Source organism: Dipteris shenzhenensis, chromosome 9 (genome assembly GCF_047967505.1).
Source record: "Dipteris shenzhenensis isolate YYH24624 ecotype China chromosome 9, Dip_SZ_1.0, whole genome shotgun sequence".
Taxonomy (NCBI): domain Eukaryota; kingdom Viridiplantae; phylum Streptophyta; class Polypodiopsida; order Gleicheniales; family Dipteridaceae; genus Dipteris; species Dipteris shenzhenensis.
The window spans coordinates 25,532,310-25,676,488 of record NC_141604.1 but is presented as its reverse complement, the minus strand read 5'-3'; the positions used below and the strand labels follow the sequence as shown (position 1 = coordinate 25,676,488).

Sequence of the window (144,179 nt, the reverse complement as noted above, 5' to 3'; positions counted from 1 at the left end):
TACAGGACTTGGGTTATGACTAGGAAATCATTTGGGCTATCATGGCACTTTACAAGAGAGTTTCAGGTAGAGTCTGAGCACGATCCAGGTGGAAGACGAGATCATGAGCACTATCAGGGTCAAACAAGGGTGTCATTTATCGCATAGTACCTTGTTTGGCTTCTTTATTAATGAGCTGATCTGGATATTGCTTTGCGCAGATGAAGTGGCTCTCTTGTCTTTCTCAGTAGAGGGGCCCAGGAGACACCTAGACACACTACAGTCCTTTTGTTAGTCTCATGATTTGAAGGTCAACCTGGGTAAAACCAAGGTCATGATCTTCAATATATCACAAGCCATCCTGCGCCAGGAGAAGTTCACATTTAATGGGTCACCTGTTGAGATAGTTTCATCATATACTTATCTTGGGGTTATCTTTTTCAAACCCACCTTCACTATGAGACCCATGATGCAGGCATGCTTGAGCAGAGAGTGTGCTTCATTGGCCAGACTAGAGAGGCAGTGCTTCCGCTCACACTTTTAGGATCCATGCACCAAGGGGTTGCTTTTTGACTCCTTGGTTCGCCCAGCAGGGATCTATGGTAGCCCATGTTGGGGGCTAGGCTTGTTGGATATAGAGTGGGCCTGTGTGGAGCTGATATAGGTTGTCATGTTATCACGGATGATTCATGGTAAGCCATCCATTCCTCATTAGATCATTCAAGATGAGTTTGGGTCACCCCCTTTACAGCTAGATGCTACATTTCAGGTTGTCACGTATCTGTACCGAGTCAAGAAATATGGGAATTACACCTCTAGGCGTAGCAAGCTACCATGGATAGCTCTATCCTCTTCTATGGCACTTGTAGCAGGAGGGGACCAGAGATGCTGGTATGCACATACAAAGAGATGGTTTGAGTGACTGGGGCTCCACATGGATAGACTACCTCCCTTCCAGTATAACATGGATGTTCTGTTTTCTCCCCTCCTATCACATGAGGTCAACTAGGTTATCCATGAGGATCTATTACAGCTACACACATTTTGGACTTGGTTGGGATTGAGTGAACTCCTAGTGAAGCTTAGCTTCTATAGAGATCACTTCTTACATATCATAGCGGAGGGTTTCATTGACCCGCTAGGATAATCACGAACATTGTAAATACTGAAGTACATTTAAAATACCAACATGGAGACTTTGAAACATTGGGAGATATCTTACAATGTGACAAATTTGATATGCAAGTACACAGAACGCTCTGGGACCAAGATGAAATTGTTCCAAAGACATACTTTCAAGATATCAAGAAAACTTATTTTGAGGGGGAAAAAGTAGAGATGTTATCTTACTTTGGAGAAGTTTTAGCAATTGGCAACTTTAAGGGCTATGCTCAAAGTTTTCTCTGTATAGTGGAGATAATTAAGTTGATTAGTGCAGGTGTCATTCAAAATGCAATGGATAGTACTCCACATCTAGACATCCATAATACTATGTCTCATCTACAAGTTCATAGTACTTGTAAATGGGGGTTAGCTTTCTTGAAATCAAGTTTGCCCAAGATAGTTTTCTTCAATGTCATGGAAGACACAATAGAATATTATCAGAAGAAAAGGACTATAATACAAATGGGATCCAAATTGATAAGAAGCTATAGTAGTGATCAAGAGTATCATAGTGGCATGCCCACAAGTATTGAGGACATTATAGTAACAGATATTGATGTAGAAAAGGTTTCTTATATTGCAAGTGACTCAAATATACTCACTAGTATAGAAGCTTGTCTTGTGTTGCAAGTGACTCGAACAAGCTCACTGGTATAGAAGACTTGTCCTATGTTGCAAGTGACTCGAACAGGCTCACTAGTATAGAAGACTTGTCTTGTGTTGCAAGTGACTCGAACAGGCTCACTGGTATCGAAGACTTGTCTTGTGTTGCAAGTGACTCAAACATGCTTACTGATATAGAAGACTTGTCTTGTGTTGAGAATAATAAGATGGGACCACAAAGAGAAATACATGCAAAGATCGATGGGATAAGTGATTGAATAACAGGAATTGATGATATTAGTGACAATAATCATGATGTTACCACTCGAACACAGGGCAAAAGGGGCAGAGAATCTGAGACTTATCATGTTGTTCATAATATTGTTGCTAGCATGCCAGAGAATATAGATGGGAGAATCTTGAGTTATGAAGGAGAAAGAGTTTAACCACAAAATTCAAGAGGCATTGGCAACAAATTGACATCAATGAACATGTCTACCAGATTGCCATTTCCAAGATATTATAAGGTATCAAATAATTCTCAAGCCCACATAGCATTTGATTATAGAGATAAAGATTCAAGGGAAATGGATTCGAGGTCTGATGGGCTTACAACTGGAAAATGCAAGACACTATTTACAAAAAGAAAGTATGTGAGTGTGAAGAGGCGAAGAATCATGGCATGAATTCCAGAATCAAAGAGACGTAATGTTATCCGAGGAGAATATGGAAAGGATGCTTATGCGAGTTTGTTGTATCTTCTTCAAGAGTTTTCATGCTTTCTTCATCAAGGCACTAATCAAGATTTGAGCACAAGACACTGTAAACCTAGATTGAAACCCATGGTTAATGGGAGACCCATTTGCAATCGAGGATATCAATGGTTAACTGGACTATCACATGGCACATACTGGACCATCTGGGCAGAGGTGAAAGAAAAAGTGGTTCATACAATTCATGGAAATATCTACAAGCTTAAATGCCATGGAAGCACTATAAATGCAACCGCAACATTAAAGCAAGTTCTCGAAGACCATGCATTACCACAACCTCATCTTCAACAAACAATGCTAGATGGACGTGTCGAATGTCAACAACATCTTCCTTTGGGAATGACAAAGAAGGTCGTCTTAGAAACTATCAATAAAACTTTACAAGATAGAGATGAGAGCATGATTTCACGGTCAACCTTGTACAAAATTTGGCGTAGAGATTTTTGCCATGTCAAGGCACCATCAAAGCAAAGGATGTCAAAATGTAAGACATGTGATGAATTAAAAAATGCCATTGAACATAGTAAATGTGAGCAACAATGAGGAAGATATATTAAATGGCGATCAATCCATTTACGTCATGTGTAGGATGCTCGAAAGTTGTATGCTTCTTAGAGAGAGGAAGCTATTTCACATGTCAATAAGTCCATGTGCATCACCATTGATGGCATGGACCTGAATACAACAACTTTTCCATAATATAGACGTATCCCACTAGCATTGGAGGGAAAACATGGACTAAAAACACACTTGTGTGGAGATTAGTACATGGATACTGAATCTTTTGTGATGCATGGATTGATAGTTTGCATGACCATGATAGTAACCAAGTTGTTACATCAATCATGAAAGTAATAAGAAAGGTTAGAGATGCTCGCGGATGTTTACCTAACACATTGCGAATACAAGCTGATAAAAATTTGGAGAGAGAACAAGAATAAATATATATTTGCTTTATGCTCTATGCTGGTTGGTTTGAAAATATTTGAAGAAGTGGAAGTTGGCTTTCTTCTTGTCGGCCATACACATGAAGACATAGATCATATCTTCAATGTTATCTTTGGTGAGTTGAAGTCAATGGATGTTTTGACAATGGAGAATATGCTATTTTGAATTGGGAAAAAAATTGGAGGGTCTCGCAAGGAAGAATCAGAAGTGGCTATCCTAGAGAGGATGGTAGATTGGAGAGCATTCATACAACCACATTTACAAAGCAGGAGATGATACCCTAATAGGACACACAAATCCACACTACTTTTGGTTTCACATGCATAACAATATTCTATTGATGCAATGGAAGCACTACTCAGTAGATGGAGATCATTTATGGAGTGAATCATATGCTTTATTACAACGAATAATTCCATTGGAGGAAACTAGATTTGTTCTTGCAAAAAACAAATCACTTGACATAGATGAAATGAAAGGCTTGAGAGCCTTCATTAAACATCTTCAAAGTATGATGCAGAAATATCCAGAGCAATCAACCAACAATTTGGAGACAATTAAATCAACTGAAGCACTTATCCAATCTTTAGAAAGACAAGAAAACTTAATGAGCATTGAATACTGTGAATCCTTTTGGCCGGAACAAGCTAGGTCACCAAGTTTTCCTTTGGATATAACTAGATATAGAGGAAATAGAGGAATGCCTTTTACCTCAAAAATATTGTGGCAAGAAGGGAGACAAACCCTTACCAGAGTTTATACCATCTAATGAGATTGAAGAGGGTTTATTTGTTGTAATATGGGCATTTGATCCAAGTTCAGAGTTGGATGACCAAGGTGGCCCAATTTGGGTTGCAATGGTTGCTAAGATAGAAAGGGATGACAAGGGAACTCCTATAACATTCACAACTTTATGGTATGAACCAAAGCCATTGAAAAATCTCCCGAGAAGACATACAATAAAACAACTCTATGAGGGATGCTTGCAAAAGAAATGTGAATGGGTTCCAAATAATGAGGGATTAATAGGGGTAGAAGTCAGTAGCATTATTCATTACTGGAAATCGAGGACACGAAGTTTTAAAAAGAAGCGTGGATTCAATGTTGAAAAATGTATCACAATCCTTGATCCTAGCTCGCTTACATGGAGTTTTACAAGAGAAAAGTTATAGATATATATGACCTAGAACTTAATGAGAAAAATTGAATTTGCATTATTAAAGTACCGTAAGATGAAAATGATATAAGCTTAAACATGAAAATTTATAACGTAGATGTATTGAATCGAAAATTTTTGGGCATTGATCTCATACATCACTCCCTATAAAACTATGTTGTTAATTTTAATAAGCATTTGTGTTTCTAAATCTCTTCTATATCTACCTTGATAGTAATCATGATTCCAAATAGATAAGAAAGATGAGGTCAAAAACTAAAGAAGGCACATAATTATGTTATATGATCGAACGTAGTTAGTGGAATTGTAACATTTATCATAAGCCATTCATGGGATCGGGCACAAGCAAAGTGGAAAGTGTACTAGGGTAGGAATCGAGGCAATCATACAAGCCTTGGAAGGCATACAAATACAAAAGACAACACAGCAGATGGCCTAATAATACGTCGAGAATCCCAAGGGGAGGCGTCTATAAGTTTAGGTGGTTGTTCACAAGACACCCTAGATTGCACTATCATGATTTTGACCACACAAATGTCAAGTTTCATGAATCCATCTGTCAAACATCAACAATAGTAGCATTAGGATTAAGGTTAGATTTTGTCCCCTGTTTGTCCCTATGTCCTATCTCTATGGTATAAGCAACTACATTGTTCTCAATCTTGAGGGGTCACTATGTATAAACCCTTTATATCACGTGCATTCAAGGCTTATTTGTAAAACCCCTTATCTATAAATTTATCATGATTAATTTTTTATTCAAACTATGAATACCCCCTTTATATGATACCCTTCTGTATGTGAAAAATGTGTAAAAGCCCCTTCTGTTGAACCGGCCACGTGCTACGCTTGAGTGACCCCCCCAAGCTCTCAATAGTTGAGGCTTTTAATAAATCTCTCTCTAGATAGAAACTACTTTGGTAGTGGAAATTCGGCAAATATACTTCCATTATGAGAGTCATGTGCATTCACCAAACCAGCAATAACGAGGCAATAATGCTTGTATACATATTGCATGAAAAGAAAACTATAGAGGCTCACCTACTTTTTCTTATTTTCTACTATATATGCATCCCCCCAATCTAAAAAGCATGCCTTAATATAAAAGAAAAATATCCGGAGTGCGAATGGTTTCACAATTTCATGAATGAGGCCCTTTTGGGCATAATAGCTCTATGAATTCTACGTATAACTTTACCAACCTTTACTATACAATGACATAGTAATCTCTCTCTCTCTCTCTCTCTCTCTCTCTCTCATGTGCTCATGCATGCACGCTCTTGCACATGCATGGATAGATTGCAATAACTTGATGTGGCACTTGCGCTTATGGTGGTTACACAATATCTAAACCCTAGATTTCAAGTAAATTGAAGGCCAATTTCTTAAATCCTTTATCTGTTGAATAAGATATGATTAAGAAACACCCTTTTTTAGACATATATGTAACTTTTTTCCAAACTATTTTTTATCATAACCCTATCGAACTCATGTGATAGTCACATTTATTGTACATGGATTTCTGAAGGTGGTAGGAAAGGAACGAGGGGAAACTTTTGAATCTATATGCCATAGTAAAATTTGTTGAACTTGGGATCTTGCTGTATGTCAAGGGCATGGGAGACCAACAACTGAGCATTGCAAGGTTGATGTTCGCCACCATAATGTAAAATTTTCAAGTCTTGTCTGTGAAGGCAACTACCATGATGCCAGTTGTGATGGTTTTCCAAGTCTCACATTGTGACCCAGAGCCCTTGCAAGGCAAAATATTCCACAAATGAATCTCACATTAAAGCAACCTCAAGTACCACAAGTACTTGAGAAGCATATCATGCCAATTGACTTTGGCAAATTTCATCTAATTACAATTTTACGAGAAGGCAAAAATAAAAAGGACCTGCATGGGTTCTCACTATGAACAATTCAATGTTGTGCACCTATGAAGGTAGCTAGGACCTCAAAGAATTTGCTTCTGAATGCCACATATGAACGATTTGATGTTCCCTTTTCTCTGATCCATTGAAGGCCCTAAAATGCTGAGCAGTATTGTGGAGTGTGTAACTTCTCAACTAAGACAATGCAGTTCCCTGGTATGTTACATGACCTCCCTGGTATGTTACATGACCATCAGGGAGCCATCTAGAAACCAATTTCTCTGTCTCCCTTCGAGCTTATACATGGAGTCAGTACTCACAAAAAACGGCATTTAGTGTAAAAATAGCGGCTAAAATTGAGAAATCTCGATTGGAAAAATGTTATGCCTTTTTTAGATACAGATTGAAATCAGGGGGCGACCTTTATTTTAAAGGCACATACGAAAATAAACCTTAAGTAAAACGTTGGGGCATAACTAGTCTTTCAAATAAGGGGTAGCTTTGCAAAGTGCCTTTATTAAATTATATATATAATATAGAATTTACATAAGATGCATTGTAATATGTAATATGTATTATTAGAATTTAGCTTAGAGCTACAACATATAAGGTTGAATCATGAATGATCAATCTTGAATCCTAATTCCTGGAGGCTGGTATAGTTATTAGTCATGACTCACAACTTACAAGTTTGAAGTTAAAACTCACATGTGACATCCTCATTAATTTTACACCTACCATACTCGGATCTGTCAAGCCTCTAGGGTCCAGGCTCCCTCCTGAGTCCCCAGTCTTGTTTTGAAATTTCCTTCCTCATGAGTCACAACTTTTGAATAGTGGTCAGTGGTCACTCTAGTCTCTGAGTTGTGCAATCTGCCATCGCCCAAGCTGTGAAAACATCCAACAAAGGGCGATGTTTTGCCCTCCTTTGTTTGCTCGATTGCATTCCCTAGGGCTTGCAGCATTTCTTTTGGCGCATCCCTCCTCAGAGACTTCACTGTAAGTGGATGCGAGTTGCACACAATGCAGGCACAGCAGGGTGGGTCGAGACTCGATAGGAATCCGGATTTCTTTGGATTCAAAGTGCAATTATCGATGTGGAAGCAACATTGAGGGCTCTTGACTTCAAGCTAGGCTAGTAAGTGATTTCTCGTGCTCCTTGCATCTTCTAAGCTCTTCCATCTCTCCATTTTCCCAAACTCATCAGTTACAACGTCGATGACCACGTCGGATGGAGCTTCCCTGGCATCAACTACAATAGCTCGACTTCCTCCAAGAAGTTCTGCTGCACAGACTTCCTTCATGTGTATCATCCGCCTTTGCTCCTTTCTGCTCTTTTTCGTCTTCTTTCCATGCCTTGCTTGCCCCGGCTCCCTTGCTTTCAATGGTCGACCCACAACTGGGTAGCCTCCTATGGCAGTGTATGCACTTCTTAAGCTACACTTGGCAGAGGTTTATGTGTATATACTATACACTACTGCAGTTTGCCAGTTTCATCCAGATTTCATTGCTCAATTAACGTAAGCTCTTCGTTGGAGTTTTTAGCCATTGCGAGCTAGCTCGCTACCTTTAAGGTTTGCCCTCCTCCTTGGTGGGGGGGGACCTAGGAAAAGATCATACCTTTGAGGTTTGCCCTCCTCCTTGGTGGGGGGGGGACCTAGGAAAAGATCGAGCCTCAAGGTCTTAGGTAGGTTACTACCGAGCTTGGGATTCTCCACCAGCCAAGCCTAGCACAGCCTATTGGTCATCTCAATCCAAGACTTTGACGCCTAAGTAGTAAGGTGTATGGTTTATTGTCACTCAGCCCCGACAATACTCTAGCTGCTTCTCCGAAAGCCATGTCTTACCATCTTGTGATTTCTTCTTATCACAACTAAATCTTGATATTAGCAACATGGTGTGTTTGGATACTGATGGGGCTGCAGCCATGATCAGACATGTAAATGGTCAAGTTGGACGTATGAAATGAGTGAGTCCTTACATGACATCAATTCATTGTATTGCTCATAGGACAAGCCTTTGCTTGGTTGATGCAATAAAGTGATCAGCATGTGCACAAGAAATTGATAGAATTGTGAATGAGATTGCTAGAATGTTTTCTAAAAGTGCCCTGAAAAGCTCCTTCTTGAAAAGCTTAGAGTCAGAGCTTGGTTGTGCTGGTTTGCATATGAGTCACATCCACAATATTAGATGGTTGAGTACATCTGTTGCCATCCATAAAGTATGTGAAACATATGAGCCTTTACTTGTGTTCTTGAAATCAGAGAATGCAGATTTGTATGCAAGATTGAGCAACTTTCAGTTTATTTACAACATACACTTCATGGTTAATATCCTTGAGAAGTTGTCTATCCTTAGCAAAAATTTTCAAAGTACCTTTGTTGATATCACAGCTGTAATGGGGTTTATAGAAATAGAGATATGTCTCATTCGTGAGCAATTCATTGAGGATCCAGAGGTTGATGTCAATGCTTCTACATGGGATGGCATGGGGTATCATTTAATTCCTAACTCTGGGCCTTTAACAGGTCAGCTTGCTACCCTTAAATCCTCTCTTCAGGGTAACAGATATAGATCTGTTTTCATTCAAAGAAAGCTTGATGGCACAGATATGGAGAAGGCCATTGAATTTCAGAAAGACTTCTCAAATTTAGTGATACATAATTTGCTTGAAAGGTTTCCGGATAAGGATCTCATAGGGTGCTTCAAAGCCTTGTCACCTTGTGCATTTCCATAAGGTAAGCAAGTCAAGAATTATGGTTTTGCTGAGATTGACACTTTGTCCTCCCATTATGGTGAGCAAAAGCTGTTGGAAAATGGAGAGAAAATTGGTCCTCTTATTGACAAGGTGCAAGTGAAAAAAGAGTATCAATATTTCAAGGCTCAAGCACCTTACGAATGGGTTGAATGAAGCTTGAGAGACACCTAGGTGTCTATTGGCAGGAGTCCAACCACATGCATGAAGTATCCCATGTTGCTTCACTTGGCACATATTTCTATGCTTCAATGTGCCAATACAGTAGCCTGTGAAAGGGGTTTCAGCATTCAAAATATAATCAAATCAAAGCTTAGAAATTCTTTGAGTACAAGAAGTTTGGATTCACTCATGCATGCACTACAAGGCATAGGCCATTTTTCGACAGAAATACCGACACTTTTTACATTAAAATTTGTTTTCACGGGCGCAAACGTCGCTATAAGTGTCGCTTAAAGCATCAAAAAAGGACCGTCACTATAAAGCGTCGCTATATAGCGACACTGGCAATCGTCGCTATATAGCGACGATGCAAACGTCGCTATATAACGACACTGTTAATCGTCGCTATATAGCGACACTGGTAAATGTCGCTATATAGCGACGATTAACAGAAGTTAAAAAAAAGGGTTAGTGGGGCTAAATAGGGCTTCCTTTTGGCCCTGTTTAGTCCCACTAATCCTTTTTTTTTTTTTGTAATTACAAAAGAAAGTTTTTTACAACAAAATTTCCCTTGCTTGCAGGGTGATACAAAATTGTTCTTGTGAAATGATGAGTAACAAATGCATATACATGTCGGACATATGCAACAGTGTTTGTAACAAAATTACCCTGTCGAAAGGGCGATACAAAATTGCTCAAACAAGCGGATATACAAAATGCTACTACCACTACTACTCATCCGAATCCGAATCATCTTCGTCTTGTTGGCCTATTCCTTGGTCCTCGACACCTGCGTCTTCTCCCTCGTCCTCGCCACCTGCGTCTGATCCTTGGCCCTGTTGATCGCTCGCCTCCGATGATGGGACGCTTGAGCTTTGACCCTAAGAGTGAACCATATAAATTGAAAATTAGATTGGAACTTAAATTAAAAAGTGAGATTACAAGTAGGAGTAAACTTATACCGTGCAAGCAGCCACCTCAGCCCAATCGACCGTCGCTCCCATCGCCTCTTGCTCAATGAACCACGGCTTTGTTCCTATCTGAAATGTGCATCGCGTCTCTGCATTTGTAGGAAGATGACCCATCGCAGCTTGCTGTGGATCCAATTTACGAGAGTTAGAGTTAGCTAAAGTGCATGTAATATGTAAGTAAAACAAATAGAACAATACATTAAATGAGAAGAAGTAGACTTACCACGGTTGCCTCGAACGCATACCGTCTGCCTGCACCAAAGTGCGAAGTACCTACGACATCCAGCCATCTCTTCGCAGCCCTCCTCTGACCCTCGAACATTTCGGGATGGTCCCTATGTTGCTTCTTGAAGTACTTCCAATCAGCTTTGTCTGCCCAGCTGGGTTTAGCCAACCCCTTTGTGATAGAAGTATGCAAGGTTGATCTACGATGCTTCAGGACCAAACCCATGCGCTCTCGCATATAATCATCATTAAACTCCACATTTGGCGTATTAGGGTTTTAACTCATCGATCACCACCTGCTTCTTTTGGGCATCTTGATACTGCCAATCGGTATTTATGCCGCTCTTGAAGTGATGACTCATCAACCTCCTCATGGCGGCCATCACTGCTTTGCCCTTTTTATCTTCTATTATCTCTCCGGCAGATGTGATTTGATAGGAGAGATCCCCTGATGAGTAAGGGGGACTGACGATAGCAGAGTCTGAAGGAGTGGAAGCTACACGAGCACTTCCGGAGCGAGAAGTAGCAGTGGGAGTAGGAGAGGGAAAGGGACCTGACTGATACTATGTCTCCGGACCAAGTGGAGACATAAAGGAGCGTGAGTGTGCTGACTCGTCTACATCTCCCGAGTCAGCACAACATGAGCCGCCCATCCTACTCTTCCTTCCCTTGTGAGAGGCATGCGCAGGTGATGATCCCACGGTCAAAGGGGCGCGAGGGGATGGCTGGGCAGTACGTCCACCCATCGGTGTAGGGGAAGGAATTGCTGAGGTCCTTTGAGAGAGCAGAGAGAAGAATCTCGCTGCCTCCTCATCGCTCATCTGCACTACAAACTCGTCGGGACTCCCAACAAAGCCATGCGTGGCTAGCAAAGGAGTTCCCCGAGGGGTAGTCACAATGCTACATGGAAGAGGAGTCAAACCAGGGGTAGTCGTAGTGCTAGGTCCGAGAGGAGTTAGACTGGGGGTAGTCCTCGGGGTAGTCGCCTGAGAGGAATCAAAGTCCTCTGGAGCATATGTAAAGAATAAGGGAGAGAGATAGGAGACTCAAGTTCAGCTTTCTTCACAACACACAAAAGAGAGAGGACACAAGGTTGGAGGGTGAAGCCTTTCTTCACTTTTGCACACAACAACAATACAATAGAAGAGGGAAATACCCTATATGTCAAACCCTAGAATACGTGGTTCATATGTGAACCCAAACCAAAAACATACGTGGTAGTCTAACTACACCACGAGTACAACTAGGCAGTGACATAAATGATAGTCATCCAGGAGATATATCGGGGGTAGAGCTTGATATCTCAACACTCCCCCTCAAGCTCAAATCCATCTCACGTACACCAAGTAAGCTCCTAAATCTGCGAAGCTTCTCGGTACCCAATGCCTTTGTAAAAATATCAGCCATCTGCTCCTCAGTGCTGACATAGACAAAATCAATCTCACCAGCTAGAACCTTCTCTCTCACAAAGTGATAATGCACCTCAATGTGCTTCGTTGTAGCATGATACACTGGGTTATTAGCAAGCATGATACTGCTAATGTTGTCACAATGAATGACAACTGCTGCATGAATTGTCTGTCCCATATCTGCAAGTAGTTTCCGTAACCAAGCTACCTCACATGCAGCCATTGCTGCACCCCTGTACTCAGCCTCTGTGCTCGACAAGGCAACTGTTGGCTACTTCTTGCTGCTCCAACTGATGGGACCACTCCCAAGGGAAAACATAAAACCACTAGTAGATCTCCTGTCTGAGACACTACCAACCCAGTCAGCATCTGTGTATCCATGTACCTGTAATGCACACCCAGCTTCATAAAACAGTCCATAATGCAATGTGGACTTCACATACCGTAGTATGTGCCTAGCCGCATCCAAATGTGGCTTCCTCGGTGCCTGCATAAACTGACTCACCAGCCCCACAGCATAGCTCAAATCTGGTCTGGTTATAGTCATGTAAATCAAGCTACCTACTATGCGCCTGTACATAGTAATATCTTCAAGAAGCTCACCTGTCTCTGCATTGAGCTTCACATTCTGCTCCAATGGAATAGAGATAGGCTTATAGCCTGTCATCCCATATTTGGACAGCATGTCCAAACCGTATTGCCTTTGCAACAGCCATATCCCACTCGGGGATCTAATAACCTCAATGCCCAAGAAGTAACGCAGCTCTCCCAAATCCTTCATCTCAAATTTCTGCTTCAACAGCAGCTTCACTTCATTAATGTCTGCATCACTATCACCTGTAATAATCAAGTCATCAACATAGATGACTACAAGCACAATCCCTCTATTTGTCCTTTTCACATAAAGTGAAAAATCTGAATTGGAAATCTGAAATCCAATAGTGACAAGATATTGCCCTATCTTGTCTGACCATGCCCTCGGCGCCTGTTTTAAGCCATACAAGGCTTTGCGCAACCTGCATACAAAATCGGGGTGTGAATTATCCTCATAACCTTCTGGCTGCATCATATAAACCTCTTCCTACAAATCACCATGCAAGAAGGCATTTTTCACATCCATCTGATGCAAAGACCATCCCTTTGCAGCAGCCATAGCAATTACTGCTCTCACGGTTGCCATCCTTGCAACTGGGCTCAAAGTTTCCTCATAGTCAATTCCATATGTCTGCGCAAAACCTTTGGCAACCAATCTTGCCTTGTACCTGCTAACAGACCCATCAGCATTGTGCTTTACTTTGTAAACCCACTTGCAGCCAATAGCCTTCTTATCATGAGGCAAAGGCATCAAATCCCAAGTGTGGTTTGCATCCAAGGCAGCCATCTCTTCATCCATAGCTGCTTCCCAATTTTTATGCCCTGCTGCATCCTCAAAACATTTGGGCTCTGGCTCCTCTAGAACCTTGACCATATAAGCATAGTGATGTGCTGTATACCCATCATATCTCAGCCTGTCAACTGGATACTTAATACGAGTGGACCTCCGTACAACTGGATCAGTTGCAGGAGTCTTTAAATCATGCCTGCTTTTCCTTGCACCAGGTGTAACAACAGAAGGAATCCCAAGTTCCTCATCAAGGCTCATTTCAGAGCCGCTTGACTCTCCATCAACATGAGAGCTACCAGCAGACACATCAAACACTGGAGCATGGTCTACTTTTTCTTTTCCCTTATGTGATACCTGCACAACACTATCAGGGCTGCCATGTGACGATTCACTAGATCTCAATCTCCCTATCCATGCATTAGATCCACTAGTAGAGGACTCTCTGGGTCCACTCAACGCTTGAGATTGCTGCTCTGCATTTATTGCAGCATTCTTATTTCCTGCATCTGCATCTCCTACCATAACAGTTGGTGCATACCAGCTGCTCATTTCATCAAAAACAACATCTCTGCTCACTTGCATTTTGCAGGTGGAAGGGTTATAACAGCGATACCCTTTCTAGTGCAGAGCATATCCAATAAAGATGCATTTTTCTGCCTTTGGATCCAGCTTTGTTCTCTTCTCATCAGGAACATGAACATAAGCTATGCAACCAAATACCTTCAAGTGAGAAATATCTGGTTTTTGGCCTGTATACATTTCTTCAGGTGTCATGCCATGGACAACTGCAGTGGGGGTTCTGTTCATAATATAAACAGCAGTTGCTACTGCTTCAGCCCAAAAATAATCAGGCATGTTTTTCTCATTTAGGATCGCCCGTCCTACTTCTGCAATATGCCTGTTCTTCCTTTCTGCAACCCCATTCTGCTGAGGGGTAGACCTGCATGAGTACTTCCTTTGAATTCCCTGTTCTTTCAGATATTCACAAAATTCTTCTGAAAAGTACTCTCCCTCTCCATCAGATCTTAGCACTTTAATATGCACACCTTTCTCTTTTTCAACCATGGCCTTAAAAGCCTTGAAATGGCTGAACACTTCACTTTTGTGCTTCATGAAATAAATCCACACCTTCCTAGTGTAGTCATCAATAAACGTCACATAATAATGGCATCCACCAATAGAAGCAGCTTTGGTTGTCCAAACATCTGAATGGATCACTTCCAAAGGTCTTCTGCTCACCTTAGCATTTTTGGGAAATGCATGTCTGGCCTGCTTACCCATTTGGCATGCTTCACATACCTTTTGCATTCCCTCAACTCTGAATTTAGGCAAACTTGCAACAATGTTTTTCATTTGCATAGATTTCAGCCTTTGTATATTCACGTGCCCAATGCGCTTGTGCCATATCTCAATATCTGCAATGACACCTCTCCCATGCGCAAACATAGCAGCTTTCACCTCAGGCATATCAACATCCAAGGTGAACATTCTGCCATTTTTGTTGCCTTTCGCAACCAAGCGGCACTTATTTTTCAAGTCCTCAACAAAGCATCCATCAGGATTAAATCTAACCTGCAGACCTTGCTCAACCATCTGGCCAACTGAAACCAGGTTCTTAGTGATTTTTGGAACATGAAGTACATCTGCCAAGTACTTCGTTTTGCCATCCTGCATAGCCAATGGCACTTTACCAACCTGCGTAATTGGGTGCGCAGTATCATCACCTGTTTCAACATAACCTGGCTTATCCAAATTTCTAACATCATGAAACCACTCACCATGACTGGTCATGTGGTTAGAGGCACCTGAATCAACATACCAAACATCATTGCAAGCTGTAGCATCTCCTGACATGGAGTTAACCATATGCTGCATCACAAAAAGGTGCTCATTTCTGTCGTCACCATGCCCACTTGATGATGCATAGTTGCTTTGCTGCAACTTCCCACTTTTAATGTCATTCTGCTTTTTATAGCATGTATTCTCCTTGTGTCCAGGCTTTCCACAATAATAGCATTCTGTGCTGCTATTTACTTGCTGGTTCCTTTGCCATGAACCACGGCCTCTTTGGCTCCCCCTGCCTCTAGAACTACCACGTCCTCCTCCATAGGACTGGTTTTCCTGTTGTTGCTGTTGGTTTTGATTTCCTGCACGGCCACCAAAACGGCCTCTTCCTCTACCCCTGCCTCTACCTGTATTCGAGTAGAAAGCAGTCTCTTGAGAAGTTGAGGTGGCTGAACCACCATTCCTTTGCTCTTCACTCAGCAAGAGAGCAATAAGTTCCTGAAAATCAGGAAATGTTTCACGGACTCCAATGGATGTCCGAAACTGTGCATAATCTTTCCCAAGACCATTCAAGGTCACGGACACTAAGTCCTCATCATCAACAGGTGCTCCAATGGAGGCAAGAGAATCTGCAAGGCCTTTCACCTTCAAGGAATACTCATTTATATTCAGATTTTTCCTTTGCACATTGTGCAACTCCTGCTTTAGCTGCATCTTTCGTGCTTTGGTATTTGTGCTATACAGCTTCACCAATGTATCCCATGCCTCCTTAGGCGTCTCTACATCCTGTATATGCACAATCATAGAATCTGAAATGCTAACGGACAGCCAATACAGGCATTTTCTGGCTTTTTCATGCCATTCTTTAAAGGCCTTCAATTCAGCAGGAGTGGGAGCAACACCCAAAACTGGTTCTGCAGTTTCACCACTGATGTACTCCCAAACTCCCTTTCCCATAAGGAAGTTTGTCCTGAACTTCCATGCTTGGAAGTTGTTCTTGTCAAGCTTCTCACTGACAATGGTAGACAGATTCTCAGACATTTTACAAATCACGAATTGCAACAGCAACCTGTAAACACAGCAAATGCCTCACAAGGGCAAATAGCAAAACTTCTGCGAAAAACCTCACAGGGGCAGATCTGCAACACTGACGAAAGTGGTATTTCACCACACAGTCACTTCCTAGTGACGATTTTGCATCAACAGGCAACAGGCATGAATCTGCAACTCCCAATATCTCTGCACACAGGCATACGATGCAATTTCTATGGCACCTTTCCACCGACTAGCCGTGCGGTGGTCGCACAGCAAAAACAGGGCCTTTTTCTGAGTGCATGCAAAGAACTTCCGCCTTCAAAACGGGCCCCGAAACGGCCTCAAATCAAAAAAATAAAGTCACCGAGGGCTTTGCCCCCACCCACAGCATATACTGCACTCTCGCCACACCACGAAGGGCCTCTCAATCTGAAATAGTGCACTCCTGCACTTCTGGCTGTGCTACCTGCAGAGATTTGCTCCCAAACTCGAAATAGGAAAGCAACACTGGTCCTCTTACCAGGACACCACAAACTTGGCTTGCTTTCTTGAGTTCCTTACCACGAACAAGGCTCTGATACCATGTAAAGAATAAGGGAGAGAGATAGGAGACTCAAGTTCAGCTTTCTTCACAACACACAAAAGAGAGAGGACACAAGGTTGGAGGGTGAAGCCTTTCTTCACTTTTGCACACAACAACAATACAATAGAAGAGGGAAATACCCTATATGTCAAACCCTAGAATACGTGGTTCATATGTGAACCCAAACCAAAAACATACGTGGTAGTCTAACTACACCACGAGTACAACTAACATAGGCAGTGACATAAATGATAGTCATCCAGGAGATATATCGGGGGTAGAGCTTGATATCTCAACAGCATATAGATCGTGAGCTCTCCTCCTGCGAGGCTGTCCGTACTCGTCGGATGAGCGACGTGATCCCATGTCTAACATAGACACAAACACGAAAACAGAAAACAAAAAAACAAACATAAGCATAGGCATAGGCATAGGCATAGGCAAGAAGAAAGAAGAGGGAAAGGAAAGAAGAGGGAAAGGAAAGAGGGTAAGAAGATGGAAAGGAAGAAGAGGAAGAAAAGGGAAATAGAGAATAAGAGTTAGAGAGAATAAGCTCATGCTTATGCTTATGCAGAAATAGAGAATGAGAGAAGGGGGAAATAGAGAAGGGGAAAGAGATGAGGGGGAATGAGAGAAGCATAAGCATAAGCTTATGCGGAAATAGAGAATGAGCTTATGCGGAAATAGAGAATGAGAGAAGCATAAGCTCATGCTTATGCTTCTCTCATTCTCTATTTCCGCATAAGCTCATTATGAGCTTATGCTTCTCTCATTCTCTATTTCCGCATAAGCTCATTCTCTATTTCCGCATAAGCTTATGCTTATTCTCTATTTCCGCATAAGCTCATTCTCTATTTCCGCATAAGCTTATGCTTATGCATGAGCTTATGCGAAAATAGAGAATGAGCTTATGCGGAAATAGAGAAATAAAGAAGGGGGAAAGCTTATGCGAATGAGAGAAGGGGGAATGAGAGAAGCATAAGCATAAGCTTATGCGGAAATAGAGAATGAGCTTATGCAGAAATAGAGAAGGAGAGAAGGGGGAAATAGAGAAAGAAACTTAAGCTTATGCGAAAACTTAAGCATAAGCTCATGCTCATGCAGAAATAGAGAATGAGCTTATGTGGAAATAGAGAATGAGTTTCCGCATAAGCTTCTCTCATTCTCTATTTCCGCATAAGCTCATGCATAAGCATAAGCTTATGCGAAAACTTAAGCATAAGCTCATGCTCATGCATGAGCATAAGCATGAGCTTATGCTTATGCTAGCATAAGCATAAGCATAAGCTCATGCTTATGCTTATGCGGAAATAGAGAATGAGCTTATGCAGAAATAGAGAATGAGTTTCTGCATAATCTTCTCTCATTCTCTATTTCTGCATAAGCTCATGCATAAGCATGAGCTTATGCGGAAACTTAAGCATAAGCTCATGCTCATGCATGAGCATAAGCTCATGCTTATGCTCATGCGGAAATAGAGAATGACCTTATGCGAAAATAGAGAATGAGTTTCCGCATAAGCTTCTCTCATTCTCTATTTCCACAATAGAGATGAGCTTATGCGGAAATAGAGAATGAGAGAAGCATAAGCATGAGCTTATGCTTCTCTCATTCTCTATTTCCGCATAAGCTCATGCATAAGCATAAGCTTATGCGAAAATAGAGAAATAAAGAAGGGGGAAACTTAAGCATAAGCTCATGCTCATGCTTATGCTCATGCATGAGCATGAGCTTATGCGAAATAGAGAAGGGGGAAATAGAGAAGGGGAACGAGAATGAGCTTATGCTTCTCTCATTCTCTATTTCCGCATAAGCTCATGCATAAGCATGAGCTTATGCGGAAATAGAGAATGAGCTTATGCGGAAATAGAGAATGAGAGAAGCATAAGCACGAGCATGAGCATGAGCATGAGCTTATGCGAATGAGAGAAGGGGGAAATAGAGAAGGGGGAACGAGGTGAGGGAGAATGAGAGAAGCATAAGCATGAGCTTATGTGGAAATAGAGAATGAGCTTATGCGAAAATAGAGAATGAGAGAAGCATAAGCTTCTCTCATTCTCTATTTCCGCATAAGCTCATGCTTATGCATAAGCTTATGTTGAAATAGAGAAATAAAGAAGGGGGAAACTTAAGCATAAGCTCATGCTCATGCATGAGCATAAGCATAAGCTCATGCTTATGCTCATGCATGAGCATGAGCTTATGCGAATGAGAGAAGGGGGAATGAGAGAAGCATAAGCATAAGAGAATAAGAGGGAAAGGAAATAGAGAATAAGAGGGAAAGGAAAGAGAGAAGGGAAAAGAGATGAGGGGGAAAAAAGAGAATAAGAGAAGGGGGAAGAAGGAAAGAGTGGGAGGGGAAGAGAGGGTTCCTACACCCATCACTGCAACTAGCGCTTAAGGCGCTAGCTGCAGGCCAATGCAAATAACAAAAATAATAAATGGAAAAAAGAGGAAGCACTTACCTGAAATAGTATGTCCCACTCGGTGTAGTGGACTGGCCCTACAAAAGAGAGAAAACAACCCATTTTTTCAAATAAGATGTTAGTGGAAGGAGGAGATTACAAAAGCAACTTCTTGAAGGGAGGAGATTGAGGAGACAAGGAAAGGAGGAGATTGAGGAGACAAGGAGAAAGAGAAGGAAGAGAAATACATAAAAAAGAGGTGAGTTTTCTTTCTTTCTTGAAATCTCGTTTTTTGTTTCAATCCTTTCAAAACAAGCATGAAACCTAGTTTACAGGTTTAGCAATACAAGAAGAAACACTCACAAAACTAAAGCTAACAAACAAACAACCTACATTGTTGAAACAAACTCACCTCTTGAAGAACTTCCTTTCAAGAAACCAAAGAGGGAAAAGGATAGAGAGGGAGTACAAAAGGTAGGAGAAGGGTGAGGAGTGGAAAATAGAGTGGGAGGTTGTTTGGAATAGGTGGGAGGTCGTCGAAAATAGGTGGGAGGAGATTTTGGGTTGCTTACTTGAGAGATTAGGGAATAGTATGAACAAAACGCCACGCCTTTAGCATTTCGGGTTTTAACCCACAGCGTCGCTATATAGTGACGCTTATTCGTCGCTATATAGCGACGGAACAGAGGAAAGCGTCGCTATATAGCGACACTTACTGTCACTTTTTTGATGTGGCATTAATAGAAGCTCAAACATGCTATTTTATAACTGTTAATATGTCCTCTTCATGCTTATGTTGTGATTTTATAAGTGTAGATGGAAGGGACGAGTGGAAGCTCATCCGATGATGCACCAATGCCCGGGAGCACGAAGTGGCTTACGGAGAGGTTATATTGTCATTGCACTCATTGCAAGCGAGAAGTACGACATCAACGTCGTATTATCATGCACCACTTGCGGATGTATGGGGAGGAGCCAGAACCAGTACCCCCATTGGTGTTGCACATGTTGATGGATCATCGGTAAGTCTAAGCTATTTAAGTTCGCAATCTTATAGTATACTAGGAAATAGAAGATCTTATATTTACATGAAATCTTAAAACAGGATGAGGAGGGTGACGAGGGTACACATATACCTTCTCACTTTCAGCAAGACTATAGTCTCCCGAATGACGACGAGGGTATGGTCGACATGATGGATTCCATTTTTAGGGGCACTACATCCCACGTACACGTGATGTCAGAGTCTGAGGTCAAAATGCGAGAGTTGCAATCAACACAATTGTACGAGGGTGCTAGGATGTCTAAACTACGTGCTTGTCTCTCGATCTTGAATCTACAAGTACAGTATGGGTGGTCGGATACAAGTGTCTCGGCCTTAATGAGGTTAGCCCTTGCATTAATTTGACTCATTATTTGGATATTGTTTATTTTGAGAATCATCATTTGGATAGTGTCTTTGTCATAGGTTGCTCCAGAAGATGTTGCCTGCACCAAATACCATGCCCGCATCAAGAGATGAAGCGAAAAAGATGCTAACAACGATGGGTATGGATTATGATACCATCCATGCTTGCCGTAATGATTGTATTCTCATCGTGAGCATGGAGATTTGGCTAGTTGTCCAAAGTGTGGGGAACAATGATATAGAGATGACTTGCAGGGTGAGCGGATACCGGTAAAGGTCTTAAGACACTTTCCCATCATTGCAAGAATACAACACATGTTTCGATGCAAATCCATAGCGGAGTTGATGACATGGCATGCATCTCATCGGTCCACTGATCACACATTGAGGATTCCCGCAGATTGTGCAGCTTGGAAGCACATAGATAATCAGTGGCCGGACTTTGCGAGGGAGCCATGCAACTTACATCTTGGGCTAGCCATGGACGGCATGAATCCTTTCGGGTTACGCTCGACATCTTGGTCGACATGGCCCATAGTCGTGGTGAATTACAATATCCCACCATGACTAACAATAAAAAAGGGACACCTCATGCTTGCACTACTTGTGCCAGGAAAGTACAAGGCAAAAAACATGGACGTGTATATGGCACCTTTGATAGAGGAGTTACAGATATTATGGAGAGGAATGCAGGTCTTTGATATTTCCAGAGCTCCTAGACATACCAATGATATTTTGGTCAGGGGTATCTTGATGTGGACCATGCATGACTACCCAGGATATGGAGAGTGCGCAGGTATGTGGTTGTGTCTTTACATGTACAATGAGGGATTATGCTTTTTTTACTCTCTTTTGCACACATGTCTTGTACTAACACATTCATGCACGTGTGCAAGACTTGTTACAAGTGGGTACCATGCTTGTCCTGTTTGTGGACCGGCTCTGAAATCACTTGCGCGCTACTCCAAACATATGAGGAAAAATGTTTATGAAGGTCATGCTCAATACCTTCCGCTCGACCATCTCGCACGTGGAGGTCAGCTTGATCCACCACCATCATATTTGAAGGCAAGTTATTGGATTCAAGCTTGGAGGGCGAATGGAGAGGAACCTCCTCCTGGTATGAAGAGGCTATCGATCTTTCACGAGCTTCCTTATTGGGGTCAGTTACAAATCAATCATCTCTTGGATCCCATGCATATCTTCAAGAATGTGGGGACTACTATTTGGGCACACTTGGTTGGAGCTTGGTTGGTTCCAAGGACTCGAGAGGAGTGCGAGAAGACTTGCGTGCTATGAATAGGATGTCTCGTTTGTGACCCCAAGTGCATGCTTCAGGAAAAGTTGTCCTCCCGAAAGCAACGTGGATCCTCTCTACGAGGGAGGAGGCAGCGGTTAAGGCAGACATTGCCTCTTTTCAAACACCGACAGGGTACATGCATTGCTTGAAAGGAGCATTTTCAAAGGACAATAAGCTTAGTGGCCTCAAGTCCCATGATTGGCACAAGGTCTTACAGGTATTCTAAGTAGAATTAGTGTACCGATAATAGTGATGCGTTAGCGTAATTATTATTATGTTATATTGTTGACATGACTTCATTGTTGCTTTGATAGTTCATCCTCCCAATTACAATAAAAGGGTGCTTACAAGAAGATGTTAGAAATGCTATATTCAAGATCTGTGGTATTGTGAGGTATGCTTACTATCAAATCGCATTATGTATTTTCTTCATGGACATGTGAAATAGGTGGATATCTCAAATATCTTACATATGCATGGACATGTGAAATAGGTGGATATCTCAAAAAGAGATCTCTATATCGAGCATCGAGACGGCTAGGGTGGAATCCATCGAAGCCGTATGCTTACTTGAGAAGCACTTTCCCTCGAGCATTATGACAACTCAAGTCCACTTGCTTGTGCACATAGTTGATGAGGTGGCTATAGTAGGTACCGTTCATAGTCGATGGATGTTTTTTCTCGAGCGGTTTATGAAAACTTTAAAGGGGTTTGTAAGACAAAGAGCAAGACCGGAAGCAAGCATGGCAGAGGGATGGCTTGTGCAAGAGTCATTAGTATATATCACAGAGTTTCTTGCATCCACGGATCCTGATATGCCGCAAGCTTGGCACAACAAGGATGATGATCGCATCGTTGGCGAGGTTCCCCAAGGAAAAGGGATTGAAAGAAAGATGAGCGAAGAGCAAATGGAGAAATTCAATAAGTTTTGTATCCTCAATAGCCCTGAGATGCAGAAGTGGATTGAGAGATATGAAGTGGCAAAAGCAGAAAGAATAAATGCAAGGACGAGATTCAGAGTAATGTATAGACGATCACAACCATATCCACGAGATCTGGCTCTTCTCCCTACTCACATGTCACTTGATTGGCTACAACTGGCTCTACTAAAGCCGAACGTGATGGAGAGACAATAAACGAGCGCGAGCGAGAGTTATCATCTGGATGTATGGTGCATGTAAGTTTCTTATCTCTTGACGTAATTAAGTAATTATTTGTGGCAATATATGCTATAAAATAGGTGCATCTTCATTGTTTTGATGATGCTCTTTTACAATACAAAAAGTACAGTGCATTATGGTCATATGGACGACATTTTCACGTGGAACGCATCGATTCAAAGAGAGTCACGTATGATTGTGGTGTCATGGCTAACTTCACACAAGATAGCCGAGCAAGTGCTTCGGATACCAATCTTCTCTCCTCACAGTTGGATTATTGTGGAACCATACACGACATCTATGAAATTGATTTCAGACGATTTACTATTTTCATTCTTGATGTAAAATGGTTTAGAACTACTTACAACGGTCCCCATGCGACAGTGAGAAAAGATAGTAGCGGTCTCTTTGCAATAGACTCCACCAAACATTGGACCGATGAAAGTGATACTTTTGTTCTTCCCGAGCACTGTGAGCAGGTGCATACTAATGATTTAATTAGTCGAAGCTTTCGTTTTTAAAGTCCATTGATACATGTACTTGAGCATAATTTCATATATATAATTGACAACATTTGGCACCCATCTTCAATATAGGTGGTTTTTCATCCGGATCGTTCTGATCCAAGATGGTGGTACGTGATCCAAGTTGCACCACGAAGTAAGCAAATTTTTTAAGATCGAGATGTGGATATGGAGATGCCACTACCAATGCCGGATCCAATTGATGAATCTAGCGAAGAAGATGTAGATCACCATATGAGCCAAGAGGAAGATGCCCATAATGACATCGCATGGGAGGAGGATGGAGATCACGATATTGACGAAGAAGACAACAATCATCAAGATCAATCACCACACTTAAGCTTTATTGAAGAAGATGATCAAATACTTTTAGGTGAACGTACAATGCTAGAGTACGATGATGATATACGAGATCAACTCGGTATAGAGTTGGAGATAGACTTGCTTGGCGCCTTAGACTTGGCTCAAGATGAAACAGTTGATGTAAATGCTCTTATTTGATTTTTCTCATCTCAAACTTGGACATGAATATATGAGCTTCAAAGGCTTGATGTACATGCTCTCATTTTTTTATTCTCTATGAGCTCAAACATGTATGAAAATTTAAAAAAATTTGTCATTGGAAAAAACTAACTTTTAAGGCCTTTTATAAAAAAAAAACCTCTCTGTAAAAATGCCGCTATAATATTTTGTATCAGTGTCGCTATATAGCGACTTTCAACAACAGTCGCTATGTAGCGACGATTTACGAAACCTGCTTTTCATACCAACGATTAACGCTAAGCGGGCGCTAAACATCGGTACGTAAACGTCGCAATAGGATCCGTGTGTAGTAGTGATGTATCAATCGAGGGCCCTTCTCTTCTTGATTATAACTTCAGTACAGCCATTGGTTTGTGGAGAAGTAGTGCTAGAACCAGCCGCCATATATATGGTGAGAGCACAAGGTATACTTCTCAAAATTTTAAATTAGTCATTGACAAATATCTAGAAGGAGTTGCCTTATTTTAGACTAACCTCATTTGTTTACATGTAGGCTTGAAGGGATTCAATGAGACTAAAGCTTTTTCCATGACAATAGTAAGTTTTGTTTTAAAAGGTTGTCTTTTATGTAAATAGTGAATATTTTAATGTTGTACTTTATAGTTTGTGGTTAATAATTTTTTTCTTATGTATCTTCTAACTTTTGATGTTTACATTGAAGCTATTTTTGACAGGAATATGCTACACTTGTTACGATGGCCACATGGTATACTAAATATAGTGTACCAGTGTAGCAACCATGGCTATATATATATATTCGGTAGATAAGTTCACATGCTCTCAGCTTATTATGCCTATTTTGAAGAGATTGTAATATTTTCAATTAATATAAGAAGCTAATCATGTTTTATAGCTTAAGTTTAAGCTGAAAAATGCATGTCCTTCAGCATGTAATGTCATTTGATTTCGCAGAATTGTTTTGATGAACTCTCTTTTTCTCTATAAAAGCTTTCTAAGTATCATATGAGAGGGGGAGAGTAGTGGAAGAGAGCAAGAGAGTGAGAGTGAGAGTGAGTGACACTCTAGTGCGGGTGTGAAGAATGAATGAGCCACACCACAAACTCACTTATGTTTTATTAGGATTAGGTTTACCCTATGACTGTCTTAGGACAGTCATAGGTGTCCTATCTTTTAAAGAAGGGTTGGCAATGTGCCTTTACCCCAACAACCTCCCACCTAAAGGCCAATGTGCCTAAAGGGGAGAAAAGAATAAAAAATTACAGCAATATACAGTTACTGTATACAAGACCATAAAATAAGAATGGTCTCATCCTAATCCCATGATGTGGTGGCAATGTGCAAACCGCTCTATAGGCAAGCTCTTAGTGAGCAAATCTGACTTTCACAAGCTCAAGTCGCTTGTCTTCCAGTACCTCCCTGATGAAATGATATTTTACTTCTATGTGCTTGGTCTTCTGATGAAAGACCAGATTCTTTGCCAACATGATAGCACTCTGACTATCACAATGCAAAACTAGCATATCTCCTGTAATGCCCAAATCTCCCACCAGCCGAGTAAGCCATATTGCTTCCTTGCAAGCCTCAGTGGCAGCAACATATTCAGCTTCAATGGTTGACAGTGCAACGCATTTCTGCAACCGAGACACCCATGATATAGCACCTCCTGCAAATGTGAAAATATAACCGGTAGTAGACTTCCGGTTATCCGCATTCCCTGCATAGTCTGAATCTGTAAAACCATGCACCAATGCATCCTGCCTACCATAGCATATGCACAAGTCTTTGGTACCCTTGAGATACCTCAAGACACCTTTCACTGCTTCCCAATGCCGCTTGCCTGGATTTGCCATATACCTGCTGATGACTCCCACCGCAAAAGCAATATCCGGACGAGTGGCAACCATGGCATACATCAAAGATCCAACTGCGGATGCATACGGAACCTTGGCCATTTCAGCCTTATCATCATCTGATCTGTCCTTACTGCTGAGTTTTAAATGTGGAGGCAACGGGGTACTAATGGACTTCCCCCCCTCCATTTTAAACCTCTGCAGTACTTTGTCAATATACTCTTTCTGTGACAGAAACAAAAGTCCCTTGGACCTGTCACGAGTAATACGCATGCCAAGAATATGATTTGCATCACCCAAGTCTTTCATGTCAAAAGACTGATGTAGTTGTTTCTTCAAAGCACTAATCTCATGCTGAGATTTACTGGCAATAAGCATGTCATCCACATATAGAATGAGTAGCATCAAACTGCCATCCTTTGCCCGTTTGGTGTACAAGCAATGATCGGTCTCACACCGATGATACCCTTGGGACTGCATGAAGGCATCAAACTTCTTGTACCATTCTCTTGGCGCCTGCTTGAGTCCATACAAGCTCCTCTTGAGCTTACACACAAGCTGTTCTTTCCCTTTAACAGCATATCCCTCTGGCTGACTCATATAGATCTCATCATGAAGATCTCCGTGAAGAAAAGCTGTCTTCACATCCATCTGACATAAATCCATGTCGTCATGAGCAACAAGAGCTAACACTGCTCTCAAAGTAGTCATCTTGACTACCGGGGAAAAAATCTCATCAAAGTCAATGCCCTTCTCCTGCTTAAATCCCTTGGCAACCAATCTGGCCTTATACCGAGGTAAAGCATTTGAATCCACTTTGACTTTGTAAACCCACTTGCATGGCAAAACCTTTCTGCCTGTAGGTAGCTGCACCAAGTCCCATGTATCATTCTGAAGTAGGGAGTCCATTTCTGACTGCATGGCTTTCTCCCACTTCTTTTTCTCTGCTCTTCCCATAGCTTCCTTGAAGCTAGAAGGCTCACCACAATCTGTTAGCATGATAAAATCAGCCACATTATTGGCTCCTGGAACAAACCTGGCAGGAGGCCGTTGTGCATGGGTGCTCCTCCTCACAAAATGTTCCGGATTAGGCTGCTGTCCAGCCTGTTCTTCATGCATGACGGGTGGCTGTACCACCATATCTGGCTGTTCTACAGCCCCATCTGTTGGCACATCTAGTGGTGCATCACTGGCAAAATTATCTGGCTGATTTTCAGCCTGTATACCCTCTTGAACAGGGTGATCTGCAGCAGGCTGCTGCTGCATATAAATGGGCATTCTTTGCTATCCAACATCATCATAAATAACCCTCCTGTATTCCACAGGTTGCACGGGTTCCTTATGTACACTATCTTCTTTAAAGATGACATCATTGCTGCGTATAATCTTCCGTTTAACGGGATCCCATAACCTGTACCCCATTTCACCTTCGTCACCATAACCCATAAAGATGCATCTGATAGACTTTGGATCCAGTTTGGTGCGTAGATCTTTGCGTACATGAGCAAAGCACTCGCAGCCAAATACACGTAAGTGCTTATATGAGGGTGGCTTGCCAGACCACACCTCCTCTGGCACTTTCAACTCCAAAGCCTTATTTGGTGACCTGTTAATAATGTGAACTACTGTTTGCACGGCTTTTGCCCAAAAGCCATGGGGTAATGCAGCATAAGACAACATACATCGAACCTTTTCCTGAACAGTTCGATTCATCCGCTCACTTGCACCATTTTGAGATGCATTATGAGGGGCTGTGAGTTCCTGTTTGATGCCCTTAGCTTGGCAAAACTGCACAAAAGCATGTGACACATACTCACCCCCATTATCGGATCTGAGGCATTTCAGCCTACGACCTCTCCGATTCTCAACCTGAGCGACAAACTTCTTGAAAGCATCTAAGGCATCTCCCTTATGCTTCAAGAAATGGACCCACACCTTACGTGTGGCATCATCAATGAAAGTAATAAAATATTTTGCACCCCCTAGTGATAACTGTGGCATCTCACACAAATCAGTGTGCACTAGATCAAGTGGTGCTCTATTCTGGGGAGTTCTCCTCTTATGAGGAGTCACAGAATGCTTGCCAAAAATACAATGATCACAAGTAGGCAAATCTGAAAAAGAGAGAGGCGGCAGATAACCCAAACGTGACAGTTCTTGCATTCCTTTAACAGACATGTGTCCCAACCGGCTATGCCACAATGAAACCTTTGGCAGCTCGGTTATGGCAACAACATGATTACCCACACTGGAAACATAAAGAGGGTACAAGGTATCACTCTTAAAACCCTCAGCCACTACAGTCTGGCCATCAGTAATCACCCATTTGGAATCCCCAAATGTGGTGTGGTAACCACTGTCATCTAATAAGCCAGTGCTAATCAGATTTTTCTTGATTTGCGGCACATGGCGAACACCATCAAGCATAAATGACTGTCCATCAGGAAATACTATCTGTATACTACCAATCCCTGCAATCTGACATGCATAGTTGTTCCCAATATGAACAACTCCATGAGTACCTGTGTAGGAAGTAAACCACTCCCTATGAGGAGTAACATGAAAAGAAGCACCTGAATCCAAGAGCCAGATGTGCATGTCATGGCCATCAATAACCAAAGCATGTGCTATTACAGCAGAAGAGCATAAAACATCATGTATGTCACTGTCACTGTCCTCTGCTGCAACATTCACTGCATCCAAGTCATCTGCCTTGGCCTTGCCTTTGCCTTTGCTTGCATTTCCTGCATCCTTTGTTTCAGCCTTCTTGGCTTTCTGATCCCGTATGAACTTGAAGCACTTCGACTTCACATGTCCCTTCTTGCCACAATAAAAGCATTCAATGTCCTTTTTGCCACGGGACTGACTGCGGGATTTGGACTTACTAGCAAATCTCCCCTTCTGCTGAGTCCTGCCTCTGTCCTGTACCTGCAAAGCATTTGAAGACTTGCTGCCCGCATTATTCTTCCTGCTCATCTCCTCCATAAGGAGAGAGCTCTCTACATCAGCATAAATAAGAGTGGCATTCGAGTTTGACAGGGTGGTCTTGAAAGTGTCCCAACTCTCAGGGAGGGTACACAGCAAGAAAGTAGCCTTGAACTCCTCATCAAGGTTCAACCCCTGTGCAATCAGCTGTGTAAAGATAGCATTGAACTCACTCAAGTGTGAGGTCATAGCTGTACCTTCCTTCATGCGAAGATCGACCAGCTTCTTCAGCCAATAAACCTTACTGGCTGAGCTCTTTTGGGCATACAATTCTTCTAGTCTTTGCCATAGACCATAAGAGGTCTTTTCAGCCTGTACATTGAACACAAGAGTGTCTGAAATAGTGAGCATGATAGCTGCCCTCGCGGACAAATCAAGCTCTTCCCAGTCATCAGCTGCCATATCAAATGGCTTGACACCCTTCACCCTTATGGGCTTAGCAATCTTCTTTAACAAAAGTACATTCAAGCACTGTTCTGCCCATAATGCATAGTTGTGTGCTCCTTCCAGTTTCTTTATGTTCAGAATTGAAGAATCACCTCCCCCTGATGCCATATCAGATGAGGAAAGTACCTGATTCCCTGGAAGTAAAAAAGGCTGAATAAAAGTTCTGATTTCTCAAAAAAAACCTGCTCTATTCTAGAGCCAAAAGCACTTTCAATGGTGCTGTTTTTTACTGTCAGTAAAATCTGCAGCAAAACAGTAAATGTCCCTGCAACTACTGTACCTTCTGACAAACTGTTCTGAGCTCAGAGAGGCATGAAAAACAGTAATTTCAGACTGCTGCTGCTGCTCAACAAGTGCTTAACAGTGCACAATCATCTGACAAAACCACCAACACTGCTGTACTGACTGTACTGATCACTTCTCCCACCTCAGATGAGGTATTGCACTGAGTTAAATTGCAGAAACCACTTGACTAACACCCAAAAAAAAAGTAAATGATCCTTCAGCCTGTCACAAAACCTGCAACAGTAAATGGGATAAATCCCAAGCAATCACCCTTATACCAAGGGGAGAAAATGCATCTGAAGATCTCTGTCGGTAACCCAAGTGCTATCAAACAAAGTCTGGGCAAAAGCCCCTTGATCTGACACCTGAATCAAGTGGAGAGAACACCTCAACACTGAGGTAGCATGCAATATGAAATCTCTCTGACACTTGTACCTGACAATGTGCAATGCATAGACTGCCCCTGTGTACTCAGTAACAACACAAATCACAAAGTACAGACACCAAGAAGAAAATCTTTTGAGCACTGTCAACGATGGGCAGTTAGGGACCGAGTAAAACTCGATGCACCCTGACCAAGCGTGGCTCAACTGAGATTTTCAAAGTGTGTACAAAGAATGTGATCTGCAACAAATGTCACCAAATGCACTGCGGAAATAAAGCAAATGTGTGCTCCCTGGCTACACACTGCCTCAAGGCATATACTGCAAACACATCCAGGCAAAAGCCCTTTGAAATGGTCACCCAAAACTGAGAATTGCACTCAGTAAATGCATAGAAGCTTCTGCAAAACAAGCATCTGACCTTCCTGAAAGACAAGTAACTGCGCAAACACCACCACTGTAGCACAAGTCACCTCAAGCGTGAGTGACATGAGAGTACCTGATGTACCTCAACAAATGCACAGTATACTGCTAAAATGCTTCAGGAATGCATCAGAAATACTTCATGTACTGCGCGCACATGCACAAAGCACTATTCCTCTTCCAATCAGAAAATCTGCCGTATTTTTCAGTACCTGCTGTACTTCTGTCCCTGCAGAGTACCTGTGTACTATCGGTGCCTGTAGCAAGCACGCTTCCCCAAAAAAAAAACGAGTCTTGCAGCAAGAACAAACGAGTGAAGGAGTCGTCCGTACAACCGTGAAGGAGACGCAGTTGTACGGCAGTCCGTACGACTGTACAGACAGTCCGTACGGCTGCCGTATGACTAGCTGCGCACAGCAACTAGGCAACTGCCTGATGCAGCGTCACGTCGCGGCATACAGCAGCTGCTGTACAGCTGCAACACACAAAAAAAACGACGACGCCCTGAAGCCCGCGCAAAAGTCCTTCAGCCCGCGCCCGCGACTTCACCCTGCAGCCCTACGAAATGCGCCGCCTGCAACCTGACGATGCCCGCGCCCGCGACTTCACCCTGCAGCCCACGAAAATGCGCCACCCTGTACCGTCGACCTGCGCCCGTCGAGATCTGTCGAGATCTGTCCGTACGGTCGTACGGACGACGTACAGCTGTACAGATCTGTCCGTACGTCCGTACGGGAAGGATGAGGTAGGCGGATGAGGCTAGGGAGAGGAGGCTTGATAGGCTCTGATACCAATTGAGAGGGGGAGAGTAGTGGAAGAGAGCAAGAGAGTGAGAGTGAGAGAGAGTGACACTCTAGTGCGGGTGTGAAGAATGAATGAGCCACACCACAAACTCACTTATGTTTAATTAGGATTAGGTTTACCCTATGACTGTCTTAGGACAGTCATAGGTGTCCTATCTTTTAAAGAAGGGTTGGCAATGTGCCTTTACCCCAACATCATATGCATATGGTGGAGATAGCATTTGATTACTATAGTCGATGCCATACAAGCCTTACAAGGCAAGACGTGAATTCTCTGATATAATTTCCGTTTATAGTTCATCATGGTAATATTTCCTGCTAGGTATAAAAATGCTTATCATGTTTTATAGCTTAAGTTGAAAACTGCATGTCTTTCAACATCTTATGTCATATGATTTTGTAGGATTTTTTGATGCACTCAGTTAATTTATAGAAAAGTTTTCTAAGCATCATATGGTTGTGGGGGAGCCTTACAAGGCAACATGGTAAAGTGTCTGATATAATTTTAGTTCATACTTTATCATGCTAGTTTGGTAAGTTCAATTATCTCTTTACACTATATTTTGTGTGTAGGTCCTCTCTTTCAACATGTATAAGAAGACTCTACTGGGGATTCATTTTGTCATAGCTTTTGCTTCATTAGACATCCATGCCACCTCTGGCTCTATGTCCATGTTTCCTTATGCCCAAAAGGAACCCTCTCTCTATTTTGCATATGCCCATAGCTTTCCCTCATGTGTCCACAGCCATGCTCCATATGCTCAATCCTGTCCTCTCCTTGTTGCATGTCCTACCAATCCTCTCTCTATGCTACATATGCCATCAGCCACTCCTCTCCTTTTGCACAAGTCTTGCTAGCCCTTTCTCTATGTTGCATATGCCAAGAGAGTTAGCCCTCTCTCTTGTTGCATATGTCTTGTCAATCCTTTCTCTATGCAATGTATGACAACAACCAGCCCTCTTCGCTGGGGATATGTCCTGCAATTCCTATCTATGTGTTACATATGCCAATAGTCAACCCTCCCTCAATGTTGCAGCAGCAAGCAATGCAACATGAGCAACAACTATTTCAGCAATGAATAATATTTTTTGGAAATAGCTTTATCTTGTTTCTATGACAAATAAAGCAGTATTTCGAAATGTAAGAAGAAAACTTTTTAACAAGCTTTAGCTTGTTTTGGTCATATGTAGTGTAAGTATTTTTATGATGCGACTTATTTAGAATGTCACTCTGCACATTGCTCTTGTAATGTAAAGCTGGTGTTTATTCCAAAATATTAGCATTCCTATTTAAGGTTTCATCAGAGTGTACTGGTCGAAAATTAAATATCTCCTTTTATCAAGCTTTAATGGAAGTGTGCCTTTAAAATCTCGGTCGAAAACTTTCTTTGTCTTTGGATCCCGGTTCAAAATTTTATGTGTCTTTGAATCCCGGTTGGATTTTAAAAATACCGGCTGTAGTGGAAAGCCACCCTTATTTTATATGGTTGATAGAAACGTTTTTCGTGAACACTGCATGGAGTGTATAACTTCTCGGCTAAGACAACGTATCCTGGTACGTTACATGCGCGTCAGGAAGCCATCTGGAACCCGATATGAACTGCTCTACCGTATATTTACTTGCATCCTGTACGCTCATCACAGGATGGACGCCTTTCCAAGTCACCCGGCCGCTTGTACCGGCTCCAGGTCCGGAGTTCTGATACTCCCCATAGTAGACTGTGTCCCTGAACGGATTGCTGGTATTCCAGTCTAGCCAACCTGCCGGATTAATGAGGCTTCCGATGGACGACTGCAAGAAAACGGTGCGCGAGTAAGCTTTCCATGGTCTGCCTAGATAGTTAGACACAGAGCTTTGTAGGCCGCTGTCCGCCGCCAGAGTGCACTTCTGGAAGGAAAACCCGCTAGGATCGGAAGACGTTTTCCTTCCTTGAGCAGTGAAAGTATTCGCCTGCAGCGGGTTGGGTTGTCGACCAAACAGATAGCAATTCTGAAACACGGCTATGGCGTTCCCAAATATGAAATCCACGGTGCCATATATCTTACAATTTGTGTAGAATTGTCGTCGCCCGAGAGCGTACAATGTATCCTGATAACCCTCGAAACCACAGGTATCAAAGACCGTGAGGTCGGCGTTTACCCTGACAGCAACAGCTTGATAACCAGTCGGTCCTGCAGTGTTGCGGAAGGTGATACCTCGGGCTATGAAGCTTGCGCCTGCAATTGCTGAAGTAGAACCACCCCGTAGAGAAATAAAACATCAGAACCAATTTTGCACATTACTAATGCAATAGATACTCAGCTTTAACAACCAACGAAATTGCAGACACCAAGATGTTCACAAGTTATAATATCACCCTCACCGACTGTGGCAGTTTGAAACGTCGTAACGTTTTGTTGGTTGTTCTTGCTTCCAGTGATCACGGTCGTTCCAATGCCATCTCCGATCAGAGTGAGGTTAGTCTGCACCTTCGGGATATTCACATATTCGTTGTACGTACCCTTCTTGATGTATACAATGTATCGTCGGGTAGGCTTAAAAGGAAGGCTCTTTAGAGCTGCTTGGACAGTATTGAAATTCCCACTCCCATCCTGTGCGACGGTCGCATCCGGGGTGATGGAGGAGGTCGACTGTTGAAGCACCCTTCGATCGGCAGTTGACAACCATTCAGGGAAGCCCAACTTGATTGGGAAAGAAGTAGCTGATGAGGTGATCATTGCGGTTTCGGATGTGCTTGAGATGGGAGGGGCATCAGAGCTTGTATCATCGGAAAGGAGGCGGCGCCGATGTGGTATATGTGGCAGCAACGCATTCTTCCACGAAGACAAGTCGGTACCCATTTGGGAGAGCAAGTCCACCAATCCCAGGGCAATAGTGACGCTTTCCGAGACATGTTCCTGCACATCGAGCATGGAGGCTGTAGCGTTCCCTTCCTGAGAGTCGAAGCCCTCGGAGCAAGCCAATTCCGAGGCCATGGAGGCACTCAACCTCACTTTGATATCCGAGAGCGAGTTCTTCAGCGAAGGGAGCTGCAAAGAACTAAGACCGGCGATGGCTCCGTTGAGCTCATCATTGGCGTCGCTCATGAGCTGCTGGCAGTCTTGGATAGCCCCGTGTTGCAGTGGGTTGTCGGTCATGCCGGTGGCGTTGAGCTTGACAGCCAAGGAGTACGCGTCGCGGACGTGACTCAAAGCGACCTTAACGCCGAGGACGGCGAGATGGGTGGGGGTGGCGGAGAGGGCATCAGGGATGGAGGAGAGGGACTGAAAGCAGAGGTGGGGGAACATGGTGGAACTACAGGCGAGTTGGATGGCAGCGAGGCCAGAAGGGAACTGGTTCTGTTGGGACTGGGAGGTGGAGTCGGAGGAGGAGTGAGAGCGAGCTCGGATGGCAATGGCGACACAGAGGCTGAGGGAGACGACGAGGGCGATCACGGAGCAGAAGGAAACGAGGAGACAACGGGATCGGGGGCGGTGGGGGTGGGGGAGCTCCTCAGTTGGAATAGGAAGAGAGAGCTTTTCATAGGAGCGCAGTGACAATGAGCGGGAGAAGCTGGAGATGCGTGCAGGGAGCTGCTGCATCTCCATAGCTGCTTGCTACCGATTGATTAGAGCTCACATTCCAACACTATATTTTTTTTAAAATTGAAAGTGGTCTTCTCTAATATTACTTAGTGCAGTCCAAAAGACATCTCATACAAGAAGCTTTGCAGACGTCTCTCTGCTTCCTTTGGCCACCATGCCACCAACCAACTAACATTGCTTCCTTTGGCCAACATGCCACCAACCAACTCACATGCACATGCCACCAACCAACTAACGTGCACATTGCACACCTATATCCTCTACAGGCTGCTTAGATACAATAGAAAACATAGCAGAACCATTCACGGAAACCTCATAACGAACCATCCAGATCTTATGTAGAGTGGCGTATCTAATCAGGTCCCATAACGAACCATCCAGATCTTATGTAGAGTGGCGTATCTAATCAGGTCCCATAAGGTAGCTTTGTCCCGCTCTAAGGCAGCTCCAAAGATTGCTGCTCCTTTGAAAATAAATTTCTCTACAGATTTATATCACCCTCTTCTTCATCTTTCATCGAGACATAGACGGTCGATCTCTATCATTGTCAGAGAAATGGACGGTTGACCTCTATCATTCTGTTTCTACTTAGATAATCATCTTGGTAATGAGCTCCTTTAACAAATCACACAGTGCTGAGTGCACACCTCTACTTTATCTCCTAGCGCTCTTTCATCATCCACATGGATGATAATCCCATTTCTTTTTTTTCTTTTTTTATCGAAAAGCTGCGATTATATTAAATTGGAGGAAAAGAAAAAGATTACAACACTGCACAGAGGCAAAGTCAGCAACCCCAACATGCTGGGGGGATTACCAAAGGGAAGTCCTATTCAAAAGGGAGGTGCTACTGTCTCTCATCTAAAGAGGAAATTGCTAGCACAGTCTACAACAAGCTTAAGATCTGATTTTTGAGTAGTGATAGGGCTACGAGGATTTCTTCTTGTTTGACCAGGTTCTCCTCCATATGAGCCAGCTTGGGATCTTGATCTTTGTATGTGTGGCCTTTCATCTTCTACTCCAGGGCCTGCATCTTCTTCCTCACATCTTTGAAAGAGTCTTCAATCTGCTTACAAATGTCAAGGATTAGAGGATGCAGTATATCTTTATGAGTATCATGAAAGAGCATTTTGTTATAGCTAATCTAAACATTCCACAAGTAGATTGCTCTTATACTATTCCAAAGAGTTGTTGGCAATCCATAGATTTCTCTTAGAAGGAGTTCCTTAGCTGAAATAGAAGAAGGATAGATGCAGGACATGAGTTTGTTAAACCAATTTAGTGCGGGAATGTTAAAGCTGCATCCCATAAACAAATGTTGAAGAGATTCATTTTCAGTTTTGCAGTGGCAACATTTACCATCCCCCTTTCCTATCCTTAAAGCCCTCATGGAGGTCCACATAGCATGATGTAAGATTAACCAAAGCAAGCAATACTTTTTGGGGCTGATGTCCCTTTTCCAGCAGTTGCTGAATATAAGTTCCCATTGTCTCACATTCCAATTGGTTTTCCATAGTCTATTAAGTTTAAATTGAAGACTGGAATTCAATTTATGAAAAGGGGGGAGGGGGAGAAGCTGACTCCCTCAATGCCATTTAAAAGACTGAATTTTGAATTCTCCTTTGAAGTGGATCCTTGCTGCTCTGGAGTCCCAAAGGTCTATCCTTTCCTGCACAAGAAGATAATCAGAGTTAGACAGTTTAAATAGACTTTTAAGACTCCTTTTATCCTTCCATCTCCTATTGGCATAATCCCATATGTGTCCCAGAGCCGAATGCCCTTCTTGTGCAGTTTATAAGCATGTTTCAGATCTCCAGAGAAGAAGTTCTGAAGTTGAGTGCTGAACCAAACAAGAGGATAAGTTGCTCTTTGAACTTATTCCAAGAGTTCCAAATCCCCTTCACCAACTGCGAGCCTTTCAGAATGATTTTGAGAGGGCTGCAGATGAGGGGGATAGTGTCCAAATTTTTCTAGGTAGGGCAATCCTTAAGTCTAAAGTCCATGTTGTGCCTATGGAGCAGAAGGGACCAGCTGTCATTAGGGGAGAGAAGACTTCTGATGACCCATTTAGCAGCTATCTTGTCAGATAGCTCACAAAGGTTAGGGATCCCATGGCCTCCCTTCTCTTTGGGAGTGGTGCAGAATTCCCAGGCCACTTTGGGCAGTTTGTAGATGCTCCCGTCTCCACTCCACAAGAAGTTCCTACATAATCTATCAAAGGACTTGAGGTCCGCATTAGAAGGCCTCCAATAGGAGAGGAAATATATGGTGGCACGACTCACTGTGTTTGAGGACCATAACTCTAGAGGCCATGTTGAATTGCATCCCTTTCCACTAATCGAGCTTGGCTTTCAACTTGTCAAGGACCCACTCCCATCTTTGGTGTATGGAGACACCAAATCCCATCGGGATACCAAGGAGCCTAAAGATATCACCATCCCTAATCATTTTGCAACCTTGTTACAAGAGCCAGTCAGGGGGGAGTTTGTTCATAGTCTTGATTCCAGTCTTGGAATGGTTAACTTGGCTACCACTGGCCAAACAGAAAGTGCCCAGACAATCCCAAAAAGAGGCAATTGATTGGTCATCGTTATGGATGAGAGCATTGGTATCATTAGCAAAAAGTTGTAGGCAGAGGTCAGTGGGGCTGCTGGGAATGGCAATTCCTTTAGGACACCTTGGTCCATCTTTTCCTAGACAAGCCAACTAAGGGCATCACCAGAGATGGCAAAGAGGAGGAGGGCTAAAGGGCAGCCCTACCTGATGGATCTCTTGAGAGGGAAGGGGTCAAACAAAGAACCATTAATGGCAACCCTAGATCTTGCATTGCCAAATAGAACTATGACAAATTTAATAAATTTCCTTCCCAAGCCCATGTCATGAAGGGATTGAAAGACAAAATCTCAGCCCAACCTATCATAAGCCTTGTCAAAGTCAATCTTAAAAAACATAAAGTCTTGGTTGGTAGACTGGGCATGCTCAATACCCTCCCATATGCTGATGATTGCATCAAGAATGTACCTTCCCTTGATAAAACCCTTCTGTTCCTTTTGGATCCAGGAGTTTAAGTGGTTGGACAGTCTCAGAGCAAAGGCTTTGGCATATATCTTGTAAGCAGTGTTAAGACAAGTAATTGGTCTCCAATTATTAAGAAGGTGTTTTTCTTCTCTTTTATGAATAAACTTGATAACTCCCTTGTTAACAGAAAGAGGGAGAGAGCCATGCTTGAGGGATTCGTTCCACACCATCAAAAGGGGAGAAGTAATACAGTCCCGAAAGGTTTGGAAGAATTCGTTCGAAAGGCCATCAAGGCCCAGACCTTTGCCTTTTTTTAGCAAGTCAATGGTGTACTTAATTTTAGTTTCGGAGAGGTCTCGGTTGAGAATGTAGTTCAGCTCCTCTAGGACAACAACTTTTCTACAACGGGCTATAGTACCCCAGACCCTGGCCTTCTCAGGAGAGTAACAAGGATCCCTACTGAAAATTTCATAGAAATAGCTTCTTATGTACTCTTTATTCTCCTCTTGGGAAGAGATGGAGAGACCATCTTTTTTCTACATAAGGGGAAGGAGGTCTCTTCTAGAGTTCTGTTTAACGGTAAGCATTTCATTTGAGGGTCTATCGGCTTTACCAGCCCACCAATTCCTAGTGTACTTCTTAATTTGGTTGCCCTCAATAAGCACTTCCCTTTTGAGATCAGCCTTGGCTTAAAGGATGTTAGAGAGGACTACTTGATCTCCAGCAAGCATTCTAGTTTCAAGGGTTTTGAGGGAGTCATACTTGGCTTTCCTCCTGAGCTGCCTGATTTGTTGGACAGATCTTTTAGTCTCTCTTAGGAACTGCTGGGTTGATTTCACAGCACAAGCCCAAGCATGGGAGGGAGAAGAAGGACCTTCAAAATAGGAGGACCAAATCTTCTCAATCTGATCTCTGACAAGGGGGAGGTGAAAGAGATCCTAATCCACATGAAACCACCTAGACTTGATATTAGCATTGGAATTGGAGAGACTAAGTAGAATAGGTTTGTGATCTGAAAGGCAAATGTCTTTGAATACATTGACTTGAGAGTTGTTGAACGAGTGAAGGAGACCTAAGGAGACATAAGCCCAATCCAGTCTAGCCTTCCTATGATCCTTTCCTTTCTGAGAATTATCCCAGGTGAAATCATTGGAGGAGGAGGCATCAACCAGGGCATGGCTATCTTTACAATTATTCCACTCTCTCTTCTCCCTACCACTTATAATAACACCCTTCCTAAAATATCTATCAATGCTAGACTCTACCATAATAAAGTCACCAAGCAAAATAACTGAAAATTGAAAAAAAGAGAGGGAGGTCCAGAGGGAGGGCTGAGAGCTAGCAGGCCCCCAAGCATACACAGAGGCCACCACCAAGGTCTCGGCTTTTATCTCTACCGCTACCCACCTGTGAGAATCATCATAGAAAATGTTAGTGATTGATGACCCCCATTTCTCATGGACTCCAAGGGCAGCTCCCCCCTTCCTTGGGGGGTGATTAGTGTGGAACCATCTGTGGGAGGTTGACATAGCTTTGAGGTTGTACTCAAGAGTCTTGTCGACAACCTTTAATTCCTGCAAGCAAATAAAGTCATCATTAATACTGTTGTCACTCATCCATTTCTTAAAGACCCTCGGTCTATCTGGATCTGTTAATCCTTGGGTGTTAAATGAGATGGCTCTTATGGCTTCCTTCATTTCGAGATAATTTTTCTGTTTCCTAGCTAGGGATCCTTTCTTCCCTATAGATTGGTGGGGGATTTCTTGGCTAGTACCCACTTTGGAGAGCCTACATTTAGCATTGAAGTAATGCTTACCTTGAACCTTGGGTGACTTTTCTAGAGGAGGTTGGAGGTTCCTACCTAGTAGAGTTTCTTCTTCAGCCTGTGAGAGAGAGTTGTCTTCCTCCATGATTGGCTGATATTCATTTAGCTCCCGAGATAATTGTTGGTCTTCATTGAACTGAGTGTCATCAACAAAATCGTCTTCTCCCATGTCATCTGTAGAGGATTTTATGTCTTCTTCCCCTGTCAGTTCTACATTATTTTTCCTAGCATCTTTAGCTTCCTTCTCATGTGGCTGGGAAACAATTAGGGCTGGTTCAGTTAGGTCAACGAGGAGAGGAGAGAACTTATTAAAGTTCCTACTCTTCACCTTATTGTGGACAACGGTTTTTGAGAGTTTATTTTTCTTAGAAACGGTCTGGAAACCATCACTATCAGGCTCATTCTTCTGACCTTGGGAGGGGGCTAGCTGAGAGTCTGCACCTGTCTTTTTTATTGTCTCTGGGCAGTCTTACAAAATGACCAGTACGCATACACTTAAAGCAAGCATTAGGAAGATTTTTGTAAGAGATTTCCTATTTTCTAACTATGTTTCCTTCTGAATCCTTAATCAATATGAATTTGGGCATTTGACCCAACACTTCCATCTCAATGAGCACCTGCGGGTGCCATCTCAGGTTGAGGTCTATGAAAGGGCATTGGCCAAGTAATTTCCCTAGAGGTTCGACGATTAATTTCAGTATAGGAATGAGATGAGCAGGCAAATTAGGGAATTCTACCTAGACCGGCATTCGGGTGGGTTTTGGGCCCATAGGGTCAAAATCTTCGTTCCATTTAAACAAAGACAGCGGGGAATTGCGAACCATCCACTATCCCCCCCCCAACACATTCAACGCAGCTTCTTGGCTCTCAAATAGAAAAAGGAAGGAGTTATTAGGCAGATACTATGTAGATAATACCTTGTTTCCTCTAAGAATCCAATTTTGTTGAGTCCACTGATGAAGGACTTCCGCAAGAGGGCGAGGGCCATGACATAGACCAACCAGTGCACGTTCCTGGTACATTTTGGACTAGCTAAATAGAAGGTTGGAAGGGATTTGAACAAAAGCCATACCTCCCTTTGATGTTGCAAGTTCGCTGCTCTCACCTGAGGCTGCCATACCTCCCTTCGATGTTGCAGGTTCGCTACTCTCACCTGAGGCTTGTTTGCTGGTTGTATATTTGCCTTGAGCTGGGGAGATTTCTGCTGCAGAGTACATGTTCGCTTGGAGATTCCCAGCAGAATAGCCATCTCTCATGGAAAGAATTGGTGGGCTTTCACCCAAGAAGGGGGCCTAAGGTGGGATTGGAGTCCTGAAGCTCCCAAATGCCAGGCTGTTGAAGAGGAAGCTATCATTGTGCGGGGGCTGGGAATTAAAGAAGGGTCTCAAAGGGGCTGCAAAGGGTTGGAACACAGGGTTCCCCATTAGAGGAGGGAAGGAAGGGATTTGAAAAGAAGTCGTGCTCCTAACTTCGTGCTCCAAGTTGAGGCGAGGGGAAAAATTTGTGGGAGTACTTGCTGGATGGCATGAAGCAGGGGAGTCTTCCACCATCTCTGTGCAAGGGCTTGCCTCACTCATGGTGAGGTGGCCCTCCTTTAGGGGGACGGAGAGCCTGTGCAGATGGGAAGGGGGGGGGAATAACACAAAGCTGAAGCTGAAGGAAGGAAGCTTGCATGCGAGGTGGAACGAACGGGGAGCAACGGCTCCTCTCTCGTGGCCACGTATCTGGAAAAATGATAGTCCCATTTCACTTTTGTATCACTCTAGCTATCCTAGCCCTTATACTTGCTCACGATAGTTGCACTCTATGTAGTATGGATTGCTTTTTCTCAGCTCTGCAATGCTAAGCCCACGAGCTCTGTTTGAAGCCTTGTTTTAGCTTATAGCATTCCAATACCCAAGCCCTATGAATTGCCGGCCCTAGACATCGATCTTCTTTATGGCTGGCTAAAACAACCTTCAAACTCCTTTATCACGTCTCATTAATCATAATCGTGGAATCACACAAGCCTTGGTGAATCTATTTTTTGCAATGCTAGCCTTTAGCATCCCACTACTGGAGTTTCACCCTTGGTAATCCTTGGCAAGTTGGCACCAGGTCAGTGCTTAAATTTGCCAAAGCTTCAAGTATATACTACATACTATAGTATAGTATATAGTATATATACATTATGCATATATGATAAAACTTATAAGTTTATAACGTAGATGGTAGTTTGTAGACTTATGCAGTTTGAAGTCGTTTGAAGTTTTGAACTTCTCAAATCTCGGGGGGTGGGGAGAGTCTCTCTCTCAGAATCATCTCGCAACATGAGTTGACTACAACTTGCTCACTCTAGCCTATCGAGTCTCCCTGCTCACTGCTCAGTCTCACAACTTCCATGATCCATCTGCAATTCTTTCCCACCACTGGCCAAAGGCTAACTTCTACTACACCGTGGTGATGCTCAGTCCTTCCGACTCCTCCAACCTCCAGGCTCCAAGATCCCAATCACCAAGGCCAAGCTATTTCAATCATGCTCAAGCCTCACGAATCGTTCTCTACCTCTAGGCTTCAACCTCCCGAATTCCAATCATCAGTCATGCACCTCCTGGCTCCTGCCTCCCAATCGTCGGTGGATTGCCAAATTCAAAATGTCAAGGGAGAAGTTAGAACGTTGAAGCAACTTGAAGGTCCAACTTTCAAGCCTCAAGGACTTGAAAGGCCAGTCGGGCAGTGGGCTATCTGACTCAGAAGTGAGGAGTCGGCCATTCTTGTAAGTTCCTAAGGCTATAAATATAACGTATCTTAACGTTAGTTTACAAGTTCTTTTGTGAATCGTGATCCAAACTCCAGAGTCCACCTGCTCAGCCTCTACACTTGAGAATCCAGCTTTTCCTACATCCTAACGACATTCTATTTCCAGGCTTTAGCCTTCCATCTTCAAGTGTTGCCCAAGTTGATTGCTTCAACAAACCTCCAGGCTGCAACAAATCGTTGTAGAGCTCAAACGGCAACAAACGAATCTATTAAGGTAAGGACTATTCACTCGATCATAATGTTTAGAGTTTCTCTAAAAGCCCCTACCCATTGATGTTATGCCTCAATAGAATATGACGTAGCTATGAAGCATAAGTCACGAATCACGATTATGCTCATTGCCATGTAGAATATGATTGCTGGTCAGTGGCGATATAGATTGCGGGCTTGCTGCTATTACATGGAAGGCAATTTGCAAAGCTGCGTAGAATCTAGACTATGTTGTTTGTATCAACTCAGGTAGATGAGTACAGTAGGTAGCTTTTGAGCTTTGTTTTTTTATCGTTGAGTTAAAAGCAAGCATAAGGATTTGAGATGTAGATACGAATGCATTTCAGTCGATTTGTGTGGGAAAGTTGCTCTTAATATTCTTTGTTGTAGCTTAACAGGAGCTCATTATTTATGGCGATTCATTCATGTGTAGCTTTCTTGCTGCCTTACAGGTGCTTTGTTGGAGGTCACACAGCTATTATCATTGCTCTAATCACCTTTGTTGAACTAGACTGCCACAACAAAAAAGAAGGTTGAGCTTGAGGGCCCTAGGCTTGCTTGGATCAGCAAATTGCTTTTAAAAATCCACTTTCGAGGTCAGTTTCCTGACTTACCTTTGTTTAATGCAGTCAAGCTTTTTAGTCCTCAACACTATTCACAAGATATCTTGATAAGGGAGTCAACGACAAAAACATGGCTACAAAGGCTCCTCGACAAATTTGGTGGTCACATTATGGATGCTTGAGGTTGCACAAATGAGCTACACATGTTTGTTGATACTCTTAATGTAGGTTGTGAATGCTTGTCAATGAAGGATGCTTGGAGAGTATTTTCATCTACACCAGATTGGCAAGCAACTATCCTAATATGACGCACTTATGGCAAATCATCCTCGTTCTTCGAGGGCAGTTGCATGTGAACGCGGATTCTCAAAGCAAAACCTTATTAAGAGCTCTCAAAGGACATGCTTGAAGATAGATACCTTAGAGGCTTTGATGAGAGTCTCATTAATTGGCCCTGATGTATCTTGTGTTGATTGGCAAAATTTATATGAAATATGGGAGGATGCTAAGAAAAGAAGAATCATGGATTTGTAGTTTTTCGAAATTGAATCCTTTTCGTTTTCCAAATGCCAGAATCCTTTATTATTGATGTTTTAGTCATATGTATGATTTATTCTATAGACTATAACTCTAGTTTAGAAGTAAAGGTGAGTTTATAAAACTGAAGCCTTACTTAAGATTAAAAGCTTCATTTTGAAGCTTAAATTTTTTTTAAAAACTTCATGGAAAATTTTGTGTGCAGCAAATTTAAGCACTGCACCAGGTCGCTGTGCTCCGTTGATTCTTTACGATTTTCTGTGCCCCACACCTCTAAACACACCGAAATTCGAATCACACAGATCCGACTGGAAGAGTCGAGGTCAAAGACAATCATGCTTTAATTACAAGCCGATAAATTCCAACTGCGCCGGGGGTGCCGGTTCATGAGGAAAATCATTAAAAGAGTCGTTAATGTAGAGGATTTTTGGGTGGTGAGATTGAGTCAGCATGTATGGAGCGTGGGCAGGAGTAAATGAAGACGGTGGGAGGGTGGGCCAACCACGATCAATTCTCACAGCCAGCCTGCTTGCAAACAGCACCACAAGCTGCGCGCCCTTTCAACTTTGTCTTTGTGTTTGTCTGTGGGTGGTGCAAATCAACCGCCGCGTTTTCCTGGGGTCCACGTCTGTCGTATAAGTCGAGCACATCTAGCTGGACTGTAGAAAAGTGGCAGGCCGCTGTACCTAGTCACCAACATCGTCGACTGCCCCCTAATAAAGGCGCATTCCCCAATGGCATGCTCGTTGGCCTCCGCAGACTCAATCAGTGCTCACGAAAAACCTTTTTATCAACCGTATAAAATAAGGGTGGCTTTCCACTACAGCCGGTATTTTTTAAAATCCAACCGGGATTCAAAGACACATAAAATTTTCAACCGGGATTCAAAGACAGAGAAAGTTTTCAACCGGGATTTTAAAGGCACACTTCCATTAAAGCTTCATAAAAGGAGAGATTTAATTTTCAACCAGTCTTATAAAGGAGTACACTCTGATGAAACCTTAAATAGGAATGCTAATATATTGGAATAAACACAAGCTTTACATTACAAGAGCAATGTGCAGAGTGACATTCTAAATAAGTCGCATCATAAAAATACTTACACTACATATGACCAAAACAAGCTAAAGCTTGTTAAAAAGTTTTCTTCTTACATTCCAAAATACTTCTTTATTTGTCATAGAAACAACCTAAAGCTATTTCCAAAAAATATTATTCGTTGCTGAAATAGTTGTTACTCATGTTGCATTGCTTGCTGTTGCTGCTGCTGCTACTGCAGCATCGAGGGAGGGCTGACTATTGGCATATGTAACACATAGACAGGACTTGCAGGATGTATCCCCAAAAGAGAGACGGCTGGCTGTTGTCATACATAGCATAGAGAAAGGATTGACAAGACATATGCAACAAGAGAGAGGGCTAACTCTCTTGGCATATGCAGCATAGAGAAAGGGCTAGCAAGACTTGTGCAAAAGGAGAGGAGTGGCTGATGGCATGTGTAGCATAGAGAGAGGACTGGTAGGACATGCAATAAGGAGAGGACTGGACTTAGCATATGGAGCATGGCTGTGGACACATGAGGGAAAGCTATGGGCATATGCAAAATAGAGAGAGGGTTCCCTTTGGGCATAAGGAAACATGGACATAGAGCCAAAGGTGGCATGGATGTCTATTGAAGCAAAAGCTATGACAAAATGAATCCATAGTAGAGTCTTCTTATACATGTTGAAAGAGAGGACCTACACACAAAATATAGTGTAAAGAGACAATTGAACTTACCAAACTAGCATGATAAAGTATGAACTAAAATTATATTAGACAATTTACCATGTTGCCTTGTAAGGCTCCCCCACAACCATATGATGCTTAGAAAACTTTTCGAAAAAATAACTGAGTGCATCAAAAAATCCTGCAAAATCATATGACATAAGATGTTGAAAGACATGTAGTTTTCAACTTAAGCTATAAAACATGATAAGCATTTTTATACCTAGCAGGAAATATTACCATGATGAACTATAAAGTGAAATTATATCAGAGAATTCACCTCTTGCCTCATAAGGCTTGTATGGCATCAACTATAGTAATCAAATGCCCATATGCATATGATACTTAGAAAGCATCAATAGCTCTCAGGCTCAACCTCCCACTCCTCCAAAGAGAGTTCATCAAAACAATTCTGCAAAATCAAATGACATTACAGGCTGAAGGACATGCATTTTTCAGCTTAAATTGAAGCTATAAAACATGATTAGCTTCTTATATTAACAGAAAATTTTACCATTCAATCTCTTCAAAATAGGCATAATAAGCTGAGAGCATGTGAACTTATCTACTGAATATATATATATATATATATATAGCCATGGTTGCTATACTATATTTAGTATACCATGTTGCCATCGTAACAAGTGTAGCATATTCCTGTCAAAAATAGCTTCAATGAAAACATCAAAAGTTAGAAGATACATAAGTAAAAAATTATTAACCACAAACTATAGAGTACAACATTAAAATATTCACTATTTACATAAAAGATAGCCTTTTAAAACAAAACTTACTATTGTCATGGAAAAAGCTTTAGTCTCATTGAATCCCTTCAAGCCTACATGTAAACAAATGAGGTTAGTCTGAAATAAGGCAACTCCTTCTAGATATTTGTTAATGACTAATTTAAAATTTTGAGAAGCATACCTTGTGCTCTCACCATATATATGGCGGCTAGTTCTAGCACTACTTCTCCACAAATCAATGGCTATACTAAAGTCATAATCAAGAAGAGAAGGGCCCTCGATTGATACACGCGTGAGTGAATCCAAACTTCTTGTACTCAAAGAATTTCTAAGCTTTGATTTGATTATATTTTGAATGCTGAAAGCCCTTTCATAGGCTACTATATTGGCACATTAAAGCATAGAAATATGTGCCAAGTGAAGCAACATGGGATACTTCATGCATGTGGTTGGACTCCTGCCAATAGACACTTAGGTGTCTCTCAAGCTTCATTCATCCCATTCGTAGGGTGCTTGAGACTTGAAATATTGATACTCTTTTTTCACTTGCACCTTGTCAATAAGAGGACCAATTTTCTCTCCATTTTCCAACAGCTTTTGCTCACCATAATGGGAGGACAAAGTGTCAATCTCAGCAAAACCATAATTCTTGACCTGCTTACCTTTTGGAAATGCACAAGGTGACAAGGCTTTGAAGCACTCTCTGAGATCCTTATCCTAAAACCTTTCAAGCAAATTAGGTATCACTAAATTTGAGAAGTCTTTCTGAAATTCAATGGCCTTCTCCATATCTGCGCCATCAAGCTTTCTTTGAATGAAAACAGATCTGTATTTGTTACCCTGAAGAGAGGATCTAAGGGTAGCAAGCTAACCTATTAAAGGCCCATAGTTAGGAATTAAATGATACCCCATGCCATCCCATGTAGAAGCATTAACATCAACCTCTGGATCCTCAATGAATTGCTCACGAATGAGACATATCTCTATTTCTATAAACCCCATTACAGCTGTGATATCAACAAAGGTACTTTGAAAATTTTTGCTAAGGATAGACAACTTCTCAAGGATATCAGCCATGAAGTGTATGCTATAAATAAACTGAAAGTTGCTCAATCTTGCATACAAATCTGCACTCTCTGAAAGGCTCATATGTTTCACATACTTTATGGATGGCAGCAGATGTACTCAACCATCTAATATTGTGGATGTGACTCGTATGCAAACCAGCACAACCAAGCTCTGACTCTAAGCTTTTCAGTAAGGAGCTTTTCAAGGCACTTTTAGAAAACACTCTAGCAATCTCATTCACAATTCTATCAATTTCTTGTGCACACGTTGATCACTTTATTGCATTAACCAAGCAAATGCTTGTCCTATGAGCAATACAATGAATTGATGTCATGTAAGGACTCACTCGTTTCATACGTCCAACTAGACCATTTACATGTCTAATCATGGTTGCAGCCCCATCAGTACCCAAACACACCATGTTGCTAATATCAAGATTTAGTTGTGATAAGAAAAAATCACAAGATGGCAAGACGTGGCTTTCGGAGAAGCAGTTAGAGTGTTGTCGGAGCTGAGTGACAATAAACCATACACCTTACTACTTAGGGGTCAAGATCTTGGATTGAGATGACCAGCGGGCTACGGTAGGCTTGGCTAGTGGAGAATCCAAAGCTCAGTAGTAAGCTACCTGAGACCTTGAGGCTCGATCTTTTCCTAGGTCCCCCCCCACCGAGGAGGAGGGCAAACCTCAAAGGTACAATATTTTCCTAGGTCCCCCCCATCAAGGAGGAGGGCAAACCTCAAAGGCAGCGAGCTAGCTCGCAATGGCTAAAAACTCCAACGAAGAGCTTACGTTACTTGAGCGATGAAATCTAGACAAAACTACCGAACTGCAGTAGTGTATAGTATATACACATAAACCTCTACCAAGTGTAGCTTAAGAAGTGCATACGCTGCCACAAGAGGCTACCCAATTGTGGGTCAACCGTTGAAAGTAGGGGAGCCAGGGCAAGCAAGGCATGGAAAGAAGATGAAAAAGAGCAGAAAGAATCAAAGGCGGATGATACGCATGAAGGAATTCTATGCGGCAGAACTTCTTGGAGGAAGCCGAGCTATTGTAGTTGATGCCAGGGAAGCTCCATCCGACACGGTCATCGATGTTGTAATTGATGAGTTTGGAAAAATGGAGAGATGGGAGAACTTAGAAGATGCAAGGAGCACGGGAAATCACTTACTAGCCTAGCTTGAAGTCAAGAGCCCTCAGTGCTGCTTCCACATCAATAATCGCTTTTTGAATCCAAAGAAATCCTGATTCCTATCGAGTCTCGACCCACCCTGCTGTGCCTGCACTGTGTGAACTCGCATCCACTTATAATGAAGTCTCTGAGGAGGGATGCGTCAAAAGAAATGCTGCAGGCCCTAGGGAATACAATCAAGCAAACAAAGGAGGGCAAAACATCGCCCTTTGTTGGATGTTTTCACAGCTTGGGCGATGGCAGATTGCACAACTCAGAGACTAGAGTGACCACTGACCACTGTTTAGAAGTTGTGACTCATGAGGAAGGAAATTTCAAAACAAGACTGGGGACTCGAGAGGGAGCCTGGACCCTGGAGGCTTGACAAATCCGAGTATGGTAGATGTAAAATTAATGAGGATGTCACATGTGAGTTGTAACTTCAGACTTGTAAGTTGTGAGTCATGACTAATAACTATACCAGCCTCCAGGAATTAGGATTTAGGATTGATCATTCATGCTTCAACCTTATACGTTATAGCTCTAAGCTAAATTCTAATAATACATATTACATATTACAATGCATCTTATAAAGCTACCCCTTATTTGAAAGACTAGTTATGCCCTAACCTTTTACTTAAGGTTTATTTTCATATGTGCCTTTAAAGGAAGACGAGCATCCGAGATTACAAATAACATCTGAAAGTAACCGAGAAAATGGGCATCTGAGAACAATGATCACGTCCAAACGAGTACTCAAAATAGTAATCCATATGCGCCACATCCAAACGAGTACTTAATAAATAATCCATATGTGCCATGTCCAAATGAGTACTCAATAACTAATCTATATGTGTTCGTATGAAAGACGTTGAACCTCACCACATCCAAACGAGTACTTAATAAGTAATCCACAGGTGCAACGGCCAAATGAGTACTCAATAAGTCAGCCATATGTGTTCATCGTGAAAGACATATACATATACCTCACCACATAAAGGATGGAATAAAAGGGCAAAATAAAAGTATGCCTTGCTTGAAGATATGAGGTGAACTAATAAGTACATACATACCATAAGTCATCAATAAGTTAGTCGACAAAGAAGGAACAAACCACTGGTCTAGCAAGACCTTGCATACACTCATAAATATAGATGGATATGAAAAAGAAAGTAGATGTACTCATCTTGTAGGTATGCAATGTGAATTTAGTCCATTGAATTGTATCTGGTAACAGTGCAAACCTGCATATACTTGGAGACACAACTGAGTGTGATGAAAGAGAACATATGAGCTCAGCCTGGAAACAAACGAAGTGCCTTGAAAATGACAAGGAAACACATGAGAAGCGCTTTCGCATATGTGAATCTAATGCATCCAAGAAGTAATGATATCAAATCTAAATAGAAAAGAAACATTGAAAGAAAACATGTTAGCATGTTAACAACACAAAACATTTGGCAAGTCCTTTTCTTCCATAGGATGGACCAGTTTGTGAAAGTGAAGCTAGTATTGAATACATGACAAGTACATCAAGAAAGCTTATAAGATAGAAAGAGATATTAGATCCACATTTTCTTTTGCATATCAAGCACACCTACATGATTAGCAAGTCAGCCCAGAATGACAAGAAAGTGTTTAGGATGAGGAACCTCCAAGCAATAATAAATGAAAAGCTCAATATCAATTCTTTACCCTATTCCAGATCAAAATACAATGGATGGTCTATAGGCATCCTTGATTAACAACAGATGAAAGATAGCCTTCCTTCAAAATCATAAGATAATTGAAAGGAACTCTCACCTTCAAAATAACAAAAAACATTTAGAAAATCAAAAGTAAATGATAAGATAATCGAAGAAAATCTACCCTTCAAAACAATACAAAATATTTTGGAAGCTCCTTTGAATCAATCAGCTCACGCTGAAAGTAAAGCTTGATATAGAATATTTGGCAAGTCTCTTTAACAAAGATTCATGAAAACTTGAAGCTGCAACTAAACTTGTTAGCATAACATAATAATACATGTATCATCATTGCGAATAAAACATCAAGCATATTAATGTAGTGGAATACAAATAACATAACCTTTCAAGTGGAATATCAAGGACAAAGCATTGTACTGAACTACGATGATATCATGGTTCCCAATCATGTACAACATTAAAGGAGGTTGGTTTATCTCTATATCAACAAGCAAAGAAAGGCTCCAATACATAGATGTATGTAATAGTGGTTGGTGATCTTGGAATTAACCATCATTGTCTCACTAAAAAGCAATCAAGTTTTGTGGGATACTCGAGTATAGATATAGATAGATATCTTTGGTTGAAGGTCATCCTATGAATGCTAAGTTGCAAAGTACTTACACAAAGACTCAACAAGTGATGCACTAAATAAGAAGTTGGTCAGTAAAGGATGCAATAAATAAAAACTAGCTTAATAGATGTGAAGCATCATTGGCTTTTACTTTTGCAAAAGTAGCATGAAACCACAAGTGCTAAGTACTAAACTATTGTTTCACTAATGACCTAATAGAAAGCAAAAATTTCGTTCGTATGATAGATAACCTTTTTTCCAAGTGATTTTCCCAATCAACTTTTAAGTCTATTGAACCCCTTAATGAGTGATTCTATTCATAGATCATGGGCATATATAGAGTTGAGGACTAGGCTGCAAGCTATATATAGCTCTAACAATATACCGACTCTATGAAGCTTTCCTATACCTACCTTTAACAGAGAGTGTTTTCCCATGACAAAAATATTTTATTTTCATGTATGTTTGACCCTTTGAAAGAATAAAAATACAAGAGCATGTACATCAAGTTTGAGATCAAAAAGCTCATATATTCATGTCCAAGTTTGAGATGAAAAAAAAATTAATCAAGAGCATTTACATCAATGGCTTCATCCTAAGCCAAGTGCTATGCACCAAAAAAGTCTATCTCCAACTCTATACCCAGTTGTTCATATCATCATCATACTTTGGCATCGTACGTTCACCTAATATTTGATCTTGTAATTCCCCTTCTTCAATAAAGTCGAGTGATTCTTGATGGTCATCTTCTTCCTCAATATCGTGATCTCCATCTTCCTCCTATACAATGTCATTATGTGCATCTTCTTCTTGGCTCCTATTATGATCTTCATCTTCTTCACTAGATCCATTTGGATCAATTGGATATGGCATTGGTAGTGACATCTCCATATCCACATCTCTATCTCCAAAAATCTAATTACTTCATGGTGCAACTTGGATATTGTACCACCATCTTGGATCAGAATGATTTGGATGAAAAACCACCTATATTGAAGATGGGTGTCAAATGCCATCAATTACATGAATTTATGCTTAAGTAGATATGAACCTGTACCAATTGATCTTTAAAAATGAAAGCATTTGATTAATTAAATCATTAGTACGCACCTACTCACAATGCTCAGAAAGAACAAAAGTATCACTTTCATCGTCTAGAGTTTGTGGAGTCTATCGCAAAGAAACCACTACTGTCTTTCCTCACTATGCATGGGGACCGTTGTAAATACTTCTAAACCATTTTACATCAAGAATGAAAATACTAAATCGTCTAAAATCAATTTCATAGATTTTGCATATGGTCCCACAATAATCCAATTACGAGGAGAGAAGATTGTTATTTGGAGCACTTTCTTGGCTATCTTGTGTGAAGTTAGCCATGACTCCACAATCATATGTGACTCTCTTTGAATCAATACATTCCATGTGAAAATGTCATCCATATGACCATAATACACTGTGCTTTTTTTACTGCAAAAGAGCATCATTAAAACAATGCAGATGCACATATTTTATAGCGTATATTGCCACAGATAACTTAATTACGTCAAGAGGTAAAAGCATTATACATCCAAATGAAAACTCTCGTTGCACTCGTTTATTGTCTCTCCATCGTGTTTGGCTTTATGTAAAGCTAGTTATAGCCAATCAAGTGACATGTCTTTGGGGAGAAGGGCGAGATCCCGTGGATATGGTTGTGCTTGCCTGTGCATGACTCTAAATCTCATCCTTGCATTTATTCTTCTGCTTTAGACACTTCATATCTCTCAATCCACTTTTGCATCTCCTTGCTATTGAGGATACAAAACTTATTGGATTTCTCCATTGGCTCTTCACTCATCTTTCTTTCAATCCCTTTTCCTTGGGGAACCTCGCCAATGATGCAATCATCATCCTTGTAATGCCAAGCCTGTGGCATATTGGGATCCATGGATGTAAGAAACTCCGTGATATATACTAATGACTCTTGCACAAGCCATCCCTCTGCCATGCTTGCTTCCAGTCTTGCTCTCTGCCTTACAAATCCCTTCAAAGTTTTCCTAAACTGAAAACATCCACCGACTATGAACGGTACCTGCAATGGCCACCTCATCAACTATGTGCACAAGCAAGTGCACTTGAGTTGTCATAATGCTCAAGGGAAAGTGCTTCTCAAGCAAGCACACAGCTTCCATGGAGTCCACCCTAGCCTTCTTAATGCTCGATATGGAGATCTCTTTTTGAGATATCCACCTATTTCACATGCCCATGTAAGATTCATAATCTTTCTACAAATTATTCAACTTAAATTAAAGAAAATGTAATCAATGTGAGTTGATAGTAAGCATACCTCACAATACCATTGATCTTGAATATAGCATTTCTAACATCATCTTGTAAGCACCCTTTCATTGTAATTGGGAGGATGAACTATCCAAGCAACAAAGAAGTCATGTCAATAATATAACATAATCATAATTACACTAATGCATCATGATTATCGGTACACTAATCCTACAGCTTAGAATACATGTAAGACCTTGTGCCAATCATGGGACTTGAGCCCACTAAGCTTACTATCCTTTGAAAATGCTCCTTTCAAGCCACGCATGTACCCTGTCGGCCTGGCTTGACCACTGCTGCCTCCTCTCTCTTGGAGAGGATCCATGCTACTTTTGGGAGGACAACTTTACGACCATGAACTTGGGGCCACAAATGAGGCATCCTATCCATAGCTTTCAAATCTTGTCGTACTCCTCTCACGTCTTTGTCACCATCCAAGTTTGCCCAAATAGTAGCCCCCACATTCATGAAGATATGCATGGGATCCAAGAGATGATTGATTTGTAACTAACCCCAATAAGGAAGATCATGAAAGATGGATAGCCTCTTCATACCAGGAGGAGGCTCCTCTCCATTCTCCCTCCAAGCCTGAATCCAGTTACTTGCCTTCAAAGATGGTGGTGGTGGATCAAGCTGGCCTTCATGCACAAGATGGTCTAGTGGAAGGTATCAAGCATGACCTTCATAAACCATTTTCCTCATATGTATGAGTGTCATGCAACCGCACTCAAACCCTTTCCACAAATAGGACAAGCATGGTACCCACTTATTGCAAGTCCTACATGCATGCATGAATGTGTTACTATAAGACATGCTCTAGAAAGAGAGTCATAAAAGTATCATTATACATGTAAAGACACAACCACGTACCTGTGCACTCTCCATATCTTGGGTAGTCATGCATGGTCCATATCACCCCTGACCAAAATGTCATTAGTATGTTTAGGAGATCTAGAAATATCAAAGGCCCATATGCCTCTTCATAAGATCTGTAACTCCATCAAAGGTGCCATGTACACGTCCATATATTTTTCCGTGTACTTCCCTGGCACAAATAGTGCAAGCATGAGGTGTCCCTTCTTTATTGTTAGCCATGGTGGTATATTGTAATTCACCAAGACTATAGGCCATGTCGACCAAGATGTCGAGCGTAACCCGAAAGGGTTCACACAGTCCATGGCAAGCCCAAGATATAACTTGTGTGCATCCCTTGCAAAGTCTGACCACACTGATTGTCTATGTGCTTCCAAACAGCACAATCTATAGGAATCCTCAATGTGATATCAATGGACCGATGTGTAGCATGCCAAGTCATCAACTCCGCTATGGATTTGCATCGGAATATGTGTTGTATTCTAGCAATGTGGGGAAAGTGTCTCAAGATCTTTAATAGAATCTGCTCACCCTACAAGTCATCTCTATATCATTGTTCCCCATACTCCAGACAACTAACCAAGTCTGCATGCTCACAATGAAAGAGAATACAATCATTACAACAAGCATGGATGGTATCATAATCCATACCCACTATTGTTAGCAAGTTTTTCGCTTCATCTCTTGATGAGAACATTGTATTTGGCACAGGCAACATCTTCTAGAGCAACCTATTGCAATTAAAGCATACATATGCTTCCAATAATGAGAAACTATGATGATTCTCAAAACAATCAAGATCCAAATTGAGATAAATTATGCGCCAACCTCATTAAGACTAAGACACTTCTATCGGACCACCCATACTTTGCTTGTAGATTCAAGATTGAGAGACAAGCCCCTAGTTTTGACATCCCAACACTCTCATACAACCATGTTGATTGCAACTCTTGCACCATGGCTCAAAATCAGACATCACGTGTACATGTGATGTAGTGCCCCTAAAAATAGAATCCATCATGTCCACCATACCCTTGTCATCATCTGGAACATTCGAGAGACTACCTTCTTACTCAAAGTGTGAAGGTATAGCCCCCTCGCCACCCTCCTCATCCTGTCTCAAGGTTTTGCTATTTCACTAAGTGCAACAATGCAGAATTATCAACATGGAACATGAAAGGTCGGCCCAATAAGTAATGCCGGAATTTTTTGACTGAATAAACCATGCCCAGTCCTTCTCTCTCCATGACAAAATAATTCTTTTCAGCAGCTGGGAGCCATCAACTTGCATAGTAGACTGGGTGATACCATTTGTCCACATTTTCCTGCATCAAGACACTACCAATAGCCCTATCTGAAGCATCAACAAATACATGAAAATTCTTCTCCCAATTGAGAGACATCAGCACCAGTGCTCTTGAAAGTTGGATTTTGAGTTGCCGATAAGTTTTGTCGCACTCCACGGTCCACAAAAATGCTTTCAATTCCACATTGAGCAAGTGCATTCAAGGGAATCGCCATATGAGCCAGGAACCACAAATGTTTGACATGCCATTGGATTTGCCCCAAGAAGCACCAGCACTCCTTAGGCATTGTTGTCGTAGGCCCTTGCATAATCATCGCCACTTTATCGATCCATCACAATTCCTTTTGTCAAAATGACGTGACCTAGGAGTCACGCACTACATACCACGAGATGATGTGACCTAGCAATCGCCCGCTACGTAACACAGATGCACATTTCATAGGGTTCAAGCTAAAAGACACCTCCCTACATCATTGAAAACACTTTCGCATATGCTCTAGGTGCTCGGTGAAGGTTTCGAACACACTGAGGTCATCCAGGAAGATCCGATGAAGTCCATCAAGTACGAGCCAAAAATCTCCTACATTGCTTCCTGGAAGTGGAGGGAGCATTCCGTAATCGGAACCATGTAACTGTACAAACATAGACCCCCATGACATGATGAAGGTTGGGTTGGTCTTCTGGAGCCATCTTGATTTGATTGTATCCACTATACCCATCTAGGAATGAGTATACCTCATGACCCACCACTTCATCCAACATGGAATCCATGAATGGTAGAGGAAAGGGATCTGGTACCATGGCCGCATTTAGCTTGCGGTAATCCACACAAATCGGTAATTTCTTATTTTTCTTTGGCATGATACAATAAGTGAAATCCATTCCGGATTCTCAATCGATGCTATGAATCCCACCTATAATAAGTGCTTCAGCTCCTCTCGCACTTGTTTGGCCACATAAGGATTCATGCGATATCGTTGTATCTTGGTCGGAGTCACATCCAACTTCAGATTAACCCGATGCTCGTAAAATTTTGGATCCAATCCTTTCATGTCAGCATAGTCCCAAGTGAACACATCGAAGAAATCCTTCACAAGAGCTATCAGTTCGCTTTGCAATTCGGCCGTTAGCAAAGTGCTAATTTTGTCTAGCTTAGATGCACCATCATCCCCTTAAAAAACCATATCTAGCACATCTTCTTCCACCCATGTGATTTGGCTCATTCATTCCTCGAATTCCCTTTCCTACTACAGAAGGTCCCGCAAATCCATATCACCTGGTGCTTGTTGCTGCTCAGCCACCTCCTCTTGGATTATGCTGATGGACCTCGCAAAAAGATTCTAATGCAAGTAGCACTCTGTAATGCCTTCCACATCAATGGTGAATATCAGGACCAACTCTAGGTTAGCTTTGAGGAATGCTTGCTCCTCATCATCCTCCAGTCCATCCGCCATGTTCACAGTCTCGGCCAACACTAGTCGAACCACATCTGCCAAGGGTGCTATCACTCCCATTGTCACCCGCACCTTCTTCTTGCCTCTTCGCACAGAACAAATGCTTATGCTTATGCATGAGAATATGCTTATATGCTCATGCATATGCATATAAGCATAAGCATAAACATATGCTTTCCCTCTCCCCTATTTTACTCATAAGCTCACTTCCCCTACCCTATCACTCCTAACTATTTGCATTGTAGCCCTCTTTGCCTTGCCTATGCCCTCTTCCCTATTTCCCCTACCCTCTCACACTCATAAATATATGCATTTGCAAATGCAAAAGCTTATGCTTATGCATGAGCATATGCTCATATGCTCATGCATATGCATATAAACATAAGCATAATCATATGCTTTCATTCATAAGCCCTCTACCCCTATTCTATCAATCCTAAGCATATGCCTTCTCCCCCTATTTGCCCTCTTGCCTTCCCTTATCCCCTCTTCCCTAATTCCCCTATCCTGTCACTTATAAGCTTGCCCTTGCCTAAGCATATGCATATGCAAATGCTTATTATGCATATGCATTTGCATGATACATTTCCAAGATGCATATGCCTTGCCCTCTTTGCTTGCCTTATGCCATCTTCCCTAATTCCCCTATCCTATCACTTATAAGCTTGCCCTTGCCTAAGAATATGCATATGCAAATGCTTATTATGCATAAGCATATGCATATGCCCTTGCATATGCATGATGCATTTGCCTTGCCTTGCCCTCTTGTCATATGCCCCTCTTGCCTTCCCTTATGGCATCTTCCCTAATTCCCCTATCCTATCACTTATAAGCTTGCCCTTGCCTAAGCATATGCATGATGCATTTTCAAGATGCATATGCCTTGCCCTCTTGCCCTCCCTTATGCCCTTTTCCTCGAATTACCCTATCGATCACACTCATGATGCATGTGCTTCATATATGTGTATCCATATAAATTTGCATATTGTCATCTTCCCCTTTATCTCATACCCCTATCCCCCCTCCCTTTCATGTACATATGCCGTACTAGCAGTTCTTATTTGTGGTTGTGGTAGGGTTCCTCCTTCTAGTCACAGTCCTATCATGCATGTGTGGAAAGCTAGAATGGTTGGTTGTTAGAAGAGGCACAAGTAGCACCGACGTGGAGATGGACGAGGTCCGATTAACACCACACCACCTGCACCTCATCGTGGGGAGATCCGCATGATCGTCTTCCATCAGAGCGAGCTCCACGTACAGCACTGAGACATCCCCATTGATGATGCTCCTTTCCATGTTCACCTTTGCTTGTACATTTGTATATTTAAACCCAGCACCTAACACCGTATACACTGTATACACCGTAAACTCTTTTTTGACAGTTATTATGGACAATGTAAAAATAAAACTTGGACAATGTATCTTAATTATGTGAATGCATATTGTCCTCTTGCTTGCATGGATGTATAATTTGATATGTTTTTTATTTATTCATGTGCATGTAATTGGTATTAACGTGTTTAATCATACTAATTTTATTTGAGTTTACCCATCCCAACCATAGACCATGTCCTCTTCATGCAAATCCTCTCCTTCTTCACATGTCATTATTTTGTCACTTTTATTGATGACTACAGCAGAAAAGTTTGGGTGTATTTTATGAAAAAGAAAAGTGAAGTGTTTGGGCATTTCAAAGCTTTTAAAGCTATGGTTGAAAAAGAAACAGGCCTACAAATAAAATGCCTAAGGTCAGATGGAGGGGGAGAGTACCTCTCAAATGAGTTTGCAAGGTTCCTGTAGGAGCATGGCATAAAGCAGCAATATTCATGCAGTCATACCCCACAGCAAAATGGACTTGCAAAAAGGAAAAACATGCATATTGGAGAGGTATCTCGGGCCATGCTAAATGAAAAAGACCTACCAGATTATTATTGGGTTGAAGCAGTTGCTACAACAGTTTACATAATGAACAGGACTCCCACTACAGCAATACATGGCATAATGCCAGAGGAGATGTATACTGGTAGGAAACCAGATATTTCTCATTTGAAAATTTTTGGTTGCATTGCCTATGTTCATGTGCCAGATGAATTGAGGTCCAAGTTGGATCCAAAAGCTGAGAAGTGCATCTTTATTGGTTATTCTCTGCAGTAGAAAGGGTATAGATGCTATAACCCTTCTACTCATAAGTTTACAGTGAGCAAAGAAGTTTCTGATGAGATGAGCAACTGGTATAAACCAGTAAATGTGATTGATGATGTAGATGCACAAAATGGTAATGCTACATAGAATTCACAGCAGCAATCACAAAATATTAGTGGACCCGCAGTGTCCTCTAGCAGTGGTTCACATACTTCGCCATGGACAGGCAGATTGAGATCAGGAGAATCTCCTCAAAGCAATGCAGATAGTGGTATGCAGGTATCACGAAAAGAAAAACAAAAGGTAGATTAGCCCATGTTTGATGTGAATGTAGGTCACTGTTATGTGGATGGTGAATCCAGTGGCTCAAAACAGAGCATTGATGATGAGTTGGGTATTCCTTCTATTGTTACACCTGGAGTAAGGAAGACTAGGGATGTTTTGAGAGCACCTAGAAGTGAGCCTATGTTGCACAAGTCTACCAGAGCAAGGTATCCTAGGGATAGGCTGAAATATGATGGATTTACAACCATTCACTATGCCTATATGGTCAAAGTGATACAGGAACCAGAACCCACTTCTTTTGAGCAAGCCATGGGAAAAGAAAAATGGGAGAAAGCCATGGATGAAGAAATGGATGCCTTGGAAGCAAATGCTACATGGGAATTGGTGCCTTTCCCTAAAGACAAGAATGCAATTGGCTGTAAGTGGGTTTATAAGGTAAAGCACAATGCAGATGGTTTTGTGAACAGATACAAGGCAAGATTAGTTGTCAAGGGATATGCACAGACATATGGCATTGATTATGAAGAAACATTTAGTCCAGTTGCAAGGATGGCAACCGTAAGAGCAGTCATTACTATGGCTACATCAAAGGGATGGTCTTTACATCAGATGGATGTAAAGAATGCCTTCTTGCATGATGATTTGCAAGAAGAGGTCTTTATGGAGTAGTGACCAGGTTATGTTCATGCTGTTCATCCTGAGTTTGTTTGCAGGTTGAAGAAAGCCTTGTATGGCTTGAAGCAAGCACCTAGAGTATGGTCTGACAAGATAGGATAGTATCTTGTCACTATTGGCTTTCAGATTTCCAAGATAGATTTCTCACTTTATGTGAGAAAAACAGAGAAAGGTATTATGCTGCTTGTCATTTATGTTGATGATTTGATCATCACAGGTGATAGTGATGAAGATATCCTTCATGTGAAAATGCTATTGAAGCAAAAGTTTGAGATGAAGTATTTGGGAGAGCTATGTTATTTCTTGGGCATTGGGGTGATTAGATCACCAAGTGGGATACGGCTCTTGCAGAGGCAATATGGATTGGACATGCTATCCAAATATGGGATGACAGGCTGTAAGCCTATTTCAGTTCCTTTGGAGCAGAATGTGAAGCTGAGTGCAGATGTAGGTGAGCTTGTAGAAGACCCTACTATGTACATATGCATAGTAGGAAGTTTGATTTATATGACTATTACCAAGCCAAATTTGAGCTATGCTGTTGGGTTGGTAAGTCAGTTTATGCAGGCTCCAAGGAAACTGCATTTGGATGCAACTAGATGCATACTCAGGTATGTGAAGTCCACATTGCAGTATGGACTATTTTATGAGACTGGGGTTCAGATACAGTTGCATGGATACACTGATGTTGATTGGGCTAGTAGTATTTCTGATAGATGATCTACTAGTGGATATGTGTTCTCTTTTGGGAGTGGTACAGTCACTTGGAGTAGCAAGAAACAGCCTACAGTTGCCTTGTCTAGCACAGAGGCTGAGTACAAGGGTGCAACAATGGCTGCATGTGAGGTAGCTTGGTTGCATAAGCTACTTGATGATATGCATCTGGGCCACTTGTCATTTATTGTGAGAACATGAACAATATACACTTGGCAAATAACCCAGTCTATCGTGCTAGAACAAAGCACATTGAGGTGCATTATCACTATGTGCAGGAGAAGGTTTTAGTAGGTCTTATTGATCTAGTTTATGTCAGCGTAGAGGATCAGGTAGCTGACATATTCATGAAGGCATTGGGCACAGAGAACCTATGCAATTTCAGAGACCTGCTTGGTGTGTAGGAATTGGGATTGAGCTCGAGGGGGAGTGTTGAGATATCGAGCTCCACTTGTGATATGCCAAGGTGACCGTTGTGCATTTATGTCACCAACTTGTTAGCTATAGATGCGGTTGGTAGACCGCCCATGAATAATAGCTAGATGACAGCTATCCTTATGTACTCTAGTTCGTGGCTCAGTTAGTATGCCACCTTAGTTAGCTGAGTTTGGTTTGAGACCCACATATAGGGTTCTTCTATTTCTTTGTACTAGAGTTCTTTTGGCTTTCACAACTAAGAAGAGGAAAACTGTTTTCAGCCTCCACCTTTGTGTGTATTCCCCCATTATGTATGTGAGAAAGCCGCAAGTGAGACTCCTTCCTTCTCTCCCACTATCTTCACAAGTCTCATCAAGAAGAATCTCATTTTGTTGGCGAAGACTAGTATGATCCACCACTTCCTCACACATGGTTGAAGATGATTCTCCTTCTGAAGCTCCATGTCCTTGATTATCCCCCCAATCAACACCAAGGCAAACACCAAACACCACTCCTTCCATCTCTCCTTTTGAGATGGACTCCTCGGAGGTGCAACTTGTCTCGTGATTAGATGACTTGGACTCTGAGCTCTCGGAAGTTGAAGTTTCCTCCTTTACCACCTTCTTGTGGTGACTCTTGATGTAGCGTACCTTCCTATTCCCTCCTTGGAGACTAAGATCACTTGTCTCCACTTCTTTATTGCCTTCACTTGACAGAGCCAAGGCCTTCTCAAGATCAATGGGTAAGCCCTAGCATCTAGTTTTGTAGGAATAACGTGAAATGTTGTAGGTATAGAAATTCCACAAACATCCAGTGCCAAATTCTTCACAACTCCTAAAGTTGTCACTCTAGTATTATCAGCCAACTTAATGTGATAAGGAGGGTTAAGAGAAAACTTCAAATGAACATCTTTCATTGTCTTTTCACTCATACATTTATCGATGCACCCCCATTAATGTATGCTTAGAAATAATCTGGCCATCTATGATGACATCAACAATTATAGGTACATCATCTCCCACATCTATGTCTACCTTTTGTGCCATAGGTGTCCCATTATCCTTTTTCTTTTTTTTCTTAGACTCCCTAGTGCTGGCCAATTTACTCCATTCCTTCCTAAGTTTTGAAGAGAGTGCCAAAAAGTTACCCAAATGTGATTTTGCAATCTTCTCTCTAAGGTTTGTCAATAGATCATAACTAAGAGTCCCTTGTCCAAGAGGAAAATCAGATTGTCCAATCTTTCTTCAGGATGATTTTTTCTTCTTATGTTTCCATTCTTTCTCTTCCTCCTCTTCCTCGTCACTCCTAGTATTACAACTTCTTGTCATCAATGGCATCAAAGTTTCTTCCTCATCTTCCTCCTCTAAAAATGGATTTTCTAAGAGTACTACACTCTTGTCTTCTCTTTTTTTCAAATTTGGACATTCGGGATGATAGTGTCCCTTCTCTTGACATTCATAACAGGTAACATTGCTTTTATCCCTAGGCTTATCCTCACTTTATGGAGCCCTAGGTGGCTTGGCATTCACTAAGTGCAACTTTAAATCAGCAAATTCTGCCATCAATTGTGCAATATTATGATCCAGTGAGGGAGCAGATACCTGGGATGTTGAGGCTACTTCTACCCGATGTGCCAGAGTCATGACACTTGTAGATGGCTGAAATGCGGACTCAATTTGATGGGCCGCCTCCTTCTTCAAAGAAATGCGAAGAGCCTCTTTGAAATTACTGGGATTTTCGCTTAGAACCTTTCCACGCAAGGTAGAATCCAAACCATAAACAAATTTGCTCATCTTGAGATGTTCCATTGCCAATGAACCTTTAGAATCTCCCATAGAAGATGAAGAAGACTCAACCACATGCAAAGCAGCTTGTTGGTACTTGATGAATAAATCCTCATACCTCATAGCGAAGGTTGAAACTGACTCTCCTTCCTTTGCGAAATCTTCTCTAGCTGTAATAACAAGGAATTTGGTGACTCTAATGTCCCAAATCTCTCCTTCATTGCCTCGACCAAGCTTTCCCAATCATCCTTGGTATCTTTTGGCAAGGCCCGTACCAAGTTAAGGCCACACCCTCCAAGAAATCTGGAAGTATCTCAGCACATTTCTTCATAGACCAACCAGTCAAACGACATGCTTGATTGAATTCCCGAAGTTAACTCCTTGGGTCTTCTCCTGCTAATCCACGGAACACTGGAATGTTGTACATCTTGCATAGAAAATGAGCACAAAGAGGAAAATCTTTGCTTGTAAACAAGATGAGATCATGAGATCCTGATAGGAAAATCCTAGGCAAATCTACCCGGCGTCTCCACCAAAAGATGTGACACAAAACTGGGAGTTTGGTTTTGGTCACGTCTCAACCCACAAATTGAAGAAGAGAGAAGAGATTTGGGCATTAGATGAAGCTTAAAGAGACACTCATTCTCTATCTTCTCATATCAAAACAAAGATATAGATGTCAAAGGTGAGGTTGTACTCTAGCATTGGAAATAAGAAAGGCTGAGGGGAAGCATTGATTTGAGCTAATCGGTCAGCCCCAAAAGTAAGGGCGAGCCGTTATTGGAAGAACATCTTTTGACTCAACACAATGTGAATTGATGTGAAAGGCGTGAATTGATAGGGCTGATTTGGCTAAGTGGGATAGTTGGGACGAAACATAGATCTCAAAAAGATGAAGATTCTGATATCAGTTTCATTCAAAACGGAGCTTGGAACAGAAAGTTATGATGGTTTTATGAAAGGTTCTCAAAACTGCTCCAAACAACAGACCTGACCACTTAGAAAACAATAACTTTTATTCTACGAAAGGTTCCCCTTGGAGCCCATAGGGACCCTCTCTTTTCCACTGTGTCAATATCCTCATATACCACCTTGGAATTCTAGAAGGATTCCTCTTGACTTTACACTCTTCCACACTCCTCCACATGCCCTCCATGTGTTTGGCATGTGATCTCCATATTATTTTAGTACATTATGGAGGCCATGTAGTCATTTGGCCCACTCAAAATACATGAGTCATTTCTATTTTCCCAATTACAAAGCAAATAATATATCTCCCAAACCATTCTATCCCTATACCAAGGTATTTATAATTCATACCCGTGGTATTTACAATGATGCACTCCACTCAATTACATTTGCAATAATTTTCACTAATTAGTCTAATTAGTGTCAAATCCACATTAATGATTACATGAAATAAAGTAGTCAACATCAAAAGATTGACAAGCCGCAACGAGAGTAGCCATAAAGAGCCGTCTCCTGCCACTAACTTCTCCATCACACTTCTTGGTTCTTTGTCTCCATGGCTAGCTTTTGTCACCTTGTGGGCCCCACAAATCCTCCCATAGGTTTCAGAACAAAATATCATTTTTTGTTGTCACACTATCCCCTCGACTCCTTGTTGGTGTGAAGGACTAAAAGCTGCATCAAAATACAAAATAAAAGATGGTGGTGTATCCCTTTCATCTTTAATGTTCTCCTTACATTTCTTTTCTTCTCCTAGATCCTCCCATCCTGTGAGCAAATCTACCATAGTGGACCTAGTGGTATTTTCAGTGACAAAAGAGAAAGAGAACTCTTGAAGCTCTGATAAGCATTTTGCAAATCTCTCCCCAGAATTAGGCTTGCGAACTAGATATGCTAATACAAATTGAGAGGTAAGGAAGAAAAATGGTCGAGGTAATAAATAGAAGAAAAATTTTCTGACTGAAAACACCAAAGAGAGAGCTTGCTACTCCATTTCTTCATACCTTGTTTCCACCTTTGTAGGCTGTCAGCTGGCATAATAGATGGGTTGCATTCTACGTGCCTCTCCTTTTTGTAGCAATATAGCACCAACTGAATGCAAGGATACACTTGGATTTACATAAAAGCCTTGAGATCAATCAAGAGGACCTTACTCATGGACTCCTTAAGTTGCTGAAAAGACTCTTGTTGCTCCACACCCCATTCGAAAGAAACTCCTTTTCTTGTCAACAAGTTCAAGGGATGCACTATCTCTGTGAAATCATCACAAAAGCATTGATAATACTTGCTTTTTCCTAGAATTCTACAAACACCAGTAGTGACACTCTCAGACTTGGCAATGCCATGATTGCTTGAACCTTGTCAGGATCCATTTGTAGGCCTTCTTTAGACATAATATGCCCCAACAAGATTACTTTTGTTTGAGCCAAATGACACTTGCTAGGATTTAGACACCCTTTTGCTTCATCAGTCCTAGCTAAGGCCATCTTTAACTTCTCCATGTGATCTATGCACTGAGAATAAATGCAAAAATCATCCAAAAACACCCTTATGAACTTTCCCAAGTAAGGCTCAAGGACTTGACTCATGAACCTTTGAAATGTAGCTAGTGCATTGGTCAGCTCGAAAGGCATGACTCTACAAGCAAAAACTCCCCAAGGTGATGTCATCTTTTAATATTCCTCTCGAATGTGAATTTGAAAGTACCCAAAATACCCATCACATACAGGATACATCTAATGCCATGCTACTTGGTCTAGTATTTCATCTTGGAATGGCAAAGAAAAATGATCCCTCTTAGTGCATGCATTCAAAGGACAAAATTCCACACAAACCCGCCACTTATTTCCTTTCTTTCATGTGACAACTATAGGAGATATCCATTTTGAATCATCAATAGGAAAGATGAATCCCGCCTTAAGTATTGCACAACTGGCTTGCTTTCTGGCTTTAACTCAATCTTGTGCTCCATACCGGTCGAACTTGTGAATAGCTTGTTGCAAAGAGATATGGGAAATAATCTAACATATCCAAGTACTATTATGCCAAAAACCAGCGCGATGGTCTCTCCAAGCCAACCTATGATTTGCATGGGCAAAGCTGTGGCAAAAGGCTACATGATGACAGGTGGTCAAGCCAAAGACTACACTGTAGTGGTATTCAAAATGATAGATTGCATCTCATTATCACGCCAAGAACCAATGCGGTAGTCTCTCAAAGCCAACCTTCAATTTTAATGATCTTGCATGGGTGCGGTGCCTAGTGTCAAGTGGCAAAGTTACGACGGTAAAAGGCTACAGGATGATAAGTGGCTAGGCAGCTCAGGGCCAGAGACTACGCCGTGCAAAGCAGTGCAAAGATGGATGATGTAGTGTAGAGCTACCGTGTGTCAAGCTATTCGATGTTCAGTATAAATAGATTGTGTCTCATTATTACACTAGTGCGCCATCATGATGTTGGAAAAATTTTCGGTGAGAGCACGTGCAAATTTTAAATATTCACCCAGGAGTGCATCATGTCACAGCCCCAAAATGGCCCTGAAAATAGTTTCGCAATTGGCTACACCCAAGCAAACAATGACCCAAAGTAAAATTGGTGCACTGGTACGCAGGTGGGGGCACTAGTAGTAGGCAGGTAGGCATGAAGCAAATGATGGAGTATTTGTTCGAATACACGCTACAAATGAAGGTTTAGTTTGTGTATATTGCTTGTATTTGTATGAATAAACTATGTTATTCGTAAGAATAAAAGTATTCGTATGAATAAAACTTGATAATTTGGTTGCTCCGTTTAAATTGGGGAAAACACAAATTTGATCCATTTTTTTGAATCAAAAAAATTTTCAGACAAATTAATGCAACTTAGATCTTAAAGGCGGAGCCATTTGGAGGGACCATACGCTTCATGTTTGAGACATCCATAGCAGAATTTGTGCTTAGGGAAATTTGGAAATGTTCGTTGCTTGGAGAGGCACCATCTCGATTATCATTGCCACCATCAGTGCTTTGTGACTGCTTGTCCTTTTCTTGACTGCTTTATGAGTGCTTTTCCACTACTTTCTACTTGTACTGTGCTTTGCATGAAATTTACAAGTTCTTTGTAAGTGCTTTTTGACTGCTTCGAAAGTGCCTTAACATTGATTTGTGGTTGCTTGTCCACTGCTTTCTATTTGAAGAGTGCTTTACATGTGCTTTGCATGTGCTTTGGCAAAGCTTTACATGTGCTTTGGCAGTGCTTTGCATATGCTTGTTACTACTTTGGTAGTGCTTTATGACCTTTTCTTAACTGCTTTACGAGTGCTTTTCCACTACTTTCCACTTGTAACGTGCTTTGCATGATTTGACTTGTCCATTGCTTTCTATTTGAACAGTGCTTTACATGTGCTTTGGTGGAGCTTTACATGTGCTTTGGTAGTGCTTTGCATCTACTTGTTACTGCTTTGCATGTGCTTGTTACTGCTTTGGCAGTGCTTTATGATTGCTTGTCCTTTTCTTGACTACTTTATGAGTGCTTTTCCACTGCTTTCCACTTGTAATGTGCTTTGCATGATTTGTGGCAACTTGTCCACTGCTTTCTATTTGAACAATGCTTTACAGGTGCTTTGCATGTCTTTGGCAGAGCTTTGAATGTGCTTTATGTCCTTTGCATATGCTTGTTACTACTTTGCATGTGCATGTTACTGCTTTGGTAGTGCTTTATGAGACTACATGTCCTTTTCTGCTTTATGAGTTCTTTTCCATCGCTTTCCACTTGTAATGTGCTTTGCATGATTTGTGGCAACTTGTCCACCACTACTTTCTATTTGAATAGTGCTTTACATGTGCTTTGCGTGTGCTTTAATAGAGCTTTACATGTGCTTTGGCAGTGCTTTGCATGTGCTTTACATGTGCTTTGCATGTGTTTGTTACTGCTTTGGCTGTGCTTTATGACTGCTTGTCCTTTTCTTGACTGCTTTATGAGTGCTTTAACATTGATTTGTGGCTATTTGCCCACAGCTTTCTATTTAAGGAGTGTTTTACATGTTCTTTTCAATGCTATGAAAATGCTTTAGTGGTGCTTTTTCACTTGCTTTTGAAGTCCTTGAAAACAATCGTCATATCAAAAGGTTTTTGCCCAAGTCCTTTACATGTGCTTTGGCAGTGCTTTGCATGTGCTTGTTACTGCTTTGGCAGTGCTTTATGACTGCTTGGGCTTTTCTTGACTGCTTTATGAGTGGAAAACCACTGCTTTCTACTTGTAATGTGCTTTGCATGAAATTTACAAGTTCTCTGTATGTGCTTTATGACTACTTCAGTATGTCCATGGAGTGCTTTACATATGTGCTATGATTTCTATCCATAAAGTGATTTCTATCCATGATTTTAATCGCACTGTGCTCCCTTTGTTTTTGTGCATCAGCATTCCAATGATTCAAGGATAAATTTATAGAGATCAAGATTCAAAAACGCTCGTTTGAGTGCTTGAAGCCCTAGTTTGTTCAAAAGATGAAGGACAGGTACACACACTGCTGCATTTATCAAGTGCAAATGTGTTTTTTGAAGGATGCAGTCAACCAACTGAGGACCCAGAGTTTTGGGATTCATGGAGCATGCTACAACTATGACTGTAGGGTATGTGGAAATAGCGAAGGGGAGTGTGGCTGCAAAGCTGTTCAACATGCTAACATGGGTGTCACTAGTCTTTGGAATTTTGCGTTGTGTCCCAAAACTCTTGAAGAAAAATCCAAGGCAATGACCATGAAGTCAGAAAGCAGTGCCAAAGCACTACCAAACCACTCACAAGCAGTACAAAAGCACTCACAAAAGCAAGCAATCACACACAAAGCAGTGCCAAAGCACACTGAAAGCAATGACTGTTTATATGGAAAGTAGTTCAAAAAGAGAAAGCATTGTAAAGCAGTCACAAAGCATTGCTAAGCATTGACAAGCACACACACAAAGCACTGCTAAAGCAGTGAGACCCGAAAAGCACATGTAGAGTACTTTGCATATTCCATGTAAAGCAGTCTAAGAATGTAAAGCAGTGACCAAGTAGTCTCCGAAAGCAGTGCCAAACCACTCACAAGTAGTGCAAAAGCAAGCAATCACAAAGCAGTGCCAAGGCAATCTGAAAGCAATGACTATTTACAAGAAAGCAGTTTTAAAAGAGAAAGCAATGGTAAAGTAGTTTTAAAAGAGAAGCAGTGGTAAAGCAATCACAAAGCATTGGTAAAGCATTGACAAACCATTGAAAAGCACATGTAAAGCATTACAAAAATAGAAAAATAAAAAGCAATGGGCAACCAATCACAAAGCAAATATGCAATCCATACAATCCAAACAAAACAGGGAGTGAGGCATACCAATTGATGAGCCTAAAACCATCGATTTTGCTACTGTGGGAATTTTTCCCAAGCAACCCTCCACCCTACAATGTGTGTCTTTCAAACATAGATTTGCAAAACAAAACTGGTGGTAAGGCTAGCCACACGCAAGCACACACACCATAATAAATTCTTTTCTGTCAATAGTAAAGCCACATCCACCACACGGCTGTGCAATCGTAAGGCACGTTGAACCCTCATCTTTTGTATTGGCAATTGTTGGTGGGGATGAGAAAATACAAAGAGGCTAGTTGGGCTGGACTCTTTCCATCATTTTTTTAGAAAAACAATATTGTTGCTGCCTCGTCTGAAAGATAGCAGACTTTTCACGTAATTGCGCCTGCATGTCGAAACAACAATAAAACTAAACTTAGGTAAACAAAATGGACTGTGGAAACATCACAAAAAAACTTAAGGACTGACCCAAAGTGTATCATAAATTTTATAGTCTTACCTCCGAATTAGGTATGCTCTCCTCAAAAGTTGGGGCTTCTAATTTGAATCCCAGGATCTCCAATGTGTCCGTGAACGAGGCAATGTCTACCTGTAGTTTTTTGAAATGCTCCAGGTCAATTGAAGGAGCCAAAACTGATATTTCATTTTGTGCTACTGCTTGGAGCTTTGTCCTCAATGTATGTACTGCTCTCAGCAAATTCTCTTGGCATAGCCTGTCTTTCTTGGCCTTATCTATTGCATTCACTTGCCTAGTCAAGTCTCATCTTCGCAGCATGTAGCATTCTTTGAGTGTTGACCAGCTCAGGAATTGTGTAGTTTACAGACGGTGTGCCACGGCCATGTCAGATTTAGGTAGATGAAGACCGTGGCCCGTGAGATATAGAGTGCCACTGCAATTCCCCCTCCCTATTCCTCAAGACACTAGATTATTCTTTTGTTGGAATCGTTCATTTTTTCGTTGGAGCTTACCTTATTGTTGGACCATACAAACCACGCTTTCAGCAAATTCATCCCAGTTGACAGTGAAATCTTCCTTTGTAGGGGCATTTTTTGCAGCCTTGCAATGCTCAAGGGAAAAACCCTGAGAAAATGCAATCCCAAACTGCATATTGCGGGGTGCCTCATAGTAAACCCAAAAGTGAAGGTCCGGAGCCTCTTGTAGAAGGTTCGAGTCCCAAAGACTTTTGGCCTTCACCCTGTAGTCCTTTAACTTTCGTGGCTGACTAAACGTAGTGAGCCATTCTCTTACCAGAAGGTCATCGTCTATAAGCCTTTGCAGGTTCTTTCCAACCATGCTAAGGCCATAAACGTCATGAAAATCTAGACGAGACATTCTTGTAGCACCCGCTCAAGGAGGCAGAGACATGTAATATAAAAGAGAGTGAGAACTACAACAGCTCAGCTAGAGGACCTACAAGGGAAAGTAAATGGAGGTAGAGCTCAGAACCTTCAAGGAAGAGGATTGAGCTGAGAGATCAAGACCTGCGAGGGAGAGCAAAAGGCGACACCTCTAGAGAAGTAGTGCACAGAACCTACGAGGGAGAGGATTGAGTTAAACTCAGGACTTGCTAGGAAGAGGATTCAGCTGGGCTAAAAGTCTTGCATGGGAGACAAGGGAGATGAGGGAGATGATATGCGACGGATGAAGCAACAGTTACAACTGAAAGCTTACAAGCTTACCAGTGTCATGGGACACATGTGCAAAATGCCCAATCATAATTTACATGGCTGGTGGATATATGTCACAAGAAAACACCTCTTGAAAAGTGCTAAAATTGTGCTTTCTTAGCACATGCTTTTAAGTACAAAAATCATACCGACCAAATGTGCTACCACCCTCTAATCACTCATTACCATGCACTCTAGTACTCTACTGAGCATGCGAGCCCAACGATGTGACTGGTAATTTTTACTGCATTCGTAGTGATCATGCATGCTTAATCCCAGTGGTGGGTGAGCAACCCATTGTGATGGTTGGTAATTTTAACTTCCAGCCCAGTGGAATTGTAGCCATGACAAACATGGCTAATGAGAGCCACCAGCACCGGGCACAAATTCCCACAAAAGTAAATCATGAAACCTAATCATCTCTAATCACTCATTACCATGCACTCTAGTACTCTACTAAGCATGTGAGCCCGGTGACTAGTAATTTTTACTGCACTCGTAGTGATCATGCATGCTTAAGCCAGGTGGTGGGTGAGCAGGCCACTGCAGTGGCTAGTAATTTTAACTGCCATCCCGGTGGAATCGTAGCCACAACAGACGTGGCTGATGAGAGCTGCCACCACCAGGCAGAAATTCCCACAAAAGTAAATCATGAAGCCTAATTACCTCTAATCACTCATTACCATGCACTCGAGTACTCTACTAAGCATAAACTTCACCAGGTTGGTACTGCACCTGATGGCATCTACCCTCAAAGGGAGTTTTGAGCAATACGATAAGAAGATGTCTCAGAAGGTGACTTTTCTACAAGAGAAATCCACTAATGCAGCAAAGGCAGTGCAACTTGAGAAAATTCTTAGGGTAGGTGCAGAAGCCAAGGTAGAGGAGGCACAAGCGAGGGCCTTGCAGGCACAAGAGCAAGCTGAGGCCGCTGCAAAAATGGTCGACATGGAAAGGCATAGAAGAGAAGAAGTAGAGAAGCGCATAAAGGAGCTCCGAGATAGGCTTGAAGAAGTGAGAATTGATGGGGACATCGCAAACAAGGAGCTAGCAATAATGTGAAAGGAGCTTGAAGATCAGAGAGCCAAAAAAGAGGGCTTTTACAAACAGCTCTGCAACATGCAAAACACATTGAACATCAAAAAGACCAGATGATGGAGGAACTGAAAAGGGAGAATGCAGTGTGTGTTCCAACGAAGATGAGCATGTGAGAAATTGTGTGTATTGCAATAGAAATGTGTGTGTGTGTGTGTGTGTGTGTGTGTGTGTGTGTGTGTGTGTGTGTGTGTGTGTACACATGCACCTCTCTCTCTCTCTCTCTCTCTCTCTCTCTCTCTCTCTCTCTGTGTGCGCACGCGTGCGCCCGTGGGCACACATGCATGTGTGTGTGTGCGTGTGTGTTTCACATATGTGTATGTGTGTGTGTGTATTCTGTGCAATTTCTCAATGTTGATCTCTCCATTTATTTTAATTTTGGGTTGGATTTATGCAATAAAAATTTGAGCCTCTAAATACCCTTTGGTGGCCCAAATTCATGTCGTAGCAAGAAAATATGTTTTCTTTCAACTATTGCTTCTACATCAAAGTGGGATTCCTTCTAGATTAAGTTCTAGAAATTGATGATGGATAGTGAAATTTCGATCAAGAGCTGTGTTAGGTCTATTATATTTTTAATGAATTTTTCTTTTTGGAAACACACTAAAAATCAATCAGAGAGTTTTGTTACAAGGCCCATTACAGGAAAGACACAATTAATTTCACTAATGAACCATAAATCAATTAAAAAAGTTAGTTGAAACTTGGCATTTGGCAATGATAAGAGACATGACCAAAAGGGATCCATGTATTAATTATAGCAGGACTCATTATAAGGAGGTAGGATATCCAATTTCTCTGCTTTGTTAGTTTTATAACATCTAGAATAGGGGTTTTGGAATCCTATAATGGGATCTACTAACAATATTAGGAGTGGCTTCTTCGGTGGCAAAAGACAGGGCCATTGTCGTGAGTACCATGCCATGTATGTTTGAGGCAAATGTGTTAAGGTCAGCTAGGCCATGTTTTGGAATCACTTTGTTAACATTCCAAACAACGTTGTCCATGATAGGGCCTTACACTTCAACATCTTTGTTGTTCCATGTGGTGAAAATTTCTTGTGGAGCACCACCATGATGCCCATGGATATACGACCAATGTAGTATGCCAGTGGTTGGTCTTGATCAAAGAACCTACAAATGTGGCCCTTTTAGAGGAAACCTCAAAGCATCTTGCAAATTTCAAACAATACATTGCAACTTTATCTTATCCGATGTAGATAGTCATCTCGATTACATCTTGTCTTGTGTGAGAAATTGAAGCTTATTTGCTACATGGTAAATCTGGAAGCAAGTTGTAGGTAGAGGGGTCTGCATCCTTCAAAGTTGGTAGTGTTGTAATAACGAATCGATCCATGTTTTGCTCTTGGGATCCTTGAAATCAAGATCTTTGATACTAATGTCAACATCAAAATTTGACACAGTACTTAGCACCACATCCTTCTTTAAACCAAAAAGAGTCTCAATGTCATAGAGAAATAGGTATTCTCTTCGTTGATCATGACCAGGGCCACTATACAAGTTTCTATTTCTGATTCATGGATAGGTTTTTATAGGCACATGGGTCCTCTTTGTTGGTTGAGGGCACTGCATTAAATTAGATCTCTTTGGGACTAGTCTAGAGTGAAAGGCTTCCATTGTTGGCCTCTCCTCAGCTTCCTAGCCAAGTAGCTCTTCCAACAAGTAGAGGTCAAAATAATCCTAAGGGGTAGGACTTTGCAAGAAGGGTTAGAGCGAGTGTGTGGGAAGGTCTTATCTTCTTATTGGCCGTCTTAGAGGAGGGGAAAATAAAGGTAATTTTCAAGTCATTTCCCAAGAGAAGAATATGGTGCCTATGTTCGCTATGATCCCCAAGCCTATAAGTGCATTGATAGCAACTTCTATATAACAATCTTCGCTTTTCATTGTATACGAAGGTGAGGTTATCCATAGGGAACCATCTCTTTGTAGATTCATCAAGCTAACAAGCAAAGTCCTTAATAAAATCTTGCACGTACTTGAGTAGATCATGAAAGTCCTCTTTTGCACCTTGGTATGTTCCTAGGACATCTAGGGTCTTGCAAAAAATGGGAAAAGTCTCATTCTCCCAATAAGGAAAGGGTCAAGAAATGAGGTCCATGAGATGAATTCCTGGAATCCTATTGTTTGTTAATCCATGAATAGTGCAATGACTATAGCAGAGGTGCTAGAGCAAAGGAGAGAGTAGCATGGTTAGGACAATTCTAGCTGAAAATAGTGAAAGTGAACAACAAAAGCCTCTTACACCCTTATATAGTTTAAACAACCCTCAAAATAGTAATGTCTAAATAAATTCCTACCCCAAGAATTTTAAACTAGTAAGACATGAAACCACACAATAAAGATCTCATAGTCAAATATGCTCAATTTTAAAACATTAAGACATGAACCCACACAATAAATATTCATGATCAAGTACACCCAAGTTTTTAAACCATTGCAACCTCTTGAGCAAATGCAAAAATCATTCCTTCCTAATTTAATACTCAGACTAGTCAAACACATTGTTTACTACCTTCAATGCATACCATCCTCCATGACCGACAAGTTCTCTCCAACATCTCTTAGAGTCCACTATGATGTGCTAGTCACATTGTTTATTCGTTCACATCAAGCTTAGTAGGTAAACATACCACTATGTTGTCATCATCATTTGAGTCAAGGAGAAGCCAATGGGCATCTATTTTCTTCCACCTTGTTGAAAATGTTTTGGTTGGTTGCAAGCATCTTTCAAAATGAGATTCTGTATTTAAACATTCATGAAATTCAAATAAGGACACTTATCAAGTCCAAATGGTTCAAAAGCATAGGCCTCAAATCAATAATTCTTGTAAATCAAAGCAGATAATTGACTGGTTTAATGAGTTACCATATGTTGAAAACCCTCCTTATCGTGGATCCATTTAGATGTTAAGGAGAGTCATTGTAACATCCCCCCAATTTTATAAGAAATTTATGATGCAAAGGGGGTAAAAGTGACATCAAGTCAATCACTAATCGTGATGATTAATAGTTTACACTAGAACTATGGTTAGGAAAAAGCAAGAGCAAGCCCGTCCCTTTAGTGCTTCTATTGCTTACTAAAACTCTATCAAAATATCACCAACTTCTCTTCCTTCACAGAACTTCTGTCGCAAACATCCTCTCCATCCTCTATGGTGAGGATTATTTCCAAGCAACTCTCTCCTACAGTGTTTCCCCATCTACTTGAGGAGGTTGAAGGATGGCTGTAGGGATCAACTATCAATGTAGTATTGAAGTTTGACCATACTATCGTCAATATGGGGCAAATTTGTGGAACTTGCCTTGTTGTTCCTTGATAGCACAAAGGAAATACACAAGAGAGAATCCTTCCATTAAGTTAGAAACCTTTTCATTGTGTGTGCGCTTGGAATCAAAGAAGGGGTCGCTATGAAAGCCTTTAACAACGTTGCTCATAGGATCTCATATCATAGTATAACCTAGCTTAATTGGCTTAGAGCCATTTTGCAAGTGGATGCTTTCTTAGCTCTAGTTCTATGTTCCATCAATATTCTACTTTGTTGAATTCATATGGGGTTCCGAAATAAATTACTTAATATGGCCAACTATTATTGTTATATTTTGATCAAAGCTATTTTTTCTTCAAGTAGTACTACAGAGCATTGGATCCTACCACTCATTTAACAAATCCAATCCCTGAATTGCTTAAAAGGGCATGCGCTAATCTATCATGCTTTTTTTTGTGCTAGTCATGTACCTAGCTGGAGGATAGCAAGACGTGGTTTCTAATACTACAAGCATCCCAAGCCCGACTCTTGATTTAAGCCAACCCTCATTCCAAATTAAAACAACCCAAATCTCAAATAAACTAGAGCTCGAAATCCGAATCCTTAAAAAGGAAAAAAGATTCTTCGTACAAGTGCAAGTCTTTTGTTTTCATGGAATCATTAGATATATCTGTGTGCACGCATGCTTTCATGCATGGACAGTGCATGTGCGACGTGCATGCATGCACGTGCACATAGGTGTAGGCGTAATTTATGCGCACGCGCGTGCTCGTGCGTGTACACACAGGCATGCACATGTGTGGGTGGGTGCATGGGTGCGTGCGTGCACGTGCACATGGGTGTGGATGTAATTTGTGCGGACCATGCTCGTGCGTGTGCGGCATGCGCACGCACGTGTTATTTGTTCATAATTCACTAAAAAAGTGTGTTTGTTTCTTTGTTTAACCCACATATGTTTCAAATAAGATGAATCATTATTGGCTCTCTCACGTGTTGTAGCCTAGTGGCTCCTGTTTTCTTACATTTGAAGTCACTTTGCAAACCCCAAATAATATGTCTGTGGATTTAAATTTTTGGATTTCAATATTTCCTGCCTTTTTTGGAGAAATAATACATTGCACTTTTTGGACCTTTTGTGAGGTGAGAGAGAGAGAGAGAGAGAGAGAGAGAGATGACCATTGTACAAATCACAAAGTCTATGTCCATTGTACAAAGAACGATATAGAATGCTCTTCCACCCTTCACATGTTAAGTATCGAAATGGTTACAAATGGATAGCTTCATCCTTCTGAGCACTTGACTCAAATACAAAGAAGATTAAAGTGACAATGTGGTCTTTAAAGTGTCTCTGAACTCAGAAAAGTAAGTACAAAGAATGATTTTTGAGTATTGTGTTGCATCATCCAACAACTCTTGCCTGTATGGGGGAAACAAAATAAGCTGTCTGTGTATTGGGGGGGGAAAATAAGCTCTCTCTCCCCCCCTCACTCTCTCTCTCTCTCACTCTCTTTCACTCAAGTGAGGACCTCAACTAAATATGCATACTAGTTCAGCCTTGACACTCTTCAACAGTGGATTTGAATAAACAAAGATGAAGGTAATACTAATCCATGCTCTAAATGGATCAACTCTCTAACCCCTCACTTGCACCCAGCTGACTTCTATCTTCCAAGACTTGTCGATACTTCTAGTAGGAATGGTCTTATACCAACAGAAAGCACAGTTAAGATGTGAAAAAATTTGATGTAATAGCCCTGAATCCTTGAGCTCCTGAAAAGGGCTTGACTAAGCTCCTGAAAATTTTGATGTAATAGCCCTGAATCCTTGAGCTCCTGACCAAGTTTCTATGAACATCTCGAGTGTGAGAGGAGTCAACGGTGTAAGAATAGTGTAAAGCAATGGTCTTTCACTGTAAGTTCTCTGTTGTCCATCTATTTTAAGGGCAATTGGAATGCTTCTTTATTTTTGTAAGCCTTATTTGCTTCTTGTTTTTTTATTTCCATGCAATGCTTTATGACCTTTGGGTTATCCTTTAATTGTTGGTTGTATTTCATGATTTGTGTGCACAGAATCTGGTGCGCTCTATTAGTTCTTCGACTATATCAATGCAGATAGAATGAAATTAGAGAGTCTGGGAACATGTGCACAAAAAACTAAAGAGCATACCAGGGAGGATATATGCGAATGACATGTCCAACTTCAAGTTCCAAGTAGGCATTTGTCTGCATGTTAAAAAGCACCATTACAAGGGGAACCTCCCCACTTGCATCTTCCTTAAGTTGCCAATCCTGAAGAAAGATCAACATTCAGTGTGAGTACAAGAATATATACATCTACGATAAAGATTCGGAGTGTGTCCAACGTATACAAGCATGTATGGATTCATGAAAATAAAGAGTCGTGATCAATGATTGTTCAATCTCAAGAGCTTTGAGAGTTCACAAGATGCGTGTATTCTCCCTGCAATGAAATTTAAGGTGGCGCATAGGTTAATAAGCAGCAATGTGTATTTATAAATGAAAGGCAACTTAGTCAAGCTTCAATTGGACTTTTAGAATGGAACCTGTAACATCTCGTTCCAAGTTTCTCATAGAATAAGTGTTATAGCATGTATTAAGGTAGATAATTTATATTTAAAACAGTCTACTTGTAAGTATTTATCTGAAATCGTAATTGTAAAGCTGTGTAGTGATAACATTTTCTCATTTCCTTTTAGATTAAAGAAAGCAAGATGATCTCTATTCCTACAAATAAATGCAATCTTTAATATCAAAATTGACCACAACTCTTGTGGAATAAGAAATTATTGCTTTAGCATGCTCAAGTGAAAAATGTACAAACAGATTGTCCTGCTAGATATAGGATGATTTGTTAGAAGTCAACTGTCTGCTAGTACAGCAAATTTCACACAAAACTCCATATTAACTATCACAGCAGAGACTCAATTGAAATAGTACAAAGAGATTGTCCTGCTAGATATAGATGATTTGTTAAAAATCAGCTTTCTGCTAGTACAGAAATTTCACATCGAACGACATATTAATTATCACAGCAGAGACACAAAAGAAAACACCACAGGGATTCGCAAACCTTTAAAAAATGCATGCAGCCATCATAAGTGCTATGCAATTATGGAGGAAGCAACCAAACAAGCAGTAGTGGATGAAGAGCTGCCCAGGCCCTCAGCAATGCAAGTCAAAGTTCCAACCCTTCTTACATCAGTATTCCGCTAGCTCATTGCAACATCTAAGTGCTGTGCAATTATGGAGGAAGCAACCAAACAGGCAGTAGTGGATGAAGAGCAGCCCAGGCCCTCAGCAATGCAAGTCAAAGTTCCAACCCTTCTTACATCAGTATTCCGCTAGCTCATTGCAACACTTAGTAAGTGTTGCATCCTGTGGATAATAGGCTTGTGCCCCCTTAAGGAAGTCATTCGTGACTCCGGGAACCTCTTCAAGATTCATATTCCTGTGGATAATAGGCCTTGTGCCACCTTAAGGAAAGCATTCGTGACTCCGGGAACCTCTTCACGATTCACATTTCAACACTATGCAGAGGACTATGAGCTTTCTCCCATTGCTTTCTAAAGGAAGTCCACATCTCCCTACGTTTTGATGCAATGAAGGGCCTTCTCACATTTTCATCATTTGATCGCATCAGTAGATGCCTAGCAATGAGAGCTTGCTCTATGCTCCAAAATTGCATCAAAACTTTCCCAATGGTCGGGCCTTTAAGTCCACAATCCTCAATGCACGCATGACGAACATAATTATCCTCATGGCATCCTTAAAAGACTTCCATAATGCGAGTGATGTTATCCTTTCCTCAAGTCATTGCACTGATCTCTAATCACAAAGATAAGACCATACAAGCGCAGAGGAGAGCACATGAGGGACCGGACGAGCCCAATCAGAGCACGATCATGGATTTTCTCACCGGCGACCCTAGGCACAGCAAGAGATCGGATGCAAGAGAGAGCAGAGGAACGACTCGTTCGGCAGATCCGACCGTGGCGAACACTCACATGAGGGCCGCAGCCATAACCTCTTCTTCGATGTGGGGAGACAGACCACTTGAGTGACAAAAGCACTTGGGAGACAGCAGGCCACATCAAAAGAGCCTTATGGAGGAGGGATGGACCCGAGCAGGCCGAGCGACAGCAGCATTGTATATTGACTTTCTTCCTTGACGTCACACCTCACCAGATCCTGAGCCACTATTAGACGAGCTCCTCTTGTCTCTCCTTAGTCGTCCAGTAGTATTCGTCCTACAGACAAAATACACAAGTCCAAGCACTGACAGGTGACTCATTGATAGACAGCCAAGGGATTCTCCTCAATGTTGGCTCCCCTTTTTCTCTCACCCCGATAGTGCAATGTATTACTTTTTCTCTCCCCCCGATAGTGCAATCATCACAGGCATTAGCTTTGGGTAGGGGTGCCCGTTTTAGTGGCCCCACCCTTAGGTTTCATTGTATTTGGGTTTTTTTCAATCTCATACACCCTTTGGTTTTCCGTACATGTAAATAAACCTATTTCTTTTTTTTTCTTTCTATCCCTAGCTCCAACATCCAGCTTTGAAATACTTCACAATGGAATGTCTCAATCAAAAGTTTTATTTTTTATCAATGATTGCAATGTGTATTATTTACACCATGTCTTACAATGTGGGAGATGCCCACTTCTACCAGTCTTTGTATGCCCATTTCTACCAGGCTTTATATGCACATTTTGCCCCTTTGTGCATATGTGCAATTTACATTTCCAACATATGATGATGCCTTTTGGCATAGACCATAGCAAATTGTCAGATTGTGCAACCTCTCCTTATTTACCCTTCACATTGCTAATAAAGATAAGTGTACTATTAGACACATATATGGCTTCATGCAAAAGATGGGATAGGCATTGAAAAGTTGCACATGGCTGGATGGAGACAAACTTGGGGCATGTACTACTAAGAAATCCTAGATAAGATGTGCTTTCCAAGGGGTACTTTTAAAACCCCATAATATAAATTTTGCATGGATGAAACGATCCCCTTCTCTATTTAAAAAACTCCACATGTAAATACATTTTTGTAAATTTACCTCAGCACTTAGAATTTAATAACCCCTCCATTTGAACCCATATTGTATATTTACATATCCTGGGATGAACCCCTCTAGGAGACGAATAATAGAATAGTATACACTTCTACGTTTGTTTGAATTTGGACTTCCTTTTTTCGAATTTCTACTACTTATTTGTGACATTTACTCGAACTTTGATCTTCTTCCTTGTGCACATTGCAAGTTATGAGAGATTCTACATATTGGGAGCTTGGATCACCAATCTGTCTATTCAATAGCTTGTTGGAGAATCACTACTCCACCCTCTAGACAGCAACCTAGATTAAATGCTCACCTATAAGGACACACTTTCTTTCTTTCTTTCTTTCTCTCTCTCTCTCACACACACATTGCCAAAAGGACACACACAAAGATATAGAGACACACTGTGCACACAAACACCTAATTATATAGACTCTCTCTCTCTCTCTCTCTCTCACACACACAGCTAATAGATCTCGAACACACTTTTGGTGAAAACTATCTTGCTTTATATTTTAAAAAATCAGTCCCAAAGAAAGGGCCGTTCAGCTACGACATCAGGAAATCTTAGTACATGACAAGAAAGCTAGATAATCAATATCCCGAGCCTGTAGAAATCAAAGAACGAGTGACGTAAGGAGGCTCAAAAAATAGAGTACTTGGCAAGGGATTAATCACCAAAGCCCCTATGGTTTTGATCCTTCCATAGAGCCAATAGCGAACCCAAGAGAAGAAAAGATCATATCACTGCTTGATAGGATGAACCCCAAACAACCAGAAACGCTTGCCAAAGCAAGCAGCAGAAACGCGTGCACGTAGATGTTGTCACAGAAATAACAAAAATTCACAAGGTTTCGGGCATGCCAAAATAGAGAAACATGACGACCTGCCAAGATTTGTTCAAAGGGAAGACCCCAAACAGAACTCGCCAAAAGAAAACATGTTGTCGAAGAGCAAGTTTGCAAGCCAGAACATACTTCGACCTTTTCCTCCACCATCTAGGAGAACGAGTCAAAAACTAGATTTGATTTGCATGAGCCGACACCCAAGTAGGAGGGAGAAAAACTTTATACAAGCTTGCAATCGTGACATCAGCCAATAACAAGAGGGATCATCCGAAATAAGGGCCTAGTCCTTAAGGCAGTCTATAATCTCAAGGCGAGGCATTGGCTCAAAAGCATGAAACACCTATGATAGCAGGTGCTAGAGGGGTCTATAATGTTGTCCCAAGCCAACAAACCGTTTGATTGCCTCGGGAAAGGATAACACCATACCCGCATCATCAAGCACATCACCCACAAGCGATAATCCTTTAGAATAAATAAGATATGAGCGACGAGGTGATGGGATATCTCAAGGTGTATGCCCCAGGCACACCTTGGGTTCTATGTGTGTGTGCTAGAGGCACAGCTAGGTGCCCATAAGCACTGTTAGGTGGTGGTAGATGCCACATAGACTGATTGAGAGATTCTAGGAGCTGATTGAGGAGATGATTGTGGAGCTTGGTGGCTCATGTAGAGGTGCCTACATATGGACCTCACCCTTCTTCATTCTATGAGCATTCTCTTGTTTTGTGTTCAGCTTCATGATTTCCTTTCACTTCTTCAACATGGTATGATCCTCCTTGAGCCCATTTATGCCATGTCATCTTCTTCTTCTTCTTCTTCTTCTTCCCCACCTTCCTCTCCATTTTGCCCCTTTCTGCCCAACCACTTGGAGGGCTGAATTCTCCTCCTACAGGCGACCTCTTCTAGAATCCTTCTGGCTAGAGAGACCCTTCATATAGGCGACCTTCCACGTCAGTAATTTGGGAATGCTGCCCTCAGACCCGCGCAACAGCCGCTTTCTTCCTGACGCCATTTCGTGCAATACGACTTGTTGAAGCAACCATTTCATAATTCCTCCGAGCACGAGTTGGGCGACACTACAAGCAAGCTGCTGATGAAGTTTGAGCTCGTTTGGTTAAGCATTTGAGGAGAAACAGACAAAAAACCAGTTTTGACAATCAAGCTCCTTGCTATGGCGACGTGACGCGGCATTTCGCCTTTCCTCTTCAGTGGCTCTTCTCTGGTATACCAGCTTTATTTCTACCTATAAAGCCCTCTTGTCTCAACGAGGCTCCTACATGGCTAAGGGAGTTGTAAACATTATGGCCAATGGAAGCGCTCCACACGCAAAGTTTTTATCTCTCTTGTTTCAATAAGGTTCAAAGGCTGAGATTGCCACGTCATGGGTGCCTTCTCATTTCCAACTTCTGGGAGAGAAATCTTGATAGACCTAGGTATCCACTTAGGAGGGTTAAGGTGAGAGTCCCTACTTCTTGGAAGCTGTGGAAGTTGACAGATGGTACATTTCAGAAACACTGAAGGCCAATAGGGATGGTGTGCAGCAGTAACACAACCAGATCCAGCATTACTACATGTGTGGAAAGAGTAGGGATGCAGATCCATTCTCGGTCTTGATCTAGACCACAAAGGACAAAGTGATTCCACTGAAACATCTAGAGGATATTGCTCATTCAGCATGAAAGATAGAGAAAGATTGGTGTAAGAAACAATTCAACACTGATATAAATTGCCAGAACCAACTATATCCTTCGAAGACTGCAAAAAGGATGAGTTAGTCTCATTAATTGAGAACCTAGACATCAAGCATCTGGCAAGGCTTGTAGTCAGCACACTAGCATGCAATTAGAAGGGTTTTAAGCACACAGGCACTTACCATAGGGTAGAGGAGCAGCCTCATAACATTTTGAGGAGCTTGGCTCCATGATCTTGGAATAACGACTCTGAACGAAGATGTATGATGGCACAAAAGCCACTAATAAGGCCTTCAGTCATAATTATCAGCGAACAGCGTTCCATCTTCCTGGAACGTGGGAATGCCGTTCCAGGAAGCAAGCCGGAACCGGAACGGCCCCGGAACGTTCCCCAAAAAAAAAATTAAAATTAAAATTAAAAATGTTTGAAAGTTTTAAATGGGTATTTTAGAGCTTATATGGAAAGTTTAAAGCTGTAAAATGTTAGTTTCTTTCATTTTCTAACATAGTTTATGTCATATGATGATGTGTCATGTATGACGTGGTATTCTGGTTCCAATTCCCCTTCCCCCTTCTCGAAACGTTCGACACCCTGAATTTCCAGAACATTCCCGTTCGCTGGTAACTATGCCTTCAATACCCAAGCAAAGGACAACGACAAAGAAAAGCAGAGATATCTTGGCAAAAAAGATGGGCTAGAGAAGAATCTTACAACTCAAAGACAACAAAGAAGAAGTAGAAGAAGAAGGGCCCTAGGTGTTTCTACTACCACAAAATGGGCACTATGCAAAGGGTGCAGGAAGAAAGCAGCTAACAAGGACAGCAAAGAAAAGCTCAAGGAGGAGACCAAAAAGCAGCCGCAGCATGGTCATCGAAGAATTGTTACTCATCATTGAGGAGACACCCATCATAGCAAATGTAGAATCTCAACCAGAAGATGTTTAGTATGTTAACAGCGGTGCCATCAATGCTATCTAAGCCAAAGATATGGTATGACCAACAAATGGGAGTGGTACAACTCCATTAGACCAGTCGATCCTCCGTCTTCACTGACAGTTGATGAGAACTCAAGGTGTCCAAAGGAGGAAATTGGCAGTGTTCCTTTTATCACTAGGTCATGTGAGACCAAGGTATCATCTAATGTATTTCTTGTTCCCAAACTCTACAACAATCTTCTCTCTGTTCATGCTATCACTAGGAATGGAATGAAGATAGAGTTCAATCGTTAAGGTCCAAGGATTCCTAATAAAGACACGAAGAAGCTTGCTAAAGGGGAGTGTTAAAGAGTCGACTGTACACTAGTTTGAAATGATAGACCTTGGATTTGCTACACCATTTTCTTGGGATGGTAGTACACCAAAAGAAGGATGAGTTCTTCATTTCTCAATAAAACTACTCCATAGAAATACTATACACATATAAACGGAGAATCACACACCGGTCCAAATGGAAATTTATTTTAAAAAAACTCATCCCAACTATCCACAATAGCCTTGATTATCATGAACCTCTTCAAGCAATTTAAAAAAGGCCAATGAGGGATGAATTGAGACCCTCAGGGGCCACTTAGGCTTTAGGAGCAAAAAAGATTGAAGATTTAAGTTGATCCTTTGGAAGGCTGTGTGAAGCCTCTGGATGAATTGGGAATACCTTTGGGGGGGAGGGGGGGGTGTGTGTATCCGTACAGTCAGAAAAATCCATACAGTTTTGTCCATACAATCAGAAAAATCCCTGTAGTTTTATCCGTATAGTCAGAAATTCCATACAATCAAAAAAAACTGTACAGTTTTGTCTGTACAGCCAGAAATTCCGTACAGCTTCGTCTGTACAGTCAAAAAATCCGTACTATCAAATTTTCGTACAGATTCGTCCGTACTGTTGTCCGTACAACTACTGCTCTTGTTGTACCTGCTGTGCTTTCCTCCTTGTAAAGCTTTGCTGCTTCCAAACCTTTTCCTTGACTCGAATGGCGGATTATTCCTATGAGAAAACCTTTCACAAAGACAAGTCGGTAAATTCCAACAAGAAACAAAAACAGGTGATGGATTCAAATAATTCCCTTCATGACTCTGCTGAGGCTCAACTTGTTGATGAGGTTATGCATGAAGGGTTTGAAGACACCCGCAAAGCTTGGAAAGATCCACTTCCCACCACTGGCATTATGGTGGAAGTGGATGATATCTTTGATCCAGTTAAGGAATATGCAAAGCATGCCATTATAATTTTCTTCCCAGGACAGATGCCTGCTGCAGCAGATATTGGGAATTAGTTGACTCGAACCCTAGGTGGTTCTTATATCAAAAAAGTTCATTATGCAGCGAGGGGCTTTTTTGAGATCATCATGGCTGATGAGGAGCACAGTCAGGTTTTGCTGGAGCACTCTCCTCTCTTCTATGGCTAGCAGATGGTCCATGTCCTACCTTGGTCTCCCACCCAGGATTATCAGGCATTGATTCGGCATCGTTGCCCTGTTTGGCTAGAAGTGGATTTTCCTCAATGCTTGTCTTCTCTTCTGCCTGAAATTGTAATTTCCCTCGGTAAGGTGGCATGTCCACCGCGACCCAATGGAAATTCGAATCACTTCTGCATTTTGTGGGATACAGATCATCCCACTCCAGCTTCATATTCGGTTACTGTAATTAATGTTTCCATGGGGAGTCCCTTTTACAAGCTCAAGTGGGGGCTGTTTGCAAGTGCTTGCTTTGAATGCAAGCAATTTGGGCACATGGCTTCACAATGCCCTTCCCAATCTCCACGGATGCCAGTGCAAGCTGAAATGATTCAGCTAGTGCAAGCTGATGGTTCAGCCTTTGAATAAGAATGCAAATGCCTCTTCTGTGGTCAAAAACAAAGGGGTCAAACAGTTTTTCTCTATTCAAGACAAAGGCAAAGCCCGGGCTGTCTCAAATGGTAATGCTTCTTTTCATGTGCCTTTGTCCTCTCCACCTTAGGGGAAGGGGGAAATTTTTTTGACTGATGGATGGCAAACTCCTCGCAAAGTGATTTCCCCCAGGCGACCTTTGCCTTGGAGTGGTGCATCCACTCATGGGAAAACACCTGCTGAAAACTCTGGTGTTGGCTTGACCTGGGCTGTTATGACTGCAAATCGGACCTTGTTTCCAGAAGAAGAAGTTGCTGCACTTTTGTCCTCTCCTCAGGCTAATGCTTCATCCCAGGGCAGAGGCCCGGACATTGAGGTGGAAATGCAAACGTAGACAGCCCGTTAGTTGCTGTACATACCTGTCCCATAACTGTAAATATGCTTGATCATCTGAAGTGTGTTACTCTCAATGTACAAGGAATGTGTAATGGTCGCAAATGGAAACTGGTCTGGATGTATATCAGGCAATTGCAGCCTGATATAGTTGCTTTGCAAGAGCATATAATCAGCATATGTATGCTGGTCAGATAGGCCATTTTGTTGGTTATGATATCTTCTATGCTAGAGAGCACTCCTTTTCTGGTGTGGCTTTTTTGGTAAAGCACGACCTTCAACCTGTTGTGGCTCTCAATGATCGCCATGGTAGATGGATTATTGTTCAATGCCTTGTTTAAGGGGAAAATTTTGAATTTGCATCGGTTTATGCCCCCCAATCTTCTCGTGATAGAGCTTTGATCTAGGCTGCCATGCATAGCTATCCATGGCGACAACAGACCTTCATTTGTGGTGACTTTAATAATGCCCCTCAATCGGGTGACAACACCTCAAGCCACACTCATATGTTGGCTTTTGAAACACAGGCATGGTCTGATTTTTTGCTTTAGTTACGCCTGGTTGATCTCTCGTAGGAATTACAGCCCATGCTTCCGGGCTATACCTTTCGGCATAATGCTCAATCTTCTTATTGGGCACGCTTGGACAGATGATATCAGGCTGATCCATAGCATTGTGATGCCTTTACTTGTCAAATGTGGGTTGATCATGCTTTCACACATTCGGATCATGCTCCTCTTTGGTTGAGGCTTTCCTTACATGAATTTCCCACTGACAGATTGCCTTGCCGAAGGCTTTTGCTGATTAATTATAGTTATCTGGAGCATGCTGACTTTAAAGCCTTGGTCTCTGATGCTATTCAGCTTCTCTCTCGTCAGATACACATTGGTTTGGATTATGCCTGGCAGGCTTTTGTTGCTCGGATGCAAGCAGTTATTCGGGATTATGGCAAATCCTATATGCAAGCCACAAGGGAGACTGTAGCACATGCCAAATTTACTTGTCAAAGTTTGACTGAGCTTGCTCATCTTCGCCGCCCTTTGTCTTCAGAGGAACCCATGCTCTTATGTCAGGCTCAATTCTCTCTTCAATCCAATGATCGCAGAAAGCTTTCTAAATGAGAAACCCGATCCAAACGATGGGCTTTTTTGGATAAAGGCTGCTCTTCCAAGCAATTTTTAAAGAGTTTACACTACAAAAGACAGGCTGCCAATATCTGTCGGATTCGGATGCCAGATGGTTCTTGGTCAAAATTTCGTTCAGAGCTTGCTGATTTATGTGTGCAGCACTACTCCACACATTTTGGGCATGTGGATACTCTTTCTCCTCGGGTCGTGTCTGCACGTCAGCTTCTTTTGCAGCATGTTCATCCAATTATGCCTGATGCTCAGGCTTTGGAACTTGAGCATCCCTTCACTGAAAGGGAATTGTCTTATGCACTGAGATCCTGTGGCAGATGAAAATCTCCAAGATGGGATGGTCTCACTGTTGAATTCTTTCTTACATTCTGGGATCTTCTTAAATTCACCTTGCTGCAAATGGTAAATACAGCATGGCAAAATCAGCAGATGCTTGTGTCATGGAAAAAGGGTCTTCTCAAGCTGATTCCAAAGAAGCAGCTATGTGATTCACTTGGTGATTGAGGGATTGAATATGCCAAATACATGCAGTAGGATGTTCTACTCTTGCAGGTAGATATTGCAAAAGCCTTTGACACAGTTCAATGGGATTTCATCTCGCAAACTATGCGAGCTTTGGGATTTCGACCAAAAATGCAGCAAGTTATTTACTAGCTTTACAGAGATAGCAATGCGGCTTGCATTCTTTCTAGGGATATCTCTAATGAGTGGACTCTTCGTTGTTCGGTCCGCCAGGGATGCCCTCTCAGTGCTTTACTATATGCCATTGCTACTCATCCTATGCTGCAATATATTGATCATCTTGTGGCTACAGGATCACTTCATGGCTTGGAATTGGATGCTAATTGCAGCATGGTTGCTCAAGCTTATGCTGATGATTCTTTCTTTACCCTGAAGAATACGCCCCATGATCTAGGTGCCTTGATGCAGGACCTCTCTGTTTATGGTTTGGCAGCTGGTCTTCATGTTGATTTTCAGAAGTCTAAGCTGCTCCCTTTGCATTCCAAAGACTGGCATAGTCTATTATAGCCAGGGCATATCATTCCACCCACTCAGTTTGTTCGTCATCTTGGTTACCCTTTGGGTTGGGAACTCACTCGCCAACAACTTGGCTAAGCTTCGGAAAAAGCTTGAGTATTGGAAACTGGCAACCTGGCCTTTGCACGTTCGTCTTCGAATAGTGCAGTCCATCCTTGTGGCATATATTCAATTTTACTTGCCATTGATCATGTTCACTAAGGCAGATCTTTCATGTCTGTCTTTATGGAAATCTTCTGGCAATCCAAACATGGCAGAAAAAGTCTCAGGCTGCTTTCGATGCATCACATTTGTTCTCCCAAGAAGCATGGTGGATTGTTCATGTGCATATTCTTGCCCACAGGGGGAAAATGTTGTTGCAATTTCTGCAAGGTGATCAGCCTTGGGCTCTTATGATTAGGACTCTGGTCACTCATATCAATATTTCTCTGTTTGGTCATTGGCAACTCGACCAATGGGATTTCTTTTTTGGCTGCATTGATGCACTTTGCCTGGCTGCCCTTATGTCTCCCGCCTGCTTCTTGACTGGAAGCATGTTCCTTCTCATCTGGAATGGAATGGACGGCAATCTTTGCTTGGGAATTCTTTGAGAGCTGAAAGCATTCATTGGTCGAAAGTCTTTCAGCCTCCCTTGGCTTTACAGGAACCTCGACGTTCCTACTTTGTCTCGTTTGAAGGCATCACCTCGGTTGCTGATGTTATAGATGATGCTGGTATTGTGCTCCCCTTTTCTCTGGTAGCCACTAGATATGGATTGGGCTCTCATTATCGTCCTTTGTGGCGACAAATTACTTCTATGCTTTCGCCTTTTGTTCCTCCTTTGGAACTCCAGGACCGGCTAGAAGATTGGACTTTAACTTCTCTAGGGTCCTCTTCTCGTTCTTTGAGGCTATCTCATATTACTGTACCTGCATCGTCTAAAATCCTTTTGCCTCAACCTTGGGTTTCAAAGAGAGGTGATTCTGTTTGGCGAATGCATCGCCTAGCCAAGTGGTGGAGGAAAAGATTACAGCAACTTTGGGCCTATAAAGTACCGCTTCGGCAACAAGTTTTCTTTTGGCGAGTTCTTTTGGGATTGTTTCCATTTGGACAGCTATTAGCTCATCGACACATTGCTCCTGCACTTTGCCACATATATTCTACTTCTTCAGAGACTCAGCCTCACTTGCTTTGGCATTGTCCGTGCTCTTGTAAGTTTTTTTATCTACTTCGAGAGCGCCTGCGAGTGAGATTCCCATCTGTTCCGTTTGGGAAGTCCTTCTGGCTATTTGGGTTTCATCCATCCAGACCGGAATTTCATCTTTTCTTCGTTTGGGTTCGCTACTGGGCACTATGGACTTTATGGACATACAGGAATTGTAAAGTCTTTGGTGATCCTACTTTCTCTCTGTTTGGCTTTTTTAGGCATTCTCTATAGCAATCTTTCTTTGATTGCTTGCAGACCCGCTGCAGAGATCATGAGGTCTTTTTGGCATATACTGAGATTTTCAGTTGATGTAATTGTAGCACCTTGTTTTGAGGTTGCTACTCATATAATATAATCAATCAAAGATTTCACCACAAAAGAAAAGTGTGTGTGTGTGGGACTGATTTTTATAATATAGGGCAACATAGTTTTCACCCCCAAAAAAATGGTGTGTGGAGAGAGAAAGAAAGGAAGAAAGTCAATCTATTAATGTCCACGGGAAACCAGCGGGTCTATGGGACAGCAAAAAAATCTGGGGCTCACATGGCAGCACCTTCGACCCCCATTGTGGTTAAGATTATGCTCTCTCCGGAAGACAAGCAACACGTCAAGTGTGAAGTAGAGGCTTTGCAGGATAGGGCCCTGATGGGGGCTCGCATTGTTGGGCTCACCCCGTCAAGGAAACAAGTCATGGATTGGCTTTAGGCGAGCTTAGCCCTAGGGGCTGACCACATCCACGAGGTCATGATCTATGGGAGAGGAGTCTTCCTCATGCAGCTGAACTCCCCCAACACCACGGCCTCCCTTGTCGAGCAAAGCCCTATCCTACTAGGCCCTCACGTCGTCTACCTCCTTCCTTGGTACCATGGCTTCACAATCAAGGACATGGATTCGACTCATCACATGCCATGATTCCCAGTGACACTCTGCTTCTCCGGGCTTCCGAAGAAGTACAGATCTATTCTTCCTTCCATAGGGAATTGTTTTGGCACAGTTCTAGCATCTCCGCCACATACAGCGGCTTCAGTAGTGGCAGGCGACAAGGTCCCCCGCCTCTGGGTTATCATAAAGCATCCGGAGTCCCTCCTAGAGGAGATCCTCCTGGAGACCTTCGATGGAGGTGAGTTCAAACAGCATGTGGAGATCTCTAACTTGCCCAGGCAGTGTCTTCGATGCAGACAAATGGGTCACCTAGCACGGGACTGTTTGGTGGGCAGGTCCCCTCACCAGAGACAGGAGCATAGGGAGGCTCAGAGCCGTCCGTCGGTCAAGCCCCAACATCAGGCGAGGTAGCAACAGACTCAGATACCTTGGGTCGAGCCCTCCCAAGGGACTTTGGACCAAGGTGGAGAAAAAGAAGCCCTCCAAATCAGCTCGGAAAAACAAAAGGAGGGTTAGACTTAAAGAGCGCAAGAAGGCGCATACTTCTTCTTCCCAGGACGCAGGAAGGGAAAGGGGAAGGTGCCAGCGGCGGAGTCCCCAGACCAAACACAGATGGAGGAGGAGACCTTTTTCGATCTCCCCTCGGACCCGCACCTGACAATAGAGCAGAGTAACCCGGTTTCCATTCAGCGGGAGTCTAGAGCCCCAACAGAGTCGGCTCCCGAGGTCCCTCCGCCTCCCCCGCCCCCTCCTTCCAAGGTGACCCCCCCGTTGCCCCCCCCCCCCCCGATCCTGCCCCCCACCCCCCCTCCCCCCAGCTGCTGTTACTCTCACCTCCCAACCCCGCCTCTCCTTCTCGCCCCCCCCTCCCCGGTCCCCTTACAGCAGCCTCCTCCCCCCCCCCCGCCTGCCTCCCACCCTTACTCGTCTCGGCCTATGGGCAAGGGGGTGCCTGAGCACTCTTCGACGCGGCCCAGCCCTGGCTCTGCCTCCTCACAGTCAGGGTCATCGGGGCCCTTTTCTCAGCTTCCAAGTCCTAAGCCCCGCCCTAGTCATCCTCTACCCATAAAGTTTTGGAGGCTAGGACCGTGGAACTACCTAGAGATTCCTGACAGATACCCGCTTACTCTGGAGGTGTTAGTCCTGATTTTACAACCCCGAAAAGGGGCTTTCATAGGAGTGTACAGCTCTCGCACTCATCCCTTCTGGGGATTTCACTTCTCAGCTAGTGGGGAGGAGCAGTGGACCCCCACGCTGTTTGATCTGATGATGGGACAGCAGATGTTCAGCATGATGGAGGAGTGGCTAGGCCCGCAGGGGAGGGAACTGTGGGTCTCCCATGGGAAGACCACCACTTTTCAGTTGGGTTATTCTACAGATAGACAGGACTTGGGAGCAGCTATTTGTGTGCTTCGCCTAGGTCATGAGGTTCAGCTTAAGCAAGCATCATACTGGACGCTACAGCAGTGCGCAAATAGGCTTGGAGTCGAGGCCTCCTTAATGCAGTGGGCCATCAAGGTAGGCATCGAGCCAATTACGCCACTAGCTCGGCGCCGAGTGGATTTGGACTACTCCCCCTCCAAACCACCGGCAAAGTCACAAAAGTCGAAAGTTGTAGTGCAGGCTCCTTCGCACAAGAGAGCCTTGCTTTCCACCCCCCGCCTCCCCATGAGTTGGACCATGGTGAGTTGGAACGTGCACGGACTTCACAATCGGGCACATCAGCAACCCCAGCACTTGTTACTTTGCCAGGAGTTACAGAGAGTAGTGGTTGGCAGGCAGTGGATTTCCTTTTGGTACAAGAGCATATGTTTCCTTGCCTCAGACATCAGACGTGGACGCCACCTTCTTCCTAGGAGAGGCCCAGAGATCTAGTCTCCTACAGTGGGAAGGAGTGGAGGGGTTTGCATTTCAGTCTCGCAGGCGGTTGCATCAGAAGTGTATGACTAGGGGGAGCTCATTACAGGTAGAGCAGTCTGGATGGGAGATTCCAGGATGGGATCCTGAACGTGTATGCCCCAGCTTGTAGGCAGCAACGTCCGACCTTCTAGAGGCACTTGACCGATTGTCTCTCGGATGTAGACTCCTGGATTGTTGGAGGGGACTTCAACAATCTTGAGTTCGGAGAAGACAAACAAGGGGATGCTTCTTTCTCCGAGATGCCCGCGGCAGAGAAGAGTACTTGGAAGCAGTTTATCTTTTCGATCTACAGCAAGGACCCCTAGAGGGAGGCTGAGTTCTCCAAGACCCCTGGCAGTCTTAGTTTCTCCTTTTAGACCACTCGCCTATTGTGCCTCATTCGGAGCAGCCCCATCGAGGGCTCCCACAGAGGGGGGTTCGCATCCCAGCTGAATTGATGTAGGAGGAGGAGGTGCAGCAGGTCATATCGGAGATTTGGCAGCAGCCAGAGGACACTCCAGAGGGTGGTTGGACATCATGGACAGCCGAGGCGATTCAGAGGAGCAGTGAGGAGCTCCGCACCCAGGCTCTCCACCATCGTTTTTCCCTTCAGGAAAGAGAAAGAGCTTTGAGGCATGACTTAGCCTCCATTGAGCGTCTCAAGGAGACCCTTTGTGCACACCCCCCTTCGGCTGGCCTTTCAAGAGATCTTTGACTCAAGAGCACTCCCACCGTCCCTGCGCAGAGGCTGGATTTGTTTGATCCTAAAGGGAGGGGACCGCTTGGACATTGGACAATGGAGACCGATCACTCTGCTAGACACCGCATACAAGATCTTAGCCAAGGTCTTGAGTTTGCGGCCACGACCCCATCTAGTCGACATCATCCACGACACGCAGACAGGTTTTGTCCAGGAGCGTAGCATCCTCGACAACATCTTCACCTTTTGGGAGGCGCTGGCCAGGGAGGAGACGCAGCCCCTTGCGATCCTGCTATTGGATTTTGAGAAGGCCTACGATCAGGTAGAGTGGCCCTTCTTGGAGGGCACGTTGCAGAGATTAGGCTTCTCAGACAGGTGGATCAGAGGGGTCTCCAGCTTGTATGCAGGGAGTTCCAGTCAGATGTTGATTGGTGGGTTCACCGGGGAGGCCTTCCCACTCCATGAGACAGGGCTGCCCACTGGCTCCCTTCCTCTTTCTCTTTGTCGCGGAGGCGTTGGGCTATTTCTTGAGGTCGCAGACGGTTGGCCTCAGAGGGATGAGGCTACCGATCAGATAGGAGGAGGAGCTTCTACACTCGGAGTTCGTAGATGATACGGCCTTGTATGTGGAGGGTTCGAAGGAGAGCCTGGATGCGGTCAGGGGGGCTCTTGAGGTTTATTGCACTGCCTCAGGGGCAAGGATCAACTGGGGCAAATCAGTCGGTTTTCTTTCAGTGACTGAGTCGTCCCAGGAGATTCTTCGGTGGGGCGCATTGGTAGGCTTCAGGTGGATCCCGAGTGGCCAGTCGGCGAGGTACTTGGGATGCCGTGTGGGCATTGACATCTCCGCAGAGCAGCAGATAGCCCCGGTCCTTGAGAGCGTGAGGCACAAGCTTCTTTATTGGAGCTCAGCCAAACTCTCTCTGGCAGGCAGGGCCTTGGTGGCTAACCAGGTCCTGTTGGCCATAGCCTGGTACATAGCCTCTTGCTAGTGTTTTCACAGGGGTTGCATGGGGCAATTGAGACGCTTGGTGTGTAACTTCTTTTGGGCAGGATCAGATGGCACTCGCAACACCAGAGCTAGAGTTGCGTGGCAGACAGTGATACTACCACAGGCACAGGGAGGCCTGGGTATTATAGATCCAGAGATGCAGAGCAGAGCCCTGTGGCAAGTTGATAGTCAGGGGTCTCACTCCAAGCATGGAGCCCTAGAAGCTTCTCCTGCAGCGCGGTCTATTGAGGAACACCCCCCGCACAAGTGGTCAGTGGCGGCCGCCCCACAGGTGGATCTTTTCGGAGGCCCCTCTCACAGGGAAGGGCTGACCCCTGATGAGGAGTTTCTTGAGGGTCTGGTAGCGGATCTCAGGAGGTCTCATCCGAGTCAGCCCTCGGTACGCGGAGGAGTTTGCACGCCAGCCGCTTATCTAGCACCCGGAGGTCAGAGACCACGATGGTTTGATGCTAGGGCAGTGGCTACACATTGGCTGGGCATAGTGGGACAGCAGCCCGGCTCGCCTTGCGGATGATTGGAGGTCCTTTCTCATCAAAGAGAGGCCGGCCAGAGGATGGTGGAGATATAGGCAGCTATTCCAGACTCCTAGAGGGAGGGACTGTAGGTTTTCACTCCGGCACACTGGCTAGGACAGGTGTACCTCTAAGGATTCAATTGTGCCCGCAGTCGCCAGTCCCCACGAGCGCGCAGTTCTATGATGTGGGACCGGGCAGACTACTGCAGCCCTGGACCACAGGGGATTAGGAGATGGACGAGGTGTTAGGCCAAGTGGGTTAGCAGAAGGTCAGAGTAGTGGGACGTTTGGGCAAGGAGTGGTCAATCGACCCTTCTTGCATCACAAACCTAGATGCCCCCAATTGGAGACTTTGATTATGGAAGGGACGCCCTCTTAGCAAGATACAGTGGGACCCCGGAGAGTGGTTATGGCCGGTCAGAGCATGTCTCTCAGAGAGAGTGGAGGAGGTGCCTTTCTTCTCGTAGACCACACGAATAGGATGTCGCATCCAGATGGACGCAATGGCCTGGACCCCTTCGCGGGAGAGACACGGGAGTGCACAGCAAGTGCCCGAGAAGGTTAGATCCAGATTTTGGGCCCTCTTGTGGTCTAGCTAGTGTCCACGGAAGATATCCTATTTCTTCTAGATGGTCGCACACGGTGGTCTCCTAGTGGGCCCGTGGCTTGAGCAGATGCGGGTGGATGGCAACTACCACAGATGTACAGTCGGAGCTATGGAGACTATTCCTCACTACTTATGGAGCTGCCCAGCAGCTCAGAGGATCTGGCTCAGAGCGCTTCGGATTGTGGCACAGCTTCAGAGCACGCAGAGAGATTTCACATGGGGTATGGCAGCTTGGCTTTACAGAGGGGGGCCACACCTTCTCCATAGACACGGTCTCGCCAGCGTACCGGATACAGGGTCGGAGCATTCACAGCATTGAGCTTCACTTGGCTACTCTCCCCCCCTTTTCACCATCCCCCTCAATCGAGAGAGGATAGTGTCTGGGAGACGGTGGCTAGCATCACGGCCTGGAACATCTGGGTGGCCCGTTGCAGCTGGGTCATTGTTAGAATTATTGCTATAATTTAGCAGTGACCAATGTAATGTAATAAGTAGGTTAGGCGCACTTTTCCCTCACGTAGAGGTTTTTCCCCCTAACCACAGTTAGTTCACTAACTATCGTTAGTGAAGGATAAGATTTTATCACTTAGACAAAACCTATCACTCCATTCAGTTATACAACTCTCATCTAATTGCAACTACGTTTTCAGCTCTCTCTCTCTCCTGCTTCTTGTTCTCACCTTTGCTCTCTCTCCCATTCTCACATTTGGTATCAGAGCAGGTTGATCCTGCTCCCTGCTTCTCGTCCTCCAGCTCCAGCCCGCAATCTCCTTGCTCCATCAGTTCGTCATCCGTACAATCTGTACGGACTGATTCCATACAGTCCTGTACTGTACCTACGCTGCCCTTCCGTACAGTCACATCGCCATCGCTACTGTACCAGTTCGTCGCCCGTACAACTGCCGTACCAGCTCGTCGCTCGTATAATTGTACGGTTCGTCGTACATTCCGTACAGCTCCTGCGAAAGGTTCGTCCGTACCGCACGTGTGGCGTAGTTTGTCCGTACATCCCGTTTGTAAAGCGCCGTACAACCCGTACCTTTTGGTTGCTATTTTGTACGACCATACAGTCCACGATCGTACAGTCCAATCGCAGGTTGTTCCGTACTAATCCAAGTCGCAGGTTGTTCCGTACTAGCTCACTGACAGTCCATACGTAGACTGTCCATACAAGCTCACTGCCACTGCCCGTACCCCATCTGCGCCAGCTTCAACAAAGAGTACGAGCTCTTCTTGTCTGCCATACATCACATGTGGGTGTTTTTGAGTTGAGTGGGCATTGCAAAGGACATTGGTTTTGTTGCAGGTATCTCTGTTTGCATCTCTGTTTACAGAGAAATTGGAACTTCTGCATCATTTGCAGACACATTATAGTTTCGGGGCTTTTGTAAAAATTTTGGCACACATTGCAAGGATTGGCCAAGAAATTGGGGCTTTTGCAGAATATTAGCTATTTGGCTGAAATTTGGCTCAATTTCAACTCCAAATTTGGGGCTTTTATTCAAAAATTGCAGTTTTGGGGCTTTTAGTAAATTTGCCCCTTTTTTGTTGCAATTTCAAGCCGCTTTTGTGTTGGGAGAGCAATTTGACAGGTTTCAATTCACACTGCCTTTTTGTGAGTGCTTTGAAGCGCTTTTGGCAGGTTTTGGAAGAGATTGCATGCTCTGGCAGATTTCTGACAAAGACATTACAGAGATTTTAGTTGCATTTTTAGCCAGTGTTTGGCTGTGTTTTTTTGGGATTTGTGCACTCCATTCCCAGCAAGGGAATTCAGATTTGCATTTGCTGTATTTTCTTTCTCAGACATGGCCCAGCAAAATCAGAATGATTTCGGTTTCAGTGGTCTCTCACAAGAGGACAAGCTGGATGGTACCAACTACTCCCTCTGGAGTTTTATGGTACGCAATATTCTGATTTCTCATAATTTGTGGGACTATGTAAATGGGGATGAGTTCCAGCCAGCAAATGTGGCACCTAATACCCCTCCCCAACAAGGAGGAGGCAGAGGTCGTGCACAGGGTACAGCTGCAGCACAAGTTATTGGTGCACTTATACCTACCACTCCAGAGCAGAAGAGATGGGATTCACGTGATGCTTTAGCTTTGTCATGTATTTCTCTTTGAGTGAAAAGATTCATCATTCCACATATCCGGTCGTGTAAGACCTCAAAGGCAGCATGGGATATTTTGGAGAGCATGTATGCAGCTCGGAATGATGCCAGGGTGTCTTTTTTGAAAAGAGAATTGTCTCATACACATATGGAAGAGGGTGACTCTATGTCAGTGCACCTCACAAAGCTACAGGATTTACGAGAGCAGTTGCTGAATATTGATGAGATCATTCCTGATTCAGAGATGATTACCACTACTCTGAATTCTCTTCCTGAGTCTTATCTCAGCTTTCATACCTCGCTGAATTTGTCGTTGAGGGGGGGTGCAAATCCTCTCACTTTTCACGAGTTGATAGGACTTCTGCTGCAGGAAGAGCAGACCAGGAAAAACATGGCTTCACGAGTAGGTGAACATGCCATGCTCTCAAAATTCAAGCCTAAAGTAAAGGGACAGGCAAAGACTTCAGCAAATCATCCTTCCACTGGTTCAGAACAGCCTTCTCAAAGGGCTAAGGGTGATGCAGGTAAGCCAAAGAAGAAGGGAATATGTCATTACTGCAAAAAGCCAGGTCACTACATTGGAGAATGCAAGAAAAGGCTTGCAAAAGAAAAGAAAAACAGCTCCGGTATGGCTGTCTCAGATTCAGCTTCTCATGCATCTGACAATGAGCAAGCTACAGCCAACTTTGTGGTGCATGACTAGGCCTTCTTGTCTTGCATTTCAGACTCTCAGTTGGCTGCTCGGGATAGTACAGCCACTTGTAATGATGACACTTATACTTTTCTGACATGCAGTTATGATTCTTCCAAGGATGCATCAGCTTTCAGTGTCGATGAGACACATCACCGGAAGAAGAAGGCATATCAAATTCAGTTTGAGTGTGAGCTGAATTTTCTGAAAATATTACATCTCTACTGACAATGATCTTGCGCGTGATAGGATTGTAGAGACGGTAGCCCTTGCTTTCTGCACTGTACCCAACAAAAATGCATTTGATTGCCTTATCAGACAACTTATGCCGAAACTCAACATGTACATGAGCATAAGCAAGGCATCCAAAGACACGGAAATGATCCATAGAAGGCTTTCTCCCTTGCCAAACTTCATAGGGAGTCTTGGTCTTCAAAGCTTTTGTGGGTGCCCGATTTAAAACATAATTGGCACACATGAGACCTTCAAGCCAAAATTTGTGAGGCAATTTTTTGCTTTTCAGCATACATCTATCCATCTCCATAAGAGTACGATTTTTTCTCTCAGCTTTCCCATTTTGTTGAGGAGTTAGCCTCACTGTAAGCTGATGTACAATGCCCTTGTCTTTCAAAAAAGCATCAAAATCTGCAGACAAGTACTCCCCTCCTGTATCTGTGCGTAATGTTTGTATCTTGAGTCCGGATTCATTCTCAACCATGGCTGCAAAGTGTTTGAAGACCATAAACACTTCTGATTTGCGTTTCAGCCCATAAACCCAAGTGTAGTTGGAGTAGTCATCTATAAAAGTGACAAAGTAAAGATGACCACCCAATGATGGAGTCCTCATGGGACCACAGACATCACTATGTATAAGCTGTAATTTTCGAACAGAAACTATGCAATTACAGAAAGAGAGGGACTTGGTATGATTTATGCATTGCATAAGTTTAGACATTACTTTTGCTAGCTAACAAGGTGAATTTTCATGTTGACCACCAGGCTTTGATTTATTTGGTAAATAAACAGCAACTAACAGGAAGACTTGCAAGATGGATGCTTTTGTTACAAGAGTTTGATTACACTGTGGCGCATACCAGGTAAACAGCATGACATAGCTGATAACTTAAGCAAACTCCAATCAGGAGAACCTCCGACTAGCATCCCAGATGAACTCCCTGATGCAGGTATATTTATGGTAAGGATAGAAGAACCACCAAACTGGTATGACAAGATGTTATTTTTCCTTACTGATGGACTGAGTCCAGAAACATTGAATAGGGATCAAAGAAGAAAGTTAGTATTACAAAGCAGACCTTTCCTTATCATTGCTCGAGTATTGTACAGAAGAGGTATTGACCAAGTCATCAGAAGGTGTGTCCAAGACCATGAGCAGTTACTACCCATTGCCTTGGGTTCCCCTGCTGATATATCTGATGAAAATCAGAATTTTCAGATACCTCCACATGCTCCGATTCAGCCACAGGATGCCATACCACCTCCACAAGCCGTGGAAGAGGTTGTTCAGCAAGAAACTGCAGAAATACATGCAGCAAAAACAGTCCCAAATTGGCTATTACAGACTCTCAGAGAGAGTAAAATTGATGCTCCATTACCTGGCAGAACTCGGAGTGCAGCAAGGCATGGGGGAGGTGCTCATTCAGTTGAATCAGCTTATGCAGGTACTCTTCTTGATGAGGAGGAACCTGAGACATTTGAAGAGGCACAGGATAATGTGCATTGGATGAATGCCATGCACGATGAGTTGCAGTCCATTGACAAAAATCAGACATGGGAAGTTGTCGATTTGCCATCAGGTTAGCATGCCATAGGTACACGGTGGGTTTTCAAAGTTAAAAGAAAGCCCCATGGCACTATTGACAGGTACAAGGCAAGGCTGGTCGCAAAAGGATATGCTCAGAAAAAGGGCATAGACTATGAGGAGACTTTTGCTCCTACATCCAGAATGACAACCATCCGGTCAGTTATTGCAATGGCTGCACATTTTCAGTGGAATGTTCATCAGTTGGACATAAAAACAGCCTTCCTTAATGGAGACTTGTTGGAAGAGGTTTATGTCAAACAACCTCCAGGCAGCTTTGTATGGGCTGAAACAGGCCCCACATGCATGGTATGCAAAGATTCATGCCTTTCTGACCAGCAAGGGGCTGCACAACAGTCCAACTGAAAGCACCCTCTACATCAAGAAGGATGGGGGGGATATTTTAGTCATCATTCTTTATGTAGATGACTTACTGCTCACAGGGTCAAATGAAGATAATATTGCAGATTTTAAAGCTGAATTGCAGACCACTTTTGACATGTCAGATTTGGGGCTGCTACACTTTTATTTGGGGATCCAGTTCACTCAACAGCAAAGTGGCATCGGTATCTCTCAATCCAAGTATGTGCAAAAACTCTTGGACAGATTAAACATGCAGGATTGTAAGCCCATAGCTACTCCCATGGAGCCGGGGCTGAAGCTTACAATGCATGAAGCAGGTGAATCATTTGATGTCACACTCTACAGTCAGGCTGTTGGATGCCTCATTTATCTCTGCAATACAAGACCTGATATTCAGTTTGCAGTTTCTCAGGTGAGCAGATATATGCACAGCCCAAAGACTATGCATTGGCAGGCTGTAAAACGCATCTTCCGTTATTTGCAAGGTACCAAGTCTTTTGGCTTGATGTTTCCCAGGGGGGGTGACTTGCAGATGCATGCCTACAGTGACTCAGATTGGGCTGGAGATTATGACACTAGGTAGTCCACAAGTGGCAATTGTTTCTTTTTGGGCAAAGCTTGTATTTCTTGGTTGAGCAAGAAACAATCTACAGTGGCTACCTCTTCATGTGAAGCTGAGTACAAGGCAGCTTTCACAGCGACAGTTGAATGTGTTTGGCTGCGTCGTTTATTTGCTGATCTTCATCTTTCATTGGAGGGTCCTTCTCCAATTCTCACTGATAGTCATAGTGCTATTGCAGTGGCAAAGAATCCTGTATTTCATGCTCGCACGAAGCACATTTGAGGTTCACTATCACTACGTCAGAGAGAAGTTGCATGCAGGAGAGATCAGCATGATCTATGTGTCAACACATGACAATGTTGCAGACATTTTCACCAAAGCACTTCCACGTGAAAAGTTTGAGGCATTTCGCAGTACCCTGAACTTATCTCCTTTTGGTGATTGATCTTTTCCTTGTACATGACATTGGCACTACAGGGGGGTGTTAGAATTATTGCTATAATTTAGCAGTGACCAATGTAATGTAATAAGTAGGTGGCACTTTTCTCTCACTTAGAGGTTTTTCCCCCTAACCACAGTTAGTTCACTAACTATGGTTAGTGAAGGATAAGATTTTTGTCACTTAGACAAAACCTATCACTCCATTCAGTTGTACAACTCTCATTTCGCAAAAAGTAGTGCTACTTATATTGCTTGAAAACGAGAGTACAAGAAGACCTAAAGGCCAACGGGCTGTAATCACAAAACGGATACAGCCCGTGGTAACAAAATATAAAAATTACAAGCCTCTCAGGGCATAATCATCTGAGTGTGGACAAACAGCCACAGTGGGGGCGAGTACTGCCACTGAAGACTCTGAGCAGAGTGCTGGAAGAAAAGCTCTTGATGGTCCTAGTCGCGAAGGAAGCGCCGTCTCTTTTCCTTCCCTACCCGGGAGTCCCCCTGAATCTGATCCCACTGACCCTTGAGCGTGTGAGTGATCGTGCTCCAGATGTCTGCTAGGGTCTGGGTGGCAGAAGAAGCCTGATCTCCTAGGGTCTGTGCGCATCTGGAAGTCCAGATATGCCAGCCTACAATACTCCCTATGATCTCCCAAACTGGGTGCCGAGTCATCGCTCCTGCATCTGTCTCTGTTAGATGCCAGGGGAAGCTTTCCATGTATGCCCAAGTGGCCTGCGCAATGAAGAAAACTGGGTCCTGCCGAGAGAACTCGTAAGCCAAGTGGTGTCCCACCTCAGTGCTGCACCAGCAAACGGCTCCCCAAGTGACCGGTCCTAGCTCGGGTGCAGCCCTCGCTAAGATCCCCATGACTCCCTTCCACACTGTCTGAGCATGCGAACAGCTCCAAAGGTAGTGCTTCAGGGATTCCTCCTCCTGAAAACACATCTGGCAGTGCCCCTCCTGCCCCCTCTGCCTCAACCATCTCCCCACTGGTAGCCCCTTATGGACCACCATCCAAAGAAAGTAAGAGATCTTCCTCGGACGCCAGCTTGCCCAAAGAGTCTTCCAGAATGTACGAAGAAAGACCAGAGATATCCCTTGGGCATACCAGCTATGTGCCTGGGTAGGTGGCCTGCGCTGGAGAGCCCCAAGAGCACGCCTACCGATGCGCACGCTATATGAGAAGAAGGGGGTAGGGTTCTCTGAGGTCCCCAGTTGAAAGAATATAAGCACTATGCTTTATTATCTATCAAAGTCATCTACTCTGCAATATCCATAGTTAGCCAAGTTCATCAAGATGACAAATGAGTTTGGCTGATTGACCAAAAACATCGTGCACGCTGTCTAGTATCAAGGCTTGCTTATTGTGTTCGTGCTTGATAATGTGTGGTCTTCATCCTCTATCCCCTACTATTCAAGGCCTAGATGTTGTGTTTCCTCCTAATGTGTTGATATGCTTGATGTGGTCCTCATCCTAAGAGAGAGAGTATTCAGGGCCTAGATGTTGTGTTTCCACCTTAGATGTTGATATGCTTGATGTGGACCTCGTCCTAAGAGGACCTCATCCTAAGGGGGAGAGAGAGAGAGAGAGAGAGAGAGAGAGTTTATTAATGTGTACGAAAGACCCAAGGGTCTATGAAAGAATATAAGCACTATGCTTTATTATCTATCGAAGTCATCTACTCTGCAATATCCATAGTTAGCCAAGTTCATCAAGATGACAATCTAAATCTGAAAGAGAATAAATACGATGATACTAAAGAAGAATAGGGTTGTGGAGTGCCGCATGATGCAAATGCAATCCCTGATGTCCCTGCTACACTCCCAGACCTCCTCCTTGCATATAGGTCTGAGATCGTGTGGCACATGATAACAATGCCAAGTCCTCATCATCACTGAATGCATACGAATCATCATCCATGTGCACCAAATGAAGTTTTTCCCCTCAGGAACATGCTTGTGTATCAGATCACGGGTCATCTTGTGGGGACCTTTTATGCTCTTCATGCATCCAATGAGTTGGGATTCACATGGACATACATGATCCTCTCTCTCTCTCTCTCTCTCTCTCTCTCTCTCTCTCTCTCTCAAAAGGGGACCTTTTATGCTCTTCATGCATCAAAGGAGTTGAGATACACAAGGACATACATAATCCTCTCTCTCTCTCTCTCTCTCTCTCCCATAGGCCGGTTTTGGTCTTCAGAGGACGATAATATATTCTTCTTCTTCTTCTTCTTCTCTCTCTCACGTTGGGAGAGATAAGATACCGAGGAGTACTTCCTGTGTACTTGCCCAGTTTATTATGAGATCCAAGGACGTTATCACTGCCTCTTTCAGGACAGACACGGTTTTGGGCATCTCTCACAGCTCATTCACTTTCAAGACCATGTCTGCATTGGCCTCTTCCTGATGAAGAGGCGATGATATAGAGAGACCTTATTGCATCAGATCACAGGAGGGGACGATAACGCAGAAGACAGAGTTCGATTGAGCTGAGCGACACATCACGGATTTCTATGCATTCGAGTCTGCCCCTAGATAGGATGAAGAGGAGACAGATGACATGAAGGCAACATGGGTCAATGGGATGAGACGACGACGACGAGGGATGCAGCCAAAGATACAGGAGCCACACACAATACAATACAGACCAAAGCAAGGGAGGTCCAGCCCATCACAGCTCTACTCGGAGAAGACCATCCAACCAAAGGCGTCATTCTCGATATGGCCCACCAGATACAGAGATCAGGGAGACCACGTCCCCCACCGCAACGAGGGATGACCCGTCACCCAGCAGATACAGATATGAGATATTATTGCAGCTCACAAGAGAGCCACCATGCTACCTGGCTATCTATTCTGAGTCTGCAATTGAGTACTACCTTTTAGCATTTAGGTTTGATCTTTGAGTTTGAGCTTAGTTTAGTATAGTACTCAGCAAACGGTCTTAGTGAGCCCTTTGCCTCAGCCCTCAGTGGCTTTTACGAGGATGAGCCACACTATTATTATACTTAGTCTCATAGGCCCGCGAGGCCTCCCGAAGACAATAATACATCTTTCTTTCTTTCTTTCTCTCCCTCTCGGAGCAGATGACGTGTTCCTACTCTCCTCGTCAGCTGAGGGTCTCCAGTTGCATTTAGATGCGCTCAATTCTTTCTACAATACACATGATTTGAAAGTCAACTTGGATAAAACAAAGATTATGATCTTCAACACATCTCGAGTGGCTGCACACAAACATTAGAGATTGTTGCATCCTACGCATACCTGGTTGTCTTCTTTTCAGATCCGGCTTTCACAATGTGACTAGCTATGCAGGCCCATTTGAACAAGGGACATGCCACACTCGCCATACTCGAGCGCCAGTGCTTCCTTCAAGATTCCAGAACCAAGTCTCTTCTTTTTGACTCATTGGTCCACCCAGCAAGGAGGTACGGTAGTACCTTTTGGGGATAGACTTATCGGAGACAAATTGGTCCTCCATAGAGAGACTTCAGGTTTTGCTTCTCGCTTGCATTATCCACAGTATGCCATCGGTCCCACATCAGATCGTACTTGTAGAGTTTGGGGCCACTCCTCTACAGCTTGATGCAGTCTTCTAGGTGGTCACTTATCTCTAGGGTCAGGGAATTTGGTACCACAACAGCTGGGTGATGCAGACTACCATGGCTAGCCCTAACTTCATCTATGGCATGGGATGTAGAGGGGATCAAAAGAGCTGGTATGCTAGGACACACACATGGTTCATAGGCTTAGGGCTAAGGATAGAGACATTGCTACCATTTTAGTATAGCCTTGAGGCTCCATCCATTCCTCTTGCCTGTCTAAACCAAGTCATCAAAGAGAATATCTTGCAACTCTACACACACGACTTGGTTAGCACGTACTGATCTTTCGGTGAAACTCAACTTCTACAAAGATCATTGCTTACGGATCTCAAAGGAGGGGTTCATCGAACCGTCGGGCTACACCCAGCATGGTTGTTAAGACACTCGTGTCTTATGATAAGACACTTAAGACACTTTAGACACGTATCTTATCTTAAGACACCTTTAGACACTCTAGTGTTTTTTTTTTTTTTTTTTGGTGGGTGAGGAGTAACAACACACATTGAGTTTGACTTAGCCATGCTATCATTGATGGTGACTTTGGATCTAGCAGTGGGAGTGACCTCATAGATTCAGATTAGGATTAATCTTTAGAGATTTGAGTCTTGAGAGTCGAAAGCTTTCTTTCAATTATATGTATCAAGATGCAGTTTTCATTCATGTCACATGTGACAAGATTCAATTGTCAGTTTAAACCTTTTAGTACTCAAAACTTGCGAGCTCTTCAGTCGTGAGTCTTAACTTTAACTTTTAAGTCTTGAGTGACGAGCCTTGACTCTTAACTACATTGTACAAGTGCATTGTTTCTTCTTGCATTATTTAAGTGTAGCTTATTGTACTTCTAGAATCTAGCAGCTAGCTATGCTAGCAAGTTGTACATTTGTATACTTATACATATATTAATTAAATATTTATTATTATAACCACAATGGCGTGTCTTACGTGTCTTATCTTTAAGACACTTTAGACACTCGTGTCTGAAGCGTGTCTAACGTGTCGTGTCTTAACGTGTCTTACAACCATGACACCCAGATTCATCTCCCACATGTATTAAGGATCACGAAGGATCAGTTTCGGGTATCTTCACATAGGCTACGACTTGAGACAGGATGAGCAGAGGGCATCCCACATGAGAGACAGATCTACACTTTATGTGATGTGTGAGATAGAGGATCACTATGCTTTCAAGTGCCTTGTATACTATGAGATCTGTGGATGGCACCACTGTCTTTTCGGTAGCAGTTTTGGCCCACTAAGAGAGTTCCTAGCACATCTAGATCAGCAAAGGGTGGCCATTTTCCTTCTTGAGGCCCAGAGACACTGAGATCAGCTCATACGGGCACAAAGGAGAGCAGGCTGAGCCTAGCCAAAGCACAATCATGGATTTCTTCTCCAGTGATCCGAGCCAAAGGGAGAGCAGGGATCAGACACAGGAGAGAGCCAGAGGACACAACTCACCAAAACCGACCCTGAGTGGACACTCACATGAGAGCCACCGACATATCCTCTCTTTGACATGGGGAGACAACCACTGGAGTGATGATAGCACTTACCAAACAATGGCCCACATCATGAAGACTACAAAGGAGGAGGGATGGACCCAGATAGGCTGAGTGACAACAGTGTTCTATCACTGATTTTCTATCTTGACGCCAGCCCTCGCTAGATCCTAAGCCACTATTAGACGATCTCCTCTTGTCTCTCCTCAGTCATCCAGGCATGTTGGTCCCATAGACAACATACACACGTCCAATCACTCAGGGGCGGGTGACTAAGTTATAGACGACCAGGGGATTCTGATCCCCCTTTTTGGGTTTCTCTTGAAACGATAGCAGCCTTGGGTAGAGGGGCCCATTTTAGTGGCCCCACCCTTAGGATTCATTGTATCTGGATTGTCATCATGATGATTTTAGCTAACCATGGATACTCAGAGCAGATGATTGGATAGATAAGAAAGCATAGTGCTTACTTACCGTCTTGATTCTTGAGTTCTGCGTCCTGACCATGAGGCATGAGCAGTGATTAATTGTCATTTCTTCCACTGGCTGCCATAGCCTGCAGCCTGTCACTCATAATGCATGAATTTATCATTCTCATTTATACAATTTCTCCTTACTACAAGAGCTCAAAACTGCAATTCAGTTCGTAAATCTTGCTGCTTGATATATATGCTTACAAGAATAAATTTATCATTTTCATTTATGCGATTTCTTCTTACTGCAAGAGCTGAAACTGCAATTCATTTCTTCAATCTCCCTGCTTGATATTATCTGCTTACAAAAATGAATATATATTTTTGGATTCAGTCCTTAGGCATTGGATTGTGTGGATGATGTTTCTATATTATGTGTATATAATGGTAACTAATTTTCTCTTCTTGATCTATTGCCATAGAACAATTCCAGATGTGGATCCTGAAGAACTGTAATTATGCCTCGAAACTATTCTCAAGGTGCTGAGTGATAAATGAGTCCATGTAATGCTTTTGATCGTGTCTAAGTCCATGTTTTGAAAAATCTGTCAGTTTTACATTATACTCTACATATGCACGTACTAGTCCCTGGGTATCTCTTAGTTTTATGAAAAGCAAAAGTGCTCCATTGCTCCAACAAATAGCTTCTCCAAGCAAATCTTCCAGGAATTAAGAACTCACCTGCGGTGATTTGACAACTTTGCACACACATGCAGCAAGTCGGGCTTCTAAAGTTTTGGCCTTAATCTGAACCTCCAAGCAATATGTGTAATCTACAAAATCCACATGAGCAAGATCCATTTATATAGCTGAACAGAAGGCAGCACAGAAACCCTAAAGCTATGCGACTCTTTTGTGCCATTAACAAGTTAACCTTTAAGCACCACTCGGAGGAGATATTTAAAAACATGCCCTGATCATTTTTCTTATTTAAAAAGCATCTACAGAATCTCTTTCTTGTTGTGACATTTCTCTTACCTTGATGAGCTTGGCATGCTGAAAGATAAATGTAGCATTAACAGAGATAGTTCAAATGCAAGACTACCATTCTAATTCCAAGCACCTTGCAAATCATGATTTGTCTGCAGCATCTTCATAAAATGAAGCCGGTCCATTTTCTCCTGCTCTAGAACCTTTTGCAAACGTGCTGCAAATCCATACCTGGGCCCAAAACAACCAATAAAAGGCAAGCAGTATACAAATGATGTGAACGGGTCTGCATTTCTACCATTCACATAATTGTATCATCAACACAATGCCTTGCAAAACTCTCTACACAAAGTTTTTAGAGCTATACACAGATCCCTTCTGTTTTTCATATCTGTTGAAATCTTCAGAGCTTGCAGGAGCAGCTAGCAAAGCCTTTTGAAACTGTTCATTCATTGTTTCGGAGGGTGGTTCGGCTAAAGGAGCTGCCACCTCATGACAATCCTGTTTCAAATGCAATACCATCCAATTCCTGCATCAGCTAGAGAACTATGAAACTATTTCAACATATTTAAATACCATAACTTCCAATTGAATGATACAAATGTATGAACAAGTGAGCTTTTCCCAAAGCCACCAACATGAAAAAGAAATCTATCGTCACAAGCCATAAAAAAGGAAATTATTCTGAACAATTTAAAATTTTGATTTTCGCATCCTTTTCAAGTATACAAATGCTACCAAGAAAATTCATTCTTTAACACTCTTTTCTTCTGATTCCTTTCTGATGGGTGGGTTTGGGGAGGGGGATACAAAACAGACATGTGCTATATTGCACAAGCCAGCAACCACCATAGCCAAAGCACCATAAGGAAGGCAGAGTAATGCCGGGTTTGGGGGGGGGGGGTGTTGGGGAGCCCCCCCCCCCCCCCCCCCCGGTCCCCCGCTTCCCCCCAACAACCACCACACCCCCATCGCCTCACAAAAGTCTCATGTTGGTTCTGAGCTGCCCTGGAATGTCCATCATAATGATATCAAGAAACCTGCCCAACAGCCCAATCATATCTCAGACTTGACACTGGAAACTCCTGATGCCATAAGTGCATGTGCCGCCAAGTGGTTAGATTGTGATAAGTCAGCTCCTGAATAGTGCCGACAGATTGAAGCTTGACAAGGTAATACAAGGTATCCCATGCTCCCATTTTTGCATGACTGTGCCCTTGTCAATGCCATGGATGTGCTTTTTGGAGCTCTCCAGAATGAAGACCTAAACTGTCCTGTGAGAACCATGCTAGTATGCAAACAGGGGCGCCTGCTAAGTGAGAAAAGCCTTCTGATCCAACTCACTGATCCGCATAAACAATGCCCCTAATTCCTCAAACCTCATTTCTACAATGCATAAAATCATCAGGCACTTCCATCCATAGTTGTTTCCAAACAATTGAATCAATCAAACCTTTGGTGTTATTTCAAATGTAGTCATTTCCAAACATTTGAATCAATCAAACCTTTGATGTTGTTTCAAACGTTTGATTCAGTGTTTGACAAGCAATCCAACATGGGTTTCAAATGTCCTTCCTTTTCCAGGCCCTTGTTCCTACCAAAAACCTAAGATTTCATTCGAATTAACTTATCATTTCTAGAGATGTTATTGATGAGACAGGATCATATTTTGATCAGCCTAAAAAAGCTTCGGACCAGACAGAGGACAAAACCAGCTACTTATGGTGAAGCAGGACACAGGAAATGGTAGACCGTTCAGCAAAGAAGACGACGACCATATGCTTGCAGCGCATCAACTCTATGGCAATGATCGCTCGCATCTTCTCGAGCAGAACCAATAATGCTATGAAGAACCACTGGCACATGAACATGGCCAAACAATGCAGGAGAAGTCTAGACCTCTTCTTCAAAGCCCAGAGAAAGGTCAATATTTGGAGCTCAAATTGTTACAGAAGCTGTCTACAGATGGCTGGAGAAAAATCTGACAAAGCATGAATTCGAATCTAGGCAATGCAGCTCTTACATCCCTCATGTTTTGGAGAGACTTTTCTGTTTCTGACTACCATCATTGATCAAAGTTTGACTGTTGGAAGCTTAACACCATTCCCTATGGACAAGCTTCTTGCTTCTTGTCATGTGTATTGGCAATGGGTGTAGCAATGCCAACGGCTTGGGTGGCCCAATCCACTCAATGACACAAACTTGGATATTTGTGCAAACTCTCAGATGCTCTCGACGACTCATGTTATTCGAACGTGCACCCAGCAGGCAACCTGTCAACAACATCTAGAATTCTCCTTGACAAACAACCAATATAGTTGGACCTTCTGAAGCCTGTACGAAAGGAGGAATCAGCATTGGAAAATGCAGAGGCAGCTGTCGGACATCTGGAAGGGCAGTTGAGGATTCTCTAGAACAAAAATTCTAGATCAGAGTCAACAAAGAAGACATTACTGGCAGAGTTCCAGATGATATTAGTAATCTAGGGCAAAATCCTCCTGAAAAGGACTTCATTGGGCACTATAGTTCTATATATGAGAAACGATAAGAGTGACTTGGAGATGAAATGACTCAAAATAGAATTGAAAATGCAAAACTTGGAAATTAAGAAACTCGAGACAGAATTACAAAGGTGCAGGCTGCAAGATCTTGAAGAGGAAAGTAAGACTATTGCAGATAAGTTCGTTAACAATATAAATACAATCAGGATGCCTACCATCTCAAGGCCCAGAAGTTACTTAGAGACGCAACTTTCCAAATGGCCAGAGTAGTAGTATCAATTCCTGCAACATTTCTGATGAGAAGTGAATCTATCATTAAACGTGAAGCCAGCCAAGGGTTTATGGGTTTACATTGTGGGGCTCCCAAAATAGATTTTGCTTCCAATGATTTATGAAGATCACGAAGGATTAACTTGGGTTGGGAGGAGGAAAATGGAGAAGCAGAACTTGATAAACGAACCTCACTGTTACAGGCCACCTAGAAAAGCTCTCCATCATTAACTGCTATAAATATATACATTCTGACCAGATTATCTCACAGTTTCTGCATATTCCTGTGTATGCTGGAGAAGAATGAACTTAACAAACAGTCCAATGCGATGGCCTTACTTCCAACTAGTTCCCAATCTTTCAGTTCATACAACATATGATCTCCATGCAAAACAATAGAATTCATATGCGATCCTTTAGCAATAACTTTCCTCAACTTCAATAATCTTACCTTATCCTCACTTACAATGCAATGGCCTTACTTCCAACTAGTTCCCAATCTTTCAGTTCATACAACATATGATCTCCATGCAAAACAATAGAATTCAAATGCGATCCTTTAGCAATAACTTTACTCAACTTCAATAATCTTACCTTATCCTCACTTACACTGATGATACCACCTTCATCAACAATCTCCTCATCCACTACAGTCTGAAAAGTATTCTTCACCTTTTGGTGATCGGCATTATTCCGTGCCTGCTTCACCAAGAACCACCCTGTCTCTCAAATTATGCTTAAATTGAAGTCATGTCTTTCTGCTCCAGTTCAAAGCGACAATGCCAGGCTAATACATCAAAGAGAAAGAAGATGTTGAACCTTTTGTAAAGAAGAAACGTGTGAATCTCTTTGAACAAGTTCAAGAAGCTGCTCAACTATGGGAATGCTTGTGCGTGAAACTACACATTTCAAACCTCCCCCTTCTTTAGAAGGTTGCAAGCGATCTGATTCAGCAAGGCTCTGAAGCCGTTGTGCCAGGGATACATTTTGGTTTTCATCGCATAATGCCACAAATGAAGCTTGTGCACTGGAGGCCTTGCTTTTGGACTGGAAATTGAATTTGAGTTTCTTCTTGTATGATCCTGAATTGAGCACTTGAAGCTTAAAATTTTAGCCACTCAGAATCACATGACCGTGCTCTGAACTACATTATCGAGTATAGGATATGCTAACAACAATGAACATTTTGAAGGAATTCTATCAATCAGAATTCATATTTAGCTTCCAACAGCAAGAAGAATGTGTATGTGTGTGTTGGCCAAGAGAAATCCCCAGGAAGAACACTCAGAACTATAAAACCACCTAAAACCTATTTACCTTTATGGCGCTTGGGCAAGCAGTAGCTTTTGGGCCTTGTCGAAGAAATACCAAGATCCTGACTATGGATATCGTCAAGTTTCGCCCTTGCTTGAGCTACCTGTAACAAATGATCTCTTGCGTCCACTTTCTTCTCTGAGACCCCATAGGAATCTTCAGTGACGCTCGTTCTTTGTTGCTTTCCAACTGCAATACTCTGCAAAGAAATCAAGGAAAATGACCATCTGATAATATTAGAGATTCACAGAGAGAAAACAAAGGTGAAGGCATCCACATGGTTCCATGAGCAGTAATACCACATAGTCGAAATTTTGTGACGTTCCCCCTTCCAAACAAACATCAGGTTTCCATTCTTCTATATCACTTTCAGGGCCACCAGTGCTCCTGTGCCTGTCACTTTCATAGTGAACAAACTGTCCTGCTTCTCGGAGGTAAATATATGCTCCCTGCTTTGCATCAGGCATTAGGGATTATTAGAATATTGACAACTTATCTCTGCTTAGGATTTCATTAAATTGATCAGCACCTCTAATGCATCCCATACTGCTGTCTCTCTTGCTGATGGAACGGGTGGAGAGATTTGTTCTTTGGGAAGCCTCTCAACTTCTGTGCACAGAAAAAGCTCTGCAGTTAGCTTCACAGCAAAATGCAGGTCATGGTTCTCCTTTCAATCAAACGTCAAAATCATTTGCTTCCAAGCACATCAGTGTGCAAAACAGGTACCACAGAAGTGTGCACAAAATACACAAACGATAACAAGTGGCTACATAAATGTAGTAATATTTTATGGAGTTAATTAGACAACTAAGGACACATACTCATTAAATATTGGATACCCCTCTCTATTCTCAGTATGTCCTGATGAAATCATGCTAAAGCTCTTGCAGCAAGCTTAAGTCCTTTAATTCAAAGAATGGTAAAAAATTTTAAAAATGGAATTTAAAGGATAGACATACTATTGACAAAGTTTTTGTGACTTGAGATGGAACTTAGATCGAGTTTTGCACTCATAAGATTGGATCTCAAGAAAGCCTATCGTAAGGTTAAAAGGAATGTCCCATCCTGAGTATGGAGAGGCTCTAGTTTACTCAAGAAACTATACTAAATTCACGTCTATCTAAAGAGCTTTCCTTTACAGGTCTATAACAAAAATTTCATAGATCTGCTTAATGTTGCTTTAGCCTAGGGGGGCAAGACTTGTGTGTGCAAGACAACAAATGTTCATTTATGTCCATAACCACGACGCCATACTTAGGTGTAAAAAAGCATACATAATTTCAAATTCAAGTCAATCAATGATCCCAACAGTAGTATCTTGTCCTCTCCATTATCTCCCCAAAAAGCAAATCACCATGTCTCCATGGGAGACCACCTTGAGAAAGTTATCCAATGTGTAAAAACCAGATCCGTTGCTCTCTAGCATTCAAACTTTGTCACCTTTTTCTTTCCCCCAAGAAAAAGACTTCTATTAAGTATGAAAGTCCCTCCCTTAGAAAAATCAAGGAAGAAAAACATCATGCAGTACATGAAATACACCCTAGAAGGGCCGATCATAAAATTTGTCACCCTTTGAGATTCTTGTAAAACCAAAGTTATGATCTTCAACACTAAGGAGTTTTAGCTCCAATGGGAGGCCTTCATGCTTGCAAAGGATCTAGTTGAGATAGTTTATGTCCTACGTTAAATACACCATGAAATTGGCTACATAGGCATGATTGACCAAGAAGCATGCCTCCTTGTCGAGACTAAAGAGACAATGTTTCCAAGCACACTTCGAAGCCACTTTCCTCTTTGACTCTCTAGTTTGACTAACCACTCTGTATGTGGGTGCCCTTTGGACAGTAGATCTTTGAGAGGATGAGTGAATTGGATTTGAGAGGCTACAAGTCGTGCTCACGCATGATTCAGAGGAAGTGATGCACTCTACACAAGATCATCCTAGCTAAGATTGCAACAAGACCCCGCCACACAGCATCATCCTAGCAGAGTTTGCACTGAAACCTCTTCACACAAACACCTCATTCCAGATCATTGCATATATAGACAGTGTCAAACAATTTGAATGGATCTACCATGGAGAGCGCTCTCACCATTCTATACAACTCGCAGCCGAGGGAGATGAACAATGCTAGTATGCACGGGTATCTAAGTGTTACGCTCTAGCCGAGGTAGCATGACCTCGGAAGAATCAGTCGACATTTCCCTTATAGGATCTACCTTTGTAATATGTGTGTTTGCTCTTTATGTAAATGATCGGGAGGGATTAATGTCAAGGTCCTAGGTGAGGGCTGATAGCACCAGACTAGATAGATCTGAGACCAAGGGCCTAGTGCAAAGAATGTGCCTAGGGGCAAGGAATTAAATGCATCCCAAGAGAGGGGTGAAATGTTGCATTAGAAAGGCCCTATATGGATGACATGTGGCATCTAGATCTATCTAGGGAATTGGGGTCTGTCAAGGCTAGTGAGAGAAGTGGAGATTTGAATGATTTACGTGATTTAGAGATTGCTCTCTCTCTCTCTCGCTGGGAAGCTTTGGCAGTTTGGCTGGGTGGAAGATCAAGGTGCTACTCCCGTGATCTGCATCAGAGACTAGGATAGTAAAATCTGGTTACATTTTGGTATCAGAGCTCCGGGTTGTGTAGGGGTAAGGTATGGAGCGTAAGACCTGTGGGCAGCGCAAGTTAACGGGCTGAAGCGTGGTGACGGAGCAATCGTGGCGTTCGTGTGGGCCTACGAATTGGAGAACGCAGGCTTTCGGAATTGAAGTTTTAGCCTGGGTCCCGTAGGTTGGTGATTCGGCGATGCCCGCAAGCAAGTGACGGGTGGATGTGTGGGCTGGTCGACGTGCAGTAACGGGTTGACCGTTGGTAGGTACAGAATGAGCCGGTGTGCTCAAGTCAGTTGATGCAGGAATTTCTGGGCAGGGATTCACCTGAAGGGTCGCGTGAGCTCGTGAAGGACCTGTGTGCACGTAGTCCGGGCGAGTGGTCGGAACTGTCGATGCACGGATTGGTGGTTTGGAAGTGCGTAGCGGGAGCGCTGGTAGCGAATCACCCGAGGGTGACGACTAGAAGACTGCCGACGAGGTCCATGAGTGGTGGCGCTCACGTGGGAGGTTTTGACGTGCTGCAGTGATTCGACGCAGATGGTCCGTGGGCTGGGCGATATATATACGTCGACAGTTCGTAGGTTGGCGTGGACAGCCCAATCTGAAGGATACGCGACACCAGAGAAGGCTTTTTATTCGCAAGCAGACAGAGCGTGGAGGCTGCAGGAATTGGAGACTCGAACTGCATGGAACAAAAAGGGGGTGTGGCTGTTCGTGGATGACCAGGAAGCTCTCTTCAACCTCCATTAGTTTCGTGTTGTTTTTTTTTTCCCTCCTTGATTTAGTCTGGTGAGACTATATTTGTTGTAGATAGGACCTCGTGAATAATCAGCCTGTGTGAGGCTTTAATGCTGTAGCAAGGACAGAGTATGCTTGAGGATATGCCTGTGGGCTTCAGTCAGAGTAAAATGCAGTAGCTTCCCTAGTATAGGGGAAAAGCGCTATTGGGTTATGCATGTATCTAATGCCCAGTCAGTGCGCAAGGGGGATTGCAGGAATTCCCTAGTATAGGGAATTGTGTCAGACTATTGGATGCTGAATTGTGTCAGCTTGTAAATACAGTTTCTAGTGGTGTTTATTTAAAAAAAAAAAAAAAAAAAAAAACCAAAACAAAACACCTATTGAATTAAATGTAAGCAGAAGAAGGGGCTTCCAGGAGGGACCCTGGTGAATCAGGAGTCCGGCCGACCCAGCAGGGATCGCGCCCAGTAGCTCATACATTATCTGGCAGGATTGCATTGCTGGAAGATGCCTTGCAACAGTTGTTAGCACAGCAGTTACAAGCCAATGCAGGGCAGTCCGAACTTAGGAGAGCACTACAGAGTATGTCTGCCAGACCTTCTCGAGAGGAGAAGGGAAAGGCTCCAATGGAACCGGAGTCTAGTGTCCATACGGTCGAGCCTAGGAAGGCTAAAGTGCCAATTATTGCCAATTACAGACCGGAAAAGTATTCTGGTCGGATGAACGACCGTAGCTCCGATGTCATTGAGACCTGGCTACACAAATGGGACGAGGCGTTCGCCATTTGTGAGATCAGAAATGACATCAAAAAGATCCGCGAGGCCACCCATATGTTTAGTGAGGCGGCGGATCGGTGGTGGATTAAACAACAAAAAGACGGTATAGCATCCACTACCTGGGAGGGGTTTAAAAGAGAGTTCAGGAAACACTTCTTACCTCCTGACGAGGCATCCCGAGCTTGGGATCAATATAGGAACCTGCGTCAGAGAAATTTATCAGTGGCAGAATACACTGATAAGTTTCGAGAGAGTGTAATGAAGGTTGACGAACCCCTGCCTCAATCAATCCAAGTGAAAGATTTCATATTTGGATTGAATGACCGAATAAAAATGGAAGTTCGGGCTAAGTACGCGAACACGCTAGATGATGCAATAGCTATAGCCTTGAACTACGAGGATGCCAAGGGCAGCAAGCCAAGTGGGTTTGCACAGGTCGGAACCCAGTATGGGTATCCGAAGAAATCTGGGTTTAAGAAGAAGTGGACTAGTAAAGGGAGTGGTTCGCAGCCGAGTGGTCAAGCCAAGCAGGCGAGACCGGCTGAAACTCCTAAACCAAGTACCACCATTGGAGTGAAGAGAAAAGTAACTCCAATGGCAGCCCGGGCTTGGTCTAAGTCTCCCTTGAACCCGGAACAAAGGGAAAAAGCGAGGAGAGAAGGCTTATGCTTTGGTTGCCTTCAACCTCATCAGTGGAGAGATTGTCCACGTAATAAAGATCGTCGGATGGCTGAGATGGTGATCTCAGAGTGCGACGTGGAGATGCAGGGAAGTCCCAGAGCGGAAGAGATGCAGATTCAGCTAGCGGGATCTTCTCAGAGGTTAGTACCTTGTTTGTTATGTGTGTCTGTTACTAAGTTAGTGACGAGTGCACCTGATAACATCCTATCTAAGCCCGCAGCAACGGGGTATACAGCCTTCAATGATACGGAGTTAATCAAGATGAAAGGGCAAGTGGCCAGTCATGATGTCATTGTGTTGTTTGACTCAGCGTCAACTCACAATGTGATTAACTCCAAGCTCGTGAAGAGGCTGAAATTAAAGACAAGTCCATCTGACTATGCGTACACCGTCAGGATGGCAGACGGAAGTTCAACTGAAGTATGGGACCAAAGGGTTACCCAGTTGGAGCTTCGGATTCAGGACTATGCTGAGAAGCTTGATTTTGAAATGACCAAGCTTGCTCATGCGGATATAGCCCTGGGAATGGCGTGGCATTCTAGGAAGAATCCAGCCATTGATTGGAAAAAGCACGTATATCAATTCAAGATGAATGATGTGCTTTATGTCTTGCGAGGTGAAAGAGATATACCTCAGGGACCATTGGTTTCCGTGATGGAAATCAGAAAGGCTCAAGTAGAGTTTTTGTACCTTTGCACTGCATCGGTAGAGTCGATGGATGATTCTTCGACTAGCACTGATGTTACGCAAAGTGGTGAGATGGCCAAGCTGGCTAACCTTATAACAGAGGAGTTCTCTGAATGCTTTAGGGATGAACTACCTTATGGGTTACCTCCAGAGCGGAAAGTTCAGCATAAGATTGAACTGATCCCGGGGGCAGAACCTGTAAACAGACCTCCCTATAGAATGAGTTTTACTGAAGAAGCGGAGGTGCGTAGGCAACTGGAAGAATACCTCAAGTTGGGGCAGATTCAACCAAGTTTCTCACCCTTTGCTTCACCAGTGATATTAAAGAGGAAAAAGGATGATACGTTTCGCCTCTGTATAGATTACAGGGCATTAAACAATATCACTGTTAAGCACAGGTATCCGATGGCTCGGATTGATGATTTGCTAGATGCATTACATGGAGCCGTGATTTTCAGCAAGATAGATCTTAAGTGCGGCTATCATCAGATCCGGATTAGAGCCGAGGATGTGCATAAAACCGCTTTCAGGAGCAAGTTTGGTCATTATGAGTTTTTGGTAATGCCCTTCGGACTTACCAATGCTCCAGCGACCTTCGTCATGCTTATGAACGATTTACTACGTCCGTATATCGGAAAGTTCGTAGTACATTTTATTGACGATATCTTGATATTCAGTAAAAGTGTTACTGAGCATCGTGAACACTTAAGGATAGTGTTCAGTACTTTGAGGAAAGCCAGTCTTTATGTGAATAAAAAGAAAACTATACTGTGTATGGTTAGGCTTGAGTATCTAGGGTTCATAATTACTCCACAGGGGGTAGAAATGGATCCGAAGAAAGTGGCTGCGATACTGACTTGGCCAATCCCTCAGAGTCTGACCACGTTGCGATCATTCTTGGGATTTGTCCAGTTTTATAGAAGGCATATCAAAGGAAATTCCGGAATAGTATCGCCATTGACTGATCTGACCTCAGATAAAGTACCCTTTGTTTGGGGACAGAATCAACAAGAAAGTTTTAACACCATAAAACAAGCTGTGGTCTCAGGACCGGTGTTAAAGATAGTTGATCCCCAGAAACCGTTGTTCCTAGAAACCGATGCAAGTGGCATTGCGGTAGGAGCAGTTCTCCTTCAAGAGGGAAGGCCAGTAGCCTTTGAAAGCAAGAAGCTTTCTCCCTCTCAAAGGAATTGGCCAACTCATGAATTAGAGTTGTATGCTGTTATCCATGCTTTGAAAACATGGAGGCATTATCTGTATGGTTCAGAGTTTTATGTGGATGTAGATCATGATACTCTGAAACATTTCTGTAAGCAGCCTGACTTGAGGGGCCGCCAAGCGAGATGGGCAGAGCTCATGCAGGAGTTTAATCTAACGATTCGGTACCGAAGAGGAAAAGACAATAAGGTAGCTGATGCGTTGTCTCGCATTATGCACAACCTGAGTTTCACGGTATTAGAGAGTGCTCTAATGACCGAGATCAAAGAAACTCAAAAGGTGGACGAGTTTGTCCAGAGCTTATGGCCTAAAGCTCATGTGTTAAAACCCGGGGAAAGTGAAAAGGATGACCTGACATCCAGAAAAGGCCAAACTTATGCAAGATATACCATAAGGGATGGTATGCTAGTTAGAAATGGCAAGGTTGTAGTACCTGGTCAGAATGATCTCAGGCAGAGAGTCATTCGACAATGCCATGATAGCCCGTGTGCGGGACATCCAGGAGTCGAGAAGACCTATGATCTCGTGAAGCGAGATTTCTTTTGGCCAAAGATGAAAAAGCATATTCATGAATATGTGACACGGTGTTTCTCGTGTCAGGTAAGTAAGGCCGAGCGGGTGAAGCCACCCGGACTTTTACAGCCCTTGGAAATACCACTAAGTAAGTGGGAGAGCATTTCCATGGATTTTATTGTAGGGCTACCTGTAACACAAGGAGGGTATAATTCTATCCTTGTGGTGGTTGATCGTCTAACCAAGATGGCTCACTTCATTCCGAGTAGAGAGTCTGTTAGTGCCCCGCAAGTGGCGGATTTGTTCATTAGACATATATTTCGTCTGCATGGATTGCCTAGATCCATAGTGTCAGACAGAGATGTTAGATTTACCGGTCATTTTTGGACAGCGGTATTTGAGACACTAAGGACTGAGTTGGGAATGAGTAGTGGGGATCATCCTGAGACGGATGGTCAGACGGAGAGAGTCAACCAGACTTTAGAGGATATGCTGAGAGCATATGTGTCATTGAGGCAACATACATGGGATAAGTGGTTGCCATTGTTGGAGTTTGCCTACAATGATAGAAAACATTCATCTACTGGGTTCAGTCCGTTTGAGCTGAACTATGGTTATAGACCAGCCAATCCGACTATAGTTGGAGTACCTCAGAAAGTGCCTAGTGCCGCGAACTTTGTAGTTCAGATGCGGGAGATGCTAGCACTTGCGAGAGCTAATATCCGCCAGGCTATGGATAGAGCCAAGGTGTATGCGGATGAAAATCGGTCTATAAGAGTATTTGAAGAAGGAGAAAAAGTTTTTCTCAGAATTCCTTCGCACTCGAAGTCGTTGACTTCAGGAGAGTGTGCTAAGTTATCACCTCGATACTGTGGGCCGTGGTTAATTCTGAAAAGAATAGGCAGTGTAGCCTATAAATTAGAATTGCCACAGGGGTGTAAGGTGCACCCGGTTTTTCATGTTTCACGTTTAAAGAAATTTTTACATACTGGTGACTCACTAATCGAAGGTGTGGTTTTGTTTCAGGAGATAGAGGATATTGCAAGGCGCAAACCAACAAGAATCCTGGACCGAGGAACAATGCAAATACGAAATCGGAAGATACCCACGGTGTTGGTTGCATGGCATGGTCAGCCTCTATCCGAAGCTACTTGGGAATCCGTATATCAGTTGCGGAGAGTGTTCCCAGACTTTATCATCGAGGACGCTGATGTCTGAAGAGGGAAGGAATGTTACGCTCTAGCCGAGGTAGCATGACCTCGGAAGAATCAGTCGACATTTCCCTTATAAGATCTACCTTTGTAATATGTGTGTTTGCTCTTTATGTAAATGATCGGGAGGGATTAATGTCAAGGTCCTAGGTGAGGGCTGATAGCACCAGACTAGATAGATCTGAGACCAAGGGCCTAGTGCAAAGAATGTGCCTAGGGGCAAGGAATTAAATGCATCCCAAGAGAGGGGTGAAATGTTGCATTAGAAAGGCCCTATATGGATGACATGTGGCATCTAGATCTATCTAGGGAATTGGGGTCTGTCAAGGCTAGTGAGAGAAGTGGAGATTTGAATGATTTACGTGATTTAGAGATTGCTCTCTCTCTCTCTCGCTGGGAAGCTTTGGCAGTTTGGCTGGGTGGAAGATCAAGGTGCTACTCCCGTGATCTGCATCAGAGACTAGGATAGTAAAATCTGGTTACACTAAGTGGTTTCAATCACATGGTACATTTACACGCATACTAGTATTCACTAGATGCCCCTTTCTTGTGTCCTAACTCACCACAAAGACCTAAGGCTACTAGTGGGAGGAGACTACTTCCTACTTCACTCACCAAAGGTCTAAGGCTACTAGTGCGAGGAGACTACTTCCTACTTTATGGCACAAAAGAAACAAAGAGCAATGCAATAGAATGTGTGACGAGTGCATATGTACAAGAAGCGACCTAGTATGGGCGAGTAAGGATGCTAAGTATGAATGCACAAAGAAGGGGTGCAACAGAAAACACCACAGTGAGACCAAGCCATAAGATACAGAGACAGCCCGAGCACAGCGACGCGTCACAGACTTCTATGCATTTGAGTCAACTCCAAGACACAACGGAGTGGAGGAGGAGCTAGCTGATATGAGGGCAATCTGGATTAGCAGAGAGAGTTGATACAGCGCTGTTGAGAGAGGGACAGAGAAACCACACACAGGACGAAGAGCAACTAGAACACATAGAGCAACTAGAGCACACACTATTGAGGTCCGGCCTATCTCAGCTTTCCTCAAAGGAGACCGTGAGAGACGAGGAGTCACTTTGGACATAGCCCAACGGGTTCATAGATTGAGGAGACCACACCCCCCGCCACACCGTGAGACAGCTTGACAGAAGCATATTTGAGATATTCTCGCAGCTCACTAGAGAGCCACCAAGGTGCCTTTCGACTTTTGAGTCCCAACTTGTATTTGGTTTTGCTTGAGCTCTTTAGCTCTTTAGCTTGGCATAGCATAGCTTAGTACTCAGTAAGGGCACTAGAGGCTAGCACGCCCTTTGCTCCAACCCATTGAGGCTTAAATGCTTTTTCTACTTGGTGTACTTTATCCCATAGGCCTGTAAGAAAATAATAAAGCGTCTGTGCTCAACAGATAACAGGATCTCGTATGCAAGAGAGAAAACAAGATAGTATGGAGAATCAAAATTTTGATTACTGTAGAACTGATACAATAGATGGCGCTGCCTCCCAACCGTGCGCTCCTGTGAAAGAAGCTTCGATGGCATGCTGGAAACAGTAGAAGACGGAGGCTAAATGCTAAGGAATCAGGGTTGCTGTAGCCAGTGATGAAATGGGCTTCACGGGCTTGCTCTTATATAGCTACCAGTCGTAGTCGGTTAGGCTCAATTGAGTGACCGACCCAATCCGCCCAAAACAGTCGGTTGGGGGTCGGTCCCGAAATAGGCCTCCGACCATACGATAGAACCGGTGCGCAAAACAGAGCAACTAACCTACGGTTGCCGTTCGGCCCAAAGCCATCCGGGATCATCTAAGGCTCCAAACGGGCCCCGCAACCCGAGAGTGGGCTGCCCCGAAAAATGCTCCGTCTACCCTCAATGCGGTCAGTCAAGAGATGCCTTCCTGCACTTGCATGTAGCCTAGTTGGCGGTGTGCCAACTCTATCTGAAGCCGTCCAGCCATCAGGCCACACATGGTCCCCATCTGGTGTCCAAACCAGGACCTACCGAATAACCGAGCTACTCAAATGCTTTCTCCTCATATGGGGGGCTTACAAGTAGAGTTAGTTGGTTCCCGCGCAGTTACATGAGAGTGGAGCATTGATATCTAACAAGGCCCGCGAGGCCTCCCGTGGAGCGAGCCTTGTGTCAATTGATGTCATCTTAGGCACAGTGTGTATTCCGACGGTTGACACACCGCAAGAGACGGGCCTTCCTCACACACAGCCTACAGGATGGATGAGTTATCAAATCTTTTTGAGAAGGAGACCCGACCACTGGATGGTGAACTACATCTTGAATGAATTTTGTTTATCGAAGTAGCCGAATTCCTTTGTGATGAAATCGCTGAACTTGAATACCAAGACATGAATGAATGTCACCAAGATCAACCATATCAAATGCTAAGGATAAGATTTTCTTGACATGTTGCAAGAAATCGAGATTTTTGGAAACAAGTATGGTGTCATCCACATAAAGAGCAAGAATGACAAAAAGAGCACCATCACGTTTGGCATATAAGCTGGGGTCAGAGAAATAAGAGTTGAAACCTTGAAATGTTAGAAACTGATCAATTTTCATGTACCAAGAACAGGAAGCTTGTTTTAGACCATAAAGAGCACAATGAAGGCAACAAACAAGATGGTCCTGGTTGGGAAGTATGAACCCTTCTGGTTGCTCCATATAAATCTCCTTTTTAAGATCTCCATTAAGAAAAGAAGTTTTCACATCCATTTGATGAATCTCCATATCAAATTGAGTAGCAAAAGCCAAGAGTAGCCGAATACTTGTGCTACGAACAATGGGTGAAAAAGTATCATGATAATTAACTCCTACAATTTGTGAGTATCCTTTTGCAACCAGACGAGCTTTAAACTTGTCAAAAGGACCATCAGCTTTAGCTTTGGTTTTATAAACCCACTTACATTTGATAGGAGTGTGACCAGGAGGTAGTTCAGTAAGAACCCATGTACCTTTAGAGATCAAAGAATCATATTCACTTCCATTGCCTCTTGCCATTGACTCTTTTGTGCAGAAGAGATAGCTTCTGTATTAGTAGGGTCTTCATAAGCAACCATTGCATGATCAATGATTTCAAAGTCATCAACACAATCATGAGTAGAACCATGTTCAAAATCAATAGGCAGATCAACATAAATATCAACACTATCATCAGAGGCCTGTGTATGTGTAGGATGTAAATCAAGATTATCAACACATTGCTCTGCAGAATGGAGTAGCAGTGATGCCATCAGATGAACGAGTAGTAATGACATCAGAAGTGGAATCATTATCAAATAGAAAAGGAAAGGCAGAAAGTAAGGACTCAGTGTCCTCTGCATCCTCGGTAGACCATGTCCCTCCCATTAACTGCTCATTGAATATGGCATCAGGATTGATTATCACCTTCTTAAAAGAGAGATCATAGAATTTATAACCTTTGGAATTCGGAGAATATCCAATGAGGTCACCTCCCCACCTATGAATCCCCAAATGATGGAGGAGGTGTACCACCAGAGAAAGAGAAAAGAGCTGCCACATGGGCAGCATGCAGGCTGCCATGTAGGCAGCGTGAACAGCGCTTTAATCTAGAAGCAAACCCGATTTTATCGAGGCATGGAAGGTTTGTTATGGGCAAGCCCTCCTCACTCTTGGATTGAATATAGTTGGCCCCACACCCTTCACCCGCTAATGAGATGATATGTGTTTCTTCCTATAACATCAACAACCTCCAAAAGTATTGGCCAATTGCAATGATGAATTACCCTAACTGAGCCTAATTGATCTCCAAATTTAAAAATTACCATTGCTTGGTTCAAAAATAGCGAAAAAGGCATTAAAATTGGAGAAAGCTAAGCTTCTTATAACACTTGAAAGAAACTCCAATTTAAAGGAGTAAAAGGCTTAATGCAGCCAAAATGTTATAAATACGAGAAAGCAATCACAATTTATTTGTAAATCAATAGGCACAAGGAACTCCTTAAACCAATGTTCAATAAGAACATCTTGTAATTGTCTAAGTTGGTAGCGGAATCCTCTGCCTTATAAATATGCCTTACAAACAAAAAAGGTGAGCCAGCAAAGTGAAGGATCAAGATATTAGTCACATAGTCCCATGTCTGTATTGCCATACAAAGGCACATCTGGATATGTACACCAAAATATATTTTGAAATCCACACAAAGAGAGAATAGCTAATGACGTTATCCACTGCACTCGCTAAAAACTTGAGATAAAAGACTCTCTAAACTAAATGAGCTTTCATTAATAAATCAAGATTCTTGAAATCTAAATAATTAACTTTCGTTAAAAACATTGTCCCCCCAAAGGCCACACATTCATCCAAAATGAGCATGAAAGATCTAGTACGCGATTACATATGGCAACAAGAATAAACTATCCTTTTGCAAAGGAGACAGCTTACATGTAAGGAAGATTTGTAATAATCAAAAATTTCAGTTATATTTTAGCTGAAAAATCGGCAAACTCTCAAGAAAAACCTTCAAAATTTTGAAACCCGCAAGAAAAACCTCAAGAAAATCCTGCAAACCTCAAAAAAAAACCTGCAAACTATGTACAATGAACCTGCAACATTTACATTTTCACGGGTAAATTTTTTTCCCTCAATGTCATTAAATCTCCAAAATTTTAGTTATAAATCTGCAAATTCTGAAGAAAAACCTCCAAAATTTTGAAACCCAAAGCTTTGTGATTTGTTGAGAGAAGTGATTTGTTGTGAGAAACGTTTTCTGTGAACTCAATTTAGTAAAATCTCCAAAATTTTAGTTATATTTTAGCGCAAAATAGCTAATAATACTGAAATCCCAGCCAAATTTTGACGACTTCAGTAAGATTATATTCATTTAGGAAAAAAGATTACACTGCAACTAGAAAAGCATGGCGCAACTAAATTTACACACACAACTCAACCATCACAAAGGATGTATGAAAACTAACCTTGCTCCAATATCTTTCGTTGTAAAGGACCTTGCTGTAGATCCTGTGAAGATGGAAAAACCTCAAAAAGGACACCATAACTTTCATAAGACATGAGCTCCATTATAAAACTCCAACTTAGAAAGGCAATTTGGTTCTTATTTGGAACTCAAATTTGTCAACACATTTCATAAATAACATAAGATTAAGGACGTCCCCCGCAGACACAAATACGATGTATTTTCACAGCTCACAAGACAACCACCATGGCACCTGTTATGTGTTTTGACTCTAATAATGAGTACTCTTTTTTAGTTTTGAGCTTTTTGAGTTTAGTTTAGCATAGTACTCAGAAAACGGCTTAGCAAGCCCTCTACTTCAGCCTACAGTGGCTTGTATGAGTTATTCTCTGAGTTTGTACTTTGTCTCATAGGCCTGTGAGGCCTCCCAAAGATGGTAATACCTCATGAGCATGCGAGCATCCTTGAACAGGACCAAAATCTACTTGGATGATGACCCCACCCTTCTACAGCAGGAACATAGAAGGGAAGGCATGACACGGGTAATGGCAGCAAGGGAAGCACGGAAATGGGCTGCCTACAGGGATGGCAAAGTGATTATCCGGGAAAGAGGTGACAGAGGGGATAAGGGAGAAGGGGAGAAGGGGAGAAGGAAGAATGGAACTATGACGGTGTCAGATCCGGGAGGGGAGTGCACAAAACAAGCTGAGTATGGCTGTGTGGAACTATAATGGTACCCTTTAGTCCCGACCCAAGTGGCTTCTTGGAACATACACAGACAGAGGCATCATCTTCTATACTGAGGTATGAGAGCCCAGAGAGAGGGCTGCCCACACTGACAAGATACACTTGGGAGTCAGCTCATAGGATAGAACTGAGGAGAGATAGTGGAGTACGAGGCTCTAGAGGCATAGCTGTCCTTTTCAAGACACACTTGAGACCACTCATATCTGTGGTACGAAGAGAGGAACGTGCACATCATATGTGGATACGAGTCAGCTGCTAGATGCCCGGCCGATCTTCATTGCAGTATGCTACTTCCCTCTAGACACGTCATCATATGCTCATGAGGTCACTATAGAGGGACACAGCCCTTATGAGACTATACATGATGATATCATAGAGTTCTCCCGACAGGGAGACACCCTCCTTCTGGGGATTTCAATGCAAGGACAAGGGATAGGCAAGTGAGCTTACTTGACCTCACATATGTGAGAGACCCCCACATGATGCCGGAGCTAGATGCAGCAGAGCTTGGGATTCGGAGATGTTCTGCAGATACCTCACATGTGACAGCATACGGGCGACACCTGCTTGAGCTGGGAGCTGTTCATGATCTCATCATCTACAATGGCCTTCAGAGATGGCCATCATCTTGGGGATTTACTAGTTTCCCACATGGAGGTGGGACTAGCACAGTGGACTACCTTATCAATGGTATCCCTGAAATACTCCTATTCCAGCGGATGATAGCTTTGCTCCAGGTGTTTCTTTCATACTCAACAAAAGTCCATTTATTGCACCCCAAAAAAAAAAACTTTAATGTGAGTCGTCTTTGCGTATGCACCACACAGAGAGATAAGGGTTAGAGGTATAAAGTCGACAGCCGATTGGGTCCCTATACCCATTGAGGACCCTCTCCCCTAAAATGGGGGAGTATTTGCCTTAAACTTGGAGAACTTGAAACAAAAGACACTCTTCTAGAGCGCACAGAATGCAACTCTGAAGAGGACACCTGTGAACACGTAGAGCTGACCCAAAGACCTAAGAGACAGCTCCAACCAACAGCCAAGGCCTCAATGCTGCCCACACTGATGCTGTAGACCACTCTGCGAGGCTAGTGATGAGGCTAGTGCAGTCCATGGGCATGCAGGGTAACTGCATGAGTGAGAGAGATGTGAGGACTGAGAGAGCTGAGAGATGGAGCTGAGACTCTGCAAGAAAGATGAGAGGTGAAAGCTGAAAGATAAAGTGAAAGAGCTGAGATATGAACTCGAAAAGAGCTGCTGAAATAGAACACCCAAACTCGGACCTTGCTGGCTGTTGCAAGGAGCGCACTCAGCTATGCAGAGACTTCAGCAATTTTTAAAAATTTTATTAACAAAACCTGCTGTCTTTTACAGCATTTTATATATTACCTAGTGTATTTTCTTGTTGAAAGCAATTTCAATTTCAGAACTCAGCAATTTAGAGATATCTCGTTTTTCTCATATCTTTCCCAACGAAATGTAAGTTTTCATGTCGCCACCCTGATAACTAAATGACGAAGGCCATCCAGACAGGATATGTTTCCCTAAGTTATTCAATCTCGAAGAAATTCTAACATCACAAATCCCCCCACCCTTTCTCATGAAAATTTTGCAATGCTTTCCATCTCGAAGAGGCCCTTCAACGTGGATGAAGGTCAATTGACAGTAAATTAAGCTATCCCCCCACCGCTTCCCTCGAACCGAATGATCGCATGCAAATGTAAAGAAAGGAAAAGTGAAGTGGCATTTTTATGTAAAGGCGCTTACCTTTTGTGACCGATTGTACAAACCAAACAGGTTACTGAGGTGGTCCTCATTATAAACGACTTGATCCGCGCAGCTGTCGTCGTCTATGCAGGAACCAAACATGAAAACTTCCGATTAAGTCAACATGATCCATCGAATTAATTATCAACGACAAGAATGCGCAGAAATGAAGAGAACGAATACCGTCCGATATGTCAACCTCACGACTTTGCCAAGCAACGTCCACACGCTTGTCCTGCTTGTGCTGAACATAAAAGTTAACGAAGTTTCTGAGTACATGAAAAACTGCCGCGCAGACACCGCCATCCAAGATGCACTAATGTTTACTCAAACAACTTAGCGGTCATGTTAGTTCTCATGGCGATGCATGTAAATTCTTGCTGCTATGAGAGGAACCAAGATAAAGCTTCAAACACATAGTTATCTAGTATGTTGTTTCCGACAATCAAACGGAAGGAAACACGCAATCACTTGCAGGAATTTGCTCTTCTAATAGCGATTGTAGCAATTCAGCAATATCAGTTTCAGCATAGCTTCTTCTAAACAGCGCTTGCAAAGTGAAACTGATGCAGATTAGTGAGCTAAACAAGAAAGCAGGCAACGTAGAAAAGAATTGCTGAGTTGAAACGAAGCAAATGGAAGCCACACTGAGTGATCAAAGACGAATTCGTGAATGCTAAACGATCGCAAAACAAACGCCGAAATGATTTGAAAGACGAAATTTACTCTGAATGGATTAGTAGTCCAAGAATGCATCACTTCCCAGCTTCACTACACCCACACTGTGTTGCAAGTTCTGTCTGTGTACCCTTGTAGGAGCAAGTCGTGTGTGTGCACTTGTATTCACCCCCCCCCCAAAAAAAGAAAAAAACCTCAATCCTACTATTCTATCAAAAAGCAAATGAGTAAAATGAGTAAAAATCAAATGTCAATGTGGTGGTGATTTATTTGTGATTTCTTGATGTCCATATTTTGGAACCTTAAGTCCAACAAATGCATGAATAAGGCGATACAATAACTGATCCTCGTTGCAATCTCTACACTATTGTCACATGGACTAGAACCATATGAATAAAGTGTCATCATCCTTCGTCTTGCATCCATCCTGGATTTTCTTGCTCCGATACCATGCATTAAAGACAGGAATGTTGTAAGAATTCAAATTGAAAACAAACAATTTTAAATGGATGAGCAATTGAAAATATTTATATGATAATATATAATATATAATTATTATAACCACACATCGTGTGGGCGGGGAGGCAACGCGCTTCTTTTCCCAAAGAGTTATAATCCAAGGGAACGAGCCCTTCCTTGGGTGCCAAGATAACGCCGACAATATAAACGTCGAGAGTATTAGCGCTGAGATAAGTCTCATGAATGGATAAGAAACTGGCATATTATCTTAATGCCATAGTTATAATCATAGTTGTACGTCAGACAACGAGCAGCATGCTAGGGGAAAGTAAAATTCTCGTCATCTCTTGGCGATTTGTTTGATTTTAGAGACAACATTCCAAAACTTAGCAATATGAGCTTGAGAGGATCTACGTGCATCCTTGAGTGGGACTATGGATAGCACAAAAAGACAACTATCATTAAAGAAAGTCCAAAGTCTTGCAAATGAATAAGATACTTGCATATTACCTGAATGGCAATAGTCATAATCGTAGTCGAAAGCTGATAAAATCATCACAAGCAACTGATAATACTTTCTTTGCTCCAGCTTTTATTACAAACAAACTGGATCCATCAAGGTGAGAAAGTAGCTTGGGGCGAGAACTCTCCCAATCTTCACCTATTCAGAGTACCAAAGAAACATGATGAAAGGGCAAAACATTTCACACGTTAATATGGTTGTTTCATACCCTAAGTCCATCACAACAACACCTTTCAACAGTAGCAGATTCCTTATTTTTGAAGCTGATCCCCGTGTAGAGCTCCATCTACTCAAACACCAGTAGGCTCTTGGGTCCTTGATTCCTTGCAAGGAGCTCAACGAGCTGCACCCAGTGAAGCTCATGTACTCAAGTCTCGTCAAATTTTTTGCTCACTCTGAGACATGCACGATTTTAGAAATGTGTAGATCTAGAACCACCGTGGTCCCTCATCTTGTTGATGCTCTCAAGGCTTAAATCTAAAACGTTGCTTTCTCTCAATTTGAGCAAGATTGAGCGATCGAGATATTAGAATCTTCATCATGAAGAATGTAGAATCTCTACATATGTCTACAAAGTCTCTTCTCCTAGCCACGATAGTTATATTGATTCACAAGCCTATTTCCTTATATCTCTATTAGCGTTAGGAAGAAGCAACTGGGGAATAATTTTGGTAGGATAGCAAGTGGACCGAGGGAAAATCACATAATAACTGCCACTTATCTTTTGACTATCAACTCTTGGATTGCCACCCAACCCTAAATAGCCCAAATATGTCAACTCTTGGCTATTGCAGGCTATGGATTGGGTTCTGGAAGGCCAAAAGCACACGTACAAAGAGCTATTATTAGAATCAATGTTATTCTATAATCCTAGCTCTTTCGATAAAACTTCAACTCTTTGCTTTTAGGCGATCTGCCTTTTGACAAGGCAATGCTCGCTTCTGTGATTATATGTGAATTGTGGTTGGGATCAACATCAAAGCCTTTCAAACTTACCAACTCCTTAATTACACAGACGAGAACAAAACTAGACAATGTTTTGCGACTTGTCGATATACTAACCGAAATTCGTTTGATGCAAGGTCGGTCTAGCAGTCCCCCAAAGCCAAGTGGTTCAAGGAAAAGGAAGGGTTGTGTGGCACCGGACTCGATATTATTCCATCTGACATGCTCTCCAATCCAATGGAGCTGGTGGCTTGATCATCGATTTTGGCACTACCATCACATATCTGGAAAAAAAATCCAGCTACCAGATCATGCTGAAGGCCATTGACTTGGCGGGGCGAAGCTCCCCAAAGTGAGCGGATCTATCTTTGGGCTGGACCTCTCATACTACACAGCAAGGAAGTGCCCTCTCTGACCTTACACTTCGATGGTGCAAACATGGAACTGTCGTCTGAGAATCTTTTCGTTAGCTTGGGTGGCCTTTATTGCCTCGTGATGGGAAGTTCAACTGGTGTATCTATTATGGGTAATATACAGCAGTAGAATTATCAGTTTTGAAGTCGTAATTCATGCGCTTTGGACGAATTTCTTAAGATTTTGTATGTTGTCTATGCAAATCACCACATCCGGTAAAAATTTCTTATACAAGGACAGCTCTTGGATAAAACTTATACCTAGATGAATCCAGGAACATTCCCAAACTCATCCTCTAAAAACACAACATAGTGCAGTTTCAATCTCACGAGAGTCACTCATAAGATTGAAAACCATAAACTCCATCACACATAGCAGGGACTAGCTACTATGACATCCCCACTGACTTCATCAGTGCCCAACAGTGGGTGTAGACCATAGTATAAAAGTAAGCTCTCACACATACAAATCCACACACCCACACATACTTGAGCATCTACTTATACAAAGTCTTTGTACTGAGTTTCTGTCGGCACTTCGGAGGTGAAGGGCAAACTCAGCCATGATGAAGGCTAGCACTAAAGGAGAAGGCTAATCAAAAAGTAGTCCAAATCTCTTCATTCAAGCTACAACTGCTTGTGAAGTCTAAAGATTTCATTTTAGTCTCTCCCAAACGAGCATCTAAATCTAAATCTCGGATAAAACTTAGCCATTCCCTTGCTCTCATACTCCTTTCTCTAAAGAAGACTTCCACCCCCAACCTGGTTTGCACTTGTTCTTAAACCATGGCAACGGCTTGGTAATTTAGTGTTTAAAATCTAGGGCGCTTGATTTTCCCTGTTGCAAAACGTAGAAGCTGGCATATCGTTTGCCAAAAAAAAATACATAATGCTAGTGATCGATATCTTGGAGCACAAGTCTCGATCCTTTGAGGTGTTGGTGAGGGGACAATCTCTTTATTGTGATGCCTCATCTAAGGAAGAGTATGCTCCACATTGTAGATTCAACTTCAAGCTGAATCGTTCCACAACAGAGCTATTTGAACTTAACAATTCATCCCACTGTACATGTGATTCATGGTTTGATCGGAATGATTAAGTACAACCAAGACAGAAGACACCACTAGAAACAGATGCAACCCACGACAGATTTTGTGACAAGATTCTTCCCTTTACTTTATCCTTTCTTCACAAACCTTATAAGATTTTACAAAAGGAAATACGCTTTTAATTCAGGCAAAGAGCTTGACATGCCAACTATTGGAATGACCAGGCAATAATTAGAGGGTAACTTGCCAGCTTCGAAGCATACTAAGGGCCTTAGCACATGGATGGGACTAGCATGGGTTTAGGATGGGAATATTTTTGTCATCATTACTCCCATCCTACACCAAGTGGTCTAGGATGGATTTAGAATGGGAGTAGCCACTTTTTCTCCCATCCTGGACCATGGCCTCTAGACCCTGGTAGCAAGAATGGGTTCCCCTTTTTTTAGGGATTCAAAACATGGAAGGATGACATGTGTCCTTGTCCCCACAAGGTCCTCACCTCTTAAACACATGAAATGATGCCATGTGTCCTCTTCCTCCTAAACCCATCCCTAGTTCTTTTTTTGTTAGCACATGGTGGGATGGGAATAGGATAGAAATATGCATGGGACCACCTTTTCTCATTCCCATCCTATTTCTTCCCATGTGCTAAGCCTCTAACACTACCCACACGTGGTTCAGTTTTGCTACGTATCTCAATGTCAATCGAACCAAATCCACAGTCTTGCAATAGAAGAAAAGGGTGGGCTGGCATCGCAGTATCAATCAAACGCATCAATTCGAATACTTTCAAGCCAGCTCAAGGCAAAGGATGCACTGCAAAATGCTCACCAGCATCAAGGCGAACTCCATAAGCAAGAGAAGTTTTCGATACAGAATCCAGTAACACGAAATAGCACGCAGAATGAACACTTGGTCATCTTCACATTGCCTTCAGAAAGTGGTCCTACCCACTTGAAGCACAAGAAAGCTGACGTGCTACGAAAGCAACCGACTACAAGTAGAAGCGAATAAAGCTTCGCGAGAATAAACGCTATTTAGAGCGATGCTTTATTTGTGCAAGAAAGCTAGGGTAATCAACTATATCTATTGAATGGACATTGTATTTGACATCATTATATTTGCATAAATCAACGTTCACAATTGTGACAAGTGGCTTAAGGAGAACTCAAAAAACACAAACTTCTCCCTAGACTGCCTGCCCGTGTGTGCACACTTGTCTGTACAAGTTATGTGTACACTTGGAGAGCTTCCATGCCCATACCATACGTCTTCATCGACACCCCCGCCCGGTTTTATCTCGTCCACCTCGACTTACACCAATCGCCTGATGCCTTCCAAGCTCCATATGCCTTCAACCATAGCCATTGAACTCTCTGAACATACTATTTCACTCGGGGGGGGGGTGCTTCCATGCCAAGCTCCCATACAAAGTTGTGGCATAGTATTAGCCCACCAATGCCTTTAGTACTAGGTATTTACTTTTTCCACCAAGCTAACTTTTTTTCTCTTTTTTAAAAAAAATTTATATCCCCCCTTTATCGTCATGCCCTTACATTTGGAAAAACTTCAAAGAATCAAGAGTTGCGTGCAACCCTTGCACTGGTAAAAAGTTAGAGGTGCATAGTACTAGCCCCTTCACCCTAGCTAACATGTGCAAAACCAATGCCTCCACATGTTTTACACTGTAAAGTTCAATTTTCTCCTTTTCTTTTTCTTTTCTTAATATAATATGTGCCCCTAGCAAACTTTAAATTAAATTCATATTAATTAGTCTCTCCCACAACCACTAATTGAAAAAATGAACCTAACTTAAATTGGTCTCCCCCCAAAAAATTTTGAAAATTTGCCCTAAGGTAGATCCTCGATTGATCTCCAAGCCACATTCATTTTCCTAGATTAATCTCCCCCTCACCTCCATTTTGCCTCGATGTCTTCTTGCCCTTGCTTCTACCTCCTTCGCTTCTCCAAGCCCCACGCCCCTCTCAGTAGCTCCTCAATCCCCTTCACCCACTTCCCTTCATGGAATCAAGCTACTGATATAGATTCGATGGTAGCAATCCGTCGCTACACATTCTTCTTCCTTGTCCCTCCCCCTCACTGCCTCCATCTCCCTTCCCTTCACTTGCCCCTCCCTTCCATTCTCCCTCCCTTCCCCTAATGCTCCCTCCAGAGAGTCTTTGACCTATGAATGCTTTTTGGAGCTGCAAACGTTGGTACCATCGCTGGCGAGATATTTCAAGGGGATAGGGGATGAGGTACTCAAGGCAAAGGAATACGAAAGAGTTTTTGATAATTTCTAAATTAATAAAATTCTATTATAGAACATTCTCTAACATGGTGACATCCATAAAGTAAATAACCTACTAAATACTAGAATCTTAACCTTTAAATCCCGCATATCCTATAAAATCACCTCCCATGCTCCTCAATTCATTCCCATTCATTTTTTCAGATCCACTTCTCTTTGTGAATCTCCAAATCACTCTGAACACCATCTCGGAGTTTCATCCACCATTCGAGCACCACTTTTCCTCCACCACATTCCCTCCACCTCTCCCACACCACCACTTGTCCTCCACCTCTTTTCCATCACTTTTCCTCCACCACCACCACTTTTCCTCCACCATTTTGCCACCATCCCTCTTCCACTTTCACCTATGCCTCCCTCCTTTTTTTTCCCCCCTACTTCATTATCTTTCTCCCCTCCCAATTCTCTTGCCCCCCCCCTCCCTTTCCCCTTCTGTTTCTCTCTTCCTTTGTTCTCGGTGCCATTCCCTTGACATTTTGCGGGCTGCCACCCCCTGTTGCCTCTTCATCCTCTCACCTCCACCATTTTATCACTCTCCTTGACTCTCTTATTCTCACTACCAGTCCTTGTTTCATTCTTGCCAACCCCTGCCCATTTTGTCACCTCCATGCCCCCTCTTTCCCCGTTCTTGCCTTCCTATCCTTCTCATTTCCTCCGCCCCTAGCATTCTGTTGCCCTTCCCTTTCCTACATTTCCTCACCCCGTTCAATTGCTCTCCCCTCCGTTATCCCCCCCCCCCATCTAAGCCCTATTTGCCCTTTCCAACACCCCCGTCCCCCCCTTTTTTCACCCATGTTCAACTCCCCCTCCTCTTATTCACACCTATCCTTGTCCCCTCTCCCTCAACAAACCGGTAGCCCTAAACCCCCCTCCCCTGCTCAAAGTAACCATTGAGACACAATTGATGGTGGTGGAAGACACCTGCTCTCCACAACCTCAATCCACTGTGCACATTACTTAATCATTGTGTGAGGATGATCAAGATATAACAAACATGGGGTTTAAGAAGATCAAGCAACTTTACAGAGTCACATATATTAATACACTACTCTCGTTATGTAGTGTGTTGTCAATTAACACCATGTCTTTGGTTATATCCAAAACCTTGTAAGAAGCGTATAGAGGCATCTCCCTTAGTCGATATCACCTAAATGTTAGTTGTGAGTATCTATTTCTAGGTTTCTTGATCGCATTTCATACAAAGTTTGATGGACAGAGTTTAGCTACTTGTTTAGGTCTAAGTGGATCTCATGTTACTATATCATGATCTATGGACTCAACATTGAAAGTGCCTAAGCTCTCCTTCCCTCGTAGAACCTATAATAACATGTGCCTTAGCATGATTCTACTTTAACTCCGAATTGAGCTCCTGATTACAAAATCCACATTTGCATCATGTGGATCCTCCATTGTTTATCTTCTATTGTGGATCACTCATTAACACATTCACTTCCTATATTGTCATTCTTTGATTATTGAGATAAGAAACTTGTAAGCATTAATAAGATGCTATAATTTATTATTACAAGCTCAATTTTGAATGTGCTTAGATACAAATTAAAGAGAAGAACTTATAAATTGTGTACATAAATCTACAAAATTAAAATTATATTGAAATGAAATAAATTAACTTGCCACATTTAAATTAGACTACAATATTTTTAAATCTAACACAATAATTTAAAGTAAAACTCAAGAAATATAAAGTGTGAGACTTTTAAATTAAAGTGTGGGACTTATAATGTAAAGAATGTGACATATAAATTAAAGCATGGGATGTGTAATGGGTGAGAGTTTTATGTAAAAGCATGGGACTTTTACATTAAATTGTGGGACACATTAAGGCATAGGATGTAGAAATTATAACATGTAGAAATTTATGTTAAGCATGGGACTATTACATTAAAGTGTGGGACATATAATTTACAACATAGGGTATAGATTTTATAACATGAGATTAATAAATTAAAGTGTGGTACCTTTAAAAGCAAACACATTAATTAACAATTCAAACTTGAAGTATTGGCAATGAGGGAGCACAAAGAACTTAGATTCAAGATATAAAAATGGACCAATACAATCATCATGGTTTGTATACTTGAGAGATGTCATGTCTTATACATTGAAGTGTACAAATTAATCAATAAGGTATAGGCCTAAGACCTTGGCTGGGACTGAGAGTCATAGTCCAACTTTTGGTGAGATGTCAAAACTCCTGCAAAACACTCAGACAATTGCTTGCTTTTATGGGACTTTCCAACATTCGCTAGTTGCCATAGCCTACCCAGTAGAGCTTGTGCATGACCTATATAAGTAGACAGTACACACATGCCCATTAGTCTTTGTATGTGATGGGACATTGCATACACACCTTGAGCAAATAAAATTGGTGGTAGCTCCATGCACCAACATTTAGGTGCCACATGACAAAATCTTATGAATGCTTGCATAGTTCTTTAATTGTTTCTCGTTGATGATGTATATTGTGGTTCGATTCGGTGTCATATTTTCCCAATCACAAATGGCCATGTACAAGTATTCAATTGTCTCATAGAAATGTAACATAATGTTTTGTGCATGCAAATCATTATGTAAGACAATGTGTCGATGCATGTAGTGAACAATATACACAAGTATACTCAAAATGTCTAAAGCATGTAGACGTACATGTGGAGCTCTTAAGTGCATATCTACACGTCTTAGTTCCCACCAGAGACAATCTTTGTTTGTCGTGTTTGAGATAACTCAACAATCTATCCAAATGATTTTGATTCCAATATGGAAACAAAATCATTGGGATTTCATCGGTTACTTGACCAATGGCTCTAAGGATATGATTGGGTGTTCCCAAGAATGTTGATCCTTCGCTTGTCAATTCTTAGTTTTTGAAGGAATATGCTTCAAGACCCTACAAGCAGAATGTTGCTTCTCTTTTCCCTTTGCTACTTAGATGCTTGCTATTACTCTCTATCCCGCTAGCCTATATGCCAAGTGCTACTTTCGATGATCAGTGGTTGTTCAAGGAACCGAGTACTGCTAAACTAAGGTCATTGTGATGGGGAAAAATGTATGAAGACGTATGTAGAATGAACATTAAATCCATGGACTACATGTAAGGAAATTTTGTATTATAGATGGGGCTCGGGGATCGATTACAAATAGCCAAAGGCTACATGCTCTGTGCTATGGATACACCTTGTCCTTAGCACGATAGCAGAATACAATCGTTGGTGATTTGTACAAGCTCTGGCTGTCACTCAAACTCTATCCTTTGCTTTGTCATTGTTGCCCTTTTTAAATAATGTGTGGTCTCTACTTGCAAGCTCACTGGCTTCTTGATGTTCTTAGCTCTTCATTCTCTTATGCCGCTACTACTTGCTGCTTAGGGGAGCTCAATGCCACCTTGGCCATTTTCAAGTGAGTCCTATGTGTTGTTAAGGATTAACACTCACTCAAACTTATCTTGAAAGGAGTACTCATAGACCAAACCCCAAATAATGCTTAGGAGGGACTCACAAGGACTAGTCATGTTTCAATGGTCAGGCGTCAAGATGACCATGTGGGGGGTGGTTGTCAGGGTGCCACTCTACCTCTATTGTTTGGTTGTGGTGGGTCTCGACATTGCTTGCATGTGGCTTTTGGAGTGATTTGTTGGCATGAGTTAGTAGTCGAAGAGCTTCACAAGGCCATATTTGGCTTGTTGAGAATGACTGTGAATAATTCCCTTATGGGTAAGCTGAATTTGTACCTATTTGTGAGAAACCTGGCTATTTGTCCATTTCTTCACTGATCCTCCGTAGACCCACATTGGGCTTGGATAGGTGAGGGAAATTTCCAAGAGCTTTTTGACAAGTGAGAGGAGATTGGCAAAGTAGATAGGTGGGGTCTCTATGGCTTTGATCCGTAGTATGGCGATTCACTTCATGATGACCTTAGTCTACCTTTTTTCTCGGTATTGTGCCCACTTCTTGTTGTGCCCTTTCCTTGATTTGGAGATCATGATTATTACTCATCTAGTCATAGAGGATTACTATCGCCAAAATATAGTCAAGGGGGATTACTTGAGCAAAGTGGTCAATACAAGGCTGTGGGCAATGGTGTTCCTACATTAGCCTCCAAGGATCAACATTTGATTGCAAAATTTCTTATCCTGAGATAGCACATGTTGCAATGAGAAAAATTGCTAATGGTATCACATCTATTGCAATGGGAAGGGGATATGCCTAATAAGTTGCCTCAATTGGCTGGGGAATAGGTGAGGTTGGAGTGGCATAGGGTATAGGCAATGCTAGAGTGGCATAGGGGACATGCAAAGCTAGAGTGGCGTGCGGTAGGTCTTCTCAACTCTGCTAAGGGCTTGTTGATCTCTTGGTCCTAATAGTAGTTACATATCCAATATCACATGGCCTCAGTGTGAATCTAGAGGCAAAGTGTTGTGACCTTGGACTAGTTCCTAATCATTGTCCGAGAGGATGATTGTGGAGGGGGACACAAGCATGTGAAGTGCTGCAAGGGCTTATGCCTCTCCCTACCCTATCTCAACTAATGTCATCTATTTAGAGATATTCTACACTTAGCCTTGCATAGTTGGTAAGTCATTCTGCTCAAGGTTGACAAACTTAGATGTGGTAGAGCAGGGATCCTAAGATTTTGTCATCAAGGTCATCTAGGCCTCATCACCTTGGCAATTGGAGGGATGCTCATTGGGGATTCTAAAGGTTCTCACCAAGTCTTGGATCAGGTCAAAAATCCTAACCTACTCATCCCCCTTTGACTACTACTAGGGGAGCTCCTCTCTAAGTGTGTTGTGCTTGGCCATGAGTGCTTCAATTTTGTCGTGCCTTGATCACTTGGCCACCATATTTCCAAAAGTTGAACCTTCTTGTATTGGGCATTATCGCAAGTCCTTTGGCACATTCCCCTTGCTTCTTTGACTACTTTCCTTATTGTTGCCTCTTGGTTCTACCAAGCTATCAATACATTGTGGATTGCTTGTAGAGAATCATCTTTTCCTTAGTGAGTGTGAGATTTCTAGGGGAGCTCCATGATTCACTCTTGCAATGTACTTTCATTAAGCTTTTGAGCTTGGTTTTGTGTGCTTGTAGCCTAATTTCCCAGAGCTTAGCCTTTTTCTCATTGTGTAGGAGCCGCACCCAATGTATTGCCATGTGTTTTAAGGTCTTTGCTACCCCTGCTCCATCTTGGCTAATCATGTTCCATGCATCTTTATTTGTTTGCAGCTAAGAGATTTCGTGTTGATGTAAAATAGGTTGTTCCATCTAGTAGATTCATCGAGAGGCTCAATGATCTTAGAGTGTAGCTATTGAGACAAGCTTAATTAATTGGGTCAGCTCCTTTGTGTTGTTTAGCGAGAGACTGCACCGTTAGACTCACCTTTGACATCTGTTGTTGCAATGTGGTGGCCTAAGGCCTCCTCAAAACAATCCTCTCAGTCTTCATCTCCTCTTTCATGGCTTGCGCATTGTCATGCTACTTTGGCTCCATTTGTGCTTCTGACCCTTCTTTGTACACCTCAGACTCATTTTATGGCTCTTGTGGGCTTTGCCTTTCTTCCCATTGCTGCATGTGTTGAGCTCTTGGTTTGTTGCTTTGCTTATCACTTGAATTAGACATGGCATCTTCCCTTGTCATCGTTACTTGGATAGAGTGGCATGGTGATGGTGGAGGGGCCAACCACATTCGTTGATCCGTGAGGGCTTGTTCAAAATTTTGGTGAAATCCATTGTCTTAAAAGAAAAGAGTTGAAAACATCCTGAGGGCATTCATGGCCAAGACACTTGTAGCATATGACGATCACTATGAAGTAGATTGGGAAATAGCCTCAACTTCGAGCATTTGCACCGAGAGCAAACTTGTGTGTGCTCAAGCGTCGACTAATAATGGGACAAGTGCCTGTGCTATACCTACTTGTGAAGCATTAGAATTGCCGAGTTGGAAGTATTCATTGGTTTGTGAAATTTGTAGTGGGAAGACATGATCAACGAGCTGCCTATTGATTCACACTTTCATCCCATCGACGAAAATCAATTTGTGTTGAGGTTATAGGTGCTAAGCATTAGCTTCAAGAACATTGAATTGTGCTCCAATGGAAGCGTTGTGGAATTTTGTACTTTGTTTTACTTGAATATATATTGGTAAATGGGTGTCCAATTGACTAGATGTGGGGACATGACATGAGAGGATGGCCATAGTGGACTTTTCTTAATGGACACAAGCTAAGTAGGGACTCTGAAGATGACATGGTGAGGACTAAAAGGTATGGGTAGGGACTTTGTAGATGACATGTCATGGGATGGGTAGGGACTTTGAAGATGACATGGTGAGGATTGAAAGGGTAGCTGGCAATGAAGCTTTGTGTTTGTGATATGGAGAAAGAGGATGCAATGGAAGGGTGAATTGAAAAGGGGTTTAATCTGATGTGCAAATGGAATGCCAATAAATGAGAGTGTGAGTGTACATGAAAGGCTCCCTTTTGTGATATGTTCCTACTTTGAATGGCAGCATAGATTTTGCACCATGTGGCAACATTGTTTTTTGTTCCTTCCACATGTGAGTGCTCCCTTTCGTGAGAGTGACATAAATGGGATATGGCAAAAAATTATCTGGTGTGGTTCATGCCCTTAAACTCTGGAAGCACTATCTTATGGGTTCTGAGTTACTCATTAAGATCAATCACCGAAGTCTTAGATATGTCTCAGTGATCTCGGATTGGCACATAAAATCTAGTATCAACTAGGAAATGACATTGTAGTTGTCGATGCACTGAGACGACGACCTATGACCTAGCATACATAATATCTCAATCATCAAGGGTGACCCTTTTGGGCCTATGCCACTAATCAAGACTTTTAAAAATTTTGGCATAAAATTAAGCAAACCAATGGTACCCCTATGGCCTCCTATTCCATTCATGATGACTACATATTCTATAAAAAGTGCTTGTGCATTGCTTACCGTTTTGTCACTTGATACTAGAAGCGGTGCATCAACAACGCTACATGGGCATAGAGGTGTTGCGGACATATCACACTATAATTCAGTATTTTTTTGGACCAAGCTTAAAGTTGATGCTTCTTTTGTTGCACAATGTCTTATTTGCCAGAAAGTCAAGAGCTACAAGGGAAAATATCAAGGTTTTCTTATGCCTTTATTGATCCTCGATGATCCATGGGAGCAGATCTCTATGGACTTCATTACTGGATTTCCTATGACTAGCTCTGATTTTGATATGATTTGGAGTATCATGATAGATTTAGCAAACTAAATTACTTTAGCCCTTGCAAGAAGACCTTGACCGCCATTTAAGCTGCTCATATGTTCCTCAAACACATCTTTGTACACCATGGCCTTCCAAAAGTAATGGTCTCAGACTGGGATAGTAAATTTTGTAGTAACTTCAAGAGTGCACTCTTTGACAATCTTGGTACCAAGTTAGACTTCTCCACTGCTTTTCATCTAAAGTTGAATGGTCAAACTAAGGTCACACAAAATATCATTTGTGACATGTTACATGCTTATGTGTTTGGCCAGCCAAGAAAATAAGACAAATATTTACACTCTTTACAATTTGCCTACAACAACATTAAGCACTCTGCTATAGGCAAATCTCCATTTCAAATTGTTTATGGCAAGACCATTCCTACTCTGTTGATTTTCTTAGGCATCGAATAGAGGCTGTTGACTGATTCACTGAGGATTTCTTTAGCATTTTTACTACTATCCACCATAAAGACATCAAGCACGCTCATGTGTGTCTACACTGCACAAGTATACCACACAAGTATACCGCACAAGTATACCACAACAGAAAGAGGGTTTTATTCATTGGAGGTGACCTAGTCATGCTATGTATTGATATCAAGAGGATTGAGACCCATCTTGTAACTAAGCTTGCCCCTAAATCCTATGGTCCCTTTTAGGATTTTGGATTAGATTAATGACAATGTCTATCGGCTAGAATTACTCCCACAATGACACATTCATAATTCTTTTCATGTGCATCTCTTGGGACCTTCCAACTCAACCTATTATAGAGGATGCACCTTTGTTCTAAGGAGAGACCAAGCTATTAGAGCTTTGACCATAATATTGATAGAAAAATGACTAGGATGAGACATGGCAATTCCTATTCCATTTACCTTGTTACATTTAAGAACCACACCATTGAGGATGCTAAGTGGATGCCCGAGCAATATTTTTGCATGTACCCTGATTTATCGACTACCTTTTTGTCATGCAATTGATTGCAATTTCAAGCAAGAGGGATGTTATGAGAATCGAAATATTAATTTAAAACTTCAATATTTAGTTAAGATGTAGCATTTCTGCCATGCAGCTGGTGCATGTGTGCTCGTTGTCCATAGTGATGGATGTGTGCTCCTACATGGCTAGATGTACGAATATGACTATATGAGTGTGTGGCATTGTGTGCACCACGTATGAGGCGATGATGTTATGTCTGGCATCTATGCACCATTTGTGTGATTTTATGTATGTGTGGCATGAGGTACACCATCTGATGGCATGTGTCGCATGTGTGCACCATCCATCTATGATTTATTGATTTTGTGTAGCCAAAATATTGACAGGCTGATTAATTGTGGTGATTAATTCCAAGTTTATTCAATGCTGGAAATATTTCATTGCTATTGATTTTGTGAATTTAGGGAAAGAACGGCTGATCGACAGATGGCATTTAGTGAACATCATTTGTCGTATTTTTGGCACATAGGTGCACCTCCAATGATGCGGGGATGAATAAGACGAAGACTAACTTTTTACATTACAAATGCTCATGTATATATTTAAATTTTTGAACATTAGAGGCTTAGCCTAAGTGTATTAACTATAGTGAGAAAAGCAAGCTTTATTTTTAGAAAAAGCAAACTATTTTTAAAGGCTCATGAGGCTTTTTCCTAATTTGTGCACAAAGGAGATGTATATGCAACCTGTATGAATTCTTGCTTGGAATTTATTCAATCAATGAGAAATGCAAATACATAGGAGGTAGAAGGAGAGAACCACTCCTGTGGGGAGATTGCACCTAGCATGCTTCTTCAATCTCTTCTGTTTGTGAGTTTTAAAAGTTTGTGCATACTTTTGTATAGTGTTTGCTTTTTTTTTTTTTTGGGGGGGCAGAAAAATAGTTTGTATCATCAAAAATATGCTCAATACATGTCATTTAGAATAGAACAACTAGCCCCCATGGGGAGAAGTTTCTTTAACAAAACATTTCTGACAGACACTCATGAGCTTGAGGGCTTCTGAGTTTGTCACAGTAGCAAGTTCCATGAGGATTTGCAGGTTCCACGAGCATTTCCCGACACACTCTTGCTTTGGTAATCGTTGAGAAAATTTGCAGATTGCCATAATTGAAACAAATCTGTGCTTCTTATCAAATTTGGCCTTTCTAACCCTTGAGCCTTCATCTAGCTTGCACTTGTTGAGTTTCCCTTTTGAGCTTAGAAGCAAATGGTGTGCATTATGAAATCTTCCAAGTTGGACTTTGACTCATATCTATATGACTCTTATGGTCATTGGCATTGCTTCTGATGTGCACATGATCTTTAGGTCAAGGAGGGGTTGAGACGAATGCCCTCGAGGTCTAATGAGGGGTCGAGATGCAAAAGTGAATGCCCTACTATGTTGCCATCCCAACCCGCTAAATTTAAAAACTAGTTGCCAATTTGTATCCTAATCTTAAAAATGTTAAGGCAAGTTTTTTTTTAATCTTTTTTTTTTTCTAGCACCTTTGCATTGAGCTCTCCTTAGAGTCACTCATGCATACTGACAACCTCATTGCTCATGATACCTTTCCCCAATGAAATAATTACCAATTAGCCAAGCACTATATCAGGACCACCGACAACGTCCAGCATGACACCTTGCACAACATGTTTTTTTTGTGTTTGAAAAAAAAGTTATCTAAAGAAAAGAAAAGGCTCGTCTTCCTTTAAAAATATCTTGCTTTCAATGTATAACTCTAATACCATGATTTCAATGCAAACATTTTTGGCCCTGCAAGGGTCTAAGGGGTGAACTTAATTAGTTTGTGCTAATCAGGTCTATCCCACTTTTTATTTAGTGTTTAATGTTAGGATTAGTGATAGTTGAGGCCATTGTAATGAAGTTTAGGTTTGGGATTTTGTTTTTGTGTAGAAGTCCTAAATGACTTTGTCACTTTGTGTGGATCAAGTTTTTGGCCTTACATGAGTGTCACTGAACTATTTAAATGAGGATCTCTTGC

At 42.5% G+C, this 144,179-nt stretch overlaps 2 protein-coding genes and 2 long non-coding RNA genes across 6 annotated transcripts; 1 reads left to right on the top strand and 3 right to left on the bottom strand.

Annotated features, from left to right (window-relative positions):
• Nucleotides 1–31,500: 31,500 nt before the first annotated feature.
• LOC147898426 (uncharacterized) lies at nt 31,501–32,340 on the top strand. Its single transcript, XR_015541612.1, has 3 exons — nt 31,501–31,569; nt 31,708–31,789; nt 31,878–32,340. It is a non-coding gene; the product is annotated as an uncharacterized LOC147898426 (long non-coding RNA).
• A 250-nt stretch (nt 32,341–32,590) lies between these two features.
• On the bottom strand, nt 32,591–34,922 carry LOC147898425 (pectinesterase 3-like). Its single transcript, XM_087379454.1, has 2 exons — nt 33,668–34,922; nt 32,591–33,530 (listed from the first exon to the last, which is right to left on the bottom strand). Exons 1-2 carry the CDS (start codon nt 34,890–34,892, stop codon nt 32,842–32,844), a joined length of 1,914 nt encoding a protein of 637 aa, XP_087235580.1. The 5' UTR covers nt 34,893–34,922; the 3' UTR covers nt 32,591–32,841.
• Nucleotides 34,923–45,015: 10,093 nt separating this feature from the next.
• Nucleotides 45,016–45,936, bottom strand: LOC147898424 (uncharacterized). Its single transcript, XR_015541611.1, has 3 exons — nt 45,889–45,936; nt 45,669–45,750; nt 45,016–45,580 (listed from the first exon to the last, which is right to left on the bottom strand). It is a non-coding gene; the product is annotated as an uncharacterized LOC147898424 (long non-coding RNA).
• A 30,457-nt stretch (nt 45,937–76,393) lies between these two features.
• LOC147898423 (kinetochore protein) lies at nt 76,394–128,381 on the bottom strand. 3 transcript variants are annotated; one of them, XM_087379644.1, is made up of 14 exons: nt 128,261–128,381; nt 127,718–127,778; nt 127,535–127,617; nt 125,020–125,080; nt 112,156–112,235; nt 111,926–112,075; nt 111,630–111,825; nt 111,132–111,406; nt 110,907–111,011; nt 107,909–108,042; nt 107,675–107,772; nt 107,293–107,384; nt 77,390–77,511; nt 76,394–76,640 (listed from the first exon to the last, which is right to left on the bottom strand). In XM_087379644.1, exons 1-14 carry the CDS (start codon nt 128,288–128,290, stop codon nt 76,541–76,543), a joined length of 1,587 nt encoding a protein of 528 aa, XP_087235770.1. In that variant the 5' UTR covers nt 128,291–128,381; the 3' UTR covers nt 76,394–76,540. The 3 variants fall into 3 exon arrangements, with proteins under 3 accessions (XP_087235770.1, XP_087235772.1, XP_087235771.1); XM_087379646.1 differs by having other exon boundaries at nt 76,396–76,640; nt 125,020–125,062; XM_087379645.1 differs by having other exon boundaries at nt 76,397–76,640; nt 111,132–111,394.
• Between the last annotated feature and the right edge of the window lie 15,798 nt (nt 128,382–144,179).

What these genes read in the sequence shown, in the direction of transcription:
- LOC147898425 (XM_087379454.1), bottom strand. Translation starts at nt 34,892, where the DNA reads ATGGAGATGCAGCAGCTCCCTGCACGCATCTCCAGCTTCTCCCGCTCA. An exon ending in GTTTCAAACTGCCACAGTCG is followed by an intron (nt 33,531 to 33,667) that starts GTGAGGGTGATA and finishes GTTCTACTTCAG; the next exon opens with CAATTGCAGGCGCAAGCTTC.
- LOC147898423 (XM_087379644.1), bottom strand. Translation starts at nt 128,290, where the DNA reads ATGCATTCTTGGACTACTAATCCATTCAGA. An exon ending in GACAAATCATGATTTGCAAG is followed by an intron (nt 107,385 to 107,674) that starts GTGCTTGGAATT and finishes TGGATTTTGTAG; the next exon opens with ATTACACATATTGCTTGGAG. An exon ending in ATTCGCATATATCCTCCCTG is followed by an intron (nt 76,641 to 77,389) that starts GTATGCTCTTTA and finishes TCCCCCATACAG; the next exon opens with GCAAGAGTTGTTGGATGATG.